Genomic DNA, 120,408 nt, shown 5'->3' with positions numbered 1-120,408 from the left:
AGTGGGGAGGGGGACATATTGTCACTGGTTTTTCATGGCTGAGCATGTGTGAGTGGGTTGGTGTCTGGAGGAGGGGATATGAAACTGGAAAATATTCAAATAGTCATACAAAGAGTAAGATGAGGAGTCATGTCTGACTCAATGTTTCTCGCTCAGTCATTCCTCCTTGTTTGATGGAGAACGGAAACATCTTTGGGCCACGTACTGAAAATGAAACCCTTTTCACAGAGAGAGAAAGAGGAGAAACCCTATAGTGTTGAGTAATCATAGCGTTCATACCTTTTTTCGGATTCATGCTGGCAGTGTTTGTTGATTGGTCATCGGGGTTCCACAGCTGTAAGGAAACCACATACGCAGTGACAGGATATGTACTGTATGAATGATGATGGCGATGAGCCAATCGGATGAGTAAACACTGAATATTCAAGTAGATTATCAATATGCATACCTTTGTGGCAATATCGATTCATTGAAGGCGACATATAATCCCTCTCATTGTCTCTCTCACTGTCTCTGTCTCTGTCTCTGTCTCTGACTCTATCTCTGTCTCTGTCTCTGTCTGTCTCTCTGTTTCTGTGTATGTGTGTGTGTGTGTGTGTGTGTGTGTGTGTGTGTCTCTCTCTCTCTCTCTCTCTCTCTCTCTCTCTCCCCCCCATCTCTCCTTCTGTTCTCTGCACCGTCCCCCATGAGAGAATGGTAAACAGTCATCTGTAACTTCCTCTCCAAAGTGTTCATTAATCCTCTCTATCCTGTGGGCTTGGATGATTACAGGGAAGCCAACTGAAGCCGCCCAAATAAACACCCCCCCCCCCCAGCAACAAAGGCCTGTCCACAGTCCACCTCACCCTAAACACAGCTCCTTCCCTCAGCCAGATCAGGTTTCAATCAAGCCTACGGTTACTTACAACAAAGGAAGAAACTCTCAAAACTACAGTTGGGAAAGGCGGACTGTGGGTGAAACATCAAGGTGTATAAGTATTCGTTTTTCACAATCTGGCAGTGTGTTGTATGTTGGTTGGGAACTAAATGGTAGCTCTGTTTGTCACAATAAACTACAAATGCTGTAATATTATTTAGGAGAATGTGTGTATTATCGTCTTTTGTCTGTGAATATACTTGAATGACAAAGCCATTGCTACATGTGTAGTGCATGTTCTTCTCCTCAGCTTTTAGGACATCCACATGCTTCACATGTCTCTCTGGTGATATCTGCAGAGTACGGCACTGTACATTACTTATTTCCCCTTCCAAACCCAGTGAACTATATGGATGCGGCTGCTGAACTAGTTCAAATAGACACACATAGTTCACATTCTATACATATTACCCATTTACACAGCTGAGACCAACTAAGGTTTCTCTGAAAGGTCTTCACAGTAATGACCTTCCGTTTGAACTCACATCCTTGTGGTCACAAGACCAACTCTCTAAGCATGACACACTTTACCTACTTAGCCACATCCTTTCACAGGCCCATTCCTGGAAAAAGTTCTCGCCCTCCAGAGCCAACAGGACAAACGTATCAATATAATGGTCATTGGTCATTGGTTGCCTCCAAGGATACAACCAAGATTGCGTAAATCAGTTGTATTGAAGTTCTGGTACAAAATGTCACCGTTTCACCTACGGTATCTGTGTAGTACAGGCCCAACTAGCCTATATATGCATTCAAATATTTGCAGTCAATCACACACACAGACACACAGTCAAACATAGAAGCCATCAAACATGCCTGAAGGCCCTTTAGTGCTTCCTCTCCCTCAAGCTGCTACACCTTTTCCGCCCATCACCCAGCAATTAGCGTGCCTGACAGCCACAGGGTTCCGAGGCCGGGCCCGCACTAATCATAGGTATGCATTGTTGTGTTCAGCTGGCAGACGTTTAAACAACCACCTCTAGCTCCAGCCCCACCTCTCTGTTGTGAGGGCCCGGCCTGCCGACGGTACCGTCTGACGGGTTAGACGGCCGACTGGAGAGGAGGAAACTCTCCTCGTCTCATTAGGTGGAAGAGGCCCCAAGGTTTGAGAATGGCGAGGTGGAGAGAACGCCTCACCGCAGGTATGCAGCCGGGAAACAAGAGTCCACAATATCAACAGAACATAAAGGAAACCCAACCTAGATGTGGTTTTGAGCCAAATAAACAAGAGAGGGAAGGACGCACGGCAAATAAAAGGGCAGAGGATCTTCAGATTAGTGTCTTTAGGAGCTGTCATCTCTGTTGTCTCTGGTCTCCCAGAGGCCTCTCCACACAGACTGCACGGCTGCAGAGCAAAGACATTGAATTTCCTGTCCGTAATGGTCTTACAAAGAGGAGCCTTCTCTTTCCCTTCACTTGTGACCGGAGTACGTCTGTCTAGGGCTGAGCTAGCGATCACCTAAGTTTGAGGTCATCACTTGACTGTGGTCATGTGCAATCTAGGAATGGATGCCGCTTTGAAGAAAAATGTGGCTTTGGTCATGTTTTGCCTTGGGCAGCAGGTTCATTCTTTCCCACTAGACCTGTTGTGATCTTTGGGTTTATGTTTTAAATGTGTGTATTTCCAGAGATCTCCCCCTCCCCGGTCTCTTGTTGAATTTGTAATACTCAACTGCAACAACATGGACATCACAACCTCCATTGGAGCGTCATATTTTGTTGTCCATTGTTAGATTGCTGAAGTTTATTATTGTTTATCAGACTATTACTAGCACTAGTCCACAACACTACATATCAATCTGGGAATACATGCAATAAGCCACCAGAGTGACCAAAAGACATTTTTAACGTGCAGCCTCTAATTATACAACCAATCGTAATAATCAATTAAAGAGGTTGCATTATGCTGAATAAATCTCTTTGTTTCTCTCGTTTGTAAATAACTGTGGCGGATGACCCTGATTGCACTTTGCAAGGGAAGTTAGAGAAGCTACTGTGAGCTAAACATCCTGTTGCCCTTGTGCTTAGTACACTGTGTTGTGTGTGAAAAACACAGGAAATGCACTAGGGCCTTCCATATTTGTAGGATGAGAAAACGAACTGACTTCCTGAACTCTGAATACTCCAAAGGATAAAGGCATGCTAGTGGGGAAAATTCAATGATGGTAATTGTTGTTTTTTTTCTGTTCAAATGGAAGAAGGGACACTTTATTTGGCCTTGTAAGTGTAATCATAAGGACACAATTTTACACAATTTAACACAGGAAAATAAATCAATGGGTGAAAAATGTGACATTGTAGCCTGTATTTAAAAAGTTCATTAACACATGCCGGTTTGTTGCCAAGTTGACAGTTTGTTTGGTATCGTAACTATCTACTGTGAGCGTATGAGCATGTACCTTGGTACATGGCCTTCAATTCAAAAGTTTCGAAACCAAATTCACATCTTCACCTCAACTTAACCCATATTGATGTAGAATTTTTTCACATAAATAGAGTTGCAGGTGATAGCCTACAGACACTGAAATTATCAACAAATTCGTACAGGGGACTAACCAAATAGAGTGGGCCAAAGGCTGCTAACCATATCAGAATATACCAATGACTGTGTCACATTGATGAACCCCGCCTCCCATTGTCATGACAGACAGAAAATCCAATCAAAAACACCTGATTGCTATACAATGTGGGTTGTTAACTGTGCACAGCATTTGAGCAATGTATCAATGTACACTGATAGAGGGCCAGGATGTTTTATACGGCTGCAACATAAGGCCGTGGCACAAGCTGTATGGGAGCCAGTGAAATACAAAGAAACTTCTCACACAACATACTGTCACTATGACAACCGGGCAGAATCATTTAGCCCGATCTCTCGCCATTCCACACTGCACAGAAATCCAATAGCATTAAAGTCTTATATAACCACCCCCATTGGTTGCTCTGCATGGCATACAACACATCCTCCAACAGTGAATGAGATTCATGGATATGATATGGATTTGCACAGTTAACTTGTCAATTGGTTTTCATTTCTGTGATCCTTCTGTCTTTATCTTGCACACTTCATGAATGAAATACAGCATGGATTTGGTTTGGGAGTCTGACATTAAACAATGTTCAATGTTCAGAAATGCTCTTTTAATCACATATGGCTCTAAAACACACTTTTGCTTTCACTCACTGAGTTATCATTAAGTGTGATTATTCCATATGAAATACAAGACGGGTGTGGTTTCACACATATGCTGGCATGATTCCATTTACTTAATTCATATTATTTACCAATGCAGGGTTTTGACTGGCTAAGCTCTATTCAGTTTCTCATATACGTTTTCATACGTTTTTATTTCTATTCAAGTACAAATAAATGACACCACTAGAAAACCAATTAGAATTCTTTATTTCCTGAAATCTTTGTAATTTCTCAACATGTATGGTAATGCCATGACTGGAGGCTACATTTTCGTTGCTCTATCCAATTACAGAAAACCATTCACAATTTTCTATTGATAGTAGCCAATGCGTGGGACTAGTGAGCCACAATAGCCAATGAATGAAAAGCCGACTGAATAACACAATGTAACCTTCGGTCTTCGCTACATTAAATCATGAAGGGGGAATCTGATGTAATTCCACGTGCTTGGACCATGTATTCGGCTTCTATGCCTATACAATCCCCCTCCATTTTATTGCACACAGTCTCAAAGTAAGTTAGGTGATCGTTTACTTTTTTCGTAAAGGCGTTGTATTGCAATCAGACCTATACCATTGACATGATATTGATGGTGGTGTCACACATTCACACGGCTACAACCTTCCTACGGATTCTTTTCTACTTTGCGTGCTATCACACAGACGCTTCCCTTTTCTATGTATCAATGCGTGATTGAAGGGAAACTTCTTTTGGGAAGTGCAGGGACTATTTTAAGTCAACTCTGGAAAGGAGCAACCCGTATTTGTAACACGTGGTTTAGGCATAGTTTGACATGATTAAGAATAAAGTAGTATTCGAGGAAATGTAAGCAATTCTATTGATGGTGGAAATTACTTTGACATATCATCTGTTTTTTGCGACCACGCGGAAGGATTCCATTTCACAGCGAGGGTCGACGCTTCCGCCCAGTTTTCCGATGTTCATTGCCCGAGTTGAAAATGGAGTTCGATTAAAGCAGATGTCCAACAACTTCTTCAGGAAAATAGTCCATGTTTTGGCCCTTTGTATTTTAATTTTAGAAATGAAATTTCTTTGAACCTTTTTTCCAGCTGTGGAGGCTATAATTCAATACACAAGGACACATTGACGGAGCAACGCTGCAGCGCTTTTCAAGTGTTGTCCTGGACCTGAAGTTGGCGAGGGGAATGCTTCGACAGCTAGCTTGCCACGAATAACGTGTCAAATGTTGTGTTTTATTTGTTCAATTTGTACCATCTGAACACATTGGAATTCGTGTTGCCGAAGAGGATGACGAAGATGTGCATTCTGTTGTGGTCGGATTTTACTTCCAGGGAAGATAAAATGAATCATCGGCTGTCATTCCTCCTCGCAATTTAGTTACAGCTAGCTAGGCTACTTGGTTTTCAGAAGAGAGACCTCAGTAATGCATGCACCATTGTAGACCATTCACTTTTATTCAATATTGGGTGGTTTTATGTGAAAGAAAATGGTGATATTTGCGGCTAATTTCCCCGCCGTCACTGCGTCGTCGATGCTATTGCCAGGATTTGGATCCCCGTGAGAAAAAATGAGCGAAGATTCGTCAAATCCTAACAACGAGTGAGTATTTTCTCCACATTGAAATGCTATGATCTCCTTCATGTAACTGATGATGATCGTTACTGCACACAATTTGCAGGATTCTAAATTGCTCTTGTCTACAAGGAGCATTGCCTTGGTACCTCTGTAATTTTCATGACATTTCATATCTATTTCGTATTTATGTTGGATTACTATGCAAGTATCACAGGCCAAAAAACAGCATTCATTTATTTTGTTACGTTTATTGCCGTTATCAATTCTATGCGTTTTGTGACGGGATAAAAGGCAAATTGTGTAGGTGTCTGTCAGTTTTAACGAGATGCTTAATGTGATATTTGGGTAACTTAGTTGTTATTTTTACATTCCTTAGCTAAACGTTATGGGAAATGGATTGCAATTGACTGTCAGACAAAAGCCTCACAATATGTGCTGTCCATAAGATGTTCCGAAGTATAGCATTATTTGAAGAAAATGGTTAAGATTGAACTAATATTAGTGTATGAATAGGTAATATATAGCACCTGCAGATATGTTTTAATATTTCATATTTTTGAAGCGCATATCTAGATAATAAGATTGAACAGTTGGGCTACAGAACCTTTTATAAGACAGTCCGCCTACCTGCGCTAAATAATATTGTTAGTTTCATTCTGTATGCTTGTATGGTGTTTTGTTGAGATCGCAAAGATCAGGTTTGTCCTTATTTCTTCATGTACGCTAGATGTTTCATTATACTGACTAGGAAATAGCATCGATATGATTTTCTTCAATATTTCTGCTCAATTCTATGATTTTTTTCAATGGAAATGTATCAGTAAGCTGGCTGCTGCAATGTCAGACTCAAAAGCTGAAGACGCCATATTTTTTTCTCAATCACACTCATTTGCATATCACAATCTCCATTCATAAAAAATGTTAAAAAGGACGAATTTGGCTTAAAATCCAGCCCAGCTTTATCCGAAAAACAACACGTATATGCTTGTGAAAATGAAAGGTGGCCCTCGGTGCACGTTTCGCTTATTTTTGCGGTAAATCCGTATTGTTTTAACGGGCTGATCCCTTGCGTGCGCTTGTTGACAGTCAGTGAGAAATATCTGCTCGGGAGGTGCTGCGGTCACGTGACCGCTTCCATTCATAAAGTACCTGGCTGTCCATTCACAGTACGCTGTACAGTACACCGCACTGGCGATCACACAAAGATTCTATCTGCATTTAGACTCAGCTTATTCCTGGTGGATACGTGACCGTCAGCCATTCATATAAACCTGATGCATCATGATTTTTCACTGTGTTTTGTCGGAGGCGCTTCCCGACGCTCTCAAAAACCATAGTGTAATATGTTTCCTATGGACAAGTGAGACGCGTTCCTTTTCCTAACTCTGATGTTTCCATCGTTCCGTGTTCCAAATGACGCCCATGTTCTCTCTCTCATCCCATTTATCCGGCTCCCGCACATCAGGTTGATTGATTTAATGCGAGGACGCTTTGTCCTTGAACTGGGCATCTGTCGTTTCATGTTCGATACCTTACATAATATAGAACCATGATGTATGGCGCGTTTGTTCTTTATTGTGCTAGACGGCCCAGCACATAAGATGGCTAACATATGATCCTCCCCCCACCTATCTGATAATTGTATGATTCATTAAAGGTAAAAATGGTGTGAACGGTACTAAGCCCCGCCTGATCCTTTTTTTATATTGATGGTGGCTGAAATTAGCCCTCAGGTTAGAAGCTCTTTTATACGTAATGCTTTAGGAACAGCACTGTACCCTGATGACAAAGCCACACACAAAGAAACAAGATGTTTTGATGGCCCTTGAGGATGCCATTTTGACTCATTGAGGCTACAATATCTCACAATTTCAGCTCATATATATATTTCAGGTTCTGGATGAGTGAATATATTTTTGGTCAAGATTTACTTTAGATGATATTTATTGTATTTTTCCATGGATGTGAGCTGTGTTCTGGCTATGCGACGGCTAGCCTGCCACCTCAATCCCTACATTCACACATGATATCCTTTCTTGATTTGTTTGCCTCTGAGATGTAGACTATTTTACAGTAGTTTAAGCATATATTTAGATTAGTGCATTGGTTTTTAAATATAGATTATGGCGAGAATGTCAGACCCAATTTTATGGAACTGCAGAATACTGCTTTTGGATGAGGATGGATGATTTACCTTCATGTTTATCACATTTCACCCCTCAAAGGTTCACCCCCTCACCCCTCAGTTAGAAAGTATGGCAATCAATAGAAGCACCCAGATGACTGAATGATATCTGATTGCAATAGCATGTAGCCTGTTGTATGTTGGGAGAGCATTGTTTGTTTCTTTGAATCAGGTAATGAGGACATTGCTTGTGTGTTTTGCATCCAGCATTGTTGTTTCATTACTAAACGATCATGACGTTGTTTAATGCATATAAAAGCCAACATATGCATTTCTACACACACACACACAGGTTATTAATAGGCTAGCTGTTTTGCTGAGAATGTGAAATGCGTTGACCACAATGTTAAATATCCAGTCTGCACATTGCACTGAAAAGAGGGTGTGTGTGTGTGTGTGTGTGTGTGTGTGTGTGTGTGTGGAGAGTCTGGGATGAAGGGAGGTTGAAGGTAGTGAAGCAAAATGATCATTCACAGAAAGAAAGGATCAGGGTGTGTCTATCTTGGACTAGGCCTCTATGGGAAACGCAACAGCTATTCAACCAAATCCTTACGAGAAGCTTAGAAGACACTGTGCACACCCCTGTTTTTCTTCAAACCATTGTGTCTGAACAAATACAAAATACCCTTCGCTTTGTTGCTGTTGTGTTCAAATGTGGATTTATATATATATATATATATATATATACAATTTCCATTTCATTTTAATTAACCATAATGATTAACCATGATAGTGTTTTTTGGTTGTCTTGTAAGGCCATTGATTAGGGCCTAATAGTTGTACTGTGGTTTTGTTGTTTGCCAGTCAGGTGATCCCTCACTGATTCCCTCAGCCTTCTTCCTATCTGCGTGATTGATTTGACAGCTCAGCGTTTTGTCTGCCAATGCGGGTGTTGTGATCTTATCACCTGGGGGGCTGTTTTGCACTCTCCATTCCTCTTGACGGCTTCCCAAACGCATTCCACCCAAACAACCCCCATCCTGCCCTAAAACTAAAACGACAAAGAGGAACAACAGCTTCAGCTGTTAGGACTGGCAGTTTACGGTGGTCTTAATTGCTCATGTCCTATGGCTCTTGGTTGTTTTATTTCCAGGACTTATTTTTAACTCCTTTTTTATCACTTGGCCTAGCCCTAGTATTTGGGTTGACGCAGCCTTATGGTGAATGGATACTCTAACACAACCGTACAACGTAAAGCCTTGTTCAGACCTTTTAATGTCATAACCGTCCTCCCAGGCCTCGCCTCGTCGCCTGGGCTTTGGTTTACCAGTCTTGTTGGCCTGTTGTAGCCTGCAGAGCTGTCTAAAGTTTTGCTTCTGTATTCTTTTTGGGAACTAAAGCATCTGACCGCTATGGCCTGGCCCATAGGCTATTGACTGTACTGGAATTTTGTTAAAATGTTCGAAACAAAAATGTTTGAAGGAAGTTAAAGCCCTACATAAACAATCTTACTTTTGATTCAGCACTTGAGGCTTATTGCTCTTTTGTAAGCGTACCCTAGAGTTGGCAAATTATCAGAGATTTGAGTTTAGCTATACAGATCTTGAGGTCTTCTGTTGAACATTGACTCTCTTTCTGCAGAAATATCAGCCTGTTCTTCTTTACAGATTCTTAGCATATGATAATTAGATATGGAGGATGAGCAGTTGCATAATCCTTGAAATTACCCCGTGTACAGGCTATTTATGGTCTAGTCTGTTTGTTCTGTTTGGGAGTGTTGTATTGTCTGCATGATTAATGACAATAATCCTCTATGAATCTGGTGTATTGAACAGTTTGTTACTGTGTAACTGAACAGGCCCTTGTTTGAACGCAGTCTGGTCTGGTTGTTCCCTTCCCATGGCCAGAGTTGGGCTTAATTTCTGTAGTATATTTTCAACCCGAGCCACTTCCCTCTTGTAATTTTCATTTCCTTCCAGCTCCTTCCTCTTGATGTATTTTCGGAGCAGACATAAACCGGTGTAGCCCAAATGTCACCAGTGTATTTGGAGCTTTTGTCTTTTCTTATACCTTTTTATAGGCCCACAGTGAAAAGAATAGCCAACAATATGTAGTCATCTACAAAGAAAGACCAAAATGATGATACTTAAGAAATGCCTTGTGTCTATTGTTATTCTGCCTTGGGCTGTGTGTTACATTAGACCAGATTAAAATGGTCCCCATTTTTCAGTTTTCTCACCAGATAATAGGCCTTTGGCTCGTCTTCTTTTTCAGGGAGTGCCACTGCCTCTGATGTTCACAGACCATATCTCAATGGCTCTAAGAAGTGCTTTTAGCAGTAAGCGTCTGACTGAATTGTAGATATTGTTTTGAGTTGTGCAGCATGCAGGCGCATGAAGGCTGGGCCTTGTTGGGAGCTGTTCTCAGCTGCAGCTGGGCTGCGACGCTTCTTTCCTGCGAGGCTACAGACTTAAAAGGGCACAGATGTAAATCCTAAACCTTGTGTCTTTGATTGAGTTTCCAAACTCTTTGAAAACAGGAAGGGGTCGGGTGTGTGTGTGTGTGTGTGTGTGTGTGTGTGTGTGTGTGTGGGGGGGGGGGGGGGGGGTGTGTGTGTGTGTGTGTGTGTATGTGCGCGCTTGTCATGTGTGTTTGTCTATAAAAGATAAGTAGGTATAGATGAGGGGATTTAAGCAAACACAACTTTGTCTCATAAAAGGAGCCTTTTCTGAACCAAACTTTTGACCGAGTACATCGCCTATAAAAGGGGGGGGGGGGGAGGGGGGAGGGATGCTCATCTGCTGAGTCATCTTGATCAGATTTTGATCAGTCCAGCGGCCATTTCCAGGACTTGACTTGAATTGAACATTTAGGGGCGGTTTCCCGGGCAGATTAGTACTCAGCCTAGACCTGGGCTAAATTGCCCTTTCAATGGAAAATCTCCTTTTGAAGATGCTTTTTAGTCTAGGATTAGGCAGTCCTAATCTGCGTCCGGGAAAACCAGCCCTTGATGTAAAGCAACCGCCTTTTCAAATTGTGTATTAGCCTAGGCCTAACTGTTTCAATGTTTCTTTTGAGGTCTTGTACTGTAGGCTGCATTGAATGTGATGTTTCATTTTGGCAGTCAAGATTGTAATGGGCAGTAGTAGATGGGGTTTGCGATGGTTTCTTTACAGCTCACCAGAATGTGATGACGTCTTTACACAGTATGCTGCTGGGGTTGGGATGGTGTTTTTTCAACAACAGGCCCGGGCTGGGATGGTTTACAACATGCTTGATTGCTGTTTCTCTTCACAGCCATGGTGGATGGTTTCTTCTCTTCTTTTCAAGGGAATTGGATGGATTGTTATGATGGTTTCTCCCACAGTAATAAGCCCTCAGCCCGGTCCCTGCCTCTGTTCCCCATACCCAGTCTCAGCCTCAGAGTCTCTACAGTAACTATGACGATTAGAACCGGGTCCCCAGGGACTACTTTCACATCAAAGCGGCCCCAGAGACGCCGCAGCAGTCCAAATTTGCGGTTCCTCTTTTTTCTGTAATGGCAAGCGCAAGGTTTTAATTTTCCAAATGCTTGCGGTTTAAATTAAGATCATCTCAATATGTGGCTTTGATTGATGTTTGAGAATAGTTTTTGGGCTTTTTATACACACATGGGATTCTTTAGATTTATGATGGTACCGCTACCACAGCACAGGGGTACCCAGAACATTGTCGTTGGGGTTTCAGGCCCAATCCAGTAATGGAGGGTCGGTTAGCGGCGGCGCAAGGCGGAAAATCAACGTTACTAAAACGTCGTCTGAGCTGAGACGCTTGGGATGACGGTGCCGGAGTCCATTTTTGATTTACGTGATTGGTGTAAGGGAGAAAGATTGCGTTCAGCTGATTTTCTGTGTCGTCTTCTACGTAAGATGAGTTTTAGTAATAGTGATCTGGAATGGTAGGTAGGCCTAGATATTTGCTCTTGTGCGGCTTGCTGCATTTTTCTGAGTCTGGTGAGCTGAATGTTCTTGTGACAGAGATGAGTCATCGGACCAGACTGAGGTGTTGAGAGAAGGGGGGGGGGGGGGGAGAAATGTCTCTCAGTTCTCTTTCAATACATAGGCCTAGTGGTTTTCAGGATAGTGAATAGCTATATATAGGCCTTTCTCTTGACATGTGCAACAACCTTCAGATTAGTGATGTCACACAGTTGTCGGTGGGTACATACTTATTTATCATAGGTTGGGATTATTTTATTTTATTTTATTTTTTTAATCAAAGATAATATACAATACAATAACATGACAATACAGGACAGAAGCTTACAGGGATGTTCAGGAATTAGGGAAAAGGTGTTACAAAAAGTTTGAATTGCTTTACAATTCGTAGAATATTTCAGCGTTTTCAATATATATAAAAACTTGTCATGTAATACAAATAAGTTAATTACAAACATTGCATTGAGTTTAGATACATCATTGTCAGTCATACCGAACAAAACATTGAATCTTCAATCTAACGTTTTGCACATTTATTACCACAGAGAACATGTTGAGTCATGATGGTGTTTGTTTGGGGTATGTCACTCTGTGCCCTTGAATTTGCCACCAGCCATGTTGAATTGAACGGACTTGAACCATGGCTCATTAGCTAGCTAGCTAGTCATTTAGATTGGATGGTTACTGCTGGAATTCATTGTGTAATCCCAGATTACACTTGTGTGTTTTTTACCTCAGGTGATTGGCAAATTATATTCAATGACTTGTTTCTGGTCTGTTACTACGTACCACCTGCCTTAGCAGGTTGGTGTGTGAATACATTTTTTTGTGGGTTATTTCTTCTTTTTTTGGTTTAGGAAATGCAAAGGTGTGTGTGTGAGATATGTTGTCTCTTTGATGACAGTTGCTCAGCCAGCGTGGAAGGTACCAAGACGCTTCAGCCACCAAAAAGAATGAGTCACTGCCTGTGAAAAGCTTCTTTTTTTGTCCTCCATTTTTTTTTTTCTTCTTCCTCTGCTAGCGGTTCCCTTTCGTCTCTGCGGATAATCTATAGAATCCGATTGGGATAAGTAGCTTGTGTTTATTTTCCGAATGATTATTTAATGATGAGATTTTTTTTTGTGAAAGTCCTAAACCCCAAAGTGGACTGGTGGAGCCTGACGGTCTTCCTCTGGTCTGAGTACGGGGGGGGGGGGGGGGTGGAAAGAGGGGGAACGGGGGGGGGGGGATGTTTCTCCCCTTTTCTGATGCTAATGAAAAGAGGAACGGTTTTCCAGCCTTTAGCTTGCAGAGTGTGTCTCTCCTGCAGCATGCTCCACTGCCTGGACATTGTGAGAACACAAAACTCCAGGCTCGGGATCCAATAACGTGAAATTTCAGCAGAGAAGCGGCCATTGTGTAGAGAGAGGCAGCCGGGGAAGGGGGGTGGATTGGGGGGAGGAGGGAGGGAGGGTGACTTGGCGAGCACCCAGGGCTCAGGCCACATCCTCCCTCACCACCCCCCTACTCCTCCTCCTCCCCCCCCCCCCCCCTGTCTTTCTTTCAGCCCCCTCCCCTCTGCTCCTCCTCTCCCCTCAGGGGCTGGGAAGCCCGGGGTTGAGAGGCAGAAGCAGAGAGAGCATGATGGCATGCTGGAGCCCAGCGAGCCACAGACAAACGGACACTTTGTCAGGCCAGGAAATGGTTGTCCCAGGATCCCCCTTCTCCACCACACACTAGAGCAGCCTGCATCTGGGCTCAGGCCTGGCCAGCACGTGCTCTCTCTCCCTCAAGTACAGCCCTGCCCTACAGGCAGCCCTTCAGTGTCTCGCTCGCTGTGTGTGTGTGTGTGTGTGTGTGTGTGTGTGTGTGTGTGTGTGTGTGTGTGTGTGTGTGTGTGTGTGTGTGTGTGTGTGTGTGTGTGTGTTAATGGAGTTTCAGTGTGTTGTATTTGTGAAGGTATAGGCTATTGCTTGCTAGCCTAACTGATATCATAATAATTCATGTCATGGTTATGTATCATATATGACACATGCTATTTTCTTTGTTTGTGGTATGCTTGTGTTAAGCTTAGTGAGTACTGGGTTTAGTTTGTATTTTAGTTTGATATTTCTCATCAGCTGACAAGGTCATTACATATTAGACTTGTTTATTATTGAGCTATATCTAGATGAATGTAAAGTTATGCTGTTGCTCCTTATGAGACAGTTTTGTTTTGTGTGGACATTGAGGGCCTTTACTAGCATTAGCTGAGCTTCCAACAGTTATGACAGTTTCAAATCTCACAGTCTTCACATAGCCTAGGCCTACTACTACTACTAGTAGTTCTTTTCTGTTATTCTATGGATCCTCGAACACACATTTTGACCCTTGTTTAAGAAGAGGAGACCCATGTCCTAGTTTGGTGATGAACTTGAGGGATTTTAATCCGGATGAGAGCTGTCGACTCCCCCACCCCCCCCACCCCGCCTCCTATCCACACCCTCCCCCGCAATCCCCCCCCTACACTCTCACTCACTCTCTCTGTTTTCTTCTCCTCCTTTTTGTCGGAAATGAAGTCAGTCATCCAGCAGAATAACTTGGAATAATTCGGAATGGGGGGCTCTTCTCTCTCTTTCTCTCTTTTTCTCTCTCCCTCCCTCCCTCTCTCTCTCTCTCTCTCTCTCTCTCTCTTTTGCTTGTGGGCCCAGGCCAGCTGATCCGCTTCCGCTCTCATTGTGTGTCCACTGGACTGTGTGCTCCCAGCGAGGGGCACGGAGCCCAACCTTTGTCTCCACAGACCATCCCGCTCCGGACAGGGGGGAGGGGGGGGGGGTTGTTGTGTGTGTGTGTGTGTCGTGGGTGGATGGGGCAGTGAGGCTTAGGAAGGGAGCCTCTTCTTTTCAGCAGGTTGTGTGTGTGTGTTTCTTTGGAGGAGTTGTGGCTCAGAGAGCAGAAATATGAATCGAAATGAAAGGAAGTGAATCAGAATCCTTTCTTGTTTCCAGAGCAGCCATATTTTTTTTTTGAAAGAGAAATGATAGTTGTTGACATGTTGATTTAGAAGGGGTTTAGAAAGCTGTACATGCACACTTAGTAGAATGTACCCCCCACCCCCCGCCCCAACATTGCAACACAAGTTCTCCCTTCAGTGAGAGAAAGGCAACAGGGATTCTACACACACACACACACACACACACACACTTTCCCCCTCCTTCCTGTCAGGGTGTCATGGCTGCTGGCATGTGTGTGATGGTGGAGCTGTGGGGTCAGGTCCTGGTCATTGTGCCCTGGTCATGGCTGAGCGACACCACCGCCTGCCTTCTGTTGGCCCCTGGGGGACTTCCTCCCCCCCCCCCCCACGCACACACACACACAGCTTGACTGACAGCTCCTCCTGGACCCTGGCTTTCTTTTATTGGGGGCCGTACAGGGGTATTACAGGGGCAATATCACCTCCTTTTACTGCCCACTTTACTGCCCCAACCTTTGCCCAAACAGGGTTGTTTTCTGTCAGATGTTTTCAGAGGGCGGTGAACTCCCAGCTTCTATGGTTGCTGTCTCAGGCAGAACCAGGAAGGGCTCGGAGGTCGCTAAGAGGAAGCCAGCGGTTCTCCCAGGGACCAGCTGCCCTGGGCTTGGCTGGGGACAAGACGTGAGAGGAGGTCTCCGAAAGAGCTGCCAAATGCACACGCATCGTAAACGCCCTGCCCTAGTCTCTCTCTGCTTCTTTCTACCCCTCCTCAGGGAGGTCAAACACAGCTATGCACAGACACACACACACACACACACACACACACACACACACACTGCTAGTTCTTGTTTGCTCTTGTGTTTTAAAGCTAATGTTTGTATGAATCCGTCAGGAAGGAAGGCTACTTTTGATCAACATGACGAGGAGCGTCTCACCACATTGTGTGCATAAGGTGGTGTAGTGCAGTAGGCCACCTCCCTCCCTCCCTCCCTCCCTCCCCCGCCCCGTGGGGCCGGAATTGACTGTCGTTTTTAAGGCTGCTTAAACCAACTCACACTCTCTCTCTCTCTCTCGCACATGCTCTTTCTATTTCGTTGGTTCATTTATTTTTGGAGTTATTAACCATGCTCATCGATCCTGGAAGGAAACTTTGGTCAACTATTACCAAGGCAGTAGAGTTTCCATGAAGGTGTTTTTTTTTTTTGCTTTTAGTTTTTTTTATTGCAGGCAACAATAAGTTTAATGGTCGAAAGCTCAAATGGATTAATTGATAACTAATGACCTCAGCAGCAAGGTTTGCCAAGGGCGTGGAGGATTGAGCGCAAAGGTGGCCCGTTTTGAGTCTATGGGGACTGAAGAGACTTATGTGAATGGAGAACAGGGGGGGGGGGGGGGGGGGGGGCTGTTCTCGTGTTCTAACACTGTCTTGAGGCCAATACGATGAACTAGCCTGAATGTCCTGAATGTTGCACCATTAAACACTTTAAACACACCATCAGAAGTCACACAGCACTCCTATCTTTGGCTTGCTGTTACAGTACGCCCGTAAAGTGATTGCATCATAATCAATGAATACCATGACAACAAAGCTGTCTGGAGACAAACATGGCAGGTTTGTATTGGAAGCCCCATAGACTTGTAAATATAGCTAATTTGTGCAAAATTAGAAACATTTAGCAATTTATTTTTGCACCATGATCAAATATTTGATATTCGGTACTTGTGTACTGGTACAAGTAACGTGGCTAACGTGACCAGTCATGTCAGTGGTTGTTTGTGTGTGTGTCTAGTGACGTTCCACCAACGTATAGTCCGCAAAAAACCCCAAACCTAGTCAAAACGTCCTGAACCCGGTGACATCATCAGTAGGTTAATCAACTCTATGGTGCGACGTGTCATGGAGAAGCATGTCTCGCGGTCAACACACCCCCCCCCCTCTCCCTCTCCCCCTCCCCCCTTCCCTGTCTTCCTCCCAGTCTTTAATAGGTTACTAGTAGGATCTTTAAAGTGCTGCCCTCAGCACACTTTGACCTTTGGTGCTTCCGGTGGCCCGGTGGAATGTTATTATCTAATCAGGGAAACATCAGACTGCAGGAAGAGAGAGGAGGGGGGAGGGAGAGACAGAGGGGTGTCTTGAGAGAGGGAGGGAGGGAGGGAATGGTGTGAGGTTAATATGGGGAAGGGTAGGCAAAGGGGTGAAGAGAGAGAGGGGGAGAGAGGCCTGGACTCAATCCACTGCAGTATAGTCCCATAAGTCCTAGCTGTAGACCAGGGGAGGCTCACACTCACCCAGTGGTTGGGGGTTAAAGGTCCACTCGGGATGGAATGGGCAACGCAGACACAAAGTTGAACCTTCTCTATCTCTACATATGTACCTTCCTTGCGTGTTGCCAGTTTCAGCCCTGGATATGTCTTGCTATCATTAACAACCAAGATATGGTGATGCAATGCGGTTCACGTCTGCTGTACTCCTGTTGACTTCACAAGACGTCAAATTGAACTTATCGTTCAGTGACACCTTCTAAACATACATAGGGTTGGAGATAGTTATGCTCAACCGTTTCATATCCTGTGTGACTATTGGTCTTGTTGTGGTCACTAAGTCGTCCCTGTGTGTGTGTGTGTGTGTGTGTACGTGTGATGTGGTCCTGTTACGATCACTAACCATGTTCCCCCCCCCCCCTCTCTCTCTCTCTCTCTCTCTGTGCAGTGACAGTTATGCGCGTGTGAGAGCAGTGGTCATGACTCGGGATGACTCCAGCGGTGGGTGGCTCCCTCTGGGGGGCGGAGGCCTCAGCTGTGTCACCGTCTACAAAATCAGCAAGGCGGACGACAGCAGCAGCAGCAGCACCAACCCCAGCCCCGCCTCCAGCCCCGCCCCCAGCCCCACCACAGCAGACTTCCTCATCAAGGGGGAGAGGCTCAAAGACAAATCGGTAAATGGACCCCCCCTCTCAAATCACACATCTATACACGCACGCGCACACACACACACACGCGCGCGCTTCACAGGCTTCACCTGAATCACACACTTACATAAACGAGGAGCTTGTACAGTAGCGTCATCCATTTTCCTCACAGACGGCACTCAATCACCTCACAGAGCGTGTTTCCAAACACAACTCGCATACGTCCAGGACTGAGCATGCTCTGTGCGCACTGACTCAGTCTGTGACGCATTCCATACTGAGGGGGTCGCGGGGTGAGATCATCATCATCAGCTCCCCCCCCCCCCCCCCCCCCCACACACACACACACACACACACACACAGGAAGTGGTTGTTTGGCTTTCCTCCACAGCGCCATAGGAGCGTCCTGCGTGATGCATGGTGACATCATCAGGGAGAAGGGCAGACCGCTCAGGAAAGGAGTGTGGGATGAAGGATGTAGAGAACACACGTACACATGCGCGCGCACACACACACACACACACACAGTGTACGTACACACACACACACACACACACACAACGCAAAGCCAGTGAGCTGTCAGAAAGAAAACAAAGGCAGATGAAAGGAACGGAATTCCTCCCTCTGCCGTGATCCCAATCTCCCACATCCATACCTTTACCCTCCATGCGTGGTTGGTGAACATGTAAAGCAGATGAATAGTGATGATCACACACACACACACACACACACACGTCGTTGTGATAAGAATATCCCCCTGTTCGAGAGTCTGTGGTTGATAAGTGGAGCCTGGCGTTCAGAAGACTGGGCCCACCGTGGTACACAGAGCGTGATGCCAATGATGTCACTGACCCCAGTCTCGTTAAAGGCGGGAGGTCCACACCGCCTGTTTTTACTGCATTGACGATCCTTCCACCTCAGCCTGACGGGCATAGTTTCTCTCTCTCTCTCTGTGTGTGTGTGTGTTTTTCCGCGGTGGGATAGGGGCGCTCCCGAGGCGTTGCGCATCACAGACAGCTCATCTCCAGTGTGATGTGGGTTGGTGGATCGGGGGCGGTGGTTGTTGTTGTGTACAGCCCATGTCGTGAAACACCCTGCCCCCTGATCCTCGCCCCTGCCACCACAACAAACACTGAACCATATGTGGGCCGTTTGGGGATGCCACCCAATGCCAGGGCGTTGGCATCACCCACTGTGCCACCAGCAGACTGAGGGCACGAGAATGAGACACAGAGAGGGAGGGAGGGAGGGAGGGAGGGGAGGAAAGACATGGAGACAGAATGAGTGAGAGGGGAGGAAGGAGGAAGGGGAGGAAAAGATTGGGAGATTCAGAGGGAGATGGAGAGAGAGAGAGAGACAGGGGAAAGTGCATAAGATGATAGAGAGAGGGAGAGGGGGGGAGAGAAGTGATGGAGGGAGAGAGAGAGCGAGAGAGAGAGAGAGAGAGAGGTGGAGGGGATCTGCCTATAAGCGCAGTGATGCGGCACACAGTGTACTGATGAGTCAGCTGGCTCTCCATATAGCCACCAACGGGTCTCTCTCTCTCCCTCTCATGTGTGTGTGTGTGTGTGTGTGTGTGTGTTAAAAGACTACAGCTCTAATTGGCTGCTGAATTACCAGCTCTCAGATTATAACAGCCCTCTCTCTTGCTAAACTCCCTCTCTTCCGCCACCTGTCTCATAAATGGAGCTCTGACTTGGCTAACCCCCCCCCCCCCCCCCCCACACTTTTGGATTAATAATCCTTATTTATTTACCTTCTAAAATGTTCTTATCTTCCATGCCGTTCTCTACTGAGCAGACGGTCGGCTCTGCCCTCGTGATTTTTTTTTTTTAGATTTTTTTTAGATTTCTTTTTTTTTACGACGGGTTCCTAATCCATAAAGGAGTACAGATAACAGATTGTTGGAGCAAGAGGGACTTTGCCCTGATTACTGTAAGAGCATCGGAAGTCGTATTGTGAATTGGTTTTAGATAGCGTTACGGCTTGGGAGATAACTGAATGAATAGGCGGATGGATGGATGAATAACTGGAAGGATGGATTGAATATCTGATGAATGTATCTGCCATCTCTCTCTCTCTGTGTGGGGGGGGGGGGAGGGCGGGGGGGGGTAGTGTGTCCCTGGCTGCCTTCCCTGTGCGTCTGCTTGTCCTCTGCTCTCACACACAGAAACAGGCCCGTCGTCTTGATAACAGGCCAGAGTGGAATCAGATCAGTCCCCCTTGTCACAAAAGCCAGAGTGCAACTCTAAACTCCACAATCTGTTTAGACTCCCTCACAATTCCATTCATCTTCTCTTCCTCCCCCTTCCTCTTCCCTCACCGATCTCTTTACTAATCCCTCCTTGCTCCACCTCTATCTATCCAGCCCCCCCCCCCCCCCCCCTCGGTGGCTCCACCTCTCTCTACCTCTGTGAGTGCGGTGCGGTGTGGAATGTGGTGTTGAGTGTCGTCCTTCCTCGTAACAGCGATACTTCCTCCTCTCCCAGGCCCGCCACTCACCTTACCTGCTCCGGCTCCTCTCAGTCTCGTCTCCACAATCAGCCCTAGAGGCAGAGGCAGATCCTCCCCCCCACCCCACCCCCCCCCCCCCCCAACCCTCCCTCCATCCCACCCTACTTCCCTCCCTCGGTCCCTCCCTCCCTCCACAGGCTCTGTGTAAACACAAGGGCTTAACCCTTACTCCTCTCCTACTCTCCGGGAGACACACACACACACACACACACACACACACTTGGAGACACACACACACATACACTATGAGGGACAGACTTCCACCACTCGCACGCAAACGCTAACAGCAGTTATGTGTGATACTTGTATGTGTCCATGCGCACCCCACATATCATAAACTCTCACTCATCCACTGCAAATACAATGTAACCAGATATATCACACACTCTTGTGCAAGCACACACATACATTTTACACACACACACACACCAATATCACATATCCACACGCCCACACGTACAGCTGCCACGTATGCACTCTTATCAAACATACACACAAGTGCACACCTTGACAGTGACTCAGATACAGGGATGGTGGCGCCGGGCCTGCAGAGTGTCCCCCAGTGTTGCTTTGTGCCGTGACTCCCATCTGCTTAACTAGAACCAACAGCAACATTGTAGCACTCTCACACTTTGTGTCATAAACCAGCTAGACCAGATTGTTTGTACGTATTTATACTCCAGTTATTAAGTGAATGAGTGAAGTGAGACCAGAAGATGAAGATTAAATATCTGGAACTGTTTAGCTGCAGTTTTTTTTTTTTTTTTTTCAAGTTTTTTGGATTATTGTATCATTGTCAATTATGTCTACTAGTATGCCAACGAAATGTTGCCTCACACGTTCTTTCATTCTGTCCCTCATTCCCTCAGCCCTCCTCGTGCACACACACACACACACACACACACACGCTCGCCCGCTCACTCAGCCGTCACTGTGCACGCTCACACAAAACCTCAAAGACTGTAATGGCCGTCTCTCATTTCATTTAATCTGCCTGGAGGAAGGCCTGGAGGCCGCCCAGAAGCCTTGATTAATAATAGGCTTTGGAAACACACTTCTCTGCCACACACTTAGTTTCTCTGGCTCCCAAAACTTTCTCTCCCTCTCACTCCCCCCCCCTCCAGCTTTTATCATCATCTGTAATAAAAACCCACCATTTATAATGTGTTTTACAAATTATCTAGTTGAAATTATTGGTTTTGGAGGATTTTTTTCAGGGAGTCCCCTCCCCCCCGTCCCCCCGTCCCCCCCGTCTACTTTCTAGAGTGGGCTTTTTCTTCCCTGCTGTAGACTGTGTTGTAATTGGACGTGACACATTTAAACAGCTTAGGGTGAGGAGTAAGATGGAGGGTTTATCACTATTCCTCATTGGCTCCTTAAGTCAGGGCTAAATAGCAAAGGTTCCACGGTGCTTTCTAGCACTAGGCTATCAAGACGGATCCCTACTACGCATTCCTCCTAAAACCCTCAATGTGTTTTGATTATTGGGTGAAACATGTTAATATGGGATGTGCTGGCTCTAGAGAGAGGCTAGATTAGGAATTGCGTGCTTCTGCGAAATTTTCAGCATTACTGTCGGAACAATGTTTCACCGACGAGGAAACTTTTCCCCGTGTAACTCTCAACGAGAGATCGCTAACTTTGCGCTTACCGTGGTCGCTAACTAACAATGTCCCCTCCCATTCTCCCCCCCGTGTCTTCAGGTTGTGCTGGAGTGTATTCTCCAGAAGGACCTGATCTACAACAAGGTGAACCCCATCTTCCACCATTGGAGGATCAACGACAAGAAGTTTGGCCTGACCTTCCAGAGTCCCGCTGACGCCCGGGCCTTCGACAGGGGCATCCGCAGGGCCGTCGAGGACATCAACCAAGGTGGGCACGTCTGACTCTGCTCCGCCTCATCCCGAACTCATCCCACCACATCATAGCACATCTCCATTGTCTTGTCTTTTTGTTGCTGTTGGGGTTTTTTTCCCAGTAGACTAGACTTGCTGGCTGTGTGTGTGTGTTTGTTTGTGTGTGATTCTGTATGTCAGTGGCATGTAATGGTTGACCTGTTGTCTGTTCCCTGGGAGATGCGTAGCGTCGATTAGCTCTGATGACTTCCCCCTGGCTTACCTGCTCACTCACCCGAGCACGGCCCCCCCTGGGTTATCTTATCTATGCCAGCTGTGGTGGAGATAAACACACTTCCTGTTCAGACTGGCAACCCAACCCATGCCCAGACAGCAGGAGGAAGGAGGGGGGGGGTGGAGGTGTGGGGGGGGGGGGTTGCATGGGGGTTGTGAGTCTGCGATAGGGGCAGAATGTGGGCTGGATCGGATGAAACTAGACCCGGTTGAGTCTAAACAAAACGAGGCTAGGTGGATCATAAGGTTAGCTAGGCAAGCCTAGGCGAGGTGGCGTTTAAGCGAAGGTTAGCTACAGCAGGTTCAGTTTGTGGAAGTGAATCTAGGAGTTTGGATTAGCATCTGTACGTCTGGGTGGAGATGAGACGAGAGGCTAGGCTAGGCTAGTGCAGGCTTGGTTTGGTGAAGCTGATCTGGGTTGACATGGCAGCGAGGCCAGGTGGCGTTTGGCCTAAGCTAACCGAGGCTAGCTGGAGTCGGTGGCGGGCTGGGCTAGACTAAGCTACGCTAGGCTGAGTGGAGTTGGTGTGGGTTGACATGGCAGCCTTGGGCCCTGATAAGCATTTTCCAACAGAGTGCCAGAGGTAGCAAAGGCATCCAATTAGCAGGAAAGCCGCCAGCTCAGCAATCTGCCACACAGCCCCCTGTGTTACACAAGAGCTTGGCTGGCTGGCTGTGCTGTGCTGTGCTGTGCTGTGCTGTGCTGTGCTGTGCTGTGCTGTGCTGTGCTGGCCGGTCTATCTCCTCCACTCTTTGGACCTGGGGGGCAGAGAGGAGGGGTTGGGGGGCTTATTTAGATTAGTAGTAGGAGAATGAGGAGAGCTGCTACTGTAATATCATGAGGAGTGTATCGAGTGGAAAAGAGACTAAAACCTAGTTGACTCGCTGCATTTTGAGATTAGCTAGCTGATGATTCACTAAGCTGTACCACCAGGTTCCTGTCAACTGGTGGGAGCATCTTGCATCATTCTAACAACCACCAGAATGACCCTCATGACATGGCAAACTTACTTCTGCTCAAGCTAACTGGTTCCTGACTAAATGTAACTTAATATGATGAACCGGCAGCAATAGCTCTGTGTTAGCAGACTTGTGTAGCACCACTGAAGAGCGCCACACTCTGAATAGATAGATGTATACAAGCCCGTGCCTTAGCTGTTGTGCATGTCATATCAGGCATGGCTATAGTGGGTGCTGCTGGCTCACAACACCTCCTCCTCTCCTCTCCTCTCCTCTCCTCCCCTGTTCTCTCTAGTGTGCTCTGTTCTGTTCTGTTCTGTTCTGGCTTCCTCTGTATTCCGCCAGTGTTGTGTAATGCCTCTCCTCGACACAGGCAGGTTCCTCTGTATTCCTGTTGCATCGCTCTGCTGTGTGTGTGTGTGTGTGTGTGTGTGTCAGCCTTGCAGTCCTCTGTTGCCATGGCAACGCCGGGCACATGGCTCAGGCAGCTCCGTGGCCCAGCGCTTGCAGAGTTGTGCTGCAGGAAGCCTCTGTCTCACTGTGGCGGAGGTACACACGGACGGACACTTCACCACAGACAAGACACAGATACCTGTCTCACGCCGAGGCAGACAGATAGACGGACAAGCCTGACTCGTTCTCTGTACAGCCCGGCTGGTTTAAACGAGGCCTTGGTGATCCTAATTAAGTGAACTTGGAGTCTTAAAAGAGCCTCTTGATGCCTCGGGTACAAACAGTTTCCTCTGCGTCCCAGTGGAAATGACTTAATTCCTGTTTTGTACCATGTTGCCAAGATTTTTACCCTTGACAATTTACTTTTTTTTGTAGAATTCGGCAAAAGCTTGTTTTTTTAAACATGAATTTGCTGAGAGAGTTGAGTGTTTCCGTGCCAGCCTTAGAAATAGTATTAAGTATTGGCCGTGTATAACCTGAAATAGAAAAAGAGGCCACTTTTGCCTTCATTGTCAGTGAACGTGGCCTTTTGGACACAGCCACGGCACGCGGCCTAATGACTACTTAGCCTCCATCTCAGAAGTACACCGTTACAAGCTAACATACTGTATTTCATTAGGCTGTGTGTCCCTCTGACACAGGGACGCTTTCATTTCCCCATTTAGCTGTAAAGGCGAGCAGAGGGAAGACAAGGGGTCAGCCACGCTGTCCTGAATGGCCCGACGCTTGTGCTCGTGTGACTTATGATGACGTGTGGGGGTGGAGGATGTTCTGGATGTGTGTGCGTCACGTGTGTTCTCTTGTTCTCTCTCTCTCTGTCTCTCAGCGTACCGCGTCTGTCTATCTGTGCCTTCTGGAATCGTCGTCTGATTGAGTTTCTGATTTTTATTCAATCTACTTTTTCTTTTTTTTCTTCTTTCTTTTTTTTTTCTCTCTCTCCAGGCTGTCCGGCGTTTGGGGAATCGGACGCTCTGGAAGATGGATTACAGGTGAGTGTGTGTGTGTCACGAGTTCAAAGACGGGGAGAGCGAGGCCAATGCCATGGAGGGAGGGAGGGAGGGTCGGTCCACTACTGGGGAGGACCAGACCTGGGTCCAAAAGTATTTGAAAGTGTTTCTGCTTGTTTGGAGTGCCAGATGGGCCGGGTTTGCACTTCAGAGACTATTCCGTTGGATTTGCCCGGTGCAATGGAACCAATCAAGCACAGCTAAGTATTTGAAATGATTTCAAATATTGTTTGAACCCATGTCTGCTCCTCACATGGTTCTCACAAGGGTCCTCTCAGGTCCCCGTGGTGCACCAAGGGGAAGGAAGCAGAAGCTCTCCCCTCCAGACATGCTTGGTAGCTTTCAATGATTGTATTTTACTGGTATATTACTTTGAGAGATGATCGTCTGTATTTTTAGGTTTATTTTGGTCACACAGTTTCTGTGTTATAGCGTTAAGGTTGCATTGGGGAGCTACACTCACCGGCCACTTTATTAGGTACACCTGTTCAACTGCTCGGTAACGCAAATATCTAATGGTGTGGGGGGTATTTTCTTGGCACACTTAGGGCCCCTTAGTACCAATTGAGCATCGTTTAAACGCTACAGCCTACCTGAGTATTGTTGCTGACCATGTCCGTCCCTTTATGACCACAGTGTACCCATCTTCTGATGGTTACTTCCAGTAGGATGACGCGCCATGTCACAAAGCTCACATCATCTCAAACTGGTTTCTTGAACATGACAATGAGTTCAATCCAATAGAGCACCTTTGGGATGTGGTGGAACGGGAGATTCGCGTCATGGATGTGCAGCCGACAAATCTGCAGCAATGATGCTATCATGTGAATATGGACCAAAATCTCTGAGGAATGTTTCCAGCACCTTGTTGAATCTATGCCACAAAGAATTAAGGGCAAAAGGGGGTCCAACCCGGTACTAGCAAGGTGTCCCTAATAAAGTGGCCGGTGAGTGTATGTATCCTCAGTGTTTGTGGCCTGGAACCCAGTATTTCAACTTTTACAGAATGATCCGGATTCTTTTTTTTTGCTGCCCAGGATTGGATCAGATCGATCGGGCTGATTTTGAGTAGTATATAGCCAGATTGATCTGATCTGATCTGATCCTGGATAGCAAAACATAATCTGGATCATTTCTCCTTGATGATACGCAGACAGAGAGGAAGGCATTTCTATCAGTATGCACGAAGTCACCTTCTGTTCAGCAGCACTGTTGGTACAGGAGCTCACTTTCTAACAGGACACTCTTATTAGACCAGACTAGAGTCTCGTCTGTGGCTGTGTTTCAGTGCCCACAACTAGCATACCACACGCGATGCACCCCGTGGCCGATACGTTGCTTCATTCTGTGTGTCATGGCACGCTAGTGTGAACATCGGATCATCGTGTGATTGTGTGCCTGCGAACGTCAGGTCTGTGCCTGTGCTTGAACACAGGAAGCGGGGCAGAGAAGGGGGAAACCTGAGTCTTAACACTCTATACAGGGCCTGCTCCGTGGCCCTTTGTCTTCCAGAGAGATCTGTTGAGGATTTACAGGTGTTTAACCAGGGGGGGTGTGTGTGTGTGTGTGGGGGGGGGGGGGCACTACCTGCATAGCTGGGTGTTGGCCAGTGTGCTGTTGGCTTAGTCATGCATTATCTAGGCCTGTCTGTCACCAGGTGAAGGCTGATACCCGGGGCCTAGGACTAGCTGGGTTAAAAGCAACATGGCAAAATGTCTCGCTCTCTCTCTTTTTTTCTCTCTCTCTCTCTCTCGATTTGCCCTCTGTTTGTTATCTGAAGCCACTCATATTTCTTCATGTTCCCCCCTCCTCTATTGATGGACAGGTTGAGCTCTGCTCGGGCGTATTGTGTTGGTAAGCTCATAAAGGAGTTGATCTCTTTGTCCCCCCCAGTCTGAGCTCGCAGAAAGTCAATGGCCGTTGGCGTGCGGTTAGAGAGCTGTTTCTCTAACCAGAAGGAGGAAGGTATACGTCTACACGCACCCATGCCCGGCGTTGGACTGGATACGCCACTCTCCTCTTTGATCTCGCTCCGATTCTCCATCGAGAAATGGCCGGGGAAAAAAGAGATTTGTTGTCGCACGAAGGAAGGGGCAAAGCACGGTCGATGTTGGAAAAGTACACACAGGGTAAACGGACCCCCCTCCGCTGGCATTGTTCCTGATGACCCTTCTGTTCCTCTGAGTTGGACTAGCAGCCTCACCGCTCTTCAGCGCTGAGTATTACTGTGGGTTTAGTGTTCGCCAGTGACCCGCCAGCTGAGTTGTGGTCACCTTTGACCATTCAGCATCTGACCTCATTCACCGAGTGGAGTAGGAGAGGTCAAAGGGCGGAGGTCAGAGGGGGGTGGTGGGAGGGTCTGTTCCTGTTCCTGTGGAGAGGGTTCCTCTTTTAAGGAATCCGCCATACAGGAAGTCCAATGGCACTGCTGTTGCTAGGCAGCAGAGGAGCAGGCAGGCGGGGGGTGTGAGGGAGGGAGGGCGTAAGTTGGGGGGGGGGGGGGTTCAGTGAGTGAGCCACCGAGGGTGTCTCCATGGTGATTTGGCATCCGAGTGTTGCGGTCGGAGACCTGGGCTACCAGAGAGAAGATCCGTGAGGCTAGCTCTCTCTCTCTCTCTCACGAAGCAGCACAGCGCAGTCAGAGAGCTAACACTCCTCTTAAATGCCACCACACAACGTGTGACATTAGCAGCGGCGCTTCATCCCTCGACACCATCTATCCCTCCATTTGCATTCGCTCAAGGAATTCACTCCGATGGATACTGGGAACTCTGGAGAGGCCGTAGAAATACCTTTTTTTTTTTTTTTTTTTTTGTGCAGTTTCATTTCTTCAGTGTGGAATGGTCTGCTATTCAGATGACTGAGACACGAGTCACTTTTTGACATGAAAGGTCACTTTGGAGTCGTGTTTGTTCGCCTCTTTAGATGGAGTCCTCTTTGGTAGGAGTTGACTCATTCGATGAGTTGATACTAGGTACATGTTGGCTGTGTCTGTGTTTCTCATCATAATCAACAGTACAGACAGACATCAATGGCTTGGTTTTATGGTATCTGGAGCCTCTTAACCCCCTGTTGTGTGTGTGTGTGTGAGTGTGTGTGTGCACGCCCCTGTGTGTGTGTGTGTGTGGAGGGTTGTCTTATCAACCCACATCCTGCCCAGCACCCACTACTAACCCCCTCCAGAAGCTAACCACCTCTTCCTCTCTCACTCTGACACCTCACACCCACACGCACGCACACACACACACACACACACACATTTAGTCAAGAGCATCCACATTCATTGAACACTCATACAGCTATACTCGTGCATAACTCACAAAGTTAGACACACACAAAGTCAAACGGACACACACACACACACACACACACCGGCCAGCTGTGATGACCCACAGCCCGGTGAAGATGTTCTTCAAACAGGAGAAGGTGTCTAAGGGGGGGATCACAAAAGTGAACAAAGACGAATGAAAACATCCTGCTCAGACCAGTATCCGATTTGATCTTGGAAGGACGCTTTTTTATCTACGAAGAAGAAGAAGAAGAAAAAGCACCCTATTTCTTATCTTTTTGATACACAATGGCTTGTGGCCAGATGATTTTTTTTTTTTTTTTTTTTTACAGCCCTCCTCCCTTTAAAGACCAGTAACTTTAGAACGGATAGGTGTGGTTTAATGGGTCTCCATAAAGCACATTGGAGTCAGGTAGTTGGACTGAGGGAGAACGTCCTGGAGTCAAGCCCAGTATGTAGCAGAACTTCCTGGTCCAAGTCCTAACTCCTAACCAGCTCCACAGATGGATAAGGGGATAGCTTACATACTTATGATTCATCTGTCTACAACACAAAGGGACTCCACACACACACACACACACACACACACAGACCCCTCTGCCTTTTGGGGTTTCCAGTATGTGGAGCTGCCCAGCCCCTGAGCCTCGGTGTGCCTGGGAGGGCGGAAGTGTGTGGAGCCCTGGTCGTTGGTTCTGAGCCAGGTCGCCCCCCCCCCCCCCCTCCTCTCCCTCCATCTTCCCCCACATCTCTGGGGTCAGATCGGAACCAGATTGGCCCCCACGCATGCCTTTGAATGGTGGGGCTCAGGCAAGCGCTTTAAAAGGAAGCCCAAGTCTGGTTCCCATTTCATCCCCCTAACCCTCCCTCTCTCTCTCTCCCCCCCCTTTCTTTCTCTCTCTCTCTCTCTCACTCACACACACACACACACACACACAGCTGTCATCTGGCTTTTTAAGTTCTGGGCTGCATTTCTCCAGCTGGAGCTGGTTTATGACATTCCCTCGGCAGACTCTTTGGCCGTGCTCTTTCTCTCTCACACACACACAAATGTATGCGCACACACTTTATTTTTTCCTGTCCTGTTCTTTCTCTCCTTTCCCCTCTCTCCATTTTCTCGCATTCCCCCTCAGACAGCCAGCACACTGGATATGTGACACACACACACACACACACGGTATGTTAGCATTCTGAGAAGAAGAGGGAAAAAAGACACACACACACACACACACACACACTGTGTGTTAGCAGTCTGAGGGGGAGAGAGGAGAAGAGGGAAAAAAAAAAAAGAAGAGAAAGAGAGGGAAAAAAAAGAAGTCAAAGGAAGCATCTCTTAGCAACCACAGGACAGTAATTACTGTAGCAGCAGCTGGGAGCAAAGCAGATTTCCGCTGTGTGTTAAAACACTGGCGTGGGCTACTCTACACACGGCACTGACTAACCAGAGCCAGCAGCCTCCTCCACACACACAGAGATGGGGGGGAGAAGGAGAGAGATGGAGAGAGAGAGACTAGCCTTCCCTTCCCTTGATATGGGTGTGTGTGTGTGTGTGTGCGTGCGTGCGTGTATGCGCGTGTACATACATACTAGCAGTTGCGTACAGATGAGAGATCCACACTTTGTGTGAGTGCTGAAATGTTCTGGCCATCATGAGAACCTCCCCACTAAGGCCCCGTCAGGGCCCACCTCTCCCCTTCCACTTACTATTCACATGTTACGCTGACATGTGATTGACCTACAGCTATATTCTTGCCGTACGCCGGAATGTCGCCTTTGGAAAACATCGACTTAATAGAGCCTTGACACATTTCGAACAACAAAATGATCTCTTGTGAAGGAGGCATTTTGGCTTTTGAGAGGAGGGAGTGTTCCGCTCTCGACGCCGTGAATTCCTCCGTTTGGCGCGGGGCTCGGGGGTTAGAAGTGCCTCTGTGTGTTTATCAGGCCCATGTTTGTAGATCTCGCACCAATAAAAATGCCTGTGGGAACACATGCAAGGTCTGATAGGAACTGCGAGTTCTCAACAGAAGGGGCTTGAGTCATCGCACACAGGCCGGAGTCACATGGCGCAAATGTGGACGAGGGGCGCCACCTGGTGGTCAGACGTGGAACACGCAGCGCGAATTTGTCAGGCCTGTCAGAGAGAACTGCATTTATCAACTGCGTGTGTGTTTATGCAACAATGACAGACAAAAAAATAAATAAAAAAAGATTTGAATCACACGGTTATAACCAAAAGACAAACATAGGTAGATATTTCAGTTTTTGTTTTGGATTGAATACAGTAAGTAGTTACATGTTTGACTGTGTGTGTGTGTGTCCAGGTGTGTGAGGATCCTCCCTCCATCTGCACCCCCATGAAGGAGCCCTTCTCCCCCCTGAGGAGTGTGGTCTCCACCGAGCCCTGCAGGGGGTGCTACGTCCGCGCCCAGCCCTTCGACGAGTTCCCCTCCAGCAACCGCCGTTACCTGCCCCCACAGGTCAGCCTCACACCACACACACACACGACACACCAGCATGCTAACACACACACACGTCGTATATGTATTTATCCCTGGGTTAGATTGATCTCAGAATGACATCGTTGTCGGGAAACATATGCTTTTCACACTTGAGAAGTCATCGTAAAGAACATGACACCTTTTGGATAGCTTTTAGAAAGGCTTCTTCCGCGTGTACTTCAGAGTCTTCACAAAGTCTTCAGGATGCAGACATCTGTTTGGTTTTGTTTCTTCTGTTTGTCCTTGTAATCCATGGTCCAATGTTTGTATTAGGTGATGTCTTCAATGTATGTTTGGCGTTGGCTTGTTTTGGTCACTTCTCTGTTGAACTGACGTGTGGTTGTTTGTCCCGGCCCAGGCCCCCTTCAAGTCGACACGCCACGTGAGCTTTCACATGGACGAGGAGGAGATCGTCCGGATCAACCCCCGGAAGGACGTGCTGATCCGCGGCTACGAGGACTACCGCCACCCCGTCATGTGGAAGCAGGAGTCGGAGCGCGACGACCCCGACTTCCCCACCGCCTTCCACAAACTGGACAGTAAGAAGTGCGAGTACCTGTTCCCCGAGGGGCCTGGCGGGGAGCCCCACTCTGGGCCCGGCATGGGCTTAGGCACGGGCATGGGCATGGGGCTGGGGCTGGGCAAAGACTCCTCCATCAAGACCCAGCCCTCGCCGCTGCTCAAGCCCAAGAAGGGGCGCCGGCGGCGGGAGGACGGGGAGCGCTCGCGCTGCATCTACTGCCGGGAGATGTTTAACCACGAGGACAACCGGCGGGGCCAGTGCCAGGACGCGCCGGACCCCATCAAGCAGTGCATCTACAAAGTCAGCTGCATGCTGTGCGCGGAGAGCATGCTCTACCACTGCATGTCCGACTCGGAGGGCGACTTCTCAGACCCGTGCTCCTGCGACACGGCCGACGAGCAGTTCTGCCTGCGCTGGCTGGCCCTCGTGGCGCTGTCCTTCATCGCGCCCTGCATGTGCTGCTACCTGCCGCTCCGCGCCTGCCACCACTGTGGAGAGGCCTGTCGCTGTTGCGGGGGCAAGCACAAGGCCGCAGGGTGACCCCCCCCGCACCCCCACCCATCCCCGGAACTCTGGGACACCCACCCACACAGCTAGCTAACATAGGAAAGCGGAAAAAAAAAGCCGGCATCCTTTTTTTCATTCACCTTTCAGACAGGGGTGACACGTCGTTGACCCCTCGCTCTGGAGGCTTTTGGAGGTTGGAGTTTGTGTCTGTCGCCCGAGAGCAGCGGAGGAGGACAAGGCCCACGGGCTTTAACGGGCCTCTCGGCGAAGTTGAGTTCGGAGGCTGAACGTGAGGAATAGGCGTTGTTGAGATTAACAGACATGGAGATATTACTAAACACACACACTCACACACACACACTCACTCTCTCTCTCTCACACACACACACACACACACACACACAAACACTCGTACATTGTGTGAAACCAGGCCACCATGTCAGACTCTCCTACAAGTAATGTGTAACTTTATGAAGGAATATTGTCTTTTGTACAGAGAGCAAAAACTAAACGACAAAAAAAGAAAACAAAACTATTGTGCATACAGAGAACATACTTGTTTGTTTGAGTATGCTAAAAGGGATATGTCTTGCTTTTTTGTGAATTTGCAGTTGGGAAACCGTGGCCTTTCCTTCATGACTCGAACATTCGCTGACAGTGTAATTATTAGACTGAGAAAGTGCACTAGAATTGTTATCTTCCCCCCCCCCCCCCCCCCCCCCCCCTTTAAAGTAACCTTCACAAATTGTAATGGTACATTAACCATGAGAGTGTTCTTAGCGTAATGTAACCGTTCAGAGGTGTTGCTGTGGTGGATGTGGATGTGTTTCCTTATTTTCCTTTTCATCGAATGTTGAAAAAAAGAACGGAACACCTTTTATCTTTTGATGGTACAGTCTGACATAGCTTTTTGACATTCACTTAGATGATTTGTTAGAATGATTTCCTTGTCTTGGTAAGGCGATTTGGACCATTTAATTGCATTCCGACATAAAGGGATCGATTCCATGAACAGAAGGGAATTAATGGTAATGTATTTGCCATCCTCCATCCCCCAAATACTTTTTTTTTTTCTAAGTTAAGAATTAACATGAACACCTCTTGAATCACCTTACTTGAGACCAATATGTCACAATTCCAGGTACTTTACCAGATTTTGTTTTTGACTCAATCACATGTTTGCTTCATGGTGAAACTGGTGTTTTGTTTTCCTGCTAATTTTGTTTTTTATTTTGGACTTAAAGCTGAAATTTTGCTCAACCAGCAAGTTTTTTTTGTTCAATTTGAATAAGGGGTTTTGAGTGCCCCTTTGATGAATGATGAGGCACTTACATTAGGCTAGTTTTGGGGTAAAAAAAAAATCAATAAAAAAAAAAAAATCTCAATTTTTAGAATTTGACAATTAGAAATCACTAACTTAACTCCAATTTAGTGTGAGAAAAGCCCCTTGAAAGCACTGGTCTCCAAGCTTTGGTTACAGCACCATCTCCACATTTCTGAAGTACTGTATGTTTGTCCCATGTAAAGCATTTATAAGGAAGATGAGAAAATGTACTGCTGTCATTAAGACTCTGTAGACAGCCTTGTCCAGGTCAACTCCTGGCCTATATCACTTAACATTGGCCCAGTCCTGAATGAATGGATACATCGTTTTCTACGTCACTGGAAGTACATTTGGCTTTTGGAAGTAATAGGGATAAAGATATAGCCTCGTTGTTTGTCACACATCATGTGGGTGCAGAAGAATTCATATGCACTGTGTGATGTCATGCATTCATAGCATTATTGAAATTATATATTTGCTGACTTGTAACGAACCTGACTTAGAAGGCAGAATGATAGTCCTTGTTCAAACTAATGCATCACCCGGAGGAACACAGCCACATTGACAGCCAATGACAATAGACAACCCCTGACTGTCTGAATTGGATTCTGTAAGATCAAACATTCATAGAGACTGCAGCACTCATGGTGTTCCCGATATGATAGAAAACGGCCATTTCAGATGATGATGATTTAGTGTATTATTGTTAGTTCTCTACACAACAGTATGGACTGTTTTAAATTTAGATATCTGACTGCCTGAGTACCAGAATCTGTTTCAAATGACAAAACGACCCTCCTGAATTTCAATCCAGAGCTTTACAGCCATGTAACAGACATTACAGACATTACAGCCATGTACTGTAGCCAATAGATATGCACGCCATCTCCCTCCCGCCACTCACTCCTCGCGAAAAGGAAGTGGCATCAGTCTCCTGTCCTGATTGGATGGATGGATGGATGGGTGGGTGGGTGGGTGGGTGAGGGGGGGGGGGGGACACGACTTCTTCCAAATTCCGCCCTGCGGCTCCAACACTCTTTTACTTTCTATGCAAACTATTTACCATGGGAAACACCTAGACCTCTCCCCACACACACTAGAGTCTGTGACAGACGGGACACTTTAACGCTACGTAGACTATACGTTAACCCCAGGTACCAAACGCCAAACACCTGTAAATAAGTAACACTATATTTAAATACCGATAATAATCCCATTTCGAAAAAAAATTAAAAGATAAAGCTGTATTTATCACTGCTGTCAGCATATATACTGTAGCTTCAATTGACAGCACTATGTATATAGGTCACCTTTTAGTATTATTTCACATTGAAAAGTAGAGGGCGTTCATGATGGAAATGACTATTGAGCTTTTAATAGAGTTTGTTTCTAGTTTTGTATGGAGGAAGGCAGGATAGTGATAACACGGTACAGTAGTGGCAGTCCACTTATTTTAAAGAAGAAAAAAAAAAAGTTTGGTATATAAAGCTGCTAGATACAATCACTAATTTTATTGTGTTGAGAGTGAGAGAGAAATCAGCTACGCAAGACTGTTAAAACAATACCTAGTTCTCTGACAGCATATAACCGTGTGTGTGTGTGTGTGTGTGTGTGCGTGCGTGTGTGTGTGTGGGAGCGTGAGCGTATGTGCACCTATTTGGTTTGTTCGTCCATTTCTCCTCCCATTGTAATTGGATTGCCCTGCATATTGCAAGCTGAACCAAGGTTTGATGAACCTGAATAAAACTTGCTGGCTGAGAAGCAAAATGTAGGACGTACATTTCTACAAGTTTTAGAGAGATAGTGAAATAACACGTTTCATTCTGCATTAACCAGCACAGTGCAACCCGCTGTCATGTACTGTATTATATATGCAACATGTGTCCGTCTGCTTTGATATATTTTTTTTTACCTGTCAGTTAACTTTGAATATGTAAGACTTCAGTTTTTAACCACTTTGCTGCTAGTCTTTTATCTCCTTTCAAATCTTGGAAATTGTGCATATCTTTGGAATGCATAAAAAAATGTACATTCTTGGCTTTGTCTAGGTTAAAAAGAAATGCCTATATAAACCTGTTTCTTCAGTGTATTGTTTAAAAAGGTTACTTTTCACAGCAGTTGAGTGGTTACTTTTCGATTCTCCAATGCTTTTGGTGCACTGATAATGTGTGTAGGCTTTTTTCTTCTTACAGCGCTTGATGATGTAACATTTATGTGATTAGTTCTAAATAGTGGAAAACATTTGTGTTTTGAAAATTGCAGTATAAATGGTACTCTAATTCTTCTGTAAAACACTGCCTGTTTCCTTTCTTTCTCTCTTTCTTTCTCTCTTTCTCGTGCATCTTTTCTTTCAGTTTCTTAGTGCCATCAGCTTCACACCCTGACAACCTCGAAAAAGTGCCTCACGTCCATCATTAGTTTCCATCTAAAACTTAACAGCTCTTCTTCTGGTTATATTGGTTTATATACGTCTAGGTATTTCTATCATGGTTTGAAAATACCAAGTATATGATGTAAAATGTATAGTTCAATAACTCATGTCATAGTTGTATTTTCTTTATACAGATGTAGCTTGTTACTTTTCATAAATATATAATGTAAATATGCATACATATGTTTGTAACTGTTTTTATGTTACATCATACACTTGTAATTTGACATATCAAATAACATTATCATAATAAAATGGTGAGTTTTAATCTCGTTGTCTTGTGTGATTCTTTTCACCTCCGACACTCTTGTCTTCTCAGTCTGAGTTTACGGAGAAATCGGCGTGCGCACCACATATTGGTATAGGCAAACAGTGAGAAATACAGTGAGAACTGACGGGGCTGGGTTTCCATGTTCACACCGTTGTAGTGGAATAGTATGTTATAGCAATTATAGTGCATATCTTATTATAGAATCATAACGGAATCAGCAGGCATCCATCTAGTGATAAGAGCCAGTATTGAACCATTCAGACACTGATCAGTCAACTGGTGTCTGTGGGACTGTGGGTGAACCTGCTACAGTAGCCTCAGGTCCTTAGCATCTCCAGGAACTGCTGTGTAACTTCATGGGTTAGACAGTTGTTTTGCTCAGGATCTGAGGCTGGTATATCATGGAAAACGCTTTCAAAGGCTGAAATAATGCACCCCAGGTGTGTGTTTATGATGGATACATACACACACACCGGGTTGAATGTAGTAATATACATCAACAGTACATTCAGTTATTTTTTTTACTAAACACATGATTTGTTTGAATATAGATGACAGTATACATGTCAGTCGTCTATCGATGTCATAGGCATTACACAGTCATATCATACAAATTATGCATTTCTATTGTAAGGCGCATAAATCCAGGGTTGCTATTCTCCTTTTTAGTGCACCTTTTGCAGAATATAATTTGTTGATTGATTACATTGTTTTTTGCAATGAACCACTTCAACCTGAGTCTATTGAAGAACTTAATTGTGCAGCCATAGCGATTGATAGATTATATTCCGAAGAGAGAAAGGAGGAAGACTAGGTTATGAACAGCTACCACCCAAGGGGTTGCTGAATGCTTACTGACAGAGCGGAACCAAAGTAATGCTTCTGTATGTTTCACCACGGAAGTCATTGCCTCACTCCCCACTCAGCATGTCATCGTTTTTGAAAGCACCGTAGCAATGAATTGATCCAGCTGCTTATTATAAGATTACAGTGCAATGTCAACTAATTCACACGTACATTGGCCTAGTATTTTGAAGGACTTCTGAAATTGTTGCTGTCTGCCACAATGGAATGTGATATTTTAGATTCGCTGGAACAAGTCGGGTAAGCAAATCTGCATGCAGTGCACTCGGCACCATCACTCAGTGATGTGCAGCTCAACTGCGTGGCTAATGTTAGCTAGCTATTGACATGTTTATGATCATTAAGTCAACATATCCATACCTGTCATATGGATGACTTATATACAATAATTTGAATTCATTCTGTCGTTATACTTGCCTTGACAGCGGTATGTTCGCCAATGGAGGCTACTTGCTAGGCTAGCCAAATTAGCTGGCTAGCTATTGCTGACTGAGCCACCATGCAGACAGATGTTTTGCTGGTACGGTTGTAATTTTGACCGGTCTTCTTGCGCACAGGTATGACGGACCTCTACTAGATGAAGAAGCGCTTGTGAAAGCCTCTGAAAGTGGCCTGTCGTCCCCTGAGTATGTGAACCTATGCATGTGGCTGGCATCACGACTAACACCGTTATGTGACCTGGAGGAAGGCATATCGTCAGGTCCAGGTGAGAGAAAAGAAATACGACATATGTGTCACACTTCGCTTTCCCGTCTGCAAGACTGCACTCGGGTGTTCTTCTAAATAATTCTCCGTCTGACTGACACTTTCTCCATCCAGGCGACACAGATGGTCTGCAGTTTGAGATCAGTGGATTGCTGAAGGAGCTGTGCTGTCCTTATCAAGGTCTTGTCTCAGGGATCCTACAGGGAGGACTTACGAATAAAAAAGACTATCTCAAGCTTGTGTGTAAGTATACTGGGAGAATGAGAGAGTGAGTGAGTGAGTGCGTGCGTGACAGATTGAGTGAGTGCAACGTATTGTAATGTGTGAAAATGTATTTAATTTTTCAGTATTTTTAAGCTCTGAGCTGCAGGCTGCACAGATTGTGAAGAGCAGGCCTGTCAGAGACAAAGAGCCTGAAGACAGGAGTCCAGCATTCCAGGGTCTCTGGGAGATCTGTGAAACACTGAGGCTCCCAGAGCCAAGAGAACCAGAAGTAGCACAGCTGTTCTCCAGTATAGAAAACAAGGTGAGTTGCACAATGCTCCCTACATGATTTCAGGAAATGTACATGATGGATATTATATTTATATTTGTGTTTTTATTTATATAATATAAGCGAATATAAAGAGTACAGATTGCTATTTGGCTTTGTATTCAACATATTATGCGATGTCCCCCCCCCAGATAAATGCAGTGCTTACAGAGCTTCCTAATGAGCACGTTGGAAAGCCAGTTCTGCAGAACTCCCTCAACAGTGACCAGTGGGTGAGCAGATTGACATCTGACTTTCAAGCATGCAAATGAACCCTTAGCCAAAGGTTTGTTTTTCGATTCAAAGTGCAAACATGTATGTGGTGACAAGCATGGTGAGGTCAAGTCCCTTCTGTCCTTCTCTACCGTCAGGAGAGGCTGGAGAAGATCAACGCGGTGCTCTCCTCGGAGTACGAGTGTCGCCGGAGGATGCTGATTAAGCGGCTGGACGTCACTGTGCAGTCCTTCGGCTGGTCGGACAGAGCTAAGGCAGGTGGACTCCTCTCTGACATCTCAATCGACTTGTTGCGAGGTTTCCTTCCTCTCCTCAGCTCCTCTCCTTCCTCTGAGCTCATCTCACAGGAGAGGTAGAGGCACTCTCATGGATGTGTGGCCGGAATTTGCATGCACACCCATTCAGATGGAGAGGACGACAAGAGTACACCATGTAATGACGTTTAGCTTCACCCCTTCTGTATTTGCCCAACGTCCAAACTACAATGTTTGTGTAATGCCATCTCCGTGAAAAGTATCCCTGCGTTTCGTCACTCGCTAAGCGGTGTGTGTGTGTGTTGCGTTTGTCTGTTAGGAGAGGGTTGACAGCATGGCCAGAGCCTACCAGCCTAAGAGACACTGTCTGGACCAGAGGTCTTCAGTGGACATGGCTGACCTGCTGGCTGCCAGGGAAGACATCTGCAACGTGATGAAGACCAGCAGTGGCTCTTCCAGAGAGAGGACGGCCTGCGCCGTCAATAAGGTACAGGAGGAGAGGTGCCCAGTCCACACTGGCGTGCTAGGAGGTCGCGTGTGTCTCTGACCTGTATCAAGTGTCTGGCCCACCAGCAATGTCTTTGTCGTTCGAGACTCTTAGTTGTGTCTGTGTCCTCATCCACAGATCCTGATGGGAAGGGTGCCGGATCGAGGCGGCCGGCCGTCCGAGTTAGATGCCCCCCGTCCTGAGATGCCACCCTGGCAGAAGAGGCAAGAGGGTGGAGGGGGTTGGGGAGGTCGGGGTGGGGGTGGGGGGTGGGGTAAAGGCGGTTGGGGGCGAGGAGGGGGTGGGGGGAGAGGTGGAGGTGGTGGTTGGGGTCATGGGGCAAAGAGAGGACGTTACTAGCACTAACTCCTAAATCAGTTTTTTTTGTTGGAGTGTTTTGAAATTGAAAAGCCATACAGTGTTGCTATAGATGAACCGAGTCTCATTTGTCGGTCTCTGTGGGGAACATTAATATACTGTATTGTTTATTTTTGGAGTGATGATGTGGGCTGAAATGCAGCAATCATGCTATTTACTATTCATCACCCTATTTTGTGTTCATGTTTGAATGATTTTCTCAATTTCATTGCTGTGAAAAGCTATACCAACTGCAGTTAAAAACTAGCAGATTTGTACTTATTTTCTACTGATGGTATTTTGATGGTTTTATGTAATGACATTTATTGTAATCATGTCAATTACTTTTTGATTTGAATCTGATTCACTTTTGAAAAATAAATGAATTCTTAATTAAAATGTGTGCCTTTGGGGATTGTGGTGTTAAATGGTTTAGATGTATTATTTTTTTATTACATTTATATACTCATGTTAGTGGTTCAGGTTAGGCTTTGGGGCGGGTAACTTGAACCCGATGAGCCTCTCTAGCTTTGCACATTATGACGTAAACGTTTGGAGCGCCTTCATATGTTTGCGTCATAATGCACAGAATGCACAGTTGCAGCATATCGTACCAAACGTCTCCAGACCTCGAAAACGACACATGGGCCTATTAGTCTAGTCAAATCTTGTTCGAATACTGAAGACTAAGATGAACACAGAATAAGATGCGGCGCAGAAGCTCTTCTTGCTCAGGGGAGCACGACTGGCGCAGGACCTCGGGTATTGATGGAGGCCATATGTACGATGAGGTGCTCCTATCACCTGAGCCTGCTGAGGATAACGAGAGCGACTTGCTGGCCGAGCTCACGTACATCAACAACCGCTACTTGGAAGAAAAAAGGGAAATCGTGGAGCTGCAGAAAGCCCGAGAGTTGTTCAAGGTGGACATCAAGGCCCTGCGTAAAGAGAACGTGGAGCTGAAGAACCGCACCAAAAGCCTTGGGAAATCTTTGGAAGGCGTGGAGACCTTGAGACACGAGAAGGAGGAGGTGCGTCAAAGCCAAGAGGAACGCGACAAGCGTAGCTCACAGCTGGAGACACAACGCAAACGGCTCGAAGAGCAGGTTAATGCTCTAGAGGACCAGAGATACAATTTAAGCGAAGAACTGTATCTTCTTAAGTCGGAAATAGAGCAGGACCAGAGGAAAATACTGGAACTCAATCGTTATAGCGGCGAGATGCAATACCTGGTCGAGTTGGATCGAATCACTCTTCTCCAAAAAAATGAGTTGATTCAAACGAAGGAGCTCGTCATCGAAGAGACGCAAGGTACCTTGGCCGAGTATTCGCTGATAATCAATTACCTAAAGGCTGAGACAGAATACTTCTCTGAGAGCCAGAAAACGGTTCCTTCGCTCGCCGAGGAAATGAAGGTGGCTATTTTGAGCTCCGACGTTGAGAAACCGAAGAAAGATTACGTTACAGTGGAAGTGGAGGTGGCATCCTCTCCCGCTCCGAAAAAGAGCTCGCTGGGGAGAAGTTTTCTCGGCGGGCTGAAACAAATGGTCTACGACGCAGGAATCATCGCCTTGAAATTGATGGTTCCACTGTGCGTGATGGCCACCTGTGCGCCCAACTTCCACAACGTGCCCGGGGTTGCCTCCGGAGACTTGCTCCAGGACGCAGCAAACAACATTATTAATCGATATTGCACTCTTGAATACCTTGTTCCCCCTCCCTTCTGAAGTTTTTTTTTTGTGATCACATTTTTATTTTATCTTAAAATAACACAAATATGAATGACCTCTCCCTCCACCTACCCCTCCAAAGACATTGGCACCCACCCACCTTCCCCCTAAATGCACCTCACTTCTCCCCTGCACCATCCTCCCAATCAGCCCACCCCTCACTCCCACCCACCGTAACCCCCCCCCCACACAGACACACACACAACTCCCCCCCCTTCACCTTACACAACACACACACACACTCACACACTCACACTCACTCCACCCATTCCAAGACCTTCTGATACATGTTCAATAAAGACACATTTATTTCACCAAAGAGGAACGCTCCTGTTGATTTGTCATGCTTAAAGTGTGGCGCATGCCATTGGTATCAGTAGAAAACCTAATTTATGTGAGCTGTGATGTACATGCAATTACATAAATGTCCAGTAGGTGGCAGGAAATATCTTCTTTGGAACATGATAGATTGCCAAAGTTCAAAAGAGCTCAACATCGACAGAGTGCACACAGTACTCATACTTCAAATATTTAATCTGAGAAGAAAAGATTCTCAACATACAGTTCTTTACAATGGAATACCATTTTTGTTCATTTGATACAGTTTATACATCGTTTTACATGTTACAACATTATGCTTTAAAGCTGAAGATGATTTTACAATGTGTACAGCAGGAGACCAGTACAACACAACATTCTTACAAATGAGAGAAGGGCACACCTGTAGCCTTACCACTTCAGTCACAAAAGACTTCTCTTATGTAACTCTGTTCACACTGTAATAACTCAAATCAATCATATAATCATCTTAAAAAAAAAAAAAATCAACACAAAAACTCGAAGCAGCATGTACAAGGGCCTTCAAATCCAGTTCTGATCTGTGCCAAACCAACACCCAACTCAGTTTCAGGGTTATTTTTTATGATGTATTTTCTTCCAGTTCAATCTAATAAATATGGTCAAACTTCATACACAGTCTTACACCTAAACAAACAACACAAATACAACTCGCATTCAAAACCAAGGCTTTAACAGGATGACGTATAGGCTACTCTAAGTCCAATTGTACTGGTTGAGATCAGTCTCTTTTGGCTGATATGAGGGAATCTATACCCAACAGACAACATACGATATGAATATGAACCCTATCATTGTTATGGACTATCCATGTATTGTCAGGTCAGTGAAGAGAACCGTTGCTGTGACCTATGGTCAGGTTGGAAGGGTCTAACTGTGGTCTTCATGTAGGAGCCGCCCCTATGGTGACTAGGACAGTCCATTCTTAACTACAGGATGTGTCTCTCTCTATCGCGGGCCCTGCCTAAATGTCTCACTGGGGTGAAAACAAGGGAGAGTGGCCAGGAGAATGCTGCCAGGGCTGCTGTGGACCTATCACAGCCACTCCCTCCCCCTGTCATACAGGCCGGAGACATTCCTCTCCACACTCATAATGAGCGTGGTACTTTAGTTGAACACACCAAACACAGGTGGACACGGTCGGGATGATATCAAATCCTGCGCAGCACTTTCAAATAGGCCCTCTTGGGGTTGTGTTCCAACTCTCTGTCATGGCTTCCTTTCCCTCTGTTTTCTATCTTGACTGCTGTGCTGGGGGTGTAAGGACTGGATATGAATGTCCCAAATCAGGCCCCGACAGAATGACTGCTCAGGAAGGAAAGGATAGGAGGAGAGGAAGCCGTTTGATAATATTAGGATGCAGCCCTTGTAGTGATAATATTGGGACGTAGCCCTCTTAGTAATAATGTTGGGATGCAGCCCTCAATGAACTCCAAGGCCACACACTGCTGTTCAGATGGTTCTCTAATGCATTTGATTAGTGTAACACTTACAGATCACAACGTCAGGTTATGACATTAGAAACAAAAAATGACACAAACTCAAAGAAAAACAACAACACGGCATTTCCAAAGATTGTCATTCACAACACAAATTCCTTCAATATCGTTTCCTTCATAATCATATACAAACATACATACAGAGCGTTTTCAATTCATATTTATACTTGCAAATATATTTAGGCAATGTATCTTGATATAAAGAAAGCTCGCTGCAAGGAATTGTGTATATGCTTATCAATAGTTACGGCACTCATTTTTAACACACCATTTTGTGTTCGATTAGTTTGCAGAAATCAGCAGCATTTTCCATCATCTTACAAGAGAGCACTGCCAAATGGCTAATGGCTAACGCTTACAAAACCACCATCCACTATCAACCAAACCTGTCTGACCTTGTTTCCTAAACTTGAGGTCAAAGTTGAACAATACTGAACTTTGTTGTCCTCAGTTTGTACTGTAACATCCTGTTTCCCCATCACATCACCGTGACTACAACCACAAAAAAAGTCATCTCAATATCCTCTCCTTTCCAATGACCTCTGAACTCTGTCCATTGACACCATGACCTGTTCTCTCCTAGTGTCCACCAAGCATTAAGGCACACACACCAGCTGGCATAACGCCATGGAATGTAGTCAAGGCACAGTATGTGTGAGACACCTTGGACTGTATGGGACAAACATCTGGATGAAAAAAAATCGGTGTATTGCATTTTCGGTAACCATAACAACAATTGAAACATGCTGAGGGGGCTGTTTAATGAGGGCACCAATCCAAATAAAAAATAAAAAAAGCCTAATGTTCAGAGTGATTCTGCAGAAAGTCACACAACCTCAGTGTATGTTTCTCCTATTAAAAAATCTTTATTAACAGCACTGTTAGATATTTCCGCCTGCCCGTTTTAACAGATACCAGATGTACTTGGACAGTAAAGATTCTTTGGTGGACATCTGATGATCTATGTGACTAGCGCGGGAGTCCGGTCTCTAACAATTCATTCAACTCTGCAATAAAACATGGGGGAACGCTGTATAATAACGTTCATTTATAAGCTTGAAATAATTCTACATTTACAATGGCTTATCAATGAAAGTTACTATAAAGTGCTATCAAAGATGGAGCTTCCACCTTATACACAATATATATTAAAGTGGCTCTTTAGTTACGAGCCCATGTTTCTGCTACCTATAGTGGAGTTTACAGTATCAAGTGGGTCAATTTCACTTGGATGTTTCTGCCTTCATCTATCGCTGCCTTTTGCTACAGTCCAGCAACACAACATAACTTCTTAACTTCCTTCAAGAACTCCAAACCAAAACACAGTAATTTCCTTCATAATCAAGATCACCACCATCACCATCACCATCATCACAGCTCACCCAGAAACACTCATCTTAAAAAAAAAAACACAAAAAAAAAACACAATCAATGATAAAAATAGATCTGCAATTCATATTGATATACAATGATCAGATATAGATTTAACTGTAGCTTAACCATGGTTCGCTATGTACAGCCGGGTACTGTAAAAGTGCTGGGTTTCACGTGTAGTAATGGAGTAGTGTAAGAACCCACAGTGAAATCTCTGAATAATACTGTTAAGAGAAGAAGGTACAGAAGTTGTGTGTTCCTCCCCTCAGGTGGCAATGCTGCTTCCTCTTTGTACATCCATGTCCCATCAGTCTTGTCTCTGTTAATACTATGAAAAAGGGCCCCCATAGACCGGCCAGCACCGCCATTTTGGATCCAGAAGCCACAGTTGCCGCAGCGCATTGACGCTTTTCATGAGCCTTGAGGAAACTGGGTTCTCTGTTCCTCCGAATGGCTGCCTGTCCGATGCGAGCATCAAATGTGCTCAGATAAGCCTGGAGTTGCGTAGGAACTGGATGAGAACTTTGTAGATGAAGGAGTACTGGGAGATGGTCTGCACCATCATCATACGCTGGTGCCTCAGCATGTTCAACACGGTAGGGACGTCCAGCATCTGGGGGAGAGGGGGAGTGGGAGAAAACAGGGTACAAATAGGCTTTAATCTTTCATCATAGCCCGCTGATCAAACAGTATCCAATGCAGCCAGCACCCTCAAATAAAATGTGTGTTTGATACCATTCCTCATTCCGTTCCATGCATTACAATAAGCCCGTCCTCCGATTTCTACCTCCAGCAGCCTCCCCTGGTGTAGAGAGTATAGAGAGAGTTACCTCGTTGTGTTCCAGACAGGCGATCATGATCTCAGACAGGATAACCACTCCGGTGCGGCCCACCCCAGCGCTACAGTGGACCAGCACTGGCAGGTTGGTGTTCTTTGGGTCACTGGTGCTGTTGGTGTGTCTCCTGACCGACTGGATCTCCTCCAGGTACGCTGCAGAAGAACAGGCATGACAGGAGATTGGTTTCAGGTGTCAAACGAATGTCACGGATAACAAAAAGTATCGATAGCCATGTTCTACAAGATCATTCAACAGCCACAGAGCTTTGTTAACACAAATCCCAGACTATGTTGGGATCTACAGATTCTAGAACAGGACCTCTACAGTTCCAGGTCTACAGGTTCTAGAACAAGACCTCTACAGCGCTAGATCTTGTGGAGGGGCTACAGGTTCCACTTACTTTCAGGTCAACTAAAGACATTACTGTAAATGCTGTCTATTTTATTGAAGCAACAAAAACGTGTGTGTGTGTGTGTGTGTGTGTGTGTGAAATTGACAAAGTGTTGTCCTTCAGTGACGAGAGAGAGAGAGTGTGTGTGTGTAGTGTGTGTACTCACAGAGGAAACCCGTGAAGTCCTCGGGGCAGCCGTGGTCGGGCCAGTTGATGTACTGCAGGTGCCACACGGTCCTCTCCTGGCCCGTCAGGAGGTGTTTGATCTTCAGGCCGGTGGTGGCGTAGCAGCCCGAGTCTGTACGGAAGCGCGTGGTGATCTTAAAGCGCCCGTACGTCACCGTGTTGTGGCGCGAGCCCAGCCGGGGCCAATAGCGGAAGCTCTTCTCCCGACCTCCCTCCTGTTGGGGGGTCAAAGGGCAAAGGTTAGACAAAGGCAGAGAGACAGGGTTTTGAAGGTCTATTCACAAATGCATTCCTCCCAGTCCTCCATACCTTGACTATGATAAACACACATTCAGAGACAGCTGCTACAGTGAGGTCATAGGGTCATGCTTATTGCTCACAGGGCATTATGCATTTACTCTTAAGACTGATGTCATGTAATAACTGACACACACACACACACACACACACACCTCTTCGGCGGTAACCATGGCGATGATGGCCACGCCCTGCTCCCAGACCATCTGCCAGAAGTCCTGACAGGTATTGGAGAGCGGTCCCTGGGAGGCGATGTAGCTCCACTCGTCTCCGCCCACCGTCACCTAGGAAACGTCCCGGAGGAGAGATACACACACACAATCATTAGTGGGGAACCACATGACCCTATCCACCACCACCATACTGACATCGCTTCTGTTTCAGGTGCGCCACGTTACCGACTGCACAATTGGATCTCAGATTGCTGTACGATGCGGTGAGCTGACATGTTCAGCCCTTATCCAGATCTGTCAGGCGGCCGCATTGTAATGGACTGTAATCGACCTGGAACAGGCCCATTATCTGTGTTGTCTATCTGCAGCCCCAGCAGGTATGCATGCCCGTCATGACCACACACAGCCCATGGGGAGGAGAGGAGATCAAGGAGACAAGGACAGTACAGAGCTTTGACTTCTAAAGCACGGAATCTGCTACATACCAGTGTTCATCCACTGGAGCAAGGCCATTGATGTGTGTATGTACACCTGTCTGAGCAATGTGCAAGGCGTTAACATACATGTATGTATGTATGTGTGTGCGTATGTGTGTGCGTTACTGTGCTGTGAGAGGCATTGATATACATCTGTGTGTTACCCTGATGTGTGAGGCATTACTGTGTGTGTGTGTGTGTGTGTGTGGGGATGTAAAAATCATAGGACAGGAATTGATACAGTTCCTCATTCCATTGCATGCATTACAATGAGCATGTCCTCTGATTTCTAGCTCCACCAGCCTCCACTGGTGTGAACACATGTATTCAAGCGAGTGTATGTATGCAAGCGTGCGCGTGCGTGTGTGTGTGTGTGTGTGTGTGTGTGTGTGTGTGTGTGTGTTACCCTGATGTGTGAGGCGTTGATGTAGCCCGTGTTGTTCTCCTTGGTGGGCACCAGTTCCACCCGCGTGTCGTCATACGGCAGAACGTCCTGGAAGCGGTTCCTCTCTCCGCTCTCTGGCATCTGGGCGATGGAGCAGTCGCCCGTCGGGCGTCTCTTAGGAACCTGCTCGTACTCCGTAAACACCATGCCCTGCTCCATACGCTGCTCCAGCACCTTACACTGAGAGAGAGAGAGAAAGAGAGAGAGAGAGAGAGAGAGAGAGAGAGAGAGAATTACAAAATGTTCCTGAGGAGATCAAATTAGTTCTGATTTCACAGGTAGCTTCCATAGGCACACATAGTTTAAACCAAGTCAGCTACATGTCAGGAAGATTAACACTGAGTTACCTGGTCTATGTTTTAAAGTCAACAATATCAACACATTTCTTCCTGTCTTACGCAATCTCATAACAAAGCCTTACCTAACAAGGGATGTTAAATGCACCCTGTGCTCTCTTTACAAGCTTGTCTGTACCATACGCGTTCAACAACATCACAAGAACGTCTCTTCTATGCTATTCGATAGACATGTCTCTGTTGCACCGAGAATTCATGTCGTTATCCTAAACTGTACAATAACAAATCACCAGAATATCATCAATCCAACACACAAGAAACGCCCATCCCCAAAGCACAAACTCTCCCTAAACAAACTATCCCACATCAGGGTTTGTCAGAATAGGTTACAAAAACCCCTCTCTCTGCTTGCAAACCAAAACAAAAGAATTAGAGTAGAGAGAAAATGAGAGAGAGCGAGAAAGAGAGAGAGGGAGAGAGAAAGAGAGAGAGAGAGAGAGACAGACAGAGACAGAGACACAGAGACACAGAGAGAGAGAGAGAGAGAGAGAGAGAGAGAGAGACAGGCTAGTAGACTGGACGGGCGTCCTACCCTCTCATCGTTGGAGGCCTTCTCAGGCTCGTCCTTGCCCTCGTCGTGCAGCGGCAGCCTGGACAGAGTCAGGCCGTTGAGGGCCGCGACCTTCAGAGGACCCATCTTCTTCAGCTCCCGCTTCTTCATGCCCTGCTGGGTGAGGGGGGGGACGACGACAACAACAACAACAACGATGACACACACACAGTCAGAGGCCAGGGGGAGAGAGAGAGAGAGAGAGTGTGTGTGTAAGGTTGGGGCAGGCAAACAGAGTGAGTGAGTGAGTGAGTGTGTGTGTGTGTGTCAGTGAGGGACAGCACAGGGTATTTTTGTTTCCCAGAGGAATGTGACCAATCCTGCTCGCAAGGTCGCCCTGCTACATTCCTTCTCTGGCAGGTGTGTGCAAGGTGTCACGATGAACCTGTTTACGTCACCCACACCCCGCCCCTGAAACTACCCATGATGCCTCTGTGCATTTATGTGGGTTAGAGGGATTAGGAATGACTGTGTGATGTCATCGGGAGGAAGACCCTACTGTGCATACCAATGGGCAGGTTTAGTCACCTGGGCTACAGAGAGAGCGTGTTATTGGCTGGAAAGCGGACGACACATTTCATGGTCTTCCAGTGTTGACACTGGAACCTCAACGTGATTTCGGAGAATCGTATCAGATGTCAGCTATGAGGAAGAGGTGATTCCGAATCGCTGTCAGATAAGCCTTTATCTACCTCCGATAAATCAACATCAAGTAACAATTGTCCAAAGTGTTTCATTTTCGGTGACATGATAAAGTTCTCATGCTGAATTTGAGCAGTTGTTCGAACATAAATTATTGTGTAACATGTAATGTTAAGGTTTTTTTGTTTTTGTTTTTTAAACCTAACAACTTGTTTCCATCCTTTCTCTAGCGCTGTGACTGCCAGTGGCCCTTCTTCTCATCAAAGGTTTTACTGATGATGATTGTCATGAATAGCTGATTCACTTGTTGATTCACTTATAGTTGATTCACAGTTGAGACAAATGTGCTTGTGTGTGTATACAAATGTTATTGCATAAATGCTAAATGGGCAAATGAGATGCTATGGTGGTGTGTGTGGTGCGTGGGTGGGTGTGTGTGTGTGGTGTGTGGGTGTGTGTGGGTGTGTGTGTGTATGGACTCACATGAGGAGGCAGGCCTTCCACAGGCTTCTTCCCAGCAGGAACGTCAGACACAGGCCTCTTCTTGGTCTTCTGTTTGGACTGCCCACTCAAATCGCCCTCGGAGACTGAGGGCATCATCCTGGGGGGCCGTCCGTCTGACAGCAGATACAGCGGCTCCGCCTCTTGGATCAGCGGGTGTGACTGATAGGCCGGGGGAGCGGACAGGGCGGGGTCGAGGGAAGAGCCTATGGGGTAGGCGGGCGGGGGCTCTGTAGGAGTGTGCTGGCCCAGAGAGGCCATCTGGTGCTGGTCAGGGACGCCCACTAGTGCATCATGGGACTGTGGCGTGTGGCGACCGCTGTCGTCCTCAAACTCCTCCTCCTCCCCGCTGCTGTGCACCAGCATGGTGGCGTCCGACAGGGACTTCTTATGGCCGTAGCGCACGTCCTCCTTCCCCTCCCCCCCGTCCTCTGACTTGGTACGCTCCAGGAACACGTTGAGCTGGGAGCCCGAGGACGGACCACGCTGGGTTGGCGGGGGGGTATCAGCAGCCGACGCAGACACGGTCCTCTCCTTCACCCTCATGCCCTCCAGACTATAGGCCAGGCCGGCGATCTCTATGGAGTTGCGTTTCTGTGCGTGGTGGGGGTGTCGGTGGGGGGGTCCGGCAAGCAGCAGGGGCTCCGACACCTCCTGCAGGGAGTGGGCTACGGGGAGGCTGTCCTCCTGGAAGGTCTGGACCGAGTGGTGGACCCTCCGCGTGATGATCAGGTCTGGGTTACTGCTGCTCACGTACAGGTGGCGGGACAGGTCCGGCGTGCTGTTGGCGGGTCGCGGGTGGGCACCACCGTACGGGTAGGGGGGAGGCGGGCGGTACACCTGGGTCCTCATGATGTTGGCGGCCGGGTACTCCTGCGCCTGCTGCAGCTGGACGTTGGTGAGCTCTGGGACGCTCACCGCCCCCACCACGGGCCTCCTCTCCGTGGGGTAGGGGTGGTAGGGAGAGGGGCTGTGGAAGCTGGAGCTGAGGTGGAAGGGGTAGTGGTGGTGGTGGGCGGCCCCGCCGCCTCCGCCGTGCTCCCCTCTGATCTCCGGCTGGCTGTAGACCAGAGGGTCGGGTCTGCTGTAGGCGTACGAGTTCCCGATGTTCAGGTTCCTCATGGAGTGACTCTGCCGGTGCTCCTGGGCCAGAACCATCCCCCCTCCTCCTCCTCCTCCTCCTCCTCCTCCCCCTCCTCCTCCACCCCCTCCTCCTCCGCCCCGGTTCTTCTGCCTCATCACCGTCTCGTAGTCGGGCGTGGCGCGGTAGGAGGGCGGGATGAGGGCGCTGTGGCGGTGCGAGGGGACGTAGTCGGGCCGCGTGATGTCGCTCCCCGTGATGGAGGGGTTGGAGGACATGGGCGAGGGCTGCATGTAGTGCTGGGGGTTGGTGAGGGAGCTGGTGCTGTGGGCGCTGTACACGCTGCCGTTGCGGAGGCGCCCGCCGCCGCTGTACTCCAGCGGGGAGCGGTCCAGGCTGGTCTGGGAGTGGTAGTAGTAGCCGTTCTGGCTGTTCATGTACAGGTTGTCTGAGAGACCAAAAAAAAAAAATAATAATAATAAAAAAAAAAAAATAGACAGAAGGACATACATTGTGGATTAGTACTATTCAGTCGCGGGTCGTTCATACGGTGGGTGGGCCGTATGTGGTGTATTGTGTACAATGTTCCGTGAATTCGTGATTACGGCGTCATCGTTCGAGTGAGTTTGAAGTGGAACCCCGTAGGCTACCTTGGGAGGATGTGTAGGGCTCAGTGAAGTGTCCATTGTAGTGCATTTGGGGCGGAGGCATCATGTAGCCCTGGGGCTTCGGCTGTGGAACAACATGAAACAAGAGAGGGATTCAGTCAGAGCACACATGATCCCATCACTGTCCCACAGCAGGGCATCGCACACAGATCTGACTGTGTACTCAGGCTCTGGCTAGGGCCGCTGACGTCTTGTCATGTGCTGCGTTTCACATGCCATAGTTTAGCGGGCAGAGCGTGTGTGTGTGTGTGTGTGTGTGTGTGTGTGTGCGTCTGTACTGTGTTTAGTGTGTGTTTCGTGTGTGTTTAGTGTGTGTGTGTGTTTAGTGTGTGTGTGTGTGTGTGTGTGTGTGTTTAGTGTGTGTGTGTGTGTGTGTGTGTGTGTGTTTAGTGTGTGTGTGTGTGTGGGGCTGGGAGCGTACCAGAGACATCCTTGTGGAAGACCTTCTTCTCACTGGGTTCACAGCTGTGGGCTGGGTTTGGCTGGGAAAAGGGAAATGAAAGTGAACCAATCGATTACCACAGATCAAAGGATTTCTTTCAAGTGGAAAAGTTTACGAGGAAGTGCCTTTTTAAAAGAGCGCAAAGTTCCGGATAAATCGTATCGGTTATGTAACAATCACTCATTCACAACGTAATTCACAATTTCACATCCAAAAGTTACAGGGACGGAGGCTAATGACTACAAATCAGGGTCGTGTTTCGTGTCAGATAAAAGCTGTGTTTGTCCATCTCAATGTTCCCCACTGGTTATCACCCCAGAGAGACTGCAGGCCTGCAAACCTCCATTCATAACAGTGAACCCCTTCCCTCCCCACACACAGATAAAGGTATGATGCAGGATTTACTCCACAGAAAACTGAACTGAATTTTCCTTTTTTTTTTTACAGAGTTTGTTGAGTTTATTTCCTCATCTAAACAGCATCAATTCAGAGGAGAGAGGCCAGGCTGGCGGGTATGGGATGCCTAAACCAGAGCTTCATTTAGATGTGGAGGGCCTTTGTAGGGCTGTGGTTGGTTGTCAGGGGGAGGGTGTTGGCACGGGGACTGGGAGGCGAACTGTAACTGTAGGCGGTGGCCGTGGCGCGGCCAGCGTTGCTCACCCCTTGTTAGAAGGCAGAGAGGGACGAGAGAGCATTGAAAAGCGAGGAAAGGAAAGAGTGAGAATGGACTTCTGGGAGCCCTCAGAAGGCGGGGGGTCATACTCCTCTCTGGAGACAGGAGAGGAGAAGGGGACAGGAGTGAGGCCACGCCCACACACACACACACACACAAACAAACAATGAAAGACACACACACACACACACACACACACACACACACACACACACACACACACACACACACACACACACACACAGGAAATTGGCTAGACGCGTAAAGAGAGACACACTTACAGGCTGCTCTTGTTAATCTTATAAAACTTGTGCCGGGCCAGACACATCCGGCACACATATTTTGAGGTTTCCATGTCTTCCTGTAGTGGGAAAAGAAGACATGCAAGACATGAGACATCCAATACACTGGTGGTGTTTACTCATTCACCCCGACTCATTCTCCACTCAAATACAACCTGTTTGTGGCTTTACCGGCTGAGCAACCCCATAGACCTACATCACAGTACACAGCATGTCAAGATGGAAAAACACAGACCAATACAGAGGTGCATTGCTGGAATGACAAGCTAAAGACGAACTGTAGAGTTCTCCTATTTAAAGTGTATAGAAGGAGAGTGAGTGTGAGAGTGAGAGAGAGAGAGAGAGTGAGTGAGTGAGTGAGTGAGTGAGTGAGTGAGTGTGTGTGTTCCTGCGCGCGCGCGCGTGTGTGTGTGTGTGTGTGTGTGTGTGTGTGTGTGTGTGTGTGTTCCTGCTTGTCAGTGGGTAAGGGGGTGTGTGGTTGTGGCTCGGGAGACTTACTGTCTGGAACTGAACGCTCTCCTCCTTGTTGGCCAACTCCAAGGCGAAGAAGGACTTGTTGTGAGTCATGTTGTTAATTTCATTCCACCTACACAGCCAATTAAAACACAGGCGGTGGCGGTCACATTTAGAACTGAACCAAATCCTTTACAGCGGTTCTAACTGTTCTACACTGCAGTCTGTGGAGGAGAATCGTATAGTCAGATTCAAACCATATGTGGACAGCTCTGTAAGAGACGTGTCTGACACGAACACTGTCCATCGGTGGCTGTTAAGACTGAGAACCAATCGCACAAATGTCACACACACAAAGACATACTGTACTGTGTTGTACTGTACATGAGGGAGAGCTTATCTTCCAGTACGCTGCTTGCAAAACGAGACTTCCTCATCATACATTGTAGGTTGAGCCATTAGGTAAGATTCCAGCTGATCCCAGAAAGTAGGAGACTACCTAAGAATAACTTTGGATTCTACCAAACTCAATATATATATTTTTTTTTATTGAACCTTTATTTCTCCTGGCAGACGCACCGAGAGCGAGGTCTCTTTTGCGGGTCTGCCCTATTTACATTACAAACATGATTACAAAACAACAACATGCACAAACTAATCAATGAAAACTAGAGCACGTCTGTGTGAGCTGCTCCCTAACCAAGGGACTTTCAACGGTAGCGAACTCCGAGAGCGTGTCTGATCGCCACGAGGCCGCCATAAAAGCAATGATGTGAGGTAAAATGGGAGATTTTAAATTTTTAAACTGCTTTCTATACAAATAGATGCGATAATAAGCCCGTCACAAAATATGCCGACCGAGTCATTTGGTCTAATACAATGACTGCTTCGAGCGAAGAAATACCAGACAGGCTTTCAATTCAGCGAGTTCACATTTAGACGCAGATCACATTGCAGCCCTGTGGCGTCACTGTCAAAATGAAACATAAAAACTCCAGTTATTTCCAGCCTTACCTAAATACGAGGGGTGGCCTGCCGTTTTTGTGCTTGACAAAGATGCCGTCCAGACAGGCTCCCAGGTGAATGTCTGTACCCTGGCTGTCCTGTGGAGAAGGCCAGAGGATATGGACGTTTGGCAGACACTTCTACCCAGAGAAACTCAGTGAACACATCAGGGGAGGCTGGTGGAGGCTCCCCTCCCCTGGAACACGTGTACATATATAGTAGAGTATGGGTGGCCCATACGGGAATGGATGGTTGGCCAACGTTAAGGACAGGGGCATAGGCCTAGCATGTGAAGGTTAGCTGACTGTGCACGGTCTCTTGGGTTCAGAGGAGGAGATGGTGGCGGGTTGTGCTCACCTTGGCTTGGTAGCTCTCCTGGCCATATCCCTCCATCTTCTCCACCTCCTGCATGTACGCCATCTCCGCCTCTGGAGCAGGCAAGCCCCTGAGAGAGCAAAACACACACACACACACACACACACACACACACACACACACACACACATCAATACCAAAGACAAACAATACACACCCCTATAAACCAACACGTCCACACCCACATACTTTACTCACATGCCGGATCAGGATGACATCATCACACCCTTCATCACATTGAAGTGGAAGAGTCTCTATCTTGCTCAACAACCACCACCATCATCATCATCAGCTGCTATCCCTTATCACCTTCATCACCAGTTCATCTGTCTCACTGCACCTCATTCGACACAGCCATGAAACCTTATCATAACACCCAAGACTGTGAGACAGGTATGTAAACTCTTCACCTCTCACCTCTCCCACCTGAACCTGACACCTCCCTGCCTTTAACTCTGGGCCAAGGTATGAGAACTATTCCTGGGGAAGTTATGTGCTTTAATAGCTCTTTCCATCCAGACAGCCAGTCGGCCAGCTAGCCCATATGGAGGGATGGGAAGATGAGCAGAGCGGGAGGGTGAAAACCTGCAGATTGGGAGGATGAAAAACAGCTGTCCTTGGACTGAAGGGGGAGTGTGGGTTGAGGGGTGGGGGTGGGGGGTCCTTGGTGCCAGGCCCAGCGCTTGCTGGGCTTTTCATCTGCCTGGGTGTAAATCACAGATGAGGACCCATGGCCAGATGGGCTTATATATGGACTCCTAACTGGGACCAGATGAGAGAATCGCAGGCCAACACGATCAAACCTGGACTGAATTAACTACACTGCGTCAGGGCTGGGAGATGTGAGGTTGTTGGGGTTTGTTTGGTGGGGGATGAAAGGCATGTCTTCCTCACAGATGGACACCAGGACAGCGGGGCTTTGAAGACTTCTCACCTGTAGTTCTGGTAGAGGAGAGCCACTTTCTGAGTGGCCTCCTCCAGCACTCTCTCATCCTGGATCCAGCCCTGCAGGGGGAGAGAGACAGGGAAACCAGGTTCACATTGTACATCTTCATGAATATATTACCTTTTATTTTAAATGAGAACTTTGAGACTTTTCTGCCGTGAGGTCATAAAGCATAAAGCAAAGACGGCTTACAATTGGAAACAGCACAAACTTCTGGAGAAACTCCTGCGAATCGTATCGATTGAAGTCTCCAAAGTCAGCTGAAATACATTTTCAAAAGAAAACATGAATTATACATTTTCCACACCAGATGAACAAAGAGGAATACAGTTATATTTTCACTAACAATAAATACAAGCAACCCAACCTAAATTAAACCACATTTCCATCCCATTTTCTCAAAATAGGTCAAATCCCGTAATGGGTCTATTTGTGAATTGAGTGCGAGGCAGGCTGAGGCGTGCAGGGATTTCTAGAATGGCGTGATGCTTTTTTGGAGGCCTGGCTGCATTATATGATGACAAGGCAGGCTAATTTTAGAAAAGCAGGGGACCCGTTTGTTATGGCAGGCCAGGGGATTGCTTCAACATCTGAAATCGTGTCGGCCGTCCGACGCTCAGCAATTTCAGTCTGCCCGCTAGCAATGTTCACAGCTATGTTGGCTATCCCAGGCATCAGCCATGCTAAAAGCTACAGCCCCCGGCCACAGCCCCAACCTTAGCAGTTAGGTAAAAATAGACCATGTCCAACACTATCTGTCCAAAAGCAACCTAAAGCAAACTTAACATGGCTCTTTTATCTTACAAGACAATGAATTAACACTTTTCAAGTTCTCAGAGCTTTCAGAACAACCGTGGCGTTATACAGTATTTTGCCCAGGGCTCTGCTTGTGGGGGTCAGTTTGTTATGACCAGGTTGCAACAGTAAGTGTTCTCAGAGTCAGTGCTATGTTAACACCCAGGCCAGTAACTTGCACTGCCTGATATAACTTTGCCAGCAGTGTTTGAGATTCTTCTGGCTGGGCAGAAGTTGGAGGAGGAAATGTCATGCTGAGGAGACGCACGCGAGGGTTTTTTTACACCATACTACGCCCTGCCCAGGGCTGGGGTTTATAGGTTGGTTTGGGCTTGATTCCGCTTGTTAAGTGCTCCACATTAAAAAGACTCGTGAAAACGTCTATAAACCCACAATAAGTGCATGACCAGGTTACAGACAAAGTTATAACAAGAGACACTTTTAAAATAAAAACTGACTTACGATGGAAAAATACATGAACAATAACGTGTTCTCTAACATTCCAACTGCAAATATTTCAGTTGAAACTTCGACTTTTTTTTCTCTCTCTGTGATTTGAAATGACATGATGAATATGAGTCATGGCATGATAACTGATCCTTGAGACCCACACACTAAAGACGTTACTCCTCCTCCATTGGTGGACAGTCAACAGTTTAAGGATCAATAAAAGCATGAGGTCTGGAATTTATTACAACGGGCCATGGCAGCGGTGCGCTGCGGAGCCAAAACACATACAGTGGCCGTCTACGGCCGGACCTGTCGCCACAGTCTGAACAGCTGGTGATCTTCATCTCACTTCGTCTAGTTTTATTTCCCTTTCTGACTTTAAAACCCAGTGTAAACATTACCTTGCACCGCCAAGCCTGCCAAACGGATGGCCTGTTCTATGGAGCAAGGGATATGGCCCTCCAGAACATCCTTTTTCAACTGTAGGTAATACTGATATCTGTCAAGGGGGAAAAAGGAGGTTATTTAAGTGTGGATAGAATACAAATGACAATGATAAACAAACGACAAGACAACTAGTTTTGACATCCCTGCTCAAGGCTAGCTCATGTACACTGCGATGGGTAACCATCACACGGAGAATATAACCAGTGGTAGTAGGTTGAGAAGCTCAGTATGTGATACAACTCAGTAGGAGTTACTGAGGTAGCAAAGCAATTGGAGTGAACAATGGTAGGAAGAAGGAAGGGGCCAACCTTTACCTATAAGATGAGAACCTGAATGAGCCATTGCCCAGACATGGGTTCAAATAGCATTTAAAATACTTAGCAGTGCTTGATTGAGTTTGCCTGGCACAATGGAACCAAAGTGCAAACCCTGCATATCTGGTACTCTGTATTTCAAATACTTTTGGACCCGGGGCTGCTATGGTTTGGCTATGTTGACCGTAGCTCACCTGGTGATCTCCTGCTGGAGCTGGGAGACACAGGGCACGTAGAAGACCACTCCAAAGTAGACGGTGGGTTCCAGGCCATACTTGTCCAGCTGCTTCTTCAGGGGCTTCTCCAGGTCGATCCATCTTTGCTGGTTCTGCTTGTTGAAGTACCACAGGCTGAAGAATGTTATCTGTGAGGATGGATGGAGAGAGAGCGAGAGAGAGAGAGAGCACGCGAGAGAGATAGAGAGAGAGAGAGAGAGAGACAGCGTTAGCAGTAGTTGTGACACACAGGAAACCAAAGGAGCCGAGTCTTCTGGAGAATGATTGGGATTGTGAGCTAATTATCCCTCAAAACCCTAATGCCAATCACATTGTGGTTAATAAACAAAAATATGCCTAGAATGCCTTCGATCAATTAAGCATCCCATTCAAACACTCTAGACTACATAGTTAACCTTTCGGCAATATAAAGATATTTTAAAATTATTTTAAAAAATCTTCTTCTGGCCCTTGAACCCTTGAAGTGAATCTTGAACCATGCAAACAAGCCCAGGAGAGCTACATGCTGCCACTCCCTGTTCAGTATTGTGACTCCGCATGAGTTCAGCAGCGTGCATTATTCACACAATGAACAGTGGCTAGAGAGGAGGCCTGTCATGTGTTGTTTATGGGAAGGGAATGTTTTGGTTTGATTGGTCTAGCCGCCCACAGATATGCCATTACTAACCCAGTGGGTGAAGTCTGTGTAGAGACTCGTGCATTAGCCGACACAAGGCGCTGGAGGAGCAAGTGAGTGATTCTATGTCAGGTAGCCAAGTTTTAGAGATGGAATTCTAGTTCATTTTTTTGACTACATGCATTGTTTTATTGCACCATTTATACATTTGTTCACATTCTTTGACGAACAAACTCCAGATGGTAACAGTATGCTATTCATGAGGTTGGTTTTGTTGACAGATGGGCCTGTTGCATATCAGACACCATTGGTATTTAAACTATTCTCCATTGCAAAAGTTTAAACAAGGTTCACGCAATCACCAATGTCTGTTGGGGAAACTGCATGACCTTTCAACAATGAACGACCCTGTTCTAGAGAATCACTGAGGGAAAAAACAGCTAGGCTAGGTCAATATAGGTGTGTACAGAAATTCACCAAATTGTACTTGTCTACAAGCTACAGGTCATGGATGAATTCCTATTTAAGGACAGCCTGTAGCATTGTCACACTTTCCTGCACCCATGTTGTTTTATTGGTGCCCTAGTCTGTCTCTGTCCTCTGCTCCCGTACTAGGGAATCATTGCCTGACTCCTTTATGGATCAGCACCTATAAGCTTCTTCTTTTTTTCTCTTCAAAATACCACTTTTGCATTCAACAGAATTCTATGTACTGAATTCCTATTATAGGCTAGATCTCAATGACTGAACCACAGCACGAGTGGGTCCGCTCATCCTCTCCAATTCATGGCTGATGTTTAGTCACATTGTGTCGGCACTGTGACTAAACATGACTAAGCATACGGGTGGTATGTCTTTGGCTGAAACTAGTACTTCGCACATTCTCAGGACAATGCAGACTTGCTGTGAGATAAGCATGACAATAGTGAATGAATACATTCTAGGGCATAACAATGACATGCCTGCAATAACAGACTCTCTCTGTCATCACTCATTCCGGTATGTTGATGAAGATGAGAACATTTGATTGGCTATAATAAGAGATGAGTCAGAATGGCTTCCCATTAGAAATGATCCATCACAGCAGAGAACCTAGAACTTAAAAGGCACATGATCACACTCACAAACACATTGCTTCCCATTAGGAAATGGTCAATCCCACGCACAACACATGGAGGGATGACAATCAGTGTTGTTGTGTTTCTGCACAATCATACATACCTCTCGTAACTCCAGTCTCTGAGCAACTGCCTCCAAGCATTCCTGTCCGGTGCTCTCCACAGAAAGCGTAAACTCGACAAATTCACCATCGAGCAGCTGAATGCGGGTGACTAGACAGCTTTTGCTTGAGACTGTATACCTTCGAGTTCTTTTTAGTTTTAAGCCGAAAGGCAAGGGCATGTTTCAAAATCCCGTTGCGGGCTGTTCTTCCTTAGTCCAGAGGTCTTTGTCCTGTAGTCTCTTCAAACGTTGTCCATCAAAGTGAGAGTCAATATGAGGCCATTCACTTGTCAGATGCATGTATCCCTGCCAAGAGGAAAAAAAATGTTTTTCAAAACTATATTCAGTTTTTACATTAGATCCAAAAGTTACAAGTGATATTTTCTATTAGGGTAATTCTGACAAACATTTGTAAATACATAATATTGTCTTTCCCATCAAAACCATGTACATGCCTATTGTGCTACTGGCTCTGATGCTAGTTGATGTTGTTAATGCCCTGAACAGAGACAGTGGTGTAAAATGTTATTAATAAATTATCAATATATTAATATGGTTGATGTGCCTCATCATCATCATCAATGGCATTGCCCAATAACATTGATGCATATGAAGCAAATAAAGTTGAAAAATCAGGTGGTGCTTGCTACCTCAGTGCATCCTAAAAACAGATGGCAACCACCAATGCCAACCACACAGATTACTAACGTTAATCCCCTTAACGTTGGTGCATTGCAAATCACCACACTAGTGATTTTGGAATGAGCTGTGAGTGTCACTCAAGTGTGAATGTGAATCAACAAATTCGCTGGCTGTAACAGTAGAAGTGCTAGCTACACTAATTACACTTTACGACAATGGAATCACAGACTTCAGTCAGCATTGTCTGTTGTTGACAGCTCGGCTTTCAAACCAGTCACAGTTGACAGCGGCTACATGTTAATATCATAGTGTTCTAGCGAGCTAATCTAAAGACTATTTTTGAGTTGGCTGATGAGCACCAGCCAGCCATCGATAGTGGATATGTGTCTTGTCAGACACAGCCAAAAGTTAGCTGGCTAAACTAAATAGCCAACAAGCTAGCTTGATTGAAGTAACCTAGTTATGCTGGCTAACGCTAACGGGTAGTTAGCTATATAAACATCAGTAGGCATTCACATTTACACATAGCATGGTTGAGAAACATCAACTTCCAAAACAGCATCAGCCAGCTCCTTATTGAGAACATGGCAAGATAGATTGCTAGCAAATTAGCATGCAAGCTAGTATGAGTCGCTGGCAAACTAGTCTACGTTGGCTCCACACAGCATCACCATAATAACAAATCCCTGCAATAGCTAGATCGCTAACATCGGCAAAGTTACCTTGTTGACACTTGTCAAACGCAAATTATTCCACTTGTGATTGGTGTACATCCATAGCTGCCATCAATCATAATGTATGATAATCTAAAATAAATTAAAAAGTTTATTTCTATGTTGGAAACTGCATGTCTAAACCCGAGATCCAACACAGCTAACGTGCTTCACTTCCTGCCGAAAAACTTACCGAAAGAGCAACAAGTGTGTAATCATCTACATCCGCGGATCTACATTCTACTCTTGGAGCCCAACTTGTTTAATCGTCTAAAGATAGCTAAAACTAAATACAATACATCATCAAAATCATATTGAACACTTTCTTCAAGTTCACACTGGGCTTTATTGTATAAATCCCTTCGGAAACGATTCGTAGTTCCTCATCAGCGGCGTGATACATCGCGGAGATTGAAGCCATGACATCAGACAGCTGGAATGCTAGGCAGGGAAAATGCCAGGAATGGGACAGCTGCCTCCCCTCGCTGAGGTCTGTGCGCTTTAGTGCTGTAGTACCGTTCACTGACACACACATCTCTTTGTCTGTCAGTTCGTTGTGTGCCTCATATTTCTTCATTGTTGAAATATCTATATAACTATTCTATGTCACGCTAAATTGCTGTTATATTCTAACCATGTGCTGCCTGTTGCAGATTGAAAGTAAAAAGTTGATCATTTATTTGTGTACTGTACATAAAGAATGTGGGGGCGGCTCGTAACAAATCGTTTTATTGTAAACATTAAAAACACGTGGTTGTCACACAGTCACTAGTTGGCTACATGTCAAAGAGCACAGTGCATTGATTAAATTTCACTTTAGCCAACACTGGCAAGAAGAAAGAACTACAGTACAGTATTTATTTGAATATCTGCATAAAGCCTTTTCTAAGTGTCCTGAGTGTGTAAACTATTCCTACAATGAACAGACGCTCACTGATGCTACCTCATATCATACACTAATTGGCTACACAGTGAGCAAAACACTGATAAATACAGTAACATTCATCTCTGGTCTTGTCAGTCTTTTTCACCATTCCCTGACAATAATATAGGGCAAAGATGCCTATTGGTTAACAATCTCCATGGCGAAACAGTGCCCAGAACACAACCCACCTTGGAACTAATGGGTATTTCAAAAAATATAGAAAAATACATGTCAGCTTCCATTTAGAAAAGGAGATACAAAACCTCAATTTCAAAATGCTAAAATTGTAACAATATACTCTTTTGAATACAAAACCCATTCATAAAAGGCGGCAGCTCATCTCTACATACAGAATAAAAAGTCAGAACTCATCATCGCTAAGAGAGACAACTGTATTATTGACGTGCTCAGTGATCCCTAGGGGGGAGTCAGGTGTATCAGACACAAACAAAGACTCTAGATTTCTCTCCAGATCCTCAACCTCTCTTGATAGTCCATCATGATTGTCAACCAGCTGTTGATTGAGTTCTTCCTGGTCTTCCTCATTGGTGATGGTCAGATTTGTATTTTCACCAGGAGGCGATCCATTGCCCCTTATATGATTGTGCCCTTCCAAATCCTCTGTACCTTCTTCAACAGGTGATGCAATCCTCTCGGGAGGACTACCATATAAGGGTGTGGAGACTGATAAGGGAACAATATTTTCGAGCTCCTCACGACCCTTGTTAAATGATGCGTAGGCGAAAAGGTCATTGTCCTCTTTGGTTTCTGATGGCATCCCAGGGTCCAGACTCTGCAGGTGTCTATGAAGCAGGTCACTGGTCTCCCCGTCACTCTTCTCCGGCTTTGCAGTACAGATGGGCGTACTGGCTGGACTTTGCAAGTCATAACGTAGAACCTCCAGAAGGTGGCGCATTTTGTCCTTAAAAAACAAAAACATAAGACTGCATTACTAACACTATAAACGTCTTGACTTTCTGACATCTCGATCTTAATGACACATAGATACATCATTAAAAATAACATATTGTTCACCAAAATAATGGCTTGGTTTGCTCAGCAAATGTTGCATCATTGCTATTTTGAAAGAAAATATTGAATATCAACGCGTTATGTAGCATTTGCATTATCAATGTCGCCAGTGTAGACGCCTATGTAAAAGATTCCACATGCTCACCATGTCCAGACGATGTATATTCTTGTCAATGTGACGTTCAAATACCCGCTCTAAGATCCTTTCAGGGAGGGAGAAATCAATATGAACACCTCACAGTGTCAGTAAGAGCAACACATTCATTCACACTGACATAAAGCAGTGAAGCAATATTATCACACCACTGGTTTGCCGTTTAAAGGCCCATCAAGGGATTCATGAGGCAGTATTATTATGAATATCATTGAGGCTATTACCTGTGTGATTTACAGGAAAGCATTAATGCCAGATGAGGTACGGCCCAGTGGCTACACAGCCTCTCATCATGTCCTGAGAAAACAGTTCATATAAAAGTGACGTACCTGTCAGAGTATAGTCCCCTTGACAAGATCTCATCTGTTACATCAGCAATAAATTCAAGGTACATTAATTCGTCCTCCCTGTTGAGAAATGGAAAGAACGGTCACTTTGCATAGAAACTAAGTGAGTCGTGTGAGGAGATACTAGAGCTGGAGGAGGAGTCCTTAATTGATCACATTTAGCACCCTATTTCACCCATGAGCATCCCCAGTTGTATTTATCGAACCTGTCAAAGCGACATGCGTGAAAACATTTTAAAAAAAAGCTACTTACTCTGCAGAGACCCTCCTCATGAGAGGGGACTTCATACCTTCCGGTGAAACCCTGGAAGACACCCATATACCGGCAATACATCATTTACAAACAGTCTAGTTTAATCATTGGTAATACAGCACACGCGGTACAGTCTGAAACCCTTCTAAACAGTACCTGTACGAGGAGTGAAGGAGATCACTGTCTCTGGTCTTGTTTCCCTTGCTGTGTCGTCCAAAAGATGAGTGATTGAGTGTGTGGGACTCATCGTCTGACCACTCAATACCAAATCCCTGTAGAACAACATAGGTTGTTATAATAATAAATGTTTGGGGGGGGGGGGGGGGGGGGCATTTGTTTTGGACTTATTTGTGTACTTCAGCAGTTCCCAAACATGAGTTCAAATTGGGGTCCCCTGAGAAAATACCAAGCAAACCTCTATGATTTGATAAATAAGGCACGACCATTTTTATTTCGTATGACGACAAACATTGTCTGTGTATTGCACCTGTAGGCTATATCGCAGTGTTTTGGGGTTCATATCCAACCCATTAGAGCATCATTAAGGTGATTAGAATACACTTGGACATCATTAATATGTGTTGGCACAGCCTGTAATCAAGTTGTTGGGGGTCACAGGAAATGATTGATGTCAATTTGGGGATGATGAGACGAAAAAGTTTGGGAACTCCTGGTGTACATGTTTGGGGGCTTTGCTCATTTTGACAGAGTTGTTTACACGGCACCAGTCACTTTAATAACATTGACCTTGCAGCACACATAATTCTGCTCTCCCAATTTGAAAGAGTATCTTATTGGACGCTGCTCCTCGCTAGAGCGAGCCAAACGATGCTGTCACTATGAGCGATGCGGCCTTCGTCAATCTTCCCTTCCCTTCCATTATTATTACCTTATGGCAAGACCTTGACATTGCGACAAGATCAATCTTATTCTATTTTTCTATTCTCACTCACTCCTACACCTGTCAAAGGTCTGCTTAAACGATTCTCCAACTTTGCTTGTCTTGCGTTGTCTCTCATGTGTGATTGTTGTTATTGAACCATTTTTCTTTTCACTTTCTCTCTGCCACTTTGTTCTCCCACTCTCTCCATTAAACCAGAGAGAATTCACCAACTTCTATAACAACAAGTTTTTTTTTCCCTGTTAAGAATACTGTAAAACACTATACTGCAGAACTTTATCTGAAGAACCTAAGGGGTTTAAATTCAACTTGCCTGAGGTGGATCTTCTGATTCAGCCGATGAGCATTCCTTGGTTCGTGTGCTGCAGGAGAAAGAGACAGGATTCAGGGTACTGGGACACCTGCTGTGTGCATACACATGTTAATCAAGCTCAGCTAATTACCATCTCTTCAAAGGTGAAACGCATAATCATTTGAAAGGCCTATGTTTCCATGGTAATGGTATCACTCTCCTTTTCTATTTCTTAACTCTCTATTTCTCTCTAACACACACACACACACACACACACACACACACAGTACATCTCTCTCAAACACACACACACAGACAGAAAAACATAAAACCTGAGCACACTAATGCGCATACCACATAATCGCAAGGTTCCTGGTTCGATTCTGACCCTCGACACGTCTTGCATGTCATCCCTCCTCTCTCATCCTTCCTGTCAATGTCTATGCCCTAAAAAAAAAAACCTGAGCTGTCAATGACTGTGCTGCACACATTACCTTCTGTGACATGTCTCCTGCCGTGTGAGTCTGGGGCTAGTCCTCTCCTGTGTTGGTTTCCTCCGGGGGGGGGTGTAGTAGCGATACTGAGACAGGTAGGACTTGCCATCGGATTTCAGCGTCCTGGGAGTGAAGGGCTTGTCCTGGGTGAAGTGGTGGGCATGTTTCTGGAGCAGGTCGCCACTGTAGGTCTTCTGGATAGGGTCCTGGAAGGCCTTGTAGCTACTCTGGGTGGCACCACCTGAGGTGACGCAAGAGCGAGCTGAGTGCTGCCTCCGGTAGTCTGGGCTCCTGTAGCTGAACTCTGACGTGGAGCACAGGGGGTGTGAGGGGCTCCCAGACTCAGCAGCAGTACGGGATGGATAAACAATCTGCTTGGCATGAAAGGAGGTGTTGAGTCTTGGGGAGGAGATCATGGAGCTTCCCAGGCAGAAGTAGGCACTTTCATCAGCTAATGCAGATGCTCTGCTCTGAAAAGCAAGAGAGACAAATCGATGCAGTTTTCTTTCGAATATATTAAATCTTCATGTAATATGGTGATTGATATATATATAAAAGCATCTAAATATGGCTGCCTCCTTGATGCTGTCCCCCACCTTGGACGACGTCCTCCAGCTCACGTGCATTTATTACACAATAATATGAGACAAATCATTAAAAATCGATGCAATTGTCTTAAGAATCTATCCTACCGCCATTGACATTTCACACCGGGATGACAGTGTCAGTGTCTGCTTTAAGAATTGAACAAGAGGTTAGTAAGTTAGTAACTAAAACTAAAACTTTAGTTAGTAACTAAAATACGACATACAATCTGCAGTGTCTTCTTACCTGGGTGTTCACTGGTGAGCAGGAGGCTCTGGTGTTGGCTCTGCTGCTCCTCTGTGAATGAGAGCGTGCCGACTGGGGACGTCTCTCAGACCTGGACGCCTCCTTCCTCAACTGCTCTCGCCGTAACTGGTCATTGTCTGCCAATTCAAAACATCACATTGAGACAAAAATCATTCCATAACAGAAAATAAAAAAGGCCGTATTTTGGGTTATCATATTTCTGCCATATTTCTGCTGTCATGTTTACCACTTACATTTCACACTGTGTAACAAGCTTTTGGGTGCTGATGCATCAACGGCAGCTAGAAGAAAATAGGAGGAGAACATCATGATATCGATCGATGTTTATCACTTGCAGTAATTAGTTCACGTGATCTTCTACAGTAACAATTCATCGAGAGCTAAGTATTCATATCGGACTGGACAAATCATGTCTACAGCGACAACGATTGCAATATGCTAGCTCTCTTACTTCACCTGCCATATCCCTTACCTTTCGCAGAGTACACCTTTTTGTAATGGGACACCATATGGTCTTGAATAATATATTGGGTCAGCCTGCTTGACGACCTATGGCAGAAAGCTGAAAACAAACATCATGTTTTATTGAGAGAATACACTTTTTCACTATGAAGTTGAGCTGCAGCTCAATTATTTATGAATTGGCTTACAATAATACAGTGGTTTACAATAATTGGCTTACAATAATACAGTGCTAGGTAGCTAGCTAGCTAGCTAGCTAGCTAACTTGGCTCATTTTCCATTCCTAGCTAATGTATTTAGTTATGCATGTTAGCTACTTACGACTGCTTTTTAGAACCATCTGTCCTCTGGGTGGTCCAGATAGATTGTGCACTGGCACAGGTGATGCATTCACTGAAAATGAAACGAAGGGTAACGTCAGTAAAAGCTAGCTAATGCTACTCGGCTGGCAAGTAAACAACAAGCTATTTGAAGCAGAAGCAGCATGCTAGCTAGCTAGTAGCAACTAGCTAACTCTGGCTTGCTGCCTACCTCTTTTTGCATCCATAATACACTGAGTGTATCCCATGCTCCTCTTACTTCTTCAGATACATCAATGGTAGTGCTTCTATAACCCAGTGCAAGGTTATGGAATTCAATATTGTATCCCTCGCTAACAAATCCCTAAGCTGTTGCTGACTCCCTCAACAAGATTAGAAAGCTTCTTCGTCGCCATGCCGGTTGCTATGCCTGCGTCATTACGCTCGACGCGAAAAGGCGTCAGGTTGGCCACATGCCAAAAGGATGGCGCTCTGTAGCCACACATTTCTCTAGGTTATTGGAGTGTTTTAGACTAATTTAATTGTCCTCGGTCGTTTGTGACGTTATTGACGAGTTATTCCTCCCAGAAACGATTTTCGGACATTTGACGTTAACCAGCAGGGCAGTGATATTGTTCAAGAGGCACTTGGAGAGATGATTGAGTGGGGAGCTGTCCATGGTTCTGACTTACCATATGTTTATGATATCATCCATAATCTTGACATATTTGCCTAGACTGACTCGCCATAAATTAAAAAAACACAGACACACACACAGAAACACACACACACACACTTTTGTCTTTAATAGTAGGCTAATAGTGCCACACAACATATTCTGCTCATTTCCTGCACACCCACACAAGAATTTGCACACCCACACTGTATCAAGCATACAATTATACACATGGGTCATTATATCTCATCTTTAAAATGTCATACCATTATTAATTCATGCTCAGGTCTGGGGTGGGTACAGTAAAAAGGCTTCATAATTAAATTGAGGGGAGATGGAATTCTCAGTGGTGGTCCCTCACTGGACGTCAACATCTCTCCATAGCCTTATCTACAAAAATGATAGGCGTACATTTATCCCAACAAATTATAGATGCAATCTTAGCAAAAATGAAAGAATAATCATCCTGAGCTCCTCAAACTCAAAAATGCAATCTACAAAGCAAACGTGCCTTAATGCTGTACCAATCAGCCTTGGTTGTCGAGACTTTGTGTTGGACTGGAGTACATTTGAATCAAAGAAAGCATTCTCAGTTTAACATAGGACACCCATAGGTTTGTCTGCACTGCACTTTACATATTACTGTCATTAAATGACCCTGCTAATCTCATTGTCTCCTTCTCACACATTCCATGTTATGTCAAATATGCTGCAAATCTGCATGGTTTCAGATTTCTTCAAACCACAGACACTCACTTTTTCCACATCTGTGCATTTACTATACGACCGAAAGCAATTATACCATAGCATTAACTATATGTCTGCAGTCAATAGATGGGGTCAAGCCAAACATGACATCACAGATTTACAGTAAATGGTCTCTCTGAACAGTTCCAGTCAATTTAAGATTAAACGAGAAATAAAAAAAAAGAAATGAAAATCTGATTAGCCTGAGTACTCTTTGGTCAAAGGAACATTCTGTCAACAGCATATTGCTGTTACTGCCATGTTCTTTGTTTTGTTTGAGGGACCTTTTGACCCAGTACCACCCATTAACAGAAAAGTATTGTGATTTATTTCACAGCTGTGTGGCTAAGCACACAAGTGGGACAGATAACTCTCCTTCAAGGCTGAAGCTTTGGCAGTGTTGGACTGCACTCTTAAATCATAAACCAATATCCTCTCTGATTCCTCCAGTTTCTTCAATATCTCAGAACCCTTGAGTAGGCAATAAGTTCCACAATCCTTATCTTTTAGATTAAGAGATGTCTCTCTATTTCTTTGTTTAGGACTTGTGAAGCTGGCCATGGCTAACAAGGACACTCAGTGAAAACCTAAAATATGTTGAATAAGAAACATGTAAAAACTTTATGTATACTCTAACGCGAACTCCAATCCAAACGAGCAGATTACATCATGGCATTATGGCATACATCACCCAGTGTTGATCGTGATAAAACCCTGTCACATTGAAGATCAATGTGTTGATGTGGAAAACGTCCTCTGATATGCCCTTGGCACTTTTCACCTCTAATTTATTCACATCATCTATTGTATGTTTAAAGTGCCAACAGGAACACGATATCACCTCAACTGCTTTCCTCCCTGCCCACTTCCAGTGCTGATCTGCCATCAATTCCATTTGTCCATGTCAAACAGCAGATGTCAAGTATAAATCCTGGTTCATGGGGGTATGCATATTGCTTATTATTTGCATTTTATGTATGTATGTCACATGTGTAAATACTCTGGATTAATGAATAGGTCGGGTTACAACAGTTAGACTGACTTCAATACACTATATCAGAATCAATGGAAATCATTTTTTAGAGATTGCATTGTATTGCTCTAATGCATTATGCAATACATTGTATAATATGTAAATCGGAAGTCTCTTTGATCTGGATAACACATGTATAGTCATTCATAGGCTTTCGGTAAGCTACATTTGTTTTTGTTAGATAACGATTATGACTTATAATGAATTACCTCGACCATCTTAACCGTTTCCCACTGGAACTTCAGAAAAACACACCCAGAGATTTAATGCAAGCTGTCCAAGGAGCACATTTGTTTATTCATTATTTATGATTTCTCCAACATAGGGATGATGTAATGGGTTAAGCCATCTACCGTTGAATATATTTATGATTTTTACTCCCGCGCCATGTGCCTATAGCCGGTAACCAATCGCGAGTGGAGCATCCCGTTTATTAACCAAGCAAGGAGGATATTGCAATAGTAAGTATAACATTTACTTCATAGTTAGATAATATGGACCAATTGCAGTGGTAGTGCAACGTACCGGTGGTATTATAGAATGGAAATGGGGGGGAAACGTGCTTGGATAAACCTAGTTCTCCTTTGTTGATTAGGAAGGCTATATATATCCATGCGTAAAGTTCATTGTTCAAAACACTTATGTGTTCCAAGCATAGGGTTCCGAGTCCCGACACCAATTCAAGTGGACTGTCTGACCGACTCTGACGCATAAGATGTGTGGTAGTAGGGCTTGTCCTATAGGCTACGACAGCTCAGTGAAAGGCTCATTACGATCAATTTGTCCAGGCGTGCTCCACGCGCCCATGTCAAGCTGAAAGAAGGGTACATGGCTACAGACAATGCGTTTTCGCGTTACCTTCCTTTCTATTTTCACCATTCAAACTATAGCCTAATAACTACCAGAGGAAGATACGAGAGAAGGGCGCTGGCTTAATTGGTTCATTTTTCTGCGTTTTAAGAAGCTCTGTTGAGCAGATTTATGGTCTTTGTGTTTATTGAGAAGAACAATAGCAATGAAATTTCCAGTTGAAAACCCGATAAAACAAGTCAAATGGGACCCAGAACAAGGTTAGTAAATAATAATTTAACTGTAAAAAAGTAAAATACTAGCTTGCAATATGTCAGTAGTCTACAGTTACTCTCAGCATCTTTATGCTCTGTGAGTACATCGGTCTGTGGTTATCGCAAAATTAGCTGGTTTATAATTATACCCCAAAAAATGCAACAATATTTCCTTTCAACATTTAGACACCTTTGGCTCTGTGTAGTTTATTTAATCTTAAAGTATCTTTATCATGCAAGGTGCTTTTATATATGGGAGTGGATCCTTTTCTTCCCCATCCCTCGTGGGTTTAGCTGTGTAATACAGTGGGCTGTTCGTTATAGGGATAAATAGAGGGGGGATAGGACAGCTGCTGGGAGCTGGGGAGATGCCCGCCGTCCGTCTCGGACCGTTGGGAATTACCGGGCAAAGAGCCCAAATGGAGCTGCACTGAATTTGCATTTTGCATGCTATTATTGGACTCAGTTTCTCTATCTTTGTCCCAAACTGTTAATCCCATAGACTATTTTCTATTCATAAATCCATGCGAGTTAATCATTCCCCTCACGCTGAACAGAGGTGTTTCCCCATCTTCAGCTGCTGTGCTGAATATATGAATATTCTAGTCTCCCAGTGTGCCACCTCAGGGAGACAGTTTAGGTGTCAGGTTTCACACTTTCAATGTGTGTGGTTTAGCATAATATGATGCTGATGTAACCATAACAATGAGATATGAAAATGATCATCATCATCATCATCATCATCATCATCATCATCATCATCATCATCACCTAGTTTGATATCCTTACAATTGTGGACTAGAAAATGTCTTGTCAGCATACAGTATTCCTCTGGTAATACCTGGATATTGAGAGAGAGAGAGAGAGAGAGAGAGAGAGAGAGAGAGAGAGAGAGAAGACTGAGGGGGTAGGAATGTATTAGATAAAAGCATTGCTCTCCCATAATCTAATCTGTGGAACTATGAAAATCAATAAGAGGCGAGTTTGGTTATTTCAATACAATTTATGATTAATGTAACACATTTCGGGAGAGGTGATTTGGATTTGAAATCATTAATTATCTTTCCAATCAGAAGCTTTGTTGATGATTGGACCATTTGTTATCACTATGTGATGGGAATCAGATGGTTATTTTTAGACTGATAAGGAGAAAGTGGAAGATAGCTCAACCCCTCGACATCGCGTGAGCTACTCATGATGTACTAAAGCTGATTTATTCCACTAATTGATGAAAAGCAATTAATTGTTTTGTCAAACTAGTCAGGGGCACTCAACCGTTTTCAGGTTTGAATGGAACGGGCTGTAATGTTGGATGTTCTAGAATGTCCATCAATATAACTCTGGAGATCTGAGATATTTATATATATGAAAAAAGTCCTTTCGAAGACTCCATTTTTAAAAGTTCATTCTCACTCTCCTTTGATGCTCTAAAAATAGCTACCTGTAATCTTATAATTCAAAGTGCTGCCCATGTTGGTGAATCTCAAATCGTTTTCCCATTCCTGTAACTTCAGATTGCTTTGATTAATTTAGCCTTGATCCATGTCAAAGGATCGTCTAAGAGGATTGATCTACTGGAAGTGAGTTAGGGACTTCCTGGATGTCCTTGAGTCATCCTGAGGGGTGTGTTGGTGTTAGTCACGGGTGTCAGAGCTGTGCAAGCTCATGCTGGAAGATGACAATCATTATTGGAAAGTACTGTAGCACCATGAATAAGAAGGGTATAAAATGCAGTCATTGAATCAATATGTTCAATAAATATAAAAATGTTGCATGTCTTCTCTGATAGATTGACAGTATAAATAGCATTCCATAGAACTGTATTCTGTATTCCTCTACATGGATCTTGTGATATGTTAGTCTCATTCCTAGAACACTAACATGTCATTCTGATGTAAACTTCTCTTTGCCACAGAATACTCTCATTGCCAAATGGCGGCACATAATGTGATAAAGCATCAGGTGTGTTTGTGTCAACACTTTGTCCTTCCCTTGGTACTGAAACAGAGATAACTGATGTGTCTTTTATTCTGTGAATATGAAACTATTTTACATCAACACATTTTAGTGTTTGCTGGGTGTGTGGCTCATCCAGGCAGACAGGGAGATATGGAGATACCCTGGGATATGGACTGGGGCAGCAGTCCAGACTCGAGCTCACAGCTCTAATGGCTGTTATCATTAGTCTGCTGGGATACAGTTAGGTGTGTGTGTGTGTGTGTGTGTGTGTGTGTGTGTGTGTTTGTGTGTGTGTGTGTGTGTGTGTGTGTGTGTGTGAAGAAACGTGTTACTGAAGCTGCAGAGGACAATGCAGCATTGCTCTGAGTCATTGGAGATTGGTATAGGACCCACGACCCACATTAAACAAATGACCAGTCTTCATGAAGCCTTCACAAACCCTCTATAAGGCCTACAATACAGTGCATATAATGCTTGTCTTAAGCACTACATAATACTGTTACAGCTCACGACAACTGGTTATATCCAGTCATGACACATACCAGGATACACGAATTCACTCTATTATGACATCATCCAACATAGGCTCCTTCTAACCCAACAACTACTGACTACACCTCTCTCTCCACTTAGTGGCGGTTCAGACCAACTTGGTACCTCCCAAGAAGGTCCAGTCGGGGATGGTCCAGTCCAGCCTAGTCCAGGCCAGCGTGGCGACCATGCAGAACCCCATGGACTGCGAGGCCAGGCCCAACGGGCACTGCCCGCTGCCGCGCCTCTCCGTGTCCTCGCGGTCCGCCAGCTTGGTGGCCAGCATGGACCCGGCCAACGCCGACGGCGCCATGCTCCACTCGGTGATGAAGTGGAAGACGGTGCTGACAGTGTTCGTGGTGGTGGTGCTCTACCTGGTGGGCGGTGGCCTGGGGTTCAGGGCTCTGGAGCAGCCGTTCGAGATCAACCAGAAGGATAGTATCACCCAGGAGAAGGCCGGGTTCCTGCTGAGGCACTCCTGTGTTTCGCCCGCCGAGCTGGAAGCCCTCATCAAGGTGAGTAGTGGTGGAGGTGGAGGGCAGGGGTGGGTGGTGGAGGATGGTGGTGGGTGGTGGAGGGTGGTCGTGGTGGTGGGTGGTGAGGGAGGGTGGTAGTGGTGGTGGGTGGGAGGGAAACCTTCACAGGGGTCATTGGGGTATGATGGTTGTACGGTGACAGTTACAGAGGGGAATTAATTCACCATTAACCTTTTATTATGTGATGTGGCAGATGATGGATTCTCCCCATTCATGATGGAATCTGCCCATGGGGCCAGCACAGCATGTGATTGGTTCATACAAGAATGCACAATATTTCTTAGTTCACTCTTTCTTTTGAGAAGATATAGTCCACAGGACACCATCGGGTGCCGTTAGGGTTCCAATGCTTAGGTGCAAACCCAAGGATTTGATTTTCAACTTGTGAAATGAAAAACGGTACTGTGCAGTTTGCATAAGTGTAACATCAGTTATAGTAATGTAGTAGCTCATTAGGGCACTTCCTGATGTATCTATGATTCATGCAATATCCCTAATGGACCAGCCAGCATCAGAACGCACGCACGCACGCACGCACGCACGCACGCACGCACGCACGCACGCACGCTCACACACACACAAACACACACACACACACACACACACACACACACACACACACACACATGCATACATACACACCCTACAGTCTACCCCCTGGTTGGGCTGTGTGTTCTAATTGATAAGTAAATGTCATGTGTCGACTGACAGGTCAGTCCATCCGCTTGCAGTTTGCACAGTAAGACCCCCCCAGCCGTCTCTGTAGCCACGGTAGTCGTAACGCGCAGTGACACTTCAGATGCTGTATGTAAACACACACACTTCAGCCATGTTGGTTAAGTGCCACAAAATCGGCCAACAGCCTTTGTTGCATAATTATAAATTAGCAGAGACACAAGGAAGAGAAGCTCGAGAGCTCTTCTCCTGGTGTAAGACATGGTGTTCTGTAACTATGACCTTTCCAAGTCTAAGAAATGTCCTTGACACAAATATTGTGAATAATTAAGGCTGTGTATTGATTTTTTGCTCTTTAGCAACACCCACACATTGCTAAATCAGGAGTCAAGGTGGTGATCATGGAAAAGATCATGTTATTTGTGTGTAACAAGCTGAGGAAACTGAGCTTTTGTGTGCCAAACGATTCTTTTCCTGTGTGAAAACATATGCAGTACAGTATGCATCTGTGTCTGTGAGCCATGTAGGTTGGTGAGCTGTTTATTGTCAGTCCTTTCAACAGCTTTGGAAGAGGCAACTAACATAGTACTGAACCTACAAATTGAACTCACTCCCTGGAAATGATGTTGTTTTCCCTATTTCTAATTATGACATGGTAAAAAATCTGAACAATGAAGTTAACATTTGTAAACTATGTTATTCAGCTAATACCATCAAAATGGGATATTCACTGGAGCTTAAGAGCGATTTGAGTATTGTACACACTGCACAACCATACACATTTTACAAATACACATGCTTTTTTTTTTTTTTTTACATTTTTTAAATTTAGCAGACGCTTTTATCCAAAGCAACTTACAACAATTACATTTGTCGAAAGTAAGTGAATCATCTATACATAATCATATATATACCAGTCATCATAAGCAAAAATCTATGCTAGGACCAGGTGCCATTAGCAGTCACAATGCTAGAAAAAGGAAGGATTATTATTATTATTATTATTATTATTATTATTATTATTATTATATAGTAGAGGAACTGTACAGAGGGGTAATGGAGGGTGAAGAGGTCTTAGAGGACAGTCAAGATGTTGCCTGAAGAGATGGGTCTTCAGTCTACGGGGAAGATAGGTAGTGACTCTGCAGTCCTGACAGCAGTGGGAAGCTCATTCCACCACCAGGGCACCAAGACAGTGACTGAACAGCGCGACTGCTGTATCCCCGTAGAAGCAGTGGTGCCAGGCGGCCAGCCGAGGTGGAAGAACGGAGTGATCGGGTTGGGGTTTGGGGGACTTATAACACCATCCTCCAAGAGAAGGCTATGCACCAGACATATGATGCCAATCAGTTTCCAAGATGAACCTAGACACTTGGACCTGTAGTTTGATTGAAAACCATGATGGGAATTACAGTGCCTTCGGAAACCCCTTCACTTTTTCCACATTTTGACATTTCTGTATTTCAATTTGAATAAATTTACTGAAATTTGAAACAAAATAAAATAATGGTTTCGCTTTGTCATTCTGGAGTATTGTGTGTGGATTGATGGCAAATTATTTTAATTTAATCCATTTTAAATTGAGTCTATAACACAATAAAATGTGGAAAAAGTGAAGGGGTCTGAATACTTTCCGAAGGCACCCAGTGGCTCCCAGTCAACAGTGACCTACACAGGAGCTGATTCCAATACATGTGTCTGCTATGCTCATTGCAAGGACACACCTGTTTTTTAGATATAAGATCTTGGCTTGTGAACCTTTCAAATCCGCCGGTCCTTGATCCAGAACATGGTGCAAATAACAAGCAGAGAAGATCAATCCCCAGTTCTTAGTTATGTTATGCGCTTGTTTGGATTTGAAATCAAACAATTACCATGACGTTAAAGTAGAGATTCTCAACTTTTATTTAATGGCATTTGTGTCAGAAATTACATCACTTTTTATGCATACTTCATGCCTACTTACACAGGGCACTGTATGTTGTCTGCTGTGTTGTGTTTTTTTGTGTCTGTATAACTTTGTGTATGCTGCCTTCTTGGCCAGAGCACACTTGAAAATGAAAACAAAAATATCAAAGTGAATGTAAAAATATCACACCTAGAGATATGGAGTCAAGCAGGAGTCTATAAATCAAACGGACACCTACAGAGCCGCTGGGATTAGACAATGATTTGAGTTCTGCCGCTGCAGTTAACTGAGCTAAATGTTTGAGGTGTGCGAAGGTGTCCGGTGATTGAAAGGACTGGCAAGAGATCAGTGTCCCTGCCTTGTCTCCCAATAGGGTTTGTGTGACGCTTGTTTATTCAGCTGGCACTGCACTGTAGTTCCATACAGCTGTAGAAAAGATGTGACCGAAAGATAACAGGGATTTCCTGTGTGTCAGATGGGGATATTTTTCTTGGAGAGCTGTGTTTCTTTTTCTTTTTTTACAAAAGGATGAAGCTGCACTGGGAATGTCCAGGGATGCACAGTATTTTATCCAGGAAGCAGATGGGTAGCTGTGGTTCCTGCAGGAATGGATCAGGAAAGCGTCAATGAGCAGTGTGTGTGAATCTAGCCCCAGACATATGATACGGTGGACAACAGCATACAGTACTGTATGCTAGCTTTATGCTGTGGAATCCAAAAGACAAGTACAGTATGACAGCAGCAGAGGCAAACTTCACTTCATTGTCTGAATAGGTCCTTTGTGTATATGCCTCAGCTTTTAACTTTGAAATGACCCCCAAAGAGAGAAGTAACCACACAGCATTTGGTTTGCTCCAGTTTCCAGTAGACTTGTTCCATTTGATGTTAGCATCTTCAACACTGCTCCACTGAATATCTGAGTGCCTCTCTTTCTTTCTTTCTCTCTGTCTCTCTCTCTCTCTCTCTCTCTCTCTCTGTCTCTCTCTCTCTCTCTCTCTATCTCCCTCTCTCTCTCTCTTTCTCTCTCTCTCACCTCCATTCCTTCCATTAGTGAAGCATCTTCAGTGTTTTCCATTATCGCCCACCACCATGACCAGTATTTTGAGAAAAAAGGCCACCTCAACCAAGCAGTTTGTAGAAATCAATGGCAGCATTTCTTGAAAGAGGAGGTGTGGAAAGTGTGTGTGTGTGTGTGTGTGTGTGTGTGTGTGTGTGTGTGTGTGTGTGTGTGTGTGTGTGTGTGTGTGTGTGTGTGTGTGTGTGTGTGTGAGGCCCGGGGGCTCCATAGGGAATCAATTATTCATCGCATGGGCCAGCAGTTAAGGACCTCCCCCATAAACAGCAGCATCTACAGCTCAACCAGGGGAGAGCAAGTTTCCAGGATTAAGACGAGATTCTCTGGGGGATGGACAACTCTATTTGTTCAGGTGAATTTCATAGCTTCCAGGAGGTGGTATGAATTTAGTCAAACTGGTGAAATTACTTTATGTTAATTTGCTGTAAAGCAATTACTGGATAAACGGTATTGGGTTGACATGTAGAAACGATAAACACAGGCCCTAATTTGAGAGATGGAATCATATCTCAACCACAACCAATCGGGAAACAATACCTTCACCCACTTGAGAAATGGTCTTTGAGACGTGAGGTCTTAAAAACACAAACGTCGTGAGATTTATCTGTTCCCCTCACAGCTGTTAGTGCTGTGTCAAGCCCATCACTCAGCCTTCTATCACACTGGTGGCGGTGGCCCAGCTTTGGTGACTCACTGTTGTCAAACTGTTTGGCGTCGGAGTCGGCTGGGAGATGGCAGTTTTGAAACTGCCTGTGTGTGTGTGTGTGTGTGTGTGTGTGTGTGTGTGTGTGTGTGTGCGCGCGCGCATGTGCGTGAGCGAGTGTGTGTGTGAGTGTGTGCAAGTGGGTGTGCTTGTGTGCATTTGAATGTGTGTGTGTACGTGTGTGTGAGCGTGCGCATGCGTGCGTGTGCGTCTGTATGAGTGTGTGTGGGTGATTGAAGTGTCTCTGCTGTCCACCCACAGTGTGCCCACCAGGACTCTGGCCCTTGTTGTCTGGGACTGGCAGCCTTGGTGTGACTCACAGTGTGACACAATGTGAAATCATGGTGTCATCGACACTAATCAAGGCCTGTTGTTTGTTGTTGGGACACTTAGCTCTAAAATAAACCTCTTGAATATGGCAACGGATATTTATTTCATTAGGGGCCATGCTGCAACAATAGAGCTCTATCTGCTGCTGAAAAACATACACTTCTGCATCAGTAAAATCACCTTGATGAACCAGGTTCCAGGTTAAATCCAGGTTGATTAATGATTTAATATGCTATACTCTAATGACATTGGGGATGATAGCCTTTGCTTAGTTAGCAGGTGAAGTCTCTCAGTAGTGTACACAGAAGCAATAATTGGTCACAGGATTCTATTTTGCCACACTGTGAAGTCCTCATGTAGCAGTGTTTTGTGTCTTTTGCATCAAAGCCTTCATGCTTATCTATGTTTTAAATTGGATTTCTGAACAGAAAGTGTGTTTTCATGATTGAATATATTCTCCTATTCCCATTCCCCTGAGAGGTTGAATATTCCAGGCAGGGTTTTGTGGCGACTGGACTGACTCAGGAGACTGGAACGATAAGTAGTCATTTACATACTGATTGCAGCAGTCTTGAGGTTCTCCGGCTCAGATACAGTATCACAACAGATAAAACCTGACATTTAATGTATTTTCCTTTGAGGTTCTTTCAGGTAGAGCGCCCCTCATTGAGGAACTGATTCAATGAGAGGAGACCGTAATGCATATTAGAGGAGGGGGAGGAGCTCATCCACTCCATCCATGGTTCACTTCAGCCTACAGATCCAGAATTAATTTTGTGAAAGGCTTGCTAGAAGGTAAATGTAGTTATGGTCCACATATGCAGCAGAGGACCTTCTGATGGAAGCCATTTTAAATGATACATCAACGATCATAGTGCCCATAAAGATTAAGTATTACTATGAAGAATGGCCTGAGGGAAATGGTATCTGTGTATAAAACCTGGACAGCCGTATTACTAGTTGGAGTGCTGCCAACTACAGAATGAGATATGCTCTCCTTCAAAAATCAAAAAAAGTATTCTTCCTGTTTCCACTATAAAGTACGGTCAGGTTTCCCTTAACGGTCTTTTAGCAAAATGACACTGTATAAAACTATTTGTACATGCCTAGATTCTCCCGGTGAGATATGCATGTCAAGACACTTGATAAACAACAACCAGCCGTTTCAAATCTTCATAATAAGGTACAACCTCACCTCAGATTGACCTTGGTTTAGGGAAGCAGGGAGATGCTATCAACCTGGTGACAGACTGGAGAGCATAGCTAATGCTCTAGACTCCAGACTGGAGTTAGCAGTGCTGTTAGAGAGTCCAAGCCTCCGTGAGAGAACCTGGTGCTGTACCAGGGGAGGCTGACGGAGGTAGAAATCGGAGGACGGGCTCATTGTAATGCATGGAACGGAATGAGGAATGGTATCACATGTTTGATACCATTCCTCATTCCATTCCATGCATTATAATGAGCCCATCATCCTGATTTCGACTTCCATCACCCTCTGCTGCGCTGTACCATGGTAACCATGGTGAGGGTGAAGGTTGTGACACCGCAGGCTAGCGACACACTCTGAGAGGCATAAGGTTAGCCTGAACCCTAATGAGCCTGCACGTAGCAGGGTACTTAGAGAAAATTCTGTCGTCTGGAGACATATGAAATCCTTTATTTTGATGTATTGGTGATGTCTAACTTTTCTGCCAAGAAAAAACTCCCAACATTTTCCAACACATAGAACCATGGTCTCTTTAACTAGCTTTCCCATTACATGTACACTATAATTTGTTCTAGCAACTACAGTATGTCAATATAGTCAATATATGAATGTTATATCAGATACAGTATCACAACAAAAATCTGTTGATTAACATGACAGTTAATCACAATTAGATAGCAAAATGCTTTCTGTTCTCGATCACATGCATAATGTATGAGAGGGCATGCGCTGCGACGTGTAGAAAATGTCCTCCCTGAATACTGTGTGCGTGTGTGTGTGTGTGTGTGTATGTGTGTGTGTGTGTGTGTGTGTGTGTGTGTGTGTGCGTGTGCTCACTCTGTCTCTTTATACTGTATGTGTGATAGGGTCAATATCTAAGTCACTGGGATGGATCCATATTTCATGAGGGAGTAAACTATTCACAAGCTGACAGCATGCAGAACTGAGGGGGTGGTAGCCTGTCTAGGCGTGGGTTTGTCTTGACAGTCATGTAGTATTTTCATACCAAGAAGAGTGCTCAGAGAAACCCAATTCCCAATTCTCCCTTGCAATGCCTTGCCCCAGCAAAACCAAGGTTTATACCAAGGCAATATCATCAATATCAAAGTCATAAGGGAAATAATAGAATTAGAATTAGATGTTTCTAAAATGCTAATTTTCAGATGGAGGAAATGTGATATTTGCTTGTAGACTAGTACTGTTTTGTTATTGTACAGATTGAGGAGAGCTTGAGACGCAGGAGGAGACTGCAGCTCTTTAATGTTTGTTCTACTTAAGAGGAGCTGGAGATAAAAAGAGCATTAGAGACTCAATCTAAGGAGAGATGGAAGACATGATGAGAGATAAAAGTCTTCCGGTAGGTCTCAGCGGACGTTGGCTGAGTAGGAGGATAGAACAAAATGCTAAACAGAGGCAATGCTTCACATGCATAACAAACAACTGAACAATACATTTTTGTTCAGGCTCACATACATTTAAGGATGTGCTAAGAATGGCGATGGTATGTGTATATCAACCGAGACCTTGATACTTTATTTTGTGGACGTACTGTACACAAGACATTGCTGATGAACTAAATGACTCTGTTTCTCATTTGTAATAAATAATAATAATAATACATCAAACTTATTACTTACTTTAAACTTCAAGTATAAACCGAACACAGTGTGTCCTTCACACTTCATCAACCTTTAATCAAAACAAATCCTGTAATATCTTCTTGTCACACAAGGTATTCCCACCCTACCGTGTCAGTAGGGATGAAGCAGTGTTAGCTGTATGGCGACCCGACCCTTCAGTTCTGCTGACTCTCACACCTGTGTTGTGATGCAGTGTTAAGGTCGGCCGGGGCTGATGCTCGCACGCTGCGAACCATCTGGACTGACAGGAAAACACTCGTCACCCAGCCCTGTCCTCTCTGCCTCTCTCCCTCCCTCCCTCCTCCCTTCCCTCCTTCACCCCACCCTGTCCCAATTCCCTCCTCTCTACCACCTCCACCCTCCCTTCCTCACTCCGTCCCCATTTTCCTCACTCACTCCTTCCCTCCTTTTGTCACCATAACCAACCTCATCTCTGCCTCTCCTCCCTTCCCTCACACCTCCACTAGTAACCTTCCAGGTTCTTCTGAAGAGATTGTCACGCTTCCATAATCAGTCATCCGTCATCCACGAGACTCATGTGTGTTACATAACCCATGGTGTGTTACCATCACACACACACACACACACACACACACACACACACACACACACACACACACACACACAAACACACACACACACACACAATATATTTACGCCGTGATGACTTTATAGTGTAAATTAAAAAGTAGTCACATGTTTTGTTGCCTTTTCATTAGCTGTGCTGTGTCGCCATGGCTACTTACTACGTATTATAAAGTCCAAAAAGACCAAAGAGAACACAGGTGCTTGTGGTCATTTGTTCTGGTTTAGTTTTGAAGGATTGCCTTGGTACTGTATGCTTTAGCATGACAAACAGATATTAAGTGATCAACTTGATCTAAAATCTGATGATTTGTGCAGTTGCTACATCATGGGGTTTCATTTCAGTGGACACTCTCCTTAGTTTAGGATTTGGCTCAATCTGCGTCTGGGAAACTACCTCTACTTGTTTGTTATGTTAAACAACAGAACAAACACCTTTTATTAAACCACCCTTTCCTCTGTCGTGTGTCCTCTTTCCTCAGCATGCCATAGACGCTGTCAGTGCAGGAGTCAGTCCCATCGGAGACGCGTCGTACAACTCCAGTCACTGGGACCTGGGCAGTGCCTTCTTCTTCGCTGGGACCGTAATCACAACTATAGGTGATCCTCACCACCCCACCAAGTCATTGTTACCTCAGATCAATGTGGATCAATACCCTCACCTTTACACACTAATCAGTATGCACCGTGACAGTCCCTTTGTCAGTCTACAATATATACACCGATATATATCACTGCAGATATTATGGGGACCTTTTGATTGATTTTAGTCCCATGTGTTTAAATGGTGTACGTTATAGCACTCTTGGGAATGAACGACCCGGCTGTGAAGAGCAGTGTGGTTGCCCTGTCTGACTAATCAACCAGCACATAAACACACACACACAGGTCACAGGTCAAACTCTCCTCCCTTTCACTCCGCTCCAAAATCTTGAGAAGGAGAAATATCTCTATAGAAGAAAGAAAGAAAGATGAAAGAAGCAAAGAAAGAAAGATAGATGGTTTAAATTAGTCTTATCATAGCAGAGCTATCGTTCAAAACTATGATAGCTGACTTCTTTTTCATTGCCTCTCCATTAGTCTGTCCGTCCGGGGGCCTTTGATGAATTGATTGAAAGAAAGGCAATATCACTAGCAGCCCACTCTAGAGTGTCAAAGCAGCAGCATGTAGAGTCATTAATCCAGACGTCCTCTGAAACCGTCTCTAGAGCATCCAGCTTGCTTCTCCTCAGGCTCTTTGATACATTTCCATTGGTGGACCACAATCAGTGCAGAAACATTCCTAAAATCAATCAAAGCCCCCCAGGGTTCGGCAGACCCTGCTGTTGGAACATCTGTTGCTAGAATAAGGAATTGGCACAACTCAACTTAAAGTTTAGAGATAAGAAAACTCTTCTGTTGCTTGGGTCCGTCATACATGTCTACACTCATAAAGAGTTTACAAAGTAAAGCTGGAAACACTCTATAGGTAGAATATAGTCTTGATATATTTCCCAGTTTTGAACAGTAGAGGCCACAAAGTCAGACATGCTCAGGCTATTGCCTTCCGAATTGTATTCCTTAACACACACACCGATGCTGACACACCTGTCATCCAGTGAGAATTGTCGAAGTATGAGATTGCCTACATGTGACCAAAGCTGTCTGCGTCACGCAACTGTAAGATGTCTACCATGAGAAAATGGCTAAAAGTAAGAAGAATGCGTCATTCACAGGATGTACTTTATGCTAATGTAAGGGTTTACGTCGCCTAGCGATGTCTCACACAGTACATCATTTACTGATAATAATAGCTGGAAAAAGGAGGGTGGGAATGAATGGTGGCAGTACCGAATTGCATAAATGCAATTTACATTTGTTTACACAATTAATCTGTTCTTCTCACAGTGGAGAGAGAGAGAGAGAGAGAGAGAGAGAGAGAGAGAGAGACGCATGTCCTAGTGTGCTGGTTAAGATTGAAGCTATTTGCGCCCCCGTCTACTCCGCCCTGTTCATTCTCTCTCCTTCACTGTAGGATATAATCAACGTCATGTTCTCTGAGGGCAGCCTGATTATAAATAAGAGCTTATTTACCTCCAACCTCAAGCACCAGGAATGTGCAGGCCTCTTACGTAAGATGTTCAATGGGTCCTGTGTTGCATGAAAAAAAGACTTGACCATCTCCTCCCCTTCCTCCTCCTCTTCGCCCCCTCTGACAGGTTATGGAAACATAGCGCCCAGCACCGAGGGCGGGAAGATTTTCTGCATCCTGTATGCCATATTTGGCATCCCGCTATTTGGGTTCCTATTGGCTGGGATTGGAGACCAGTTGGGGACCATCTTTGTCAAGAGCATCTTGAGGGTTGAGAAGATATTCAGGGTGAGTATTCATTCATGTTGGTTGGGTAATGTGTACATGGCATAAAGTTCAATTGAGCAATGGCAAACCAACAACAATATCCTTTAGATCAATTAGACAGAGTTTAATTTGGACACAGAGCATGTTTGGTGACATACAGTATCTGAGACTTTAAATAAAGACATATTCAAGGTCCGCAGATTCACCCTCTCAAGAACCAATACTGCATGTCACCTGCTGTTGTATTATCTCAAACCCCATAATGAAGTGTAAACACTGTAAACAGCAAGCTGCCTTTGATACAGTTGTCTCTATACAGACCGGCCTGCTGTTATCCAGGTATTAGCCAGGCTCAGTGAATGGATTTCAACTCCTATTCCCCATCCTAGGAGTGGCTGACTCAGGCTGGCAGGGATTAGGTGGAGAACCCTTTGTTGTGGGGACCAGATGTGTTTGATGTGTGGGTGTGAAGTGTGGAGGGAGCAGGGCAGGGTCTGATGAAGGTTCTAAGGGGGCGGCTGAATGAAAGGGTTCTGAGTAGTTGTGGACCCCAGGAAGACTAGCGGTCGGTTAGACAGCAGCTAATGGGGATCCTGTTATAGGATAAAGAATAAGGAATAAAGGACGTGGCCAAGCAGGAGGTGAGCACCGAGCTGAGCCCCTTATTACACTACACAGGCCTCAGCAGGTTGAGAGTCGGTGACAAAGACGGAATTTGGCAATTAGGGCTATCTATAGACGGTGGTCAATGTCTTCCCTTCGGTGCCTTAATAAGTATTGACACGCAGGGTCATTGTCAAAACAGCATGCCTTTAATCCGGCCCCGTGTCTTTGAACTTTGTGAATCACAGTATAACTGACAGTTTTTTTTCTTCTGTTTAGTGGTTGTTTGTTTGCTTACTCACGATCTGTCTTGATGACTTTTTGTTTGTTTGTTCCACAGCAAAAACACAAGCAGATCAGCCAGACCAAGATCAGAGTCACGTCCACCATACTCTTCATCTTGGCCGGATGCATAGTCTTCGTCACCATCCCGGCGGTCATCTTCAAACACATCGAGGGATGGACAACTCTGGAGGCCATATACTTTGTTGTCATCACTCTCACCACTGTTGGCATAGGGGACTACGTGGCAGGTATTACAGTGTTATTGAAACTCCTTTACCATCTCTACATGGTTTAGTTTAGACACATAGTAGACATAACATAATTCGTAGTGAAATGTTGCAACTCATTTTCCGGTTTTCTATTCACCTCATTTCTATAAACCTATTTAAAATTAAATTCAGTTAGGATATTTAGAACTATTGAATTAGCTAAATGAGTCACCTCTCTGCCTCCCTTGTCCTGACAATTGCTCTTTGATCAACTCCCCCACCCAGGTGGGGACCGGAGGATCGAGTACAGGAAGTGGTACAAACCGCTGGTGTGGTTCTGGATCCTGATCGGTTTGGCCTACTTTGCCGCCGTTCTAAGCATGATCGGAGACTGGCTGAGAGTGCTGTCCAAAAAGACCAAAGAGGAGGTGTGGGTTCCTTGAATTACGGCTCTGTCATTACATTAGCGCAGTGGAAACTAAAAGGTCACTCTGCTTTCCCTCCGACTCTGTCTCCTCCGCCTTCCCTGTCTGATTTCTTATTATCACCCTGTTGATGCTCTGTCTGGAGCCCCTGTGACAGGCAGCTGTGTGGAGGAGTGGTTAGAGAGGCGGTCATTCTCTCAGACTGACATGTAGGGACTGGGAGTTATTGATCTATGCGGTATGGATACCGTGCAATTGGCTTTCTATCTTAGGAGAATGATATGATATGGTCTGAAAGGAGCTTGTAAGATAATCAATCATTTTGATGTTCCACTACTGATGAGACCCATGAACGATACGGTAGCCATCGCGGTAAGACTTTATGTGAATACTTTGTCATAAGGCTCTCATGGTAATGATATACCAAATGTGATACTACAACATTCATCGTTCATAACTGTTTATGACAGTGTTATGAAGGGTTATTACAGAGGGTTCGAGAAAAGCTTTTCCGACATCTGTCACAACCGTGTTTTGATCCTATCTTCTCTCCACTGTGTTGTTGCAGGTTGGGGAGATCAAGGCCCACGCGGCCGAGTGGAAGGCCAACGTGCGTGCCGAGTTCCGTGAGACTCGTCGGCGCCTGAGCGTGGAGATCCACGACAAGCTCCAGCGGGCTGCCACCATCCGCAGCATGGAGCGCCGTCAGCTGGGTCTGGAGCAGCGAGCCCAGTCCCTGGACATGCTCTCCCCGGAGAAGAGGGCCGTCTTCGCCAGCCTGGACACGGGCCGCTTCAAGACCTCCTCCCAGGAGAGCATCGACACCAAGTTGAACAACCTGCGTCTGAGGGGGGCCGGAGAGCCCTACGAGCGGCGGGCTAGCGAACAGCAGCAGCAGCAGGCGTCGTCGTCGTCCGAGGACAACCTCTTCAACCTGCGCTTCGGCTCCCTCACCAAGCTGGCCAAGCGCCACAGGAACCGCGACATGAAGAGGAATATTCCGGAGGATGTGAGGAGGGCCTGTGAGGCCATGGGGGGTAGTGACACACCGCTGGGGGAGGAAAGGAAGGAGGAGGGAGAGGAGGAGGGGGAGGGGGAGGCGGAAGAGGAGGAGAGGAAGGAGGCTAACATCAGTTTGACGAATCTGCCGCAGTACGCCACCAATTGCACCAAGCTGAGCGGCTTTGTGCCGGCTCAGGCCAAAGAGAGAGAGAATGATAAAATGCTTGAAGGAAAAGAGTTTCAGCCACAGACAAGCCCATAGACTACATAGACAGAGACAGAGTGAGAGAGAGAGAGAGAGAGAGAGAGAGAGAGAGAGAGAGAGAGAGAGAGAGAGAGAGAGGGAAAGAGAGAGAGAGAGTGAGAGGGGAAGAGGTCCTGTTTTGATGTCAGGAAATGTGCCTTTCCGTTTTCTATGCTTAGACTTGGGACTTGTTGTTGGGAATGCTAAGATAACAGTCACTGTAACCCTAGTCATGTATGGTTGCCAAAAAAACATGAAAGAAAGGAATTTGAGGCTATGGAGAAATACATCTTCTCTCAGATGATACTGTACCTTTCAAAATAGTCTTTTTCCTCAAAGGACAGCTTGCCAAGATCCGCCCGCTCCCGTCCTCCTCTCCCCCCCACCTATATCAGATGAAAGACAACGTGGAATATCTTCTCTCTTTACTTGAGGTTTCTGTGAGCAAGTGACCCAATGAACTAGTGTTTCACCATGCTAGTCATGTCTTCGAAAACATATTGATCCTTGCTTGTTCATTTCAGACTGTATCAACTGTTTTTTGCACAGGCAATGGAACTGCTGAACAGACTGCAATGAACATGACTTGAGGATGGACTAAGGGGTGGGACGGTGGGGGGAGTTCTGGATCAATAGACAATACTGTATGTTACTCAACTGATATGTACAATTATTCCTACATGGTATGAATATGAAATGTAGCCTTAGGATTTTATACTAAGAGCTTGTATCAAACAACACCTACAGTACCCTATGATTGTGCATGGTTATTACAGAAAACTGTGTTTCCAAAGCTGTCAAGTAATATATATAGACTTGAAAGCCCAGGGCTGACTTTCATGTCTGTTGTTGTTGAAATGTACTGCGTTGACTGTATTCACTTGTACTGTATTTGAACAAGAACCAGGAGAGAATGAAATGTTTAGCCTGATTTAAATGGATTTTTACCGATTTCACAGGTATGAAACTAATTTAGACATGTGATTTTAAAGGCTGGTATCAAACTGATCTCAAATAAATTAGGGCTCTATTTTGAGCTTGCGCTAAACAAAGTCCAAACGCAGGCGTATTGGCAATTTGTGTCGGTGGTAACTGTTGAAATTACCACAGCACTGAAGCACTGTCTCACCTGTGCTCAGTTGGGTGGAGTAACAGTAATAGAGGCATGTTCATGACAATGTGCAGGTCAGATGCCATCAGGTGCGCAGAAAAATTCTGGTCTTGAAAATAACACAAATATTTCAGACACACCCCCTTGCGCCACCGTCAGTGGCCCTCATCAGCGCCTGCGTTTGCGCTAATACTGGGTTTTACGCCATTAAAATATAGCCCTTAATGTCAATCATAATTTCTGATGGGATTGTTATGGTCACTGGCTCCATTGTGTTACTGAACTTGATCAAATCATCTTATTTTGATGAAATTATGTTACCTTTGTTCTGTTATTGACAAATGTTTGATTATGAATGTTATCGATTAATTATTTTTTATTTTATTTCACAAAGCATGTTTGTGTACGTGTATGTTGTCATCCATTGTACAGGGGAATATGATTTAATTTCTCCAAGCTCCATGCTATGTGTTGGCCTTTTCACCACGCAGACGTGCACATGCCCATGCCTACGCCTACGCCCACGCCCACGCCCACGCCCACACTGATGCCCATGCCCACGCCCACACACACACACACACACACACACACACACACTCACACACACACACACACACACACACACACACACACACACACACACACACACACACACACACACACACACACACACACACACACAGTCAAATTAGGTACCCACTAGTAGGGGAGGAACTCTACCCTATGGGTTTATTCACTTTACACAGGATGATCCATGTCTCGGGTTGTCTGAAATGCATTTGTGCTTCCTAATGCTTAACACAATGAAATGTTTGCTAATTTTTTTACCGTATTTTTAATTCTCTACTCATTGATCATAGTCAGAGTAGGTGCAGTTGTCATTGACGTGCAGTTACTCATCATGATATGAAGGGATGAACACAAATAAATGTATCATTGGGTTACAAAACATGCATTCATAATGAGGAATAATAGATATCATGGTTGTGACCTCTAGATACACAAAACTTGCCCAAACCATATTTTCAGTTTGGTTTACACATGTTATTGCCTCAGACTATTTTTTGCTCACAATCAATTTTGTGCAAACATTACATCAAATGTAGTGAGTGCCTTTCTGGGAATAAAATAACATAAAAATTGAATTGAATTGATCTTTGCTCAGTTTGCTTGTTGATGTACTGTATGCTCTGTAACTCAACTATATGATGTTGAGTTACATATGATGCTTTGAGCCACAAGCTATATGATGCTTTGAGCCACAAGCTACCACACTTAACGTCTCATTAACTGAATCAAAGCCACAATAATTACATTTTCTCCGTAAGGAAATGATCAAACCACATTTCCAGTTCCCTTTCCGGAAACATTGTTGACCTGTCAAGGCTAATCCAGGAGAAATTCTATGAAGTATATTTATGTTACTAAAATAGAAACATTTACACTCGTGGAGATGTTTTTTTTATCGTTCTTAGAGAGAAGAGGGAGAAAAGGAGCACCATTTTTTGGTAGCAAACAAAAGGTAAGAGGGGACTTGACATCACACTGTATCTGTACCTGTAAATGAGGTAGAAAACAGCAGGGGCTGATGAGTGAGATCAGAGAAAGACAGCGTGAGACAGGAGAGAGAAGATTGTTTGAAATCAATTCGCTTGAAATAAAAATGTTTTATGTTGCCTCATATATGTACCTGTAAATGAGGGAGAACATTTCAGGGGCTGATGTGTGAGATCAGAGTAAGACAGCAAGAGGAGACAGGAGAGAGAAGATTGTTTCTAACCAGCTTGAAATTCAAAGGGTTCATGTTGCATCATGTACAAACTTACACACAGATTTCACCCCTGCATGATGGACAGTATCAGGGACTGAGACAGCTAAACAAATGATAATACTACTGCACACTGTATATAACATACCGCATTAAGGCAATGAAATACTAGAGTAGAGATCATATGTAGATCAGTGGAGGCTGGTGGAGGTAGAAATTGGAGGACGGGCTCATTGTAATGCACGGAGAGGAATGAGGAATAGTATTGTGTGTTTGATACCGTTCCTCATTCTCTATTCCATGCATTACAATGAGCCTGTCCTCTGATTTCTACCTCCACCAGCCTCCCCTGGTGTAGATGAATGCTTACCCAGCCAGGACCCCTGCACGGCTCGGAGTGTCTCTCATGTACTGGGAGTTATAGTCACGTTTCACGTGTGTGTGGAGTCTCGTGTGGTAAAACCGACTGACTGCACTACAAAGCACATTAAACAGGAGGCCAGGCTATAAGGGGAGAGAAAGCCATAAATTGTGCCGAATAGAAAGGGTCTGTGAGGAGGAGGGGGCTGCCTTCAAGGTTAAGGCGACCTCCATCTGCTGCCTGCCTCGCGTTGTCTCTCTTTCTCTCTCTCTCCCCCCCCCCCCCCCTCTCTCTCCTTTACTAATGTTTCATGATTGAGGTTGGGGGATAAGGGCGGGGGGGGGAGGGGGGCGGAGGGGTTACATCACCTATTCCCATTGGTTTACAGCATTAGTGGGTTTGCATTAGCATTCATTAGCAATCTGCTGTATGTTTTTAGATTGTTAATCAATGCTACCATTGAGGCTGTGGCAGGTTCTGTCCAGAGAAAAGTCAATCTGCTGACATTCACCTTGAGGGGTAGGCGGGGTAGGCAGTGCCTACCCTGTGATAATGAGAAGAACATCCGATTTACACAACATATTAAATATTAATTTTGCACATCAATTAAATTAAAAAATACCTGAGTATATATATGTGTTTGATAAATAGGGTTAGGGTTAGATCCTCTCTGCGTTCATCTGCCATGCAAGCAGGTTAAGCAACATTATGATTGCAGAGTAAGGGTCATTTTCTACGTACGTGCTTTGTGAATTCCACAACCCCCCTCACGCTGTCAGTATACGTCACCACGTTAACTTCAAAATTTTGAGCGCGCTCACTGGTGATCAAGATGGCTGGCATTTTGCGCCTTACAAACTTCACAAGGCTATCATTTGAAGAGGAGCGACAGCTTTTAAGTGATGGGAGACCAACACCTGAGTTTACAAATCTTCACCACGTAGTTTTTCCACCGAGTGGTACGCGAAGAAGGACTGGCAATGTGGCTGTGCAACCCAGGACAGGCTGTTATCCATGTTTGCAGTTCAGCACCAGCGACACTGTCTGGACGAAAGGTGGCTACTTCGACCTAAACAACCTGCCGTGTGCGATAGCCAAGCATGGGAAATCGGTGGTGCACATTCAGAGCCAGATTGCTCTTAAGACGTTTGGACGGACAAGGTTAGACCTTGCACTGGAACAGGGGCGACTATCCTCTTTGGCCCTGCTCTCCATTGAGAAACAGAGACTCATGCATGGACGCATGGACTTAGTAAACAAACACATACACACGAGATGTTGTCTGTTTGCCATTTCTGTTGTTGGCCTACTCATATGAGTGGAGTTTGCTTTGTGTTAGGCTGTTTATGGTTATTGGTGCGCCGACACCATACTACTCACTCATAGCCTTATGAGTGAAGTTTGCATTGTTGTGTTTATTATTGCTGCGCCGAAGCCAGCAATGTCGTGTTTTCTAGCAGTAGTCTATATAGCTGACAACTGTATGGAGTGTGGGTGGTTGGGCAATGATGCTGCATAATTTCTATCTCTCCTCTCTTATAATCCATTGCAGCCTATCAGTAGGACTAATCATTTCAATTTGGCTTGATGCGTGTTGCTTCTGATAGGCGTGCACTGCGCTCCGCTGTTGCCAGTCATAAAGGTGTTACGCGCATCAAAATACCTCTCTCATTTGCCGCTGCCTACCCAGACTGAGACCCCACCGCACGTTACTGGTCTATCTGCCTACCCCCTGCATGCATGCCTGCCTGCCTGTCTTTCTGCCTACCTGTCTGGCTAACAACCTGTCTGTCTGTCTATCTATCTGTCTATCTGTCTATCTATCTGTCTATCTATTGTCTGTCTATCTGTCTGTCTGCCAGTCCCAACACCCCTCTGCCTCTCTCTTCCCTGCGTGCTCAGTGTCTTTCACCTGTCAGCTCTCTCACTCTGAGGCTGTGGGGAGAGGTGGAGGGCCAGCTGAACTCCCGTTTGGAGCACCAGCTGCTCTCCCAGTCATGACATGACACATGACATGGCCACAGTGAGGGAATGTTGTGGTCTATAAGTCGTATTATAGATCTTACATACTGTATTAGCTCATTGTCAAATGCAACAAAATGGATTATATTAGTGGTTGAAGGCATGTCTGTCAGTCTGCCTGCCTTCATGTCCACCTGTGTGTCTGTCTGTCTGTCTGTCTGTCTACCTACCTACCTACCTGCCTGCCTGTCGGTCTGTCGGTGTGTCTGTCTGTCTATCCTCTTGTCTGTTTATATGTTTGTCTGTGTCTGCCTGCCTGCCTGCCTGCCTGTCTGTCTGTCTATCTATCTGTCTGCCAGTCCCTACACCCCTCTGCCTCTCTCTCCCTTCCCTGCGTGCTCAGTGTGTTGGTTCACTCACCTGTCAGCTCTCTCACTCTGAGTCTCTGTGGAGAGGTGGAGGGCCAGCTGAACTCACGTTTGGAGCTCCAGCTGCTCTCCCAGTCCCAGGGCCCCCCTCACATGACATGGCCACAGAGGGGCATGTGGGAGGGCTTGGCCTAGTTCACTGGGTGAACAGCCCTGTGATCCACACTCCAAAAATTAGATACCAAGCTTCCACATGTTGTGGAATCTATGGCAATGACACCAATGATTGTTGGGACACATAAAATGCAGTAATAAGCTCTTAGGTGAATAATGACTCAGACTCCTTACAAATATCAGGTGCATTTTTACATTTTTACAAATGCATCATGTACAAACATGCATTTTCCCTTACAAATATTGTGTCTAATTTGACCAAAAAAAAACAGACTCAAAACGCACTTGTACAGTGTAGACTCGCCTTCCCATGGCACGGCACGAGCAACAGCACTATCCCTCCAGCTGTTTTTAACCCTTTTTTATTTCTTACCGTTTCCATTTACTTTACGTACAGTGTCCTTGAGTTTAATTTAAACCGAATCTATTGGGTCCTGACACCACTGGACTGAAAAGGTATTGTGACTCTCTTGTAGGAATTGGCTTGTCTTTTGAATCCCTACTGGTAAAGAGTCCTTGATGTCAAGCAGCAGTGGATCGATAGCGGTCATGTTGAGTCGCTGGAGTGCCACTGGCTCACGCTTCCTCCTTCATTAGAGGATGTAAATGACCCAGAAGGGAGTGGGAATTGGACCAGGGTCTAAAAAGAAAGGCCTTGGACATCTCTGACTGTGACACACCAGCAGCAACATCATGGTGCGTGGTTGTGTGTAACACACTGCTGTTCCCATGGGAACTGTTGTTAATGAGCACATCGCCACGCACAGCTCATGCACCCACGCTCGTCTCTGAGTGTGTTTCAAGTTGACTTACAACAAGATGTTGCCCCAGGGAGAGAAGAGAGACAGCCTAAGCTGATTTTTAAAGGATTCAAACTGATTTGATAAGATATTTATCTTCATTGAAAAGGACAGAGGTATAGTTGTGCATTCATTTGTACATTTAAGATATGTATTACATAGACAGATTATTATCCTAAAGATTTGTTCACAAGTCCCTGTAAACTGTATGTACAAAGCACAGACACCTCAGCTTCTGCCAAAAGCTGTTACCCCCAAGACAGGAAACCAGACACAATTACATTTGACAGGATGTTGTTGAACACTTTTTTCCCCACGCACAAGACTTCAAAGGAGGCGGTGGTGGAGAGAGAGAATGGGAGGATGAGAGGAACAGTGAGAGTGCTGAGTGAGACAGGAACGATGATGAGGAGAGGTGAGAGGGAGGGTTCCTGCCAGACTCAGTCTGGGGTTCTGTCGGGTCAAGGGTCAACTCAACAGGAGAGCCAACAGGGACTGGCTGTCACGCTGTCTGGCAGTTGGCACAAAGAACAGAGGAAAGATTGAAGATGACCTCACATTACCCTCAGCTCGGAAACCAACCATTACATCACCACTATGTGACTCTGTAACAGGCACAACACTTTAAGACTTTCTGACAGGAATAGTGATCAAAGTGAGGTTTGAAATCAGAGTGTGACTCCAACCTTTTGAGGAAGGGCCTCTTGTGTGTATTGGTAAGATTCAGATGCACCAGATGCAGCACTTTCAGACTTATAGGTATGACTCATACTCACATCAACAACAAGGAACTTCCTCCCCAATGACACAGACACCTGTTAATATACCGCTGAGTCAGCCGGGGCTAAAAGCAGTTCTGGCAGGTGCCTGATCTTGATGCTGCTCCATTCCCCCACACACACACACACACACACACACACACACACACACACACACACACACACACACACACACACACACACAGTAAAAAAAGAAAACGCATTAGGATAAGAGAGATAATCTCAAGGGCAATTCTCTACCAACAGAGCTGTTATCATGATTAATACCGGAGGAGAACACTGAAACAGCTAATGATTGCAGCTAATGAAGCTAAGAAATGAAAATGACAAAAATGTTGAATAACTCTACTAATTTCATTATAGGCTACTCTGTTCCATGTTTAATGTTCCATGCTCAGTTCCTGGTGAGAGCAAAATGCTGAAATACATTTTTTAGATTTATTTAAAAAAAAATATTGATACTTGGTCTTTAATTTTTTAAGCACATCTGTGTATTTGGTTCAGTGTTTCTCAGCAGCACGTGTTTGAGTGGTGTACCCTGACTGCTGTGTCTCAGCTGTCACTGTGTGGACCGCAGGGGAGGCTGGTAGAGGTAGAAATCGGAGGACCGGTATTTATTAATGCTTTTTTTAAATCTGGCAAACAGATTTACACATTCAACTCTGGCCTGAGATCTCCTGACTTCCATCTCAAATAGTTCTATTATGTCTACTGAGAAACGGCAGTTGGAGGGAGATCAGATCACCTGTGTTGATTAGAGCCCATTCATCCATCATCCCACAGAGCCTGCCGATCTCTCTCATGTGCTGTGCTGCAACAATGCCAAAGTGCTGCCGTGCAGGTAGAGAGGAACGTATGAATGATGGCTGGCCATCGATCTTTCATTATCTTCTCCAGAGGATCCACATTTACATGCAGGAGAAAGTTGTCTGTCTGTCAGATGGTCAAGGACAACACGCGGGCACAGAGGGCATTAGTTCCCACATCTGCTGATGCAGCACACTCTTAAAAAAAAAAGGTTGTAGTTAGGGGTGTGTGTGTGTGTGTGTGTGTGTGTGTGTGTGTGTGTGTCCCAGAATGACAATTGATTATGTGGAAGCTTATCTTATCAACAGTCCCGTGAGTATGGTTGTCTGGGAGTCTGTGTCATGACCAACAAAGGCCATATGTTTCTCAGACGTCCTCCTACAGTGACCTTTACCTGCTAGAATGCTAAAAACACAGTTTGGCCTAAGCATCCTCAGGAGCTATCACCCCCCAAGTTAAAATACTTGATTCTGATTGAGCGGATATGCTCTGGTCCCTTGATGCGCTGCTGTGTTGTCCGTGCGCTGACCAAATATTATAAATGGTAAATGTTCTTCCGAGACAGAAGAGGGCGCCAAACACATTCAAATATGCTGTCCCATGATGATCAACACAGGAGACGTGGGAGAGAGACAAACGAGACCCAGCTGTAATACATTATTTTTATTTGCTTGCTTTGCACACATTTATGACAGCACTAGATTACATATCAGATATCAGAGGATGGCTATACTTCCTTAACAATAGTCTTCTTTTCTTTTTTTTAACAGATTCGACTGTCACTGATAGCTATGCCACTTACTATACATTCTCACTCAATACAAACGTTCAGTCCGTCATGCTTGTGTCAATACCAGTGTTGTTAAGCACTAATATACACTACTTTACTTTATCAAGTGTTTACAACTGTTTACAACAGGTTATCACTGTCAGATCAGATAAGAGAATGTGCACGTTGTGAGCAGTGGAGGCAGAAATCGTAAGACGGGCTCATTGTAATGCATGGAATGGATTAAGGAATGGTGTTTCCATTCCATGCATTACAATGAGCCTCCAATTTCTACCTCCACCAGCCTCCACTGGTTGTGAGGTACAGTAGCCGGATCCCTGCTGCTTTCCCATCTGTCCACTAGAGGGCACCAGATACCCACTATAACGTCTCGTCAAATTGACATGACTTAGTCTTGCGTAACAGCGTTGAAAAAGTGTTATAGTATCAACAATCATATGAGTTATACAGTATACATACACAGGGACATCATAAAGTTTGACATATATACATGTGTGATAAGGACCTGTTCAAATAAGTTTGCTGAAACGGTCAAGGGGTCAAGTTTTAAATCTTTAAGCAGTTACCTTGGCATGAGTGTTTTTCACCTCTGACACATTAGCCTGGACAAAAATAAACCAACAACAGAAAGAATTAAGTGCGAGGGTGTCACAGGTCTTTCCTCTGCAGAGTCACAAGAAGGAATGCATGACAACAACAATATGGCAAGACAGACAGCAGGAACCTTAACACACACTATAAGAACACCACCAGAGCCATATATTAGAATGTTAAATATTCATAACATATTCTAAACCTGTAATATATTGAATGTTTTAATATATTTCTGATATATGCCACTGACCAGACACCACACTGTGCTGAGGTTAAGGGTTGAGCATCAGTGTCTATACCACCTCCTGATCATTGACCTTCCTCTTCCGCTGGAGGAAGAGGACCACCTGTGTGGCATTGGACTTGCCGGTCCTGGTGATGAAACAGTACAGGAGGGGGTCCGCCAGGCAATTGAGGGATGAGATGGCGATGCTGATCTTGTAGAGGGAGATGAGCCAGACAGGACCCCCGCAGTCTTCCAGCAGCGCCCTGAGGAGCATCATGACGTGGACCGGTCCTAAGCAACACACCAGGGTGAGCAGCACTACCCCCAGCAGCCTGGACACTTTACTCCGCTCCTGCTCCTTCGTGGCCTGGTTGGACCTCAGCGCCACGCAGATCCCTCGGCTGCAGAAGGCCACCAGAAGAACCGGGAAGAGGAACCCCAGGAAGAAGCGCGCCACGTTGACCTGTGCCTGCCTCTTCGACAGTGGGAACACGTCGAAACACACCACTCTCTCGGTGTCGTCGTACGAGTCCTTCCAGCTGATGCTGGCAATGTTAAGCGAGACCACCAGCGCCCAGATGGACACGCTGACCACCGTGGCAGTGCCCACCCTCCTCAGGGCGGGGAACTTCAGCGGGTGGACCACGGCCAGGTAGCGGTCCACAGCGATGCAGCAGAGCAGGGCGTCGCTGGTGTAGAAGTTAGTGAAGAGGAAGTACACACTGAGCACACACACGAAGCCTCCGTGGACCCAGTGGCCGCGCCAGGTGAATTCCACCCATAGAGCCAGACCAATGGTAATTGTCAGGTCAGACAGGGCCAGGTTGAACAGGTAGACTCCCAGCTCGTTCCTCTGCCGTATGTGTTGCCAGGATACATAGAGGGAGAAGAAGTTGGAGGGGATGGCAACGATGATGATGACGAGATAGAAGGTAAAGTAGGGCTTCCTCTCCGGTGGGAATTCTTCTGGGTAACACCCATTGTCGTAGGAATATGTGATGAGGCTGAAATTTTCCATTCTAACAGTGGAATTCATATCTTCTCACCTTTATCAGAAACAAACAATACAATACACATGTCTTCACTGATAAATAAACTAGTACCAAGTGTACTATCCACCCAGTTGATGACTCACTGGTGTGAAACATAGCAAGGATGTATTTTAGCGTCTTAGAGCCCAAAATAATGAGTCAAATTCTTATCTAAAAAGATATACTCACGGTTTATAAAAGAGAACTATCCAATAAGCCAGTCATTGCAGATTAAAACCATTTGTTTTGGTTAACTTATCTCCAAAAAAGATACCAGTATACACACAGAAAGATGCAGACAGCTTCATTCTGTGTGTTGCTTAACAAGCCTGAAGGAACAGCAACAAAGCATCAAACCACTCCTTCTTCTCCTCTATAACACTACTGTTTGTCACCATGTATGTCACAACCCATAGCATGTCAAACACAACAGGACAAAGGACAGAAGTGGAGATCTAATTACCACTTTTTATGAGTACTGGTTGTCCTTTATGAGTACTGGTTGTCCTGCTTGACATCACCCTCTCACTACAACATTTGGCTAAATCTCATGTCGATGTATTGTTTGTCTTGTGATATAGGAATATTATGAATGCTTTATCTTTTGTTCATTATGATAGAGTGTAATAATGAACTTGACTTAACCTGATAAAACTCCTGAAAAAACCCCAATTCTTATCTACAAAATACACATTGGAACATCCTCTACAATTTCAATATAAAAGTCAGACAATAGTTACACTAACCATGTGTAAAGAGCAAGATGCCATATCTTTTGACGTAATTTTAACATATACTATGGAGGCATTGTACGTTTATTGAGATATGGGCCATGACTTCTGTATTTATTTGATGATTTGAAGAAAAAACATAGTAACAAACCAAGTTTGCATATGGTCGGTTGGATATTCAAGTATTCATTATCACTTACAGTACAGTAATTATTTAGTAAAAACTAAAATTATTTTAAACTTTTTTGCTTGCATTATCAAGAGTTATGTTAGAATGTACAAATCCAGATCTGAATAAATACCATTACAACAATACAGTACTGTACAGAACATCCATTCCATAAGTCTTATGTGATTGAAGAAACATTTTGGCGTTTTTTGGTATGAGAGATCCTACTGATCGCTCTCATGCATCCTTCCAGAACTTTAGACATCTCAGTCTTGGCACTCTGACTGATGAGACAGTAGATGATGGGGTCCAACACACAGTTGAGGGTGGTGGTGGCGACCAGCACCATATAGGGGTCCCTGAGCACCATGGCCGTGTCACAGTCCCCCGGCTCCAACAGGGCTCTGAGGAGCATGACCATCTGAAAGGGGAGGAAGGCAGCCAGGTAGGTGAGGAGGAGGAGCAGGAGCAGGAGGCTGATCTTCCTGCGCTCTGCTGTCTGCATGGAGGGGCTGCTGCGGAGCGACCACAGGATCTGCTGGGAGCAGAAGGTCATGATCAGCAGGGGGACCAGGAATCCCAGCACCACCCTGGTCAGGGCTGCGTTGCTGTCTGCCTCAGTCATCGGCATCCTCTCCACACACAGACGCCTGGATGAGAAGGTCTTTAGCACCCCCGTGTGGGCGAGGAGACTGATGTGGACACCGATCTCCACACACCACACCACTGTGCTGACAACCACCGCAGTACGCACCTCCCGGACCCAGTTGAAGTGGAGTGGATAGACCACTGCTAGGTAGCGGTCCACAGAGATGCAGCAGAGGAGACCTGAGCCCAGGTAGAAACTGTTGTACATGATTACCGCCACAATGCTGCACAGTGTGTCCCCCACAGGCCGCTGTAGGGCCAGCTCGATCCACACAGGCAGAGAGACAGTGTAGAGGAGGTCTGAGAGGGACAGGTTGACTAAATATACTGCCAAGTTGTTGCCACGATTCATCAACACCCAGGCCACGTACAAAGACAAGCAGTTTGCTGGGAAGCCGACAATGAAGAAGAGAGAGTAGGCTGCTGGATACATGTACTGGTCCACTAAGTCTTCTCTGAAACAGGTTGTTGATGTGTTAGGGTTGGTCTGGTTGAGAGGTGCTGGTGTGTCCATTGTTGCTCTTGATCGGTTTGAGGATGGCTCTGAATGCTGGTCAGATATTTGTAAGGTGTGATGGAAAGGCCACTGCAATGCAAATTCCACTCATGCAAATGTATTTTCTGTGTATCAGCTGTGTGGTTATGGCTCCTTATATTCAATTATTACTTGTGGTATCAGATTTACATGGATTCCCTGGAGGTTATGACATTGTATTACTTAAATAATATAAAAATAAATAAAACAAACGTGAACAACAACTGACAACAAACAAAGAAAAATAAAATAGGGTGTCACATTTGGTGTCTTACCATGTTTATATCTTAAATGACTTTTGACATCACATGTTTTTTCCTCTGAGTTACAGAGGTGAACCAGACAAACAGCCCTGCTACACAGCCCTACATCCACTCCCTGTTCTCTCTCCTCTGTCAACATTTGATCAGCTAAATTGTAACACGGACCTTTTTTCAACGGATACACAGCAGGAGAGAAACAGATGGGCCTTGTAGTTTAACATGGGTGCTTTTCTAAAAAGAGCAGAGATATGTTTCTGACATGTGACGTCAAAAGGCTTTAAAGATATGAACATGGTAGTACATCAAATGTGACAGCCTATTTTTCTTTGTTTGTTGTGAGTTCTTCTTCATGTTTTGGTCCAAAACAGCTATGGTAATCCCTCTTCTTGCTACAAAGCTTTGATATCAGTGAGGGAGCCACATTTCTGTTATTGGACATACAGTTAGTAAACCATGAAGCAGGATACTGCCATGACATCATTTCCTTCTTGTTTATGCTATTAGCCTCTTCGATACTTGGAGCACAGACAGAAACACATTTCAATAAACATATGGCAGACAAAAAACATTCTGGGCTTACAGACTATAAACAATGTTAAACTGGACCAACCGGTGATAGTAGGTCCAAGCAGGCTAATCAGCTCTAATGATCCAGGTTATCAGGTTTAGATGATGGGATGTGAGGAACTGGATGTCCACTGAGAACATGCTCAGAGCTAAATTAATGATATATTACTGTGAGCTGAGGATGACTGTCAGGAACACAGCTGTTAGAGGGCCATGATTTAAACAAGAAGATCTGTGAAATTGCTAGCATATCCTTCAACATACGGTAGGGACCAAGACAGCATATACAAATGCATACCTTGCATACCATTCTCCCTAGTTAATCAAATATAATGTTGTTTTTTAAAAGCTCTGTAATCTGAATAAAAAGGCAGGACACATGCATGGGTGTAGAGGCATTAACAACACATCCTAGGACATCCTGGTGCCTAACCATGTGAGTAGGTGTCAGGTAGTATCAACAATAGTCAAGAGAGACACATTGATGTGACGGATAAGGTCATATTTTAACATTGTGTGATCTTTGCTGTGTGTCATTGAATTTGTTTAGGTGACCTATCTGGCGCCATCCAGGAACATATTTGCATCTCCTGCCCTCATGCCCTTGTTTGTGTAATGAATGGCTTTGTATGTGTTACACAGAGACGTTCGGGTGGAACCAATGACGGCACAGAGAGCAGAGAATACGGTTAAGGCGTCTTTAATAATAATAATAGGGAAAAGGGAAGGGGGAAGAGTGGATAATCCAGAGAGAGTAGTCCAAGGTCGGTCCAAGGTTCGGCAGGCGGGCGGGTAGTCAGACAGGCAGGGGTCGGGCAGGCAGACGGGTAATCAGACAGGAAAGGGCTAGGTCCGTGGAAGGGTCAAGGCAGAATCCAAGGGGGGGGGTTGGGGACTGCAGGAGGAGACACAGGAGACGAGGGGTGAGGCAACGACGAGGAGACGAAAACACTGAAGGGCTGAAGCGTAGCGATGAGAATACTCTAGGGTTACCGTGGGTTACCGTATGGTCACAGTACGTTCTGGCACTGGAGTGGAGTTCAGGCTGGGTCTATGTAGGGTGCTGATTGCGGATGGGTCGCAGGTGTGCTGATTGGGGATCGGGTCCAGGTGCGCTATCGACTGGGAGGAAGACGCTCCAGTGATGACCGCCGCGGCCTTGAGGTGGTGCCAGAGGGCAGGGGGAGGGGGAATCGTAACAGTATGACTCCATTGAGTGTCTTAATTAGTCTTCTTTTCCTCTATGAAAGGACACTTTGTCGACTTAATGATTTATTCATTTATTTACATATGTATTAAATACATGCATCATAGTTCATAAAGTCAAAAGGACACAATTCTTTCCCCGAAAATGCAGTCAAAAAACTCTCTCTACCCTTTATGGCGTTAAAGCCAAGATCTCTTGCGATAAATGTGGTTGGAATTTAGTAGCTTCTGGACTTGGTCCTGGACTTTCTCATGCTCCATGGATGTGACTATGGAGCTTAGCATCCAGCTTAGCAAGTTTATAGAAGTACATCTGAGGCTCAAAGAAATACATCATCAAAGAAGTACATCATCCACCAACTGACAAGACATTAGCTCCTCTGCTTTGCATGTCTCCCCTGACCAACACGTACCCTTAGTGTGATTAACAACTAACAATACATAGTACACCATGTGGGTGGTCATTCACTCTTATACAAACATGGGCCACCAGACCCAGTGGTGAGGAAAGCGCACAGCCAAGCTCTTCTCACTCTCACTATACATGCCACTACTAATACTGGCATGTATAGCTATGACAACTTAACTACTTGTTGTCATGGAGAATATACTATATCTGTCAAGTAAGAATGCCAAACACTGTTTTATTCCCAATGTAATACAGTAAAGGGGAATTTTACACAGACACTTACATTAGATACCTTGCTGTCTCTTTTTATAGAATCTGTCAAATAGATGATGTTAAAACAGAGGTACAGCAAACGTGGGTGGTGCTGGCAGAAATGTCCTAAAACATTTAGGCCCTTACTGACAGGGGTTTGCCATTTAAAGGTCACAAAAGAAGATGTTGGGGGGGCAAAGAGCAAACATATTCTATCAGCACATTATCTTTGCAGTTGAGATCTACAATCTCTAACTTAACGGAGACAGGGCTGGTAAAGTACATTTTGCATTAAAAGTCTCACAGGTGACATTGTGGGGACACAATCCATGTGTCAGAGAAGACTACCATTATCTTCCTTTGAGTGAGTCATGTCTGCGCTTGCAAACTTATCTCATACAGAATCTTAAACCAGACACACAATGTGATTGTTGTTCTAGACTGCACACATTTATCTGGCAAAGCCTTGTTTTCTTTTACACTGAACAAATGCCTTTTAGTGTGCAATAAGTGTATGACATTGAACTCAATCTGTCTTGACAATATCCTCTCTTCCTCGTCTTTATGTTCTGTGCATTAATAGAGATACAGTATTAAAGTAATTGTAAGAAACCATGTCTATATCACAACAGGTTTGAGTACTTCAGTCCTGTTGACGTAGGTTGATATAACAGAGCGCTGATACGTTGTCACATCAGAACTCCTACGACGATGCTTGGTTCTCCTGCTGATCTCACGCACTTTCCTCCTGAAGTACTGGCCAGAGAACACGTACAGTATAGGGTTCAGGCTACTGTTCAGGAACGCCAAATAGGTGGAGAACTGGTTCCCAATATTCAGGAAGTGTCCCCACACCTTTTCATCTAAAAGCTTGGCATCACACAGTGTATCAAGGAAGGTGAAGAGTTGAAAGGGACCCCAGCACACAAGGAACAGTACCGTCACAGCGTACACCAGGACAGTGGACTTCCTGTCTTTAACATCCTGTGTATAAACATTCTCCCTCCTCTGATTCAAGCTCCTGATTATGCTACAGCTACAGAACACTATAATCAAAACAGGTAGTACAAAACCCACGACATTCAGCAGAACCTGATTGGCCAGCTTCCAAGAGTCGTCAGGATACTCCAGTATACAAGCCATTGTCTGTTCAACAAACTTCACCTTCCTGTGAACCATGCTCGGCACGCCCATCAGCAGCCCGAACAGCCACAGCGCGAAGCAGATGGCCTTGGCATAACGCGTCCTCCTTAGCCACCTAGCTCTCATGGTCCTCACCAGCGCAAGGTAGCGATCAACACTGATCATCGCTAGCAGGTACATACTGGTATAGAAGTTGAGGTTGATGAAGAGGCTCACTGTCTTACACAGGAAGTCTCCAAAAGACCAGTTGTAGTTGTTGAGGATGTTCATGGCCCAGAAGGGGAGACAGGAGAGGAGAAGCAGGTCCGCCAGGGCCAGGTTTCCTAGGTAGATCTCAGGTATGGTCCAGCGCCCCCTGTGAAGCAGGAAGACCAGCAGGACGAAGGCGTTTCCCAGCAGCCCTATCACACAGAGGGTGAAGATGTAAGGAGGCACGATGGTTTGGACCAGAAGCCACTCTGTGGAGTTTGAAACGAGTGTGGCAGGGAGCGAAGCATCGGTGGCGTTGTGGGACCAGAGTGTTGCCATGGATACCAGTACATTTGGCTCCATGGTCTTTGTAGGAGGAAAATGAAAAATCAAAGTGAGACCTCAATAACATATCATATTCATTTGGAAACAATGATATTGGTCTAAATGTGATGATACTGTAACTATATATCTATGCATCGAAAGAGAAGCCTACGTAAAAAACTAAATTGCAATCAAATCTCAGTGGCAAACTTTTGTATTGTGACCAGACACATAAAGCAATGCTACGGGGTCCAAACCCACTAGCTGTGGTTGCTGAAGCATACCGTATGTATCGTATTGTAAGCATACTACACACATGTTTACCACTAGTGGTATGCTGCTGGCCACAAGAGAGGGATCCCAACATGACGTTTTGATTCAAGGAGCAATAAAAGTTATTGATCACCCTTTTTGAAATGTGAGATGTGATTTGGTTACCCATTAGATGTACACCAAATGGCGCTCGCATCTCAATCTATTGTGTGCAACTGAGTATGATTTTCTAATAAAGATGGTTCATGAAATGAGAATGCTATTGTCCTGTCAAGCTGATTTCGAACTTTCTCAATCTTCGTGTTCTGTAAGTGTTAATTTCTACCTAACAACCTTTCGATTTATTTAGAAGCCAAGTAGCAGTACACATCGAACATTGAACATTGGGTGAAAATGTTAAATATGTAATTAAGTCCCTTACCTTGAGCCTAGCACGGGTAAATGTCCTTTTGTGCAGATGGGAAAAAACGGCACACTATCCTGCCGTGGTGTTAGTTTCTATGCATCTGAGGTAGTCGAAGGGAGGATCTACTACAGAGTTATGTTTACAGCAGTACATTCTTGCATATCCTTGAACACGGCGTGTGTCAGTTTGTTTATGAATGAGTCACAATCAGCTCCTTCTAAGTATGTTCAAAAATGCATAAGTGTTCTGTTTTCATTGGAAAACTGCTTCCAAAATATGATAATATACTGTATATATGTTATATTATCTATATATAACAGATGATGGATAAGATTCAGTTATATATAGATAGTTAGATAGTTATATATCAGAGTTAACACTTGTTGTGCATCTCTGTATATGAGTATGCAACAGTACGCCCTCTGCTATAAATAATTTTTTTCTATACAGTCTTTATGGCTGGCTTTACGGCAGTAATCACAGGGTCGGCAGTAATCACAGGGTCACTGCTGATTCTCGGCTGTTCCCCTTCATTTCCTACATTAGAAACAAAGATATATATATTTTTTTTTACATTGTCTATTTATGACTTGTCATGTACTGTATGATTTATGGATCATATTAAGTCTAAGGAGTCACATTCTTTACTGACAGGGCTGAGGTCTTTAGACCCTTGACATGTGTCTGTCTAATATCACATGGCTGTTCTTCAACATAGACCTAAACATTCAATGTACAGAGCAGAGACACAGAGACAGGACTCTACATGGCTCATTAAATCCCTCTGATCCGTCTCTCTTTTGTGATGAAGTAATGACAGGCATTCAGAAAACTAAAGGTTTATGGTTATTTTTTGGGTTAGGGTTAGTTGTTATGATAACAACTGGATGGAGTGGACCTTTTTGTCATTACTCAAAGTGTATATTCCACTTAATAACCAAGTAATAACATAACCAACATTGTGTTGGTACAGTGTTACTATTAGTGCTGGGAGTAGTTTCACTACATGTAGTGACATTTCTTTTATTGTTTTCAGTAGTTAATAACTTTTTTTTGGCATGTGTAGTGAGCTACTGTCACTCGATTTTTCAATAGGAATCTAACTATAATTTCAGGCCTTGAACTTACGAAAACATTTGGAGACAAACATAGCAAGCTTTCATAGACAGCTCTATAGGAGACTGGAAGCTAGATTGTTGAGCGTGATCAAATATTTCATTTAATATTCGAGACATTTGTGCTAGTACAAGTATTGCGGCTAATGTGACCAGTAGATAGTATACACTGTATGTATTTGAATTTCAGTAACAAATGAATAATAATAACTAAATCATTTCGGAAATGATAGAAACTTTATTCATCATTGCAAACATAATTAGTGCAAAGTATTTAGTTGGTGATGGTGGTGTCAATCCACACCTGGCCAATAACCCCTTTTGGTCCCTGATTTTGGTCAACATTTTGGAAAAACAATCAAATCTCTCTTGACACCATATAGCAAACACATAACTAGTGTAGCAGTCATTGTTACTTTATCATAAGTGCACAGTATTGGTGAGAAAAACATTCAATTGTCATCGAGAAGATTATTAGAAGATTATTAGAAGATTATTAGAAGATTATTAGAAGATTATTAGAAGAGAACCTAAATGAGAAGTAGTTATTTCATTCGCAATATCATAGAGTATGAATTTTGAATGGCTACAATGGAACTTATTTATGATGTCAAATGTATAAAACAACCATCTTGTACAGATTGTTAACTTGATGAAAACTATTCTACAGTATTTCTGAGAAATATAGAACATGATTAACAAAAGCTAAATTATTGGCACAATTATTGGTGTAAATACAAAACAGACATTCACAGGTAAAGTTACATTCACAAAGCAGTGGTGCTATAGCAAAAGTTTGTGTTTAAGAATTACAGATCCATGGATGGGTGTGTGGCATTACAGTAGATCATACCTTTGTGCAGTTCGTGTCTTTAGTGGTTGAGTTGAGATTGACAGTATTGTAGGACCACCTTGTAGGACAACACAGCATCTGTCTGAATACCACTCTGGCCCTCTGCCTAAAGTGCTTCCCAACAACCACATACAAGAAAGGATTCAGGGAACTGTTACTGTAGCCCAGGTAGGTAGACAGCTGAGTGCTAATATCTAACACGTGTGTCCAGCCGCAACCAGAGATGACCTCATAATAATACAGGGTATCCAGGAGGATGACGATCTGGTAAGGCAACCAGCAGAGAATAAAAACCAGCAGGACGATGAGTACCAGGTGAGCTGCCTTCCTCTCGGCCCCCGCCTCGGTGCTCCTCCTCCTCCGCGCCTGGTTGTCCTGATCCTGGAGGACTCTGATGATGTGGAAGCAGCAGAAGGACACCACAGGAACAGGGACCAGGAAGCCCACCATGTTGACCGTCAGGTTGTGGCGCAGCCTCCAGCCTTCATGGGGATAGGCCATGTAGCAGGCCTCCACCCCCAGGTGGGGGAAGAACTGGACAGAGCGGAAGAGAAGCGCAGGGAAGCTGAGCAGGGCGCCCAGGATCCATATCCCGAGACACAGCCCCCTGGCCCAGGACGCCCCCCTGTGCCTGCCATGGGATAGAGGCCTGGAGAGCACCAAGTACCTGTCCACACTTACCAGCGTGAGGAACAGCACGCTGCAGTAGTAATTCATGGCAATGACTATGTTAACCAGCTGACACATGGGCTCCCCGAATGGCCAGTGGAACTCGTTGACGACAGTGGCGATCCAAAATGGCAAACAGGCCACCATTAGGAGGTCGGCGGCGGCCAGATTTCCCAGGTAGATGTCGGCGACCGTCCTGTGCCTCTTCTGGAGACAGAAGACACACAGGACGAAGGCGTTGCCAATCACACCCAGTATACAGATGACTGCCATGTAGGCAGGCTGCATGGAGTAAACCCACTCCCAGGCTTCTGTGTGGTTGCACTCGCGCTCCCCTACCACAGACACACTCTCCATGAGCGGCTTCTCTGAAGAGTTGGAGGTCATTTGGAGAGCTTTTCTGAGAGAGAATGTGCAGGTGTCAGTGTTGAGCACAATGTTATATATAGTAAAACATAAAAAACCTACTAATTACTGTGCGTCAACGGGGGTCGGAAATGGGTAGTGCTACTATACCTTTGTTACTGGATGTTCAAAGTTCAAAGTAAAGGTAGTAATGGATTTAATGGACTGAGTGGGAAGAAAGGAAGGACTAATGTTCTTATCAGTGAGAGTACACAGACTGAGCGTGCTGTTGCCATCGAAGCACACCTCTTCAGCTCTCTATGTAAACCACCACCAGCCTACCATGGTATACGATAATCTAATGGAGTCTTTCCAACAGATGGCCCATGTCTGTTATCTTGATGACATGGAACACAACACACAGTGGGCTCTGTGGTCTCTATATCTCCCTCCTACTGCACTGTAACGCAGCCCAGCCTAATTCACTGGAATGCAAAAAGAGTGTTCATGATACCAAGAAAGCGGGTGAAAAATCATAAGCTATTTTATACAGCTTAATCAAATCAAGCATTTTGATTGGTTGAGAAGCATTCCAGCTCTTCAGATATCCATGATATCAGCACGGCTACCTCAACACTTTAACTTGAAAAATGTCTACATACCCCGTAAACACACTTCAGGATATTGTAGCTTTTTTAAAACATGTTTTGCAATAATTAAAATGTTGCTAGACCAGACCAATGGAAAGATTCTGGCAATAATGGTTGAATGATGGTCATGAATCATCATTCATGGTTGTTTTTGTTATCCTTATGCTGCTACACTCAAAAACTTAACTGACTGGTTATGAGCCAGCCAGGTAGAGATTTGTATACTGGGTTGCCATGCCAATCCTATTAGACCATGCGTTCAAGACCTATCAACCAACCTGCATCCCTAATTTCAGTGATATTTAATGCGTTCCAGAACTATCACGAACCTGTGTACCTAACTACGGTAATAGTTTTATGAACTGCTTTTATAGTCGGAGGGGATAAACCAATACAACATGTCATGAAACACTAGCACCACTGCTTGTAGAGGGAGATATTATAATAAGCTGTGACTAGCCTCTCTAGACTTGTATTTGTATTTTCTTTTTATGCAGTAACAATTTCTTTCCCCTCGTCAAGGTTCTGCACCCCGACAATGGTAAAGTGGTTACATTCATAACATTTGATTTCCTGTTTGGCATGGAGAGCTGTGCTATTAGGCACAACTGGAGGTTGACCTTGACCACAGTCAGCTCTGAGAGCATGTCTGGCCAATAAAACTGGGGTTGGAAAAACATATAATAATAGAGCGTAATTCTCTCAGCCACACAAACTTGGGACACAACTTGTGTCACCAGTCACCACTGGAAACTCTGTGACACGTTCTCAAATGTAGCGGTCCAGACATTTAGTCAGAAACACACTGGAAAACACTTAACAAGAGGTTGTCTGTGCCCTCTGTGTCTAGTCTAAATGTGTGTCTCACAGTGAAATGCATGTTAAGATGTAACTCCACAGACATGGTAATTAATTTGTTTATTTTGTACTTAAATAATACATTCTATAACAAAAGGTGTACTGTATGCTTGTTCTATGTACATGTATGTTCCACAAATACTGACTCATGTCTATTGATTAACAAAAAAAAAAATTACAATAAAATTATAAAAATTAAAAAATTACAGTAAATTAAAGTAAATTCTATTTACAGAGCTAATTTCACAAAAAACCACATAGAATATAATGTACAGTATGTATTTATATGTATTGCACAGAATGCGAGGCAATAGCACTTCTTGATGAGACATGTGGCTGTCTTTACAGCCGGTGCAAAGCGGATGCAAGTCCAAACGCAGGCATATTGGCAATTTGTGTCGGGAGAAACAGGTAAAATTCCACTATGCTGGAACGCTATCTTGCCTTCGCTCAGGTGGAGTAGCGGTAATAGAGGCGTGTTCATGACAATGAGCAGGTCAAGTGCCATCAGATGTGCTGAATTCTGGCCTTGAAAATGGCACTAATATTTTAGACACAGCCCCTAGTGCCAGTGCCACCTCTAGCGTCTGCGTTTGCGCTAAGACTGTTAGGGCCCATGGACTGTATTGTACAGATATATTCTAAAATTCAAGCATTGCTTTAACGCTACATTCAAGCACATTGATACTATCAAGTTAACACTATACTTAGGGATTACTAGCCGTCAATAGAACTGAGTGCAGTGTCATGTCTTAGAGGTAAAACTTACATCTTGGTCACTTGTCCACTCCCCCATAAGAGCCCAATGGTTACACCAATCCTATGCTTTTAAGTTCATGTGGGGGAGTGGGCAAGTGTACACTTCTGGGAAAAAGGGTGGAGAATTGGGTCTCCAACTCATGCCAGCGTCTTGAGCGTCGAGGACAGCTGCGTCCGTGTGGACCCGGTGGCCAAATTCTGCCTCTTAGTCAGCTGCCTGAACAACTCCCTGGCCTTCTTCCTGAAGTTCTTTCCTACAATCACATAGAGGATGGGGTTGAGCACGCTGTTGAAGAAGGCCAGGTAGGTGAAAACCTGGTTGCAGATCTCCAGGGCGGCGCTGAAGTGGCAGCCCCCCAGGACCTGCGCTCTCAACAGGACATCCAGGGTTGTGACCACGTGGAAAGGGACCCAGCAGAAGAGGAAGGACAGCAGCACCACCAGCACCAGAAAAGTGGCCTTCCTCTCAGTGCTCTCCACGTTGAGCCTCTCCATGGCCTGGTTCTTCAGCGCCTGGATGATCTTGATGGTGCAGAAGGAGATGATGCACACAGGGATGACAAAGCCTAAGATGATAAGCATCAATTCAAAGAATACCTCCATCTGGTGGTTGGGAAAGTTCAGGTAGCAGGCGGTTACTTCGTACTCTGGGAAGTACTTAAGGGCTCTGAAGAGGAAGGTAGGGGTGCTGAGGAGCAGGCCGAACATCCACACCAGCAGGCAACCCAGCTTAGCAGAGAAAGACCTGCGCATTCTACCGTGGGACATAGTATGCACTAGTGCTATGTAGCGGTCGATGCTAATCAGAACCAGGAAGTAGATGCTACTGTAGGTGTTCACCTGGATGCCAACGTTGACCAGGCGACACAGGAAGGAGCCAAAGGGCCAGTCAAAGTCATTGGCCACGTTAACGGCCCAGAAGGGAAGGCAGGAGACCAGGAGCAGGTCAGCGGCCGCCAGGTTGCCCAGGTAGATCTCAGCCACAGTGCAGGTCTTCTTGTGGAGGCAGAAGACCAGCAGGACGAATACGTTTCCCAGGATCCCTAGCACGCTGATGGCCATGATGTAGGCTGGCTGCATGGTCTGGAGCCACTCCCAGGCGTCGGAGTAAGGGCAGTGGCTGTCATTGGTGTGGTTGCTCCCAGTGATGTTTGTGAAGTTGAAGTCCATTTGGAAGCTGTGGAGAAAATATGATAGGTAGATGTTACTGTCTTTGTTTTATGGGAGGACATGGTAGATAACAGCAGTATAAGTGTTCACTGTCATAGACATTTATAATAATCAAACCTAAAGTGTGGATTTGTCCTTGTCGATACACTCCTTTTAGGGTAAGGAACCAAATATGTGATTTTGTCTATACCTTTAAGTTGCACCTATACTGTACCTGTGTAGTGATTACAATGATTAATAACATTGTACCATGTTGTTACATAGTTAATTATTACTTAGATAGTGTTTGGAGTTGAGCAGTTTGTGTTATATTACACAAATGGAATAAGGAATAGTCCTCACAAACAAAATGCTCAAATGGTAAATACTAATTACAAAATAATTACCAATGTACCACGTTACAGAATGTAAACACAATGTTGTTACTAGAGTAATAAGAGAGTTAATATACAGTCATAGGGGAAACTTAATATAAAATATACTCTAGTCTCAATGGTAATTTCTCAGGCATACTTCAACACTTTTCTCCCATAGTACCGTAGTCACATGTTTGCAAGATTGTTTTATCACACTATCCATTACATTAGGTATTCCGAAGTTTAAGTGGCCTGTAACATGCATGTGGTTTACCTCAACATAACATTTGGAATTTCACATCATTTACAGTAGCTCAGTACTGAGTCAGACACACTGGGTCTGCGTATCATTGTGCTGTTTTAGGGCATTAGAGTACACATAAGTAACTGGCTAAGTGTTTTATCTTCATATATCTTTCAATCAATGACAGGGAAGCTACTGTATTGCATCCTCTCAGGTAAGGTTTAATTAATATTAATGACATTGACAGTCTAGCTGAGTTCTGGGCTTTTAGTCATTAGGGAGCCATTACATTGTTGATAATTCCCTCGATGGACGCAGCTTCGGTCACTGTTTTGCATGTACTAGTGGCATCATCAGCTGCAGTGATTCAAATTTGACAAAAATGACTTCTTTATGTAGATATACTGTACATAGGAGCAATTTATAATCAAATCCTACATTGTGAGGCAAGAGTTGCAATTTATACATTCTCTAAAAAAGATTTTTTTAGAAGTCTATCCTCTCCACTTCAAACAGCTACCACCATAAATGCCTGCATATTTTTCAAAGCTTGAGGACCAAAATGTTTACACCGCAAGTTTACCTAAGTTGAGTCTCAAATGAGAGAAGAGGCAACAACTGCATCACCAAGGTTACTCCAAATATAATCAGACCCCAACTTTTTCATGACAACATTTTTCTCAGATATTCACAGATTCACAGATTTCTCAATGTTTCATCATTTACTTACAAGTGAGTTCCTGAAACATACTAATTCATGTTTGAAGTGCAAAACAGGCATAATCGTACAAACCTTAGGCTGGAGTGTTCTCCTTAGTACATCCAGATGTTCTCCTGTAGTCTTCCAGTTGTACTCTCCTCTGTGGCCAGCACTGACTCACTCTCTTAAAGGAGGAGGAAACCAGGAATGGAAGTGATGTCACTCAAAAGCCCTGACACTTCTTCGCCTATTCCTCCAACTCTCTTTGCCTCCTAAACTCCAACAAGATCCATTGACACTGAAAAAAAATGAAGATAAATGAGATTGTATTTGTTTTGCCTCAAAAAAATGTGTTTCTGTGTTGTCTCCTTCTCTTTCCGGTGCTTTAATGATTGTTGACACCGAGACAGGTGAGTTTTATGGGATCTTAATGGTATTCCCCATGATGTATGTGTTTGGACATCCTGTGACATCCCAGCTGTTGTTTGTGAAGTTTCTTGCCAGAAGTTGAAAAAAAGCTTGTACCGCCAGTACAACCTGGACAAATTCACTTGGTCTGTTGAGGTAGGCTACTGTAGCCTGAACAGGATATTGGTATTACTAGTGTGAGTTCCCTCCTGCTTTTCTTGGGCTACTGTCATGTGTAGATGTCCCACTTAGCTGACCATACGAGACAAGAAAGAAAGAAATATTAAAACTAACTGCAATTATGTTTGTCTTGTCACATGTATATACAGTACTGTGTTGTTGTCTTGTGACACCATGCTTTGACGAAGGAGCTTGCTCCGAAACGCATCAGAAAATTAAACATCTTTGAAGGGATCAAGTTGCCGTCCAAAACCTCTTCACTGTGAAGAAATTACACGATGCACTATTAACTTCTATTATTAATCTTCATAAAATGGTTAAACAATGACTTTAGCACAACAAAGAACATGGGAATATTGCTAAGAATTCTTCTTTGAAACAACACAAGCTCATGATTTATTTTTCCCTTCGGAATGCTAGCAAAGCAAGTGCTGGGGCTAAATACACAAAAATGGACACTTTCAGTAGAATGATCTACAGTACATGTACAGTACATCCTACCCAGCTCTTACTTATAGTGTCACAACAAACCCCTAGCCTTGTGATCTTGCTGTGTTCGTCCCTGTGCCAATGGCCCCTGCATTGTGTTTAAGTAGTTTATGTTCTTTATCTAATATCCAAGTGGGGTGCATTACAAGGCTAACGAGGCATAGCAGTGATAAACACAATAAGCTTTTTAAGTGTTTCCTTATTAAGGTCACAGCAGTGTCAAATAACACAATGGAGATTGTGAGAGACACATTAGAGAGAGAATGTGTGTGTGTGTGTGTGTGTGTGTGCGCGTGTGCGTGTGCGTGGTGTGTGTGCGTTGGTGTGTACATAATTGGTGCAGGGGGTGTTCCAAGGGTCAGTCCTCAAGCCTAATTAGAGGGTATACTGTAGGATTCACATTACATACCGAGGTAGCAATGTAAAGAACATAGTCTGGAATATTGTGAAAAACATGTCCTATGGGACTGTTTTATTTGATGAGATTAAAGAGAATTTGCTCATTAGGATGATAACATGTCCAGCTCACTAGGCTATGGTCAACTGCTAATTATACAAAATGCAGCAGCACGAGCCCTGACCAAGACCAATTTGATTTTAAGATTATTTTATTATTTTATAAATCGCTCTATGGTCATGTACCCCACTACATGTAAGACATTCTTTTAAGGTATGTACATCCTTTTTTAAATGTTATTTTTTTATTACATTTTTATTTACTGTATTTATGTATTAGTCTCTACAGTCCAATCTGCTTTTACTGTTTTAAACTCCCATGACTTATACTTGTTATCCTCTTATGTTTTGTCTTTTAATTGTTTTTATTAATATTTCTGTAAAATCCATTGTGTTGCATCTCTGTATGAAATGTGCTCTAAATAAAGTTAGACTTGATTTGATTTGATCCCACAGTAATATTGCATTGATTGTTTCACCGATTGCAGGCTATTAGGCAATATACAGTCATCAGGGTGTAATCAAAGGGGGGAAAGTGGTTCAAAACAACGTATGGGAAAGGCCACTGCCAAGCTAGAATTGATTAGCATCAATAATTGGTTTCTCTGTGCTATTATATGTAATTATGTTATCATGGCTGGCCTGTTGTCTATTGTCCCTATCATAATGCTTGGCATTTGTCTAACAATAAATGTTTTTCCACTTGGAAATAGCAAAATCAAAATCAAAGATGCATGGGGCATGAAGACGCTTGCGGCCTAACTAAATTGGTTTATCATTGACCCAAGACAAAGTGCTCCTGATATGATTTCTGTTGAATGATGCTGCATCACTTAGAGAAAATACTCCAAGCAATTAGCTTAACCACAGATTGCTTGATGGTTTCTATGAACCCCACATTTATGGATGTGGTAACATTAACTGTACTTTAATGCACCATTTGGACATATTAATGTGTGTGAAAGCATACAGTGAGTCTAGATTTCTTCATGAGACATGATCGTGAACAAGCACGGTCCTCTTTTCTTTTCCACATCTGAGGTTGTTGTCAGTGACTGACCATTAAAATGAATGATGGTCAGTTAAGCACTGAAGAGAGTCGTTATTGACCTCTGAGGCCTTACCCCTACATGGGGAGCCATGTGGCGAATGGTGCTAACAGCATTCTCTGTCACATTACCAAACGCCACTTTATTCTTCCCTGTCTGTGTCCGGTGACAGGTCATGTGTTGACCCTCAGTGGGGTTCAATGCACTTCAAACTGCGCAATCTAATATCCCCCTATTGTCATACAAGACTTCCAGGTCTGGCGATGAAAGCCATTTCCGTCCGCTTTCTGCTGTTTTTCGTCTGAAATTAGATCATCCAAAAATAGGGATGAAATATATGAATCAGATGTCCACTGAGATGGATAGCATCATCCATTAGTGGTTGAGAAAGCTGAGGAGGCTACATTACATCCCATTCATACATGGCCCCATCTGGTGTCTCGGACCGACCTCCATCTCTCCTCTAGCCACCATGTCAACACTTATGGAGTTGAGAGGGAATGGACTATATGAAAAACATACAGTATGTGGCTTGTTGCTAAAGTGATACATGTATAATACTGTATGATATGACATGGTTCATACCATATTATATGTAATTGACAATTAAATCCGTGGACATTTAATCAGGCAAAGTGATTTCAAATCATTGGGGTCGAAACTGTACCATATCAGAACACAACAGTTGAAAACTAGCCAATTGGCTAAAATTGGCACATTTATACACATATGCCAATAATTGTCCATGGTTTTCCTCAAGTCATACATTTCAATCAATTAATCAATTGACTTTCAAAATGACACCAGTAGCAAACACTCGCTGAGATAAGACTCAGTCAGCTGTGTTCAGAGGATGCTCACGCTCTCAGTGAATACATCAAAGAAGCCTACTGGAGCACAGCGCTTTTGGACTGCCAATACATTTTCAACCTTACAAGCAAATGAATCAACATTAGCAACAATACTGTCTATTTATTTCACTTCCTATTCCGAGGCATTGAGCAATCAAACACAGGAACCAACAAAGATTTTCTTCACTGTAAACACTCCACTCACTAGCTAAATGATATTGTTGGTTGTGAACGTCTACTTTCCACCTTATGTTATTCGATTGAGAACTCCGAGCACATCCAAAATTCAAAGTGATAAACGGATAGTTATTTTTGCCCACCGCAGATATGGTGTCCCTGGGTAACACAGTAATACATGACACATAAGGTATACAATTAATAAAATGACTTTTAAGGCTGCATAGTATATCCAATGGGGACCATGTTACTGTATGAATAACAATGCCCTGTGATGAGGGCTCCTGCTGCAAACAGCACATTTCCATCCTGCAGTAAAATGTCAAAGGCTAGGCCAAACAATATGTGTTTGTGTAAAGTGTTACCGCCTTTCTCTCCCTTTTACGTAGACAGTGTTATAAACAGATGCCAAAAAGGACAAGGAGAAAAGTGCACATTGCACTTTCCACAGAGGTGATCCAACATGACACCACAAAGGGTTCTCCCACAACAACATACTTTTTAGTTCTTGGTAGAACCTTATTTTTGTTTATATATAGTTTCCAACACACTCTGCACTGGCCAGAGAAACAATCGGCGATGGAGAAACCCATTACCCAGGATTGTGACCAACAGTAATCACAAGCAGTTGCACAAATAGACACATGATATCTATTTATGTCTCGAGCACTGTCTCACCCTCATATGACAATATCTCTATATAAATGTCTCTCTATAAGTGGAACTTGGTTTATTGCTGTGTGTTTATATATACCACACTTAGCACTTGTGCCCAGGAAAATCTCCAGTGGCCCACCATGAAGTGACTGATTTTGGAGACATGTTTTTTTCAGGGCTTGAATGCTCTGTTTTTAAATGTGGCATGGTTGTGATTTTGGAGAAGTGTGTTTTCAGGGCTTGCAAAAAACACTGAGGGTTCAGTATTTCTTCCCCCTTGCAGTGAGTCATGATCCTCCAAATACTGAATGCCCAAGATGTTGACACACTGGATTTATATAGGTGACTATAATTAAACATGTGCTTGCTGAGAGACAAACAAAAGCACAGACAGTTAATAAAAGATGATGTTGGTGAATGCTAGATTTTCTAAGCAACTTTTACAGCATCATAACCAAAGGCTGTCTCTTGGTCTTTTCCCCTAATCACTTGATTAATCATACAAAGGGGTGAACTGGGTGAACTAGAAAACACAATCATCTCAGATTACTTTTGTTTGAAACCCTGATAAAACATCTACTGCAGTCTACCAAATGCCTGCATTTTGATCAAAGCAGCATGAAGACGAGACTATAAATGGTTAGTTTCATATGTTGGGAGGTGCTTAACATTCAAAGGATAGTGGAATTTAAACATTATGTTGCCAATGTTTTAACTGCCTGTTGCCAGTTTTACTCACTTTCATGAGTATTGCAGACTGTGGTATTGTATAGTTAACTCTGTGGAACTGTGGGGACAATGTTGGGTATATCATGTCTGGACTGAACAACAACGTTCTCAGCCTGCTACTCCAATGTGCTAATATCTAGCATTTCCTGTCTCTGTTTCTGATTAACCACCCATCCTCGGCACCAGTCAGTGTCTGACACAGGGAGGAGCTGTGGCTCTAAACCTCTGTGACCACTAGAGTGGCTAGAACATTCGTTCATTTCTGCCCTGAGGAGACTCGACTCCTCTGATGGCTGTTTATCTAGGCTAAACTCCCATTCCTAGGATAACAACCACAGATTAAGCTCACCCGTAATTATGAAACTCATATGCTAGCATGCCAAAGAATCATAAGGATGCCAAAGACTACAGTCAGACTTTTAGAGACTGCAGAAAACATTGATTCTACAATCAGACTGTTAGAGACCAATGCAGGAAGATAGATGTGAGAATAGAAGAGAAAAAGAGGGAGATTCTAGGACACTATTCAATAGAGTGGAAACAAGAGTTTGAATGCTTCAACAGACCATTCAACACAACAAATGGCACTAAAAACATAGGAAAATTTAAAGGGAACTGTCACATGGCGTATCGTACCATGGAATAAGAAACAACCCCTGCCAATACCATATGACTAAGCTAAGAAATATGACTAAACTATGACTAAACTAAGAAACTTAAGACAGAAAGTGAAAGAAAATGCAGGCACAGACTTTGGGAAATTAGATTGATTGGGAAACAGCCTAGGAAAATGGGGAGCAATGTTGGCAAAAATGGGAGTAATGATTGCGATATTGATTGCAGTGCTGGGAATAATGTTTTGTTTGTATCATGCCAATCTTGAGATCTCTCTTTTGTACAAAGTACAATTAAGCAAATTAGTGTGACAGCAGGGACAGCGCTTATAGCGGTCAATGGAGTTGGAGGGCAACCAGACCTGAACCTCATCCTGGACTGGGTGAATCCTCCTCAGACGACGACAAGAGTGTTTAGGGCTTGCAGCAGCGCACAGGCAGCAGGATACGGATGACTTACATACACTTACTGGCATGCGAGCAGAGTTCCCAGAGAACAACCTAATCAGTTATTTGACCCCATAACCTATATACTTATTCAAGAGTGCTAGAAGATATATGACCTAGAGGAGAGGTCCCCAGGAAAAAACCTTGCCGTATGACGATACGAGGACTATGTCCCTGTGGGAAATATTTGAGATTCACCACACAATGATGTGTTCAATGGAATGAAGTGGGATTTATCTGAACCATTGGGGTATAACCCAGAAATTGACTTTCAGGATACTTTTGCCCTTACATTTGGGAAGAAAGAATACCTGTGGCTCTTAAAACCAGGCTGGAAATCATGAAAGCAAAATTCAGTGAATAATCATGTTAGAGGAATATTATGATTTTGTGAATACAGAGCCACCGCAACAAGTGGGCAAAATGCTAGTACAAGAAAATGGCTGATACATGCTTACATCACATTTGTAACAAATATTGTTTGGATTACTGATAAAATGTCTTTATTGAAATTGTGTAAAAGAGGCAACAATGGGAAGGTCATAGATTCAGTGACACAACGGATGATCCCTTATAATGGATAAGTATAGGCTTCATTACAGGTTCTTTTATTTTGCAGTATTTTGCTTTTTATTAACAATTGTGTAACCAAATAAGTGTAAAGGAAGTTGTCGCACATGGGGACGGGTGCTCAATTACAGACTTGTAAAGTCTGCTCATGGTTGTCTGGGTGGTATGAGAACCGCAGGGGAATTTTCCTGGCAGATCAATATGATTGCATACTATGGTCCAGGTTTTTGGGAAGTATTTACAACTACGGTACCACGAGTGGCCACTAGGTTTTGCGGCGTGCCCGCCAGATGGCCAATTGATCCCCTGCCCTAACAGAACTAGACCATACCCACCCTAGGGCTCAGCTCAGATGGCCCCAGAGAACACCATTGAACACAATTGAATTGCTGTTTGTATACTGAGAACCAAAAATGCACAGTACAACAGAAAGGAATTCACATTTATTGATGAGTCCATATGTTTCTGAAATAATTCTGGAAAAATCCTAGTAAAATCTCAATTTAAGGAATTACCAATACAAAATGGAGACATGTGGTCTAACCAAATGAAACTCTACAAATCAGTTCAAATTTAAATTAAATCCAAATTAAACAAATTGGAACTGGAAGAAGCAATGACAGATAACCAAAATCCATTAGATTTCCCCAAGAAAAGGCCTGTGGACCTGATGGGTAACATTCTCAATGAGATGCTCAAATCCACCAGCACAAAATTCCAATTGGCCATGCTAAAGTTATTCAATTAGATTGCAAGTGTATTAAAAGTGGAGGCAAATTGGATCCTAACAACAAGCTGTATGTGTTAATAGCAACCTGGAGGAGGTTCTATGCACAATAATATGCACAATGTCATCAGTCAAAGTCAAATTGGATTTATGCCAAGCCATCGCACAACCAACCATATTTACACCCTTCACATCCTGATAGATACAGTAACAACATGTTCACCAAAATAAGAACAAAATACATGACATTATTATTAATAAATTATTTATGATTGACATTCAAAAAGCGTTTTATTCCGTTTGCCACACAGGATTGTTCTCCAAAGTTCTTGAAAGTGGTGTGAGGGGTAAAATATAATAAAATTAATGCACACAAACAATAAGTGCATGTGGTACACACAAACAATAAGTGCATGTGGTACACACAAACAATAAGTGCATGTGGTACACACAAACAATAAGTGCATGTGGTACACACAAACAATAAGTGGTGTGGTACAATATAGGCATAACGGCACCAAAGTCATGTGGAAATTAGTCTCATTCCCAGACACTTTAGCCCATACGTGAACGGTCTGGTGGACCAACGCGTCAAACTTGGCCTTCATTAAGCCAATAGAAAGTCTAAAAACGGATGGCGCGTAGACATTGATTTTATCCTGCACGTTTCTGATTCGGAGCTACGCCTCGCAGCCGTGTGATTCGCTGAAATAATAACAACCCCACTAAGGCCAGGTTTGAATCGTTGCTATTCCAGGCTTATATGTGCTGTTGGCAATAGCCTGGGGACAAGGTCATGTGGAGTAAACAGTGGATAACAATCTGTTTATGATATATCAAATAGTTTTGGGGAAGTTTTGCCTCATCGAGTATTACTCAAGTATCTTTCTAATCACCAGAATGGTGACCACAAAACACAAGCAACATGAGCACTGAATTAACACAATGTATCATCTACCAGAGGCTACCTCCCACACACATTTGACTCATAAGTTCTATCCCGTCAGACATTGCTGCTGTGTGACCACTATCAAAACATATTTTCTTGTGTTTATGATAATTGCTATATCAGTATCTGTGGCTCTATGTTTTTCTCCTGGCGTGTGGGACATAAGCACTGTGGGTGAGAGAGGTAAACTGTGGTGGAAGCACTGCTTCCCTGGGTTTATTTCATCATTCACAACAGTTGCACAACATAACATTATGTGACAAATAATTATTCTGACGTGAGGTGGAGTTTTTTTTATTTAGTTTTATTGACAATATTTAGTTTAAAAGTACACAATCATCTCAAGATGGGGAAAGGCACTGGGGAGGGGGAGTTCCTAACGGCAACCATATGGAGCTCTAAAAATGTGGGGGTCAGGGGGTTGGAATTTTAATGGAGATGAACATTGTTAATCTATGTGTCTTTTGATACCTTTACACACATCATGTAACATTGACTGGAAATGTTTGTGTAGGCATCCAGATTTGAAGTGAGGTGATCAAACCCGAACATCAGCCTTGGCTGGTC

General features: G+C 44.6%; 10 protein-coding genes across 11 annotated transcripts; 3 read left to right on the top strand and 7 right to left on the bottom strand.

The window, feature by feature from the left end:
* Window positions 1-5,077: 5,077 nt before the first annotated feature.
* spred1 (sprouty related EVH1 domain containing 1) lies at window positions 5,078-33,748 on the top strand. Its single transcript, XM_083683839.1, has 6 exons — window positions 5,078-5,693; window positions 17,414-17,639; window positions 21,830-21,998; window positions 24,611-24,657; window positions 30,286-30,441; window positions 30,821-33,748. Exons 1-6 carry the CDS (start codon window positions 5,662-5,664, stop codon window positions 31,523-31,525), a joined length of 1,335 nt encoding a protein of 444 aa, XP_083539965.1. The 5' UTR covers window positions 5,078-5,661; the 3' UTR covers window positions 31,526-33,748.
* Window positions 33,749-36,459: 2,711 nt separating this feature from the next.
* Window positions 36,460-39,344, top strand: fam98b (family with sequence similarity 98 member B). Its single transcript, XM_083683216.1, has 8 exons — window positions 36,460-36,622; window positions 36,940-37,088; window positions 37,202-37,330; window positions 37,435-37,613; window positions 37,772-37,852; window positions 37,991-38,107; window positions 38,427-38,594; window positions 38,733-39,344. The coding sequence occupies exons 1-8, from the start codon at window positions 36,585-36,587 to the stop codon at window positions 38,952-38,954; spliced, it is 1,083 nt and encodes a 360-aa protein (XP_083539342.1). The 5' UTR covers window positions 36,460-36,584; the 3' UTR covers window positions 38,955-39,344.
* A 1,853-nt stretch (window positions 39,345-41,197) lies between these two features.
* Window positions 41,198-60,295, bottom strand: ptpn21 (protein tyrosine phosphatase non-receptor type 21). The gene is made up of 19 exons (XM_083683208.1): window positions 60,156-60,295; window positions 58,792-59,097; window positions 56,913-57,082; window positions 56,359-56,456; window positions 54,905-54,972; window positions 54,701-54,771; window positions 53,749-53,836; window positions 53,401-53,489; window positions 52,432-52,519; window positions 51,913-51,992; window positions 50,938-50,998; window positions 50,499-50,580; window positions 48,750-50,296; window positions 47,607-47,738; window positions 46,680-46,898; window positions 45,780-45,908; window positions 45,308-45,542; window positions 44,742-44,902; window positions 41,198-44,524 (listed from the first exon to the last, which is right to left on the bottom strand). The coding sequence occupies exons 2-19, from the start codon at window positions 58,969-58,971 to the stop codon at window positions 44,396-44,398; spliced, it is 3,627 nt and encodes a 1,208-aa protein (XP_083539334.1). The 5' UTR covers window positions 58,972-59,097; window positions 60,156-60,295; the 3' UTR covers window positions 41,198-44,395.
* Window positions 60,296-60,885: 590 nt separating this feature from the next.
* Window positions 60,886-66,543, bottom strand: spata7 (spermatogenesis associated 7). Of its 2 annotated transcripts, none has more exons than XM_083683213.1 (12): window positions 66,438-66,543; window positions 66,180-66,251; window positions 65,869-65,958; window positions 65,630-65,677; window positions 65,376-65,512; window positions 64,545-65,014; window positions 64,072-64,120; window positions 63,014-63,129; window positions 62,858-62,908; window positions 62,587-62,664; window positions 62,249-62,306; window positions 60,886-61,993 (listed from the first exon to the last, which is right to left on the bottom strand). In XM_083683213.1, coding segments are annotated over exons 1-12 (1,731 nt in total). In that variant the 5' UTR covers window positions 66,439-66,543; the 3' UTR covers window positions 60,886-61,432. The 2 variants fall into 2 exon arrangements, with proteins under 2 accessions (XP_083539339.1, XP_083539338.1); XM_083683212.1 differs by having other exon boundaries at window positions 66,390-66,529.
* A 3,085-nt stretch (window positions 66,544-69,628) lies between these two features.
* Window positions 69,629-85,951, top strand: kcnk10b (potassium channel, subfamily K, member 10b; the record flags this gene model as incomplete). Its single annotated transcript, XM_083684106.1, has 7 exons — window positions 69,629-69,683; window positions 72,270-72,682; window positions 81,310-81,427; window positions 83,026-83,186; window positions 84,109-84,301; window positions 84,548-84,690; window positions 85,256-85,951. 7 exons carry the CDS (start codon window positions 69,629-69,631, stop codon window positions 85,949-85,951), a joined length of 1,779 nt encoding a protein of 592 aa, XP_083540232.1.
* A 9,789-nt stretch (window positions 85,952-95,740) lies between these two features.
* Window positions 95,741-96,691, bottom strand: gpr65 (G protein-coupled receptor 65; the record flags this gene model as incomplete). Its single annotated transcript, XM_083684105.1, has 1 exon — window positions 95,741-96,691. One exon carries the CDS (start codon window positions 96,689-96,691, stop codon window positions 95,741-95,743), a length of 951 nt encoding a protein of 316 aa, XP_083540231.1.
* Window positions 96,692-97,553: 862 nt separating this feature from the next.
* Window positions 97,554-98,700, bottom strand: LOC310814006 (ovarian cancer G-protein coupled receptor 1-like). Its single transcript, XM_083683217.1, has one exon. The coding sequence runs from the start codon at window positions 98,683-98,685 to the stop codon at window positions 97,783-97,785; it is 903 nt and encodes a 300-aa protein (XP_083539343.1). The 5' UTR covers window positions 98,686-98,700; the 3' UTR covers window positions 97,554-97,782.
* A 3,402-nt stretch (window positions 98,701-102,102) lies between these two features.
* On the bottom strand, window positions 102,103-103,155 carry bdkrb1 (bradykinin receptor B1; the record flags this gene model as incomplete). The annotated part of the gene is made up of 1 exon (XM_083684104.1): window positions 102,103-103,155. One exon carries the CDS (start codon window positions 103,153-103,155, stop codon window positions 102,103-102,105), a length of 1,053 nt encoding a protein of 350 aa, XP_083540230.1.
* Window positions 103,156-105,781: 2,626 nt separating this feature from the next.
* LOC310814609 (B2 bradykinin receptor-like) lies at window positions 105,782-106,843 on the bottom strand (the record flags this gene model as incomplete). The annotated part of the gene is made up of 1 exon (XM_083684103.1): window positions 105,782-106,843. The coding sequence occupies one exon, from the start codon at window positions 106,841-106,843 to the stop codon at window positions 105,782-105,784; it is 1,062 nt and encodes a 353-aa protein (XP_083540229.1).
* A 2,363-nt stretch (window positions 106,844-109,206) lies between these two features.
* bdkrb2 (bradykinin receptor B2) lies at window positions 109,207-110,238 on the bottom strand (the record flags this gene model as incomplete). Its single annotated transcript, XM_083684102.1, has 1 exon — window positions 109,207-110,238. The coding sequence occupies one exon, from the start codon at window positions 110,236-110,238 to the stop codon at window positions 109,207-109,209; it is 1,032 nt and encodes a 343-aa protein (XP_083540228.1).
* Window positions 110,239-120,408: the final 10,170 nt, after the last annotated feature.

Source organism: Argentina silus, assembly GCF_951799395.1.
Source record: "Argentina silus genome assembly, chromosome: 13".
NCBI lineage: Eukaryota > Metazoa > Chordata > Actinopteri > Argentiniformes > Argentinidae > Argentina > Argentina silus.
This window is presented reverse-complemented; position numbering and strand designations above follow the sequence as displayed.

Excerpts from the sequence above, each read along its gene's own strand:
- spata7 (XM_083683212.1), bottom strand. The coding sequence starts at position 66,426 with ATGGGATACACTCAGTGTATTATGGATGCAAAAAGAG. Across the intron at positions 65,015-65,375 it reads GCTCACCAGTGAACACCCAG|AGCAGAGCATCTGCATTAGC; the intron begins GTAAGAAGACAC and ends CTTGCTTTTCAG. Across the intron at positions 63,130-64,071 it reads AATCAGAAGATCCACCTCAG|GGATTTGGTATTGAGTGGTC; the intron begins GCAAGTTGAATT and ends GTTGTTCTACAG.
- ptpn21 (XM_083683208.1), bottom strand. The coding sequence starts at position 58,971 with ATGCCCTTGCCTTTCGGCTTAAAACTAAAAAGAACTCGAAGGTATACA. Across the intron at positions 51,993-52,431 it reads AGAGCGTTCAGTTCCAGACA|GAAGACATGGAAACCTCAAA; the intron begins GTAAGTCTCCCG and ends TTCCCACTACAG. Across the intron at positions 50,999-51,912 it reads AAGATTAACAAGAGCAGCCT|CCAAACCCAGCCCACAGCTG; the intron begins GTAAGTGTGTCT and ends CCCTTTTCCCAG.
- LOC310814006 (XM_083683217.1), bottom strand. The coding sequence starts at position 98,685 with ATGTATCCAGCAGCCTACTCTCTCTTCTTCATTGTCGGCTTCCCAGCA.
- spred1 (XM_083683839.1), top strand. The coding sequence starts at position 5,662 with ATGAGCGAAGATTCGTCAAATCCTAACAACGA. Across the intron at positions 21,999-24,610 it reads CGTCGAGGACATCAACCAAG|GCTGTCCGGCGTTTGGGGAA; the intron begins GTGGGCACGTCT and ends CTCTCTCTCCAG. Across the intron at positions 24,658-30,285 it reads CTCTGGAAGATGGATTACAG|GTGTGTGAGGATCCTCCCTC; the intron begins GTGAGTGTGTGT and ends GTGTGTGTCCAG.
- fam98b (XM_083683216.1), top strand. The coding sequence starts at position 36,585 with ATGGAATGTGATATTTTAGATTCGCTGGAACAAGTCGG. Across the intron at positions 37,331-37,434 it reads AGACTATCTCAAGCTTGTGT|TATTTTTAAGCTCTGAGCTG; the intron begins GTAAGTATACTG and ends TTAATTTTTCAG. Across the intron at positions 37,853-37,990 it reads CCCTCAACAGTGACCAGTGG|GAGAGGCTGGAGAAGATCAA; the intron begins GTGAGCAGATTG and ends CTCTACCGTCAG.